The sequence below is a fragment of the Pagrus pagrus genome (assembly GCF_965226575.1).
Source record: "Pagrus pagrus genome assembly, chromosome: 9".
Taxonomy (NCBI): Eukaryota; Metazoa; Chordata; class Actinopteri; order Spariformes; family Sparidae; genus Pagrus; species Pagrus pagrus.
The window spans coordinates 32,945,995-33,067,890 of NC_140193.1; the positions used below are offsets into that span (position 1 = coordinate 32,945,995).

At 41.4% G+C, this 121,896-nt stretch overlaps 1 protein-coding gene across 1 annotated transcript; it reads left to right on the forward strand.

Moving 5' to 3' along the window:
• The first annotated feature begins 27,889 nt into the window (after nucleotides 1-27,889).
• LOC311262443 (dual specificity protein phosphatase 19-like) lies at nucleotides 27,890-119,274 on the forward strand. Its single transcript, XM_084361823.1, has 5 exons — nucleotides 27,890-28,052; nucleotides 29,806-30,095; nucleotides 30,922-30,968; nucleotides 32,405-32,557; nucleotides 118,033-119,274. The coding sequence occupies exons 2-5, from the start codon at nucleotides 29,873-29,875 to the stop codon at nucleotides 118,246-118,248; spliced, it is 639 nt and encodes a 212-aa protein (XP_084217949.1). The 5' UTR covers nucleotides 27,890-28,052; nucleotides 29,806-29,872; the 3' UTR covers nucleotides 118,249-119,274.
• The last annotated feature ends 2,622 nt before the right edge of the window (nucleotides 119,275-121,896 follow it).

A 121,896-nucleotide genomic window follows, 5' to 3' on the forward strand; every position in this document is an offset into this window, starting at 1 on the left:
CCTGCATGAAAATCTGAGAATTGTGAAGATCAACACAGGACAGTTCTTCCGCAGCATGGCTGAAAATATTAAATGCAGGATGTCTCCAACAACTTCCTCTCATTTCAGCACACAAAAGAGCTCCTCACACAAAGGTCAACTGACAACAGACGTGAAGGCTCTACAGCCAGACACTTGGCCTGAGGGAGAACTGGACATACAACATGGTCAAGAAGAGGTGGTCCGCTTGTGTGACAGGTTAAAAGTGGAGAGGAGAAGAAGTATACAAGGATTTCGGGAATACAAGGAGCTGAGGGGATCCAAGACACCAGAAGCTCTGAAGCCTCTGCTAAAAGCTGTCCACACCATTGCTGTGTCTACCAGTGAATGTCAGCGAGCCTTCAGTTGCATGAACAACATTCTTACTGACAAAAGGAACTCCCTTGCTGTTACCAGACTTTCAAACCTCATTTTTCTGAAATAAAATGGGCCACCATTAGAACAGTTCAGTCCACAAAGTTATGTGATGTCATGGCTGGCGAAGGGGAGACGAAACGCAGATGAGAGGGAATGTGAAGCTCCAAGCCATTCGAGCACAGATGGCCCAAGACCTGCTGGAGCCTTTTTTAAGTAGGTTGAAATATAATCACAATTGTCTTATATACTCATATTCCACTTCTTTTGACACATCTGTACAATATAATGCCATCCAGAACAGCAACATTGCCATGAATTCTGCTTCAAAAAAGCTTAGTAGTTTTTAACATTTGTTGTCTGGAAAAAAATTATATATATTGTTATGATAGAAACACAGGAGTATGTCATTTAATTGATTTACTTGTCAACTGCATAACTTCTCCAATTTTCTTCATGTCCGTTCTCCATCTCTTATCCATGTCTGTCTTTGATGTGTGTGTCCACAGGGTATGTTCAGTGCCAGTTGCCTTGTACGTCAACCTCCTTTCCAGGATTTGTTTGCATTTGTGTAAGTATATGAAGAGCTTATTCATCAATAATATCAATTATGTGGGTCCTCCTAAATCTGTGTATTTGCCCATTTAAGTTACACTGCAATCAAATATATATTTAGGTCTAAAATAATAGACAGTCATTGTCTACTGTTTTGTTATGATAGAAACAAACACAGGAGTATGTCATTTAATTGATTTACTTGTCAACTGCATAGCTTCTCCAATTTTCTCCATCTCTTATCCATGTCTGTCTTTGATGTGTGTGTCCACAGGGTATGTTCAGTACCAGTTGCCTTGTACGTCAACCTCCTTTCCTGGATTTGTTTGCATTTGTGTAAGTATATGAAGAGCTTATTCATCAATAATATCAATTGTGTGGGTCCTCCTAAATCTGTGTATTTGCCCTTTTAAGTTACACTGCAATCAAATATATATTTAGGTCTAAAATAATAGACAGTCATTGTCTACTGTTTTGTTATTATAGAAACAAACAGGAGTATGTAATTTAATCAATTTACTTGTCAACCACATGGCTTCTCCAATTTTCTCCATGTCTGTTCTCCATCTCTTATCCATGTCTGTCTTTGATGTGTGTGTCCACGGGGAATGGTAGGTGTCAGTTAGTTACCTTGTGGTTGCCCCCCTGAAGACCTCCCTTGGGCCACATGCAAGTGAACAAACATAATTTGTCTGGAAAGTAGAACGTTCAATAAAACGATCTTCTTTTTAAAAATCAACATCATGCTAGTATTTGAATATAGCACTTAATGATCTGCTGGAACTGACCGCCCACCGCCTAATTTACCTGGCAACAGTTGTATAAGGGGAGTACCGGCACTTATTTTTTTCCACTTAAAGCACTGCACCTCTTCACTTGACTTGTTTTGCTTTCAATGAAACCGTCAGATGGACGCTTCACATTACAACTTTGAATAACCATTTGCCCTCTTCCCCCCTCTGAAGACAGATTCACTCCTTTCCCTCATGTCAGTCGAGGTCAACATGGAGAAATCCACTCTCTAAACGTCAAGAGGGACAGAAAACTGTTTTGTGACAAAGATGTGTTAAAATTGAATGTCTTTGCAATTGCAAATAAGGTAACAACTCTGATGTTCTGTGTCTCTCCTGACAGAATTAACAAGTCTCCAGAGTAAAAGTACTCTGGGCCTCTTCTTTGTTTTTCTAATCCTCCTGCCCAAATGGTTTATGACTGTTTCTCTTATCACACATTCCAACTTATAATGGTTTCTGCACTCATCCAGATCTCAAGCAAGTTCTAAATAACCATTAAACCAGGACCTCATCTTCTTAATTTTAACAAATTATTAAACAGGAAGAAAAGTTATTAAAACAGATTTTTCTTACATTTCTCTACGATTAAGATTGACTGAGATAAATTTAATGTGTAAAAATGTCCTGTCCCGTCTGTAGTCCCGCCTGCCACTCGGGACAACAAAACTGAGAGACATCGCTCTCTCTAGCTCTCTTCTTTTAATTTTTCAACTCTTTACTCTACTTTGCGACATGCTCCAAGGCAGCAATCTCCACAGAATTGACCACGTGTTGATTTTTCTCATTTTTATAATTTGCGGTGTTGACTCACTTTCTTTAAGTGCTTTCACTTTTGTTAAGTGCTAACAGAATGAAGTTCTACTTTGATTTTTTTTATATATCGTTAAGTATCACAACCTGATTCAGAGGAAGTGAATTCAATTTAATTAATCTTGTATTGAGTAACAACGGAAGATCCGCCCGGCCAGCGTTTCATCCTCTCGTTATTTTATTCAAGAAGGTTGAATAAGTTTACGAATCAGACACTTAAGAGCCACCACTCGAAGCAAGAAGAACATCTTTATGAAGACCACCATCATTAGTAAAGACTTGCAGTAGCCTTCTGCTTCAACAAACCATGCGAGCAGTTCGCAACAACAGAAAGACACTGTGCCAAGCCGAGACCGGTCCTGCCTCCAATGCTCACAGGTGGTGCTATTCCGCTGGGCAGCGGACCGAGATTATCATCAGCTGAGTGCTTGACTAGTTGCGCTCTTCCTCCGACATCGGAACGAGGGCATCACCCACTGTGAAATCGGACGAACCGCGACTCTCCAGACAAAGTAGGCTAAGCACCTTGCACACTGCTGGATTCACACGCATGAAAGAGTTGGTGTCTTCTTGGCTCCTGATTCATATCTTTTAGCTTAAGAGAAATTTGGTTAGGGTCTCGTTAGTATTAAAATTACTCTCGTAATATTTGAGTGCTTCCCCGACCCGCAATTTCACCATCTGCACATGTTCATATAATCCCATTACTTTAATCATTACAGTCTCCACATTTCCTGTTATCATTATTGTTTATTTAAATCACCATTTCATTTATTTACCCCGATTTATGTAGTTAATAAACATATTTAACCGTATGTCGTTGTCTGTGCAGGTTTGTTTTTAATGTGGAGAACCGATGGAAACTGTGTAGAAATCACTGCTTCATTTATGAGATTGAATACATTGATTTAAAATTGATTAGGATTGTTCCAAGTAATCTTGTCCAGTCAGATTTGATTAATTCCCTCCGGATTATTCAAATGGACAAAACAACGGAGTAGGTGCCCCATTTACGAGTGCTTTATTGATCGGCAGTGATTAATAAATTACATTATTATTAGTGTATCTCCTACATATTCTACCTTTATAGATGAGATGCGTAAGGTTTTCGATCACCCAGTTCAAGGCTCAGAAGCAGCAAACAGATAATTGGGGTTATGACAGGGCACACAGTCTGCAGCAAGCTTCTCTATTGATTTCAGCTTTCTCGCGGCAGAGAGTGGTTGGAACAAGCTAGCACTCGTCGACTTATTTCGGAAGGGGTTATCAGCCAGTTTTCAGGAAGAGTTAGCCACACAAGATCCGCTTAGCACACTTGAGGGGCTAAATTACTTATGCTATTCGCATTGATAACCGCCTCAGAGGGAGACAGAGGGAGCCAATAACTGCTAGCCGTAGGTCAACTAACCATACCTTTAGCCAATCTCCCTTCTCTCCCTGTGAATCTCACTCTCCTTCATGCCCCTCTCCCAACCTGTTGCGCCCCCTGCTGCTGAGTCCATGCAACTGGGACAAGCTCGCCTGATGCCTGAGGAGCACTAACGCCATTTCCCAAAGAATCTCTGCATTTACTGTGGTCTGCCTGGACATTTCCTAGCCAACTGCCTGTCCATGTCAAAAGACTAGGCTCACCAATGAAAGGGAGCACATTGGTGAGCCAGACCACCTCCTCTAGCTCCCTTAATCGAGTCAACCTCACTGCTCCCTCCAGTGGTCACATGGGTCCCTGCACATCAACATGTTTGTAGATTCTGGTGCCGATGACAGCTTAATTGATTCTACCCTGGTCCAGCAAGCGTCTATTCCTATTGTGCCTCTCGACGATCCCAATCAATGCCCCAGATGGTAAGCTACTGGCTAAGGTCCGCCTCTCCTTATCTCTGGCAATCACAGAGACCAAGTTCAACTGTTTTTCATCTCCTCGCCTACTTCCCCTGTGGGTCTTGGTCTTCCCTGGCTCCAACTTCACAACCCCCACCAAGGCTGGTCATCTGCCTCTATTGCCAGGTGGAGCATATTTTACCATTAACACTGTCTCTGCTCCACCATACCCACCTCCAGAAGTCCAGCTTCACCTCCTCCTGACCTGTTTCTAGTGCCCACTGAATATCACAACCTCACCTGAGTTTTTAGCAAGGAGCTAATCCTCTCCCTTCCCCACAAAGACCCTACGATTGTGCCATTGAGCTCCTTTCAGGCACCCCCGCTGCCTTCTAGCTGTCTCTACAATCTGTCATGTCCAGAGAGGGAGGCCATGGAAAAGTACATTACTGACTCTCTAGCTGCAGGACTCCTCTCCTCTGGGTGCCAGATTCTTCTTCGTAGAGAAGAAGGATAAATCTTTACGCCCCTGTATTGATTACCGTGGCCTCAACAAACGGTAACGGTAAAGAACAAGTACCCTCTTCCTCTCATTGACCCGTAATCTGAGCCACTTTGCCATGTCCAAATCTTCACCAAGCTGGATCTTTGAAACGCCTACCACTTGGTCCGGATTCGGGAGGGAGATGAGTGGAAGACGGGATTTAACACACCCTTGTGCCACTTTGAATACCAGGTGATGCCCTTTGGCTTGAACAACGCCTCAGCTGTCTTTCAGGCCCTTTTCAATGACACTTCTGCACTTCGTGCACGTCTACCTAGACGATATTTTGATTTTCTCATGCTCCACTGAACAACATGTACAGCAGTTGTGTTTGATCCTCCAGAGACTGTTGGAAAATAAACTACTCTGTCATACCCAGTGGCGGTCCTAGCTTGCATGATGCCCTGGGTGAACCTCACCTTAAGCGCCCCCCCCCAAATAAAAAGACAGAAAAAACTCATACACAATATTACTTTTTACTAAACTAATAATCACAATATAATTGTACAATATTAGTCTGTTGTTGTTAGCACTGTTGGGACCCACAGATGAAGTCATTCATTGTGGATTTCAAAATGGACTCTGAACTGAACTCAGTGTCCCAGAATTCCCCATTGTTCACACCTAGGTGCAAAATTCAGCTTTGAGCTACTATTAGTCAGGGTGACAGACCCCCCTCTGATCAGATAGTCAAAACTCCAGCGCCTTCCTTTGTTCTTTCTCTTCTCTTCTCTTCACATCAAGCCTCTCTTACTCTAATGCTCTCCACTCCTTCGACTTCTTATCTTCAAGGGCTCCTCTCCATCTCCCCCCACGGGGCTGCCTGCCCTCGAGATCTCTTCTTCTGGGCCTAACAGCTGCGGAGAGAACCAAGCTGCATTTGCCACAGGCCCAAAGAACTTCTCCTCACTGCAGCGACATGAGGTCCTGCCAGTATTCCTGATCAGTTAGCACCAGCAGCTGTGACACAAAGCTTGCCAGCTAACGTCACAATCTGAGGAGCACCAAGCAAGTTAGCACCGAGCTGCTATCCCTGCAAAGGAAAGGAGCGAACCATTTCCTCCTCTGCCGACTTTCATCAGTCCTTGCACAGCAAGAACAGCATTCAACATTGGAATCCCAACGTTCTCCTGCAACCACCAGCAATTTTTCTTCAAAGACTGGTAACGTTGAACTGGGCTTAGATAGCATAGCATAGCACGGCTAAGCTCAGGACTTTAAACTCTGGTTGATGTAAATTAAACTCTGGTTTAAATGTCTGGTGTTCAATTTATGTGTGTTCACTGTTTGAGTGTTATTGTGATCTCAGGTCAGGTTATTGGTAGTTTGCTTTCCTAGATGGCTAATTCGATGTTGAATGATGCTTCACACAGACTCAGGGTCTTTGCATGCAACTTACCATCTTCTATAACCTGGCATCATGTCACACACACACACACACACACACACACACACACACACACACACAGTCCTTGAGCCTGGAGCATATCACACCCACATGTGAGATCAGTGACCACCATTGATTCTTTGTTCTGCCAGACACACACACACACACACACACACACACACACACACACACACACACACACACACACACACACACACACACACACACCTGTATATAGTACATGTTAGTGTGTTTTCATCTCTGTGAAAATAAAAGACTTCTGAACCCTCAAGCTGCCTATTTTATATTGTACAAGAGTGAATGTTGCCAACCTCTACTCTGTCAAGAACTCCAAAATCCTTCAACCATTACTAGCTGTTATGGTAATATTGGTTGTAGTTATTAAATTCATTATTAATCAGAGTTACAAACAGTTTAGTATCTTTTCTGAGACTGATTTGGTGAATTGGCTATCTTTTTCCTTCTTCAAGGGTGGTGCCCCGAGGTGATCTAATGTAAATTGGATCTTATTAGTAATCATAATTAATAATTTTCCCTGATAATCATTAATTATTATTGATTAATTTAACCCAAAACTCCCTATTACTGTTGCATGAAGCACTACATTATGGTGCCTTGTGTGATGTGAGCACAACAGCACCATCTTCTTCGCTGTGGTGTCCTGGGGTGCAGGCATCAAAATGAAAGATGCTAACAGACTGAATAAACTCATCAAGAAGGCAGGGTCAGTTTTTGGCTTTAAGCTTGTCACCCTGGAGGAGGTGTTGGAGGACAGGATGCTAGCAAAACTGCTGGCTATCATGGACAATGTCTCTCACCCCCTCCACAAAATTCTGGACAAGCTTAAGAGCAACTTCAGCAACAGACTCATTCAACCCGCTGCCCAAAGGAACAGCACAGGAAATCATTCATACCTGGTGCCATCAGACTTTATAACACTCACTCCATAACACAAATAATGCTTTTTAAATTATTATTAGCGTAAATACTGCACCTTATCCTCTTGCACCTTATGTTCCACTTACCTTTTCGCTTCGATACCTCAGTATTTTATTTTATTTACTTCAGTATTTTATTTTATCTACCTCAGTATTTTATTTTATTTTAAAGCTACTTAAGCATTTTATTGTAAATAGTATTGTATTGTTTTTTGTATATTGTATATAGTACTTTTCTATATACTATTTACGTTTCTATATTTGCCCTTGTATTTTGATTGTATTTGTACTTGAATTTACCAGCTGCTATGATAACCTAATTTCTAATCAGGGATTAATAAAGCTATCTATCTATCTATCCATCTATCCATCCATCCATCCATCCATGAATGACTGAAATGTGCTTTATTTGGAAGCAATTCGTGATGTGATTGACTTTAGCCTTCTAGTTGCATTAGTTAGATGAATCCCCTTCTTCACCGCTCCCCCGCACCAGTAGGGAGAGCTGAGGTCCAGAGATGAACCTATCCAAATTTAAGGCAGCCGGTACGGGTCGGCACCGGGGGTGATCGGCTGCAATAAGCCCAGAGGCGGCTGCTACAGAGCCGGTTACTGTGGGTGACTGTCTGCTCTCCTTTTTTTTGTGCGGGCGCTCATGCCGCCCCTAAATGTCGCCCTGGGCAGCTGCCCATATTGCCCATATGAGGAACCACCCCTGGTCATACCAGAGAAATGTGAGTTTCACTCCCCAGCAGTGAACTTCCTGGGTTACGTGGTGGCGAAAGGACAGCTCCAACCAGATCCAACCAAGATAAAAGCTGTTGAGGAGTGGCCCACACCAACTTCTGACGACAGTTGCAACATTTCTTGGGCCTGCCAATTTCTACCGGAGATTGGTCCAGAACTACAGCCAAGTGGCCGCCCCCCTCACTCAGCTCAACTCTACCTGGTCCTCCGAGGCTGAGTCAGCCTTTTTGAGGCTCAAGGGGCAGTTCACTAACACTCCCATTCTTTTTTTTCAGAATATTTTATTTTTGGCTTTCAACACTCCCATTCTTAAGTACCCAGATCCCAAGTTGCAGTTCTTGGTCGAGGTAGATGCCCCTGACTCCGGGGTTGGAGAGGTTCTGTCCCAACACGACGTCACCTAGCAAAGACTCTATCCCTGTGCTTTTTTCTCACAACACCTCTCGCCGGCAGAGAGTAATTATGATGTGGGAAACAGAGCTGTTGGCAGTGGTGTTGGCCCTCTAAGAATGGTGTCACTGGCTGGAGGGTTCCCAACAGCCCTTTATTATATGGACAGACCACAGGAACCTCTCCTATCTACGCTCCATCAGACAACTCAACTCCGGGCAGGCCCGCTGGTCTCTTTACTTAAGTCGCTTCAACTCTACCCTCTCTTATCGCCCTGACAAGCCTGACGCTCTTTCTGGGCTCTACTCCATGGATTCGTCACCCTTGGAGCCTGAGCCCATTGTGCCCTCATCCCGGATTTTTGGGGCAGCCACCTGGGAGATTGAGATGCTGGTGAAGGAGGCCCAGCGTACCTCTCCAGATCCTGGTACAGGTCCCACCAACTGCCTGTTTGTTCCTGAGACAGCACGTTCACAAGTGTTGCAGTGGGGGCATTCCTCCAAATTAACCGGCCATCCAGGAGTTCAACGCACTCAGTTATTCGTTTGTCAATGCTTCTGGTGGCCAGGACTGACTAGGGATGTCAAGGAGTTCTTGGCAGCCTGCATGGTTTGTGCCTGGAGCAAGGCCTCTCACCATCCCACCGCTGGACCCTCCACCCTCTACTCGTGCCCAGCCATCCCTGCTCCCATGTGATGGTGGATTTCGTCACTGGATTGCCGCCTTCAGAGGGCAATACTGTCATACTCACCATAATCGACTGCTTCTCCAAATCAGTCCATTTTGTCCCATTACCCAAGCTGCCCTCGGCTTTTGAGACAGCCCAGCTCCTCGTCCTCCACGTGTTTCGGCTCCATGGGATCCCATTCAACATCCTCAGCCTACGCCTCTCCAGGTAGTTATAACTGAAGAAGCCTCTTGGATGAGAAGTGAAATGTCATCAAGAAACTGAAACAAGTCCAGTTGCCTACAATATAATTTTGAGTTAGCTAAATTCCTCCTGGACTGGAGTCCTCTGGAGTCCTCTGATATTCATATCAATATAAATAGACAATGATGGCCTCTGAACAGTGTGCGAAATACCCGTCAATATTCGGGGGGGGGGTCCCCATCTCCCGACTGTTGCGCAATACCAATCTAATTTTTTTCAATATGCAGTAGGCCTATAACATTACAATATTTCATGGATGCAAGCTAAGACAATCAGTCTATAGCCTACATGACAACATACACGCACACACTTAGCAATTTTTGACAATCCAATGCTACAGTATTCGTAAAGCAACACTGACATTGGAGGCTGCATTGGCTAAAGTTGTTTGGATGCACGTTGTTTTATAACAAGGAGAGGCAAAGTTCTGCATTAGCTACAATGCAGACATGACAATAATTGGCACCTATCTGGCGCACTTACAAGAACAATCAACTGACTAAATGCCAGGTATAGCCTATCGGAGACTGGCACGCAATCAGTGCACTTGCAAATACACAAAGCACATTCGCCTAACCATGTAAACAGGCCATTTCTCAAATTGAAAAAAGCACCATGGCAGATGCTGACAGACAGCCTACAACAAGCCAAACATCACCACGGCGGGTGCTCTCTCTAAGACCACAACCAACCACAAGGCCTACATAACTTGCGGTTTTTTCATTCGCCCACCTGCTTCGTTGTCCAACCAGCCGGCAAGTCGCTTGTGCTAGCAGCAGTAGCAGCTAACATTACCTCAGCACCTGCTGCGTCTTCAGAGCACTCAGCCTGAACTTCACGTTGTTCTTCTGTGGAGTCACTGGGTGAGAGAGGATCCTCTGTTCTGGTAGTGAGTGGGCCCACTGTGCTAGCTGCACCAGCATAGTCTTTCGGTGCCTCTTCATCTCTGTGCCGCCTTTTTGAATGTGAACCCAAAGTATGTGAGTGATACACTCTGGTTTAGCTTTCGCTTGCTAGCCATTTTTAATATGACTTCTCAACATTATGTCTTTCTTCTGTTTGGCGCACATGGCTAATTTGCATACGTGCGCAGGACCGGCTGGCTCCGCTTGGCAACAAATACAAAATATTTGTGAATAAATGTTTTGGATTCTGAATACTGGACATTGTGAGCTTAAAAACATTTTAATGACCATTAGTGACATTTTATTATATTTTATTATATTTTATTTTTTTGTCAAAATTTGAGATATAAATAAATGTCAACTCTGGAGCAAGAAATGCCTAACAGATCATCATTCTTGCAGAAGGGGGAAAAAAAATGTCCTGCAACTTCACTAGTGTCGCACAGCAAATGCATTCATGTGTTGGGAAAATGCAAGTAAACACTAATCTGTGAAATAAACAACATTTGATTCATCCATGTTGATATAAAGACAGTAGGTTTGTATTTTCAGATTAGTTTAAAAAACTGACTCATCACACCTCATATGTACTTAAAGCTCCATAGGGGAAACAGTGGAGTGCATAGTCATGATCTTTCATGTTTTGCATCAAAATCTCCATCAATTCCCTTCAATCTTTCAAAGATGATTTTACTGAGGACACCAGTTACTGCTTCACATGCATCATGTTTTTGCCTTAAATCAGCTGGTGCCACATGACCCCTTTTTACAATGTAGAGTTTGAACTGACAACAGGCAGAAAATGTGGAGACATAATGCATTTTATTCACTTGTGAAAAGTAATTACTACATAAAAATAGTATGATTTTTATTAGATTTTTCAATGTGCAAGTACTGAGGCAGCACTACCCTCTACCGAGGAGCTGCCACTGGTGCATGCAAGTGCGTGGTCCTCATGATATGCACCTGCTCACCTTTTTGTGTGGGTGCGTGCCCACATGTACCTCATCCTCGCTGCATGCCTTTTCCTTTCTGTAGTGTGCTCTTGATTCAATGCCGTCTCTGGGGCCCAATCCCCTAATCAGCATGCCAGGAGAAAACAGGGGGATGCCTAGTTCCAGACACTTTCTCAGATTGTGTCAGTCACATGCACTGCAGCTTCAGCTTATTGTTGAGCAAACGGCAGAGGTATAAGGGGACCACATCCCCCTCATCACCCATCTGCTCCCCATCAATCCGCCCACCCTGACCCCCTCTTCCATCTAGCTAAGAGCATGGAAGAGAAACGAGTGAGGATAACAAAAGCATGTATTGAGAAAAAGAAAAATTAGATGTTATTCCTGGACAATAGACTGATCGTTCAAAATACAGAATGTAATCGTAACTGAGCGGAAAACTTGAATGGCACTTTCCCTGGTCCACTGTGTCAGGTTCAATTTAGTTACGTAGCAGACAAAGACCAGGGTGAATAGAGAGACTTGAGACCAGGGGATTGAGGGGAGTTGCTTGGCACACAAACAATTACCACTCGTCCCTGCATAGCTTGCTGTGGCCCCAAATCCCCACATTTGTCCAGACAAATTGACTGGACCCCAGGTCTTGTTTGTCTAGCTCTGCTGGTCTGATGGAGAGCGCTTGAGGGCAATGGGGAATTCCTCCTCTAAAGAGCACAACCCATGGAAACAGAACCAAAAATGTGTTCTGGTCAGAAAATCAGCCTACCAAAACTTAAAGTTTAAAGTGTGCCTTGAGGTCAGTCCAAATCATATCATTGTTTATTAATTGTAGATTTGAACATCTCACCACATGAAAGATTTTGGTGACATTTCATTAACTAAGTTGATGTTATATCAAACTGTATTTTAGACTGTTTAATATGCAGCTATGTCAACGCTAATCACATGACAATTCCAGGTGCGATAGTTGTAGTTCTGGCTCTGATGTTTTTCAGGAGCACGGCAGAAAAATAGTGATCATCAAAGCAGTAATAGAAGGATTTAACCTGGTAAACGGAACTATAAAAAATACACCGATACATCTCAGGTATCAACAGCATCTGAGCTAATCAATAAAACAAAAATCAGACTGACTGAACTCTACTCAGAAAACAGCTTAAAAGAAGGAGAAAGACATCCATTCTCTGTGGCATTGTGCATACCCAGCACTTAGCCTTCAATTCTGTGTATCATTATCCAGTATCATGGAGACTGGTAATAACTTTCTATTTTTTCTACAACCTACATATAAAAGGGGAATTTAATTAATTATTTACTTCTAGGCCAAATTTTGTCTTTCTACTTTCTGTACTTAAACCACTTTGTTTTAACATATTCACTAGTACGCTTAATTCCAAATTGCTAGCCTCAAAATGTACTAGCCGTTACTTAGGCAAAGTAAAAATAAAGTACGATTGGTGCTGTAGGACTGCAGTACTTTGTCATGATAAAAAAGAGATAAGCGAAGTAATTAAATGTAACGTAAATACATACTTAGCTTGGACAAATATCGAATTAAGTAAAGTTCAAACCGAAAAAAAAAATTAGGGATTACTCGACGCAATTCCACTGATTCTATCATGTTCTGATTTCATTTCTTCAGGCTTTTTTCCATCATTTTTGTAGCTAATTTTGGGAGAAATTTGCAATCATGTTTCATTCTGTCTGTTACATCCCTTTGTTATGTCCAAGGGGAACAGGAAATGGCAACACAACAAATCAAGGATTCAGACAAGACAAAGTTAACGGTTAAAGAAAAATTCTTTATTGAGGATGAACTCAACTCACAACTTGGTTTACAAAATGTGGGGGAGGAAAGGAGGGAGGTGGAGTGCCAAAGCAATGAAATCAATAAAACAAAACCTATACTAATCCTTATTCAAAACGCAACACAAAAACCTCTGTCTTCTCTAAAAAAGGAGTGTTCAAAACAACTTTCAAAACAATACACAAGTGGCATCCATCCACCGCTAAACTAGTGTTTTCAGACAGAGTTTACTACGTGATGAAATGTATAGGGCACCCCAACTTACCTTACTCCTTTCTCCCACTACATACCTTTAGAAATCCACAGCAAAACCAAGTCTGCCAAAGCATCTGTATTATGTGAGGGCCAAATGCAAAACAGGAGTGTGAGCTCCTCAGCTAGGCTCCCTTTTATTGGGCCTCCAGACAGGTGATTGGCCACGCCAGAAATTACTGCAACAGGGGGCAGTGGCTTCATGGCCTGTCAGGTGCAGCTCATCACCTTGTCAGCACCTGAAGGAAAACTATGGGAGGGAGGGACAGAGAGAGGGAGAAAGAAAACAAAACCCTCTGCCCCTGCTGAGCACGTAACACTGTCTCATTAAAATGTTTCATTTGTGCATTGGAATGGTTATCCACTGTTCTTCACACTTGGCATACCTAGGTTTGCAGACTCTTGATGTCTGTAGGTAGAGACAAAGATGATCCTTATGAAATTCCAGACTCCATTTGAGCTAATGGATGACACTGACCAAAAATCACATACATACTGTCTGGTGCCCTCCTGTCAGATGACATGAGAATCTGTATGACATATGACAACTGTATAAAGCTGAGCAAATGTAATGCTACTTTAAGGTTTTGGTGTGACTGTTAACAAAATCTTCCCTGTTAAAAGATCTGCGTTTGTAATAGGAATAAAATATTCAAGTCAACTAAGAAGCACAGGGTTTTTTCAACACCACCAATTAAGCAATACAGAGAAGATATGATTTGAAAAAGTTGAGGAGGATTAACCTGATGCTAATGAGCTGTGACTTGAGGTCTTCTTTGCCATGAGAAAATGTGCAGTGGTGTTTTTGAGGTCAAAACTTTACAGTCATGTAATAGTCATTTCCACAGAATGTATCTCTAGTTACTGTTAGTGTCTTGAATAGCTACTGTAGTGTATCCTTGAAAGGCTACTTTGAAACATTATCTTTTAATGTTGTGTTAGACTGCCATCCATTGCTTACTTAGGAATCTATGATATATATAGTTAAAAAGTTTTTACAGATCAGGGGTCTCATTCATTAAACTCCATGCAGAATCCACCCCACAAAAGCTGATATGTACCTATGCCAAAAAAATAATAATCAGATTTTAAAAACCTACATTCACCCGATAGTGCACCATTTCCCTTTTATAAATCCCAACTCAATTTGCTAATATGAATAATGAAACATTTTATAATGAGAAAAAGTGAAAAATAATTTCAATTGTTTTTCAATTCATTTTTGGTCCAAAGCCATTTTGAGCATTTCTCTGCCAAATAAGCGTCTTTTTGCATGGTAAGGTAAGGTAAGGTTTTTTTCACTCCTGTCGGAGAGAAAAGCTCAAAATGGACACAATTGAAATCATGTTTGGCATAATATTTATCCACTTTACACATTCCTTGGTAGGAAACTTAAATAAACACAAATAAAAACATGTTTGTCTCCTTCAGTGTCTCCTCATGTCTCCAGTCTGGTATGTTTCTAGTTTTGGTTTTTGGTTTCTCTTTTGATTTGTACTTTGCGTTTGTTTGCACTTTGTTTTAGCCTTTAGTTGTTACTTTGTTTTTGTCTACTTGTCAATAGTTAGTTTCCCTGTATTTTCCCATTTGTTTGCGATTCAGCTTTGTTTATTAAAAGCTCGCCTTTTGTTTCCCCCTAATCCTGCCTCCTGTGTGTGTCTGCACGTGGGTCCTCATTTAAATATACGTAAAACATAACAATAACTCCAAAATTGACGTTACTGTTTTCTACACAAATTGAAGGGGAATGAAGGGGAAATTGATTGAAACCATGTTTGCCATAATATTTATCCAACTTTAAACATTCCTTGATAGAACACTTTCTTGAAAAACCTTTTTTCATTAAAAATACACCTTAATTTACATTACTGTCCAAAAAGACGCTGATTTCGATGGGGAAAGCTCATAATGGTTAGAAGTGACCTTGGACCAAAAATGAATTACAAAACAAGTGAAACCATGTTTTGCTTTAATATTTATCCAACTTTAAACATTCCTAGTTAGAAAACTTGCTAGAAAATACATTTTTCACCTAAAACCAGCTTAGAGGTGTAGAGGCTAACCTAACCCTAACCCTTAGAGAGGGTTTCCCTCTTCCCTCCCCCCAATTATACTTAAACCTATCACATCCTGCGTCACTGATTTAGGGAATTCCGCCCTATATCAGTCGCGCATCCCGATCGCTGCATCTGCCTTTTCCCTCTGAAGAAGCAATACTCTTGCGAAACGTCAGGGATTTTGGTTGACCAAACTGGGCTTGGAAACCTCTCCTCAGCCTTTTTTAATCGTTTTTATTCGGGCTCTTTTGCCCTCAAATTGGATCCTATTTTAACCTTTTATTGTTTAAATAAAGTGGATTTTAACTGTTTTTGGAGGCTCAACCGCACCAAACTCGCCTCTCTTCGGCCTTGGAAGGCCACATCAGCTGACAAATTGCACTCCGCAAACTACAAACTGCATCAGAAACACTCTTTTCTAAGAACTACTATGCTTTTTGTGAAAGACTCAACATAAACCGCTCTGCCTAACTCCATCCTCTTCCGGAAACTGTCTCTGAGCATCTCTCCAGGAAACCACCCACCGCCATTCACCACGAGGAGCCACAGACGCTGAGAAAGAGGGATCCCACTCTAAAAACAACCCTCAACGCTCTAGCTGGCTCCTCTCCCCCCACACACACGCGGATACAGGGAGGTGAGCATGCTGTCAGGTAAGCACCCACTCACAGTCTATTATTCCACACACAGGAGACAACCCACCCATTTTGGCCATCATCCTCAGGCAGGTGCAGCTTTTAGCAATAGACAGCCTTTTTCTCACTGCTCCGCACCCCCTAATGCGACCGCTCAACCCCACTATGGGAGGTGCGCTGACAACCCCAGAAGCCACATTCAGACCACCGCAACCCCGATTAGACAGGCACTAGATCCAGACACCAAAAAACGGTGCCCATTTTGTGCCCATTTTGTGAAGTGCAAGTTGAACAGAATATTAATTTAAATCCCAACATAATATAAATACAACTAAGACCAAGAAATAAATTAACCAATATAAAATAAAATTCACAACAAACTGTCATAATCATCATAATAAAAACAGCAGTGTATCAAAACCAGCAGCAATACAGAATACAGAACATACAGAACACAGAACATGCAAACAAATCACAAGATTTAACAGTACTTTCAATCAACTTTAAATTTTTAAGTGTTTCAAAATCACCTAGCAACTTTAAACTTTCAGCTGTTTTTCTGCAAAAAGATGACCATGTTAGCCTCTTGGCTGATGGTATGCCCAGCACAAGAGAAAACCCTTTCGGAGGGCGTTGATGAGACTGGGACACACAAGTATGTATCTGATAGGGCAGATAAATTGGGGAAAGTATCCCTCTTACCCAACCACCAGGCTACAGGGTCTTGTCCAGAGGGAATTGCAGGCAAACCTTTGTAGATGTCCAGCTCCTTCTGCACCTGCTCTGTGATGGAGGGGGCACTGCTTGCTGTTTGAGAAGCTGCCTGGAGAAGCTCTCTGTCCTCAACAGCTGTTCCAAGCCCAACTTCCTCTGGACCTTTCTTGGCTGGAAAGCAAAAAAGAAGTGTAAGGCTTGTAAAAATAGAGATCAGTTTTAGAATATAGTGGTACATGCTTCTTCGGATTGAAAAATTCTGAACTTACACGTTTTTCTGGCTTGTCCATCTCATCATCATCAACCTCACAGTCTGCCTGAGGGCCCTCTATAAGAGGCTGTGGAGACACAGATAGTACAAGAGCATTCCTTCAGCACAGAAACTACAACATGATGCAAAAGAACAAAGATGAACACATGCAGAAATACCTGTACAACTGCTGCTGTGGCATTTGCCACTGCTGCCTTCTCCAACCTGTCCCAGACGTCAGCAGCCTCACCTACATCTAGCCTGCCTTTAAAACGTGGGTCCATCAGTGTGGCCTCCTTCAGAAACTTCTGAAGGTTTTCATCCTGTAAGGAAAACAAGATATAATATAATACTTGCCCTCCCCGTAAGGACACATTGAAGCATCAGAGTCCGGTCCACATCCCGCCAACCTCTCGCATCTGCAATGCGCTCAAACAGTGTAAAGAAGGTATCAGGGTCCCTCTCATTGAACTTGGGCACTAAACGCAAATTAGCACCCACATCAAAAGAACGCGGCACAGTACCAAAACCCCCGGCACCCTCTGACCCTGACTCACCTGACAGCTTACCTTCCCTAATCAACTCCAATTTCATTTTTTCAGTCTCCTGCCGAACTTTCTCCAGCTCCATCTTACCCTCCATCTCTACTCTCAGTCTATGCTTTTCCTGCTCAAACTGCAACAAAGTAAAATTTGACACTGACGCAGACACTGGCACGGAGCCTGGCGCACAGGCCGAGGAGACCTGCAGTGCAGCCAGTTCCGACAGAGGATCTTCCTTTCCCAAGACACCTTTCTCTAATAGCATGGACAAGATAACACACCTAATCTCATCCTTTCGCTTTTTGTCTGCAACCTTAATCTCAAAGTGCTCCGCTATCTGCAATAACTTCTCCTTAGTACAGCTATTTACAAACCCCTCTGAAGGCGCAGCAACAAAGCCCAACATGGAAGCCATAATAACCACAAAAAACAACGGTCCGAACAGAATATACAGCAGTACTCACCCACTCAAATGCACACAGGAGGCAAAACTAGCCCCAGGAGTACTCCCCCTAACTGCCTAACCAAACCTAATTACAACTCACCCCTAGTCTTCGTGTGGGTTTGGGGCGGGTATTACCCAGCAGGCTTTGAGAAGCGACCTTAACAGGCCACCCCACAAAAATCCTCTGGATGTGCTCCCGAGACTGCTGCCCAAGGACAGCTGACACTAACCACGTCCCCACCACTCTAACCAAGAAAACAACAAACGGACACTGCCCAAAGGGGGAGGTGTCCCTAAAGCCTAACGGGGAAACTCCAAAAGAGCGAATCGGGGTGGTAACACTTACATTCTCTTCGGCGAAATAATCCTTCTGCAAGAAACATAGAGTCAACACAGAATTACTGAGCACTAACATGTGGTGCATCTCCCAAAATTCATTCGGGAAACAAAAAAAAAAAAGCAAAGATCAAGACACTAAATGCGCACCAAAAAATCTGTGCGCAAATAACACGCGGCAACAAAGACTCAAGCGTGCCAAACAAATCTGACTCTACAAACTATCAAATCAATCCAACTTTAACTTTAACCCCATTTGTTACAGGTGGCTCTAGGCCATGACAAAAAGAGAGACGCACCGTTTCAAAGGAATAACAAAGGATGTTTATTTAACATAACCGTAAGAATAAATCAGGCAAAATGAATGAACATGAGGTATGAAAGTCAGTAAGATCAGGGGGGTATTCCAGAAAGCGGTTTTGTGAAAACTCTGAGTTTGTTAACCCTGAGATGAGAGAAACTCATCTCAGAGTTTTCAGTTCCAGAAAGAGAGATAACTTAAACTCTGGGTCTGTTACTGCGGTAACTTACTCTGTGAACCTAACCTGCTCACTGGCAGGTTCACCTGAAGAAACCCCGAGTCTGACGGAGCTGTCTGACAGCGGCTGTCCTTTCCTTCTCAGTCCGATCATGTTGAAGCAGAAATAATTCGCACAGTTTTACACCAGGAGGAGAATTTAGATTAATTTAGATGAGCTCTCACTCCCTGACGAGGACTGAACCGAACAGTAGACCGCTTCTCATCAGTCCGTCATTTATATTTTCCGGCCACGCAGCGAATATCAGGCTACACGTCATCGCTGACGTGCTCTCAGATCTGAACAATCCTCTGCGGTTTTTTTTGTTTTTTTTAATCACTTCGCAGGTTAATCAATCACCTTCCAGCAGCCAGAAAAAGAGAAATAACTCACATTTCATTTGGCTTTCAGTATTTCACACAGATAGCTACAAAAGTAACCATCAGTATAGCCTATTGTACTTTTTCCAACAACGTAATTTCAAAGTCCGTGTTTCTAGTTTGCCGCCGCATTGAGTATAAGATTAAATGACTTCTAGTTCAATCTGTAGACAGTACGTGTGTGTCTGCCTCTAATGTTGGGTCCTGGGGGTGAGTGATGCCCTCAGCCTCTGGTCACCCAGCGACCTGACTCAGGACCAGCTCCTCTGCCTCTGGCGGACGTGGTGGAGGTGGAGGTGAGCACCACTTCATGTTCCTCTACTCAGCAGGATGTTAGGACACAGATGTGTGTTAAACAGCATCTGTTGGTGGTAAAAGCTACTACAAGTTAAAATATCCACTGAATAAACTTTTACTTTGTTTAATATGTGAAATAAAACCAAAGTGAGGAGCCATCGTGAGACTGTTTTTATATTTCATTTTCAGCTGATTTAAATTAAATAAAATAGCCTAAAATAAAATAAAACATTGAACAACATTCAACCACTTCCTCAAAGGCTAATATAAAATAAAGTGATGTTAACTTCAAAATGAAAAGATGACCGCATCTAAAACTCTGTCAGTGATTTTTATTATGGCCGCAGCCGTGTTACTTTTTTTCCCCCAGAAAATGTCTGCTTCCTGTTTTCTCCCCTGTTGCCATGGTGAATCACAGCATCGGAGCTCCATTGATGATGGCTTTTTACTAGTCGTCAGGCCCGAGCTCAACTCAGAGTTAACATACTCAGTCGACTTACCTAACTCAGATCAGCTGTTCTGGAACTGAAAACTCAGAGTTTCACTTCACAGGGTAAGTCAACTCAGAGTTCAGGAATAGACTCAGAGTTTGTTGAACCTCCTTTCTGGAATACCACCCTGTAGTGTAGGATGGGCATGCATGATGAGTGTAGGGTGTGTAGGTGTTGTAAGGTGCATAAAAAAGAACAAAAGAGTAATTAAAGCTAAGGCTGCTGCATCACCCGGGGAGACAGGCATCCATCTGGGAGGAGAGAGAGACACAATGAATGAGAAACTGCTTAAATAGTAAATCAGATCACCGGGCCCAGGTGTCTTCAGTTACCAGATTGCCAGGCTGGCCCAGCCCACTGCCAACCAGCAATCAACTCCAAACCCAACTGGCAAACACCAACAGGGGTTGCCACAATGCAACATATGGTTCTCTTATACACATACGCCAAATATGAGCGTGCCTATGATAAACATCGCTAAGGTGGTCCTGCAGCTTCAGGTCAATGTTCTGATGTTGAGGAAAGTCGACAACATAGACCTACAAAACACAGAAAATTATTACAAAACTATATTCCTGCTCCAATGTATTACTTAATGAATCAACATAAAAAGCTGTTCTACAAATCATACATCCAAATCACCTACAATACAAAGTAATACAGATATTTTTTCAAATAATAAAGAATAAATTTAGGTCACAAAGGCTTACCTTGGGCCACGATTGCAGACAGTGGCGAGGAGCCTGCCAAGATCGTCCCCTGCCTCGAAGATGGTCCTGCTCTCTGTCAGGTTGGTGCCCGGAGCCAACACACAAACTGCGTCAGGGACCAAAGGCACAATTGCCTGCTCCACCTCCATCCTCAAGTCAGCTACACTGGTGCCTGGTGTCGACATGAAACCAAAGGCAACACGACCCTCTGGAAGCTCCGCGATACCAACCCGCAGCTTTGCAGAAGGGAGTCACCAACAACCAGCACAAACTAACACAACACAAAAAATAATATTAAAATTGTCATCATGGATCATTCACAGAGGATTCTGTTCACAGTTTCACAATAATTCATACCTGCTTATCAGGAGACAACGCTGGAATGACCAACTTCCGTTAACATTCGTTAACACGATGCCTGAGACCGGTTCCACTCCTTAAAAACAAACAATAACCATTATTGACACAGTACAAACCATACCTGATGTTACTACAAGAAACACACTAACTCTCACTCAGATACAACACAAAAACACGACATAACATATTTGTAAGGTCACAACTAGAGACAGTGGCGGTGCTAGCTTACATGACTAATAAAGGAATTCTGATTCTGATTCCCCGCACCAGCAGGGCTAGCTGAGGTCCAGAGGTGAACCTATCCCCCCTCCCCCTCCCCATTCTTCTTCCACCTCTGTATGTGAGACTTCCTCAGCAGCAGCAGACACACCTTTACAAAACAGAGGGCGCCCAGCCACCCACTCCCCACATGGCAACATGACATAATTGATTTGAAGTGTAAATGAGCAATACTTGAACCGGATTAAATGAATGCAAACAAATTTAAGGCAGCTGGTACGGGTCAGCACCGGGGGCGATCCGCCGAGATGATATAAGCCCAGAGGTGGCTGATACAGATCCGGTTACTGTGGGCGAATGTCCTCGGCAGGTCGCTGAGGGTCCATCGTTGGTGAATGACGGTTCACCATCCTCTGCTTAGCTGCCTGGGAACGCCTGTAGGACTTTCCACGAGGCATCTGACAATGTCCAAATCAATGTGTTACTTCTACATGCATGCTGTGTTCAAAACTCTTTCCAAACCAACTGTAACAGCTACATATAAGAAGTAGTCATGTATACTCTGCTCTTACGCAAGCTAACATAGTGCTTACCTTGCAAGATTGGTAGATGAAACTCTTTCAATGAAACAACTATGCAGGTGACACCAGCAACCAGCAAAGCAAAGGTCCTTTGTTCCTCGCTCCTTTATACCCTGCTCATGTATGGGTGGAGCATTTTTCAAAACAACCAATCAGAACTCTCTGGAGTTGGCGGACACGCCGGCACGTCAGAATCACATGACCAATTTAAGGTGACGTTACAGCAAGACGCAGCCTGATTGAGTCTCCATTCCAACTTGTGTCGAAAGTGCGGACTTCTAACTATATACCAGTTTTTAAATTTGTCGATAGGCCAAGTAAAACCAGACTTATGATGAATAATTTACACAATGCTTTTTCCTGAATATTGTCGTCACGTTTGGTGCAGGAAGAAACGGTAAAAATGGGCTATTCTCAGGAAAGTGCTCGCAAGCGAAAGTGCATGCAGGCAAAAAAACATGGCTACCCCCTTTTCTTATTGATGGATAATACACTATTATTTACATATTTTCATGTTTAAATCTTTTCACTAGCGCAGATAACAGCTACGATAATGTGTTTAATGTACCTTTTGTGTTACTGTACATTTACCTCAGTTAAGTCCTTCTGATTGGTTGGTTCAGTCACATGTGAGTGAGAACAAGGAAGTGTTGTTGTTGTCGTTGTAAAGCTGAAGCGCCGACAGAAAGTAAAATGCTGCATAAGGAAATTATCGGTCTTCATTCTGCTCTTTCTTATCATTAAGAGTGATCAAACCACCACACACCGAACCCTCACGTTACACTATTATCATCGAATACTTATTTATCACTGCCTACTTTCAATTATCACTACAATTACTATTAGCACCATCATTATCTACATTGTTTATCCCCACTGTTACTATAACTACCATCAAATACAGTAATAGCATTTTATTCTTTTATACAGACACGCACATGTATAGACATATATATATGTGTGTGTGTTTGTGCGTGTTTGAGTATGTGTGTATATATCTATATACAATTTTATATCCTTCCTATGCCCACCCTACCACTGTCAAGTCACAAGACACACACCCTTAACGGATACTGCTGGGCTTGCGACAACATCGACCGTCACCGCATTCCCAAAGTTTCTCCCGGAACACTTGCCGTACCAAGCACTTATTTTCCCCTTCCTCTTCCTCCCCATGTCTCTCTCCAAATAAAATCTTCTTAAAACCCTGTTCTCGGAGCCTGCTTTAACCTATTTATTACTTACTTATTTATTCTTTATTTATACACACCCCTCATAAATGTATGACTGTAAATACTTCTTATTTGATGTTTTTAGATATGTTTTATGATGTCTTTTACTCTATACCCTACTTTTTATTTTACAAGTAAGCATTTTATTATCTAATTTATTTTGAAAGTATGGTTTCACATAGACAGGACATGGAGGTCAGTGGGATGGTTATTTGGCTGGATTTCCCACTCAGGGTCCTCGGACCTAGCATGCTTTGACTTACACCATTTTATCTCACCTGTTTTTTGTACCTACCTTTTTTATTCGATAATTATTTACATTTGTATTCATTAACCCTTTCTCATCTCAGGGCGCTGCAACCCACGCCATCCCCCACCCTACCGATGCTCCATTCCTCTTTTTACAGATATTTCCTATGAATTCTTATTTGACAAATGAATATATATCCCCCCACTCCTATTACCCCTTTCCTCCTCTCTTTTTCTATGTTTCTGCCACTTTAATCCGGCAATCATTTTAAATGCCCCCACAGAGCCAATGGCACCAGGGTTTGTGTCCACCACTCAACCATGTATATCTTCCTTATTAGTGTGAATGCTTCAAAGCATTCACACTATTGTTCTTCTGGAATTTATTAAACTTTTTATTCTTCTTCCGTACGTTTTTTGGCTCGCTACTACTCCTACAAATTTTGTGCTACAGAAACCATTCAACTATCAAAATGTTCAGCTTTTTAAGGACAGTCTTGCTTCCATTTTTCTTTTTTCTATCTTTCATACTTTTGGAAATATTCAGCTTTTTCTGGCAAATGTTCCCCATTCATCCTTATGGGGATTTTTTCAAATTTCGCTCTGCTACTACTTCAGCATACGTTCAGCTATAGAAACCGTTCAACTATCAAAATGTTCAGCTCTTTATGCTCTTTCAGCCTTGTGCTTTTCAGCTTTTCAGCTTTTCAACTTTTTCAAATATTCAGCTTTTTCAAAACTAAAACCAAAATTTTTTCCCATTCATCCTTATGAGGATTTTTTCAAATTTCATTCTACTACTACTTCAGCGTACGTTCAGCTATAGAAACCGTTCAACTATCAAAATGTTCAGCTTTTTAAGCTCTTTCAGCCTTGTGCTTTTCAGCTTTTTAGCTTTTCAACTTTTTCAAATATTCAGCTTTTTCAAAAACAAATTTAACATGGAAACAAATGGGAAAATCCTCAAATCCTCCTCAAAACTCATCCACTTTCAACCTCTTCTGCTCCCTCATACTTTGAGCTAGAGACACCATTCCAACTTTAAACTATTCACAAGACCTTGAACTATTGAACTTGTTTTTCAGTTTTTGAAAATCTTTTACGGTTTTGAAATGATCACAGTTTTAGTTTTAAGGATTTTTAGCTCCTCTTCTGGGTTTATAATGGGTGTGTATTGCGTGAGCTAGAGTGCGGAACATCACCGCTAGAGTGGAGAGCAGCTGGAAAGACTTGAGAAAAAATTGTCTTCAGCTTGATTTGGGTCCCACAGCTTTTACTTCACATAGACAATATATACATAGAAATGTAGGAAATCTTGTTGGCTTTCAGATGATGTTCTTATTTCAGATGTAGGACTTAAACTTTTGGTTGTAGAAGCCCTTGAGCGACAAGCACTCCAGCAACTCCCCCATAAGCCGCAATGTTAACTTTGAGCCTAAATTTCTGGAGTGGAGCAGACGGTACCGGTTTTGTCTCTCGCTCTTGTGCCCTCATTTTTCACTCTACAGAAATAAAAAATACATCACATGGTTCAGCAATGTCTCCTGTTACTCACTGTATACATATTTTGGCCATAACCATTACACTTTTTTCTAAACCTGCAGCTGTTTGGGAGGTGTTTTCCCATTCATTCTTATGGGGACATTTTCAAATTTCATTCTGCTACTGCTCCAGCATCTGTGCTGCTACAGAAACTGTTTGGCTGTCAAACTGTTCAGCTTTTCAACCTTTTCAGCTTTTTCAAATATTCAGCTTTATGTTCAGCCATAGAAACCATTCAACTATCAAAATCTTAAGCTTTTTAAGCTCTTTCAACCTTGTACTTTTCAGCTTTTCAACTTTTTAAGCTCTCAAATATTCAGCTTTCTGCCTCTACAGCTTTTTCAAGTATTCAGCTTCATGTTCAGCTATAGAAACCGTTCAACTATCAAACTGTTCAGCTTTTTAAGCTTTTTCAACCTATTACTTTTCAGCCTTTCTGCCTTTTCAGCTTTTTCAAGTATTCCGCTTTTTTAAATATTCAGCTTTCTGTATTTCAGCTTTTTCAAGTATTCAGCTTCATATTCAGCTATAGAAACCGTTCAACTATCAAACTGTTCAGCTTTTTAAGCTCTTTCAGCCTTGTACTTTTCAGCTTTTTCAAATATTCAGCTTCATGTACAGCTAGAGAAACTGTTCAACTATCAAAATATTCAGCTTCATGTACAGCTAGAGAAACTGTTCAACTATCAAAATGTTCAGCTTTTTAAGCTCTTTCAACCTATTACTTTTCAGCCTTTCTGCCTTTTCAACTTTTGAAAAAATCAGCTTTTTCTGCAAGTTCTTGACCATTCATTCTCATAGTTTCATGCATTTTTTATGCATTAGGCAAGTGTTTTCCAGCACATTCAGCAGATTTTGCAAAATCACTTCAGCAATCAGCATTCACACTGTATTTTCGCAGGAAATACAATTTTTCTAGTTGTGTTAGATATTGCTCCTCCTGTCCAGCACAAGGAGGAACACTTCTCAGAATGACACATAAGTCAAATCTGGCAGCCATTCAATATAACCCTACAGTGTCAGCACTATCAGATTCTGATGGCATAAGACATAATCCTCCTGCCTACCACTTCGGGGACCCGGGTTCAAGTCCTTCGTCAACCTTCTGAGCACTTCTCCTTATGCTCATATTGACACACACCCACACATTATAGCTGAGTGGACGGGGCCTAGCTCTTCCCTGCTGCCCGTGCAAACAAACCTCCCCAGGTAACTTAACAACATTATTTCCTCTACCTAACCCTAACCCTAATCTTTAAATTACCGATGCACTATTTATTGCTATTTATATGACTGAGCACTTTTATTCAGCACTTTTTCTGCACTTAATTTAAATTAAACCCCAGCTTTTGTGTGTCTGTGTGTTTATTTGGGGCTGATTTATTAATACATGTATTTATTGATTATGTTTTTATTATTTATTTATTAATGTATTATTATTAAATATTTTACCTTTTAGGCATTTGCCCTACCAGCTCGAATGATTGTCTCCCTTTCTGAAGAGCCACCAAATATCCCTGTCCTCACCCAAACAAAGGGAGCAAGCCAGCAACACAAGGTTGTCTCCCACATCTCTGCCCACTGGTCCTTGGCCCTGGTTGGCCTGATGGGCACCCCACCTACCGATATCGCTATATGGGTGGGGTGCCATGGGCGGCTGTCCTGATTGGTTCCCATTGATCCATCTCTACAGCTGCCAAAAGACTTTGATGGAATTTGGTTTGTTATAAATGTGACAGATTGACCATGATAGTGGTTACTTGTTTCAATTACATTCAGTTACCGGGGGAAATCTAATCAGCTCTATGCCAAAACATCAATCTGTTGAATAGCCACAACACTGGGACACACAGGCTCCCATCTCTGAAACATCAAGTGTAAATTAAGAATTTCAGCTTTTGTGAGTTTTTAATTTTTTTTTTAGATTTTTATACATTGTTATAAAGCCCCCCAGCCCCCCACTATGCAGGCTGAACAGTTCACAATGTTTTGAGTACTTGCACTCTAGTTTTTCCCTTGTATGCTTCTTTGTACTTCCACTCCCATACATTTCAGAGGGAATTATTTTATTTTCTACTCCATCAGCTGACATTTATTTGACAGTTTTAGTTACTTTTAAAATTAATATTGAACACAATAGATAAAACGACAAGCTTTTACAAAACAAATCTTAGTTTCAAACCTTAGACATTTTACAAAGAGCAGTTTTTTTTCAGATGCAAAGTATATGAGTTAACAGCTTTTTCCCTCTGAATTTCTCACATGCTTTCTTTTAAATAAATATTGAAATGCTCTTCTGCATTTGTTGCCTCAAAATGTACACTATTTTAATCATATTTAGGTGTACTGTTTATCTGTAAAAAAAAACACCCAAAAGTTTAAAACCAGGAGGCTGCTCTGGCTGTTTTATAACTTTCTTTGGTATGGTGTCCAGAGGTGGATTACTGAAGTGTCGGCCACATGCAAAAAATCTGTTCAAGGTGGAGCTTGTAATTCATGTAAGGCTGAATAGTTCAGTGAAATATTGTCTTTAGTTTTATCATGCTCATGAACTTCACTTTGTACTGAATTGAAATCTTTAGCTCATAAACGTAGGGATGTGGCTCCCTCTTGTGGACCACATAGGAAACCTCTATGAACTTGACTTTTTTATTTTCACCTTTTCATCACTGATAGACTTGCTTTCATTATAATGGGGAAAATGTGTTTAATGTGTTCTATGTTGTTTTGTTTGGCGTGTTTTTTTTGTTTTCCAATTAAAACAACGAAAGAGCGCTGAAAACAAATCATGCCATGTGTTTTTTTCATTATGTGTTCGTGCATTTTTAATTGCATTGAATTTGGTGTCGGCCCGTATTATTATTCATGCACTTACACCTTTCATTGTTAAAGAGCACTAGAGATAGACAGACAGACAGCTGGTTTCATGTTACTTAGCAGCAGTTCAGTCTCACCTCCAGTAGAGTTAGACCAGTTCTTCAGTTGAACTCAGGACAGACCGACTACAGGACTACTGCTAGTGAGACAGGATTTGTTCCTGACCTGGTCTTGGTTTAGCCAGCAGCAGGACCTTGGAACAATCTGGATGGACATTTTTTATCGTTTTTTACATGGAAGAGATGATAAGAGAGAAATTAAACTGGATAACCCCTCTGGTTTCTGTTATTTGAACTGGACTGCCATCAGCTGAATCAGAGCCATTCTGAGCTGAGCCAGACCAAAGCTGAAGATCTGAAGAAACAGGTTTTTATCATTTACATCATATCATACACTTACATAAAGTAAATCCTCTATATCAAATTGATTTACTTCTCCATGATTATTTTATTGTTCTAGCTGAGTGAAATGACCAATGAATGTGAATCAATGAAATGACCAGTGAATTGGACAAAATAGCATGAACCAGCCTCCATGTTAATCCTTCCTCTGCAAAACTGAAAGTATTTAGTTACTTTTAAACCTGTGCTCACTTAAAAAGTTTGGAGTTTTGTCTCATAATGTACACCTTTACAACTACAAACTGCTATGTGACGACCATATCCAAATATGTGACATCAGATATCTATATAGCTTTTATTGATATGAAGTCTAGTGGAAATACTTGGTCGCTGGATTGCTGACAAGTGTTTATAAGCTCAAACATTGTTTCTTGTTAGATGTAACATATGTACATATTAATGTATGAATTCATTAGTGGTTTGATGGTTAGACCAAAAATACTTAATCACATTAGCTAAAAGAAGTTTGAAATGCTTGTCTGTTTTTTGTAAATTTGGGCATAATAGTGAAAAGACACTGAGAAGTCCAGCTACAGAAACAAGACTACTGTAGGGTGTACAGCCATGCTGTGTGCCAGTAACTCTGTGAAGATGTATTTAGACACTGTGCTTAGACACTGTGATTTGCTTTGAAAGTTAATATGCAAACATTTACTAATTATCCCAAAACACAAAGTAAATGGATGGAAGAAAGCTCAGGAAGAGCCACAGAGGAGGGAACCCTCTCCCAGGACGGACAGACATGCAATACATGTCACATGTACAGAACAGAATGACAAAATCACAATTTACAATTTGCATTGACAGAATATCACAAGTCAGCATTTTAAAACAAGTCAGTACTTGGAAAAGATAAATATGAATCAAATAAAGATAGAATAAAATAGACTAAGGGGCAGGGGTGGATGGGAGTTTAGGAGCTGAACAGCCTTGGGAACAAAGGTTGCTCTGTGTTCTGCAGCCCAGGCAGCGGAGCCGCCGTCCTGAGGGGAACCACTCAAATGCTGGGAACAGAGCGTGGGAGGGGTCCTGAAGGATCCTGAGCTGTCCTCAGTGTTTGCTGCTCACACATGGTGGAAAGTGCTCTGACCGGCAGTCCAGTGATTTTAGAGCAAACTTTGACTGTGCTCTGCAGGCATGTCCTGTTTTGCAAACTTATGGAGTGGAACCAGTAGGTGATAGAGAATGTGATGACACTCTCTATGAAGGAGTAATAAAATGTCTGAAGAATGTTCTTATTTACCCCCAAAGTGTTGAGCTTCCTCAGGAGATACTGCCCCTGCTGGCATCTCCTGAGGATCTCCTCAGTGTTGGAGGCAAATTTAAACATATGTAAAGATCTTTTAAAGTTGAATGGGAATCAGTTTCGAAGTTTTGGAGTCACTATCAATGTCACATGGATATATGTCCAATTAATAATATATTATAGAAGACCAATCAAAAGCTTTAAAGCAGCATCCCAGATCACTTGTAAGCTATCCAGGGATGGCTTGCTTAGGCAGATGAATAAAGAGTTACACTCTTATACAAATTGGAGGCCACAAAATGTGTGAGGATAATCTCAACATGTCCCATATGTCCCTAGCATGGATGTAGACCCTCATTTTTTTTAATTAATCATTTTCTACACCTCATCCTGTATTGTCACTTTCATATCGAACATACTGTATATATGTATTGTCATCTAACAGTTGTACCTTTATTCATTTCTCTTGCAGATTCACTACAGCCTGATCTAGTGCATTCCAGTTCAGTGCAGTCTATTCATTTCCAGTCTGGCCAGTCATGCAGTTCCTGACTGAGGAAATACAAAGTTTCTCTCGGACTCGACTGAGGAAGCAGTGTACCCGTGTGACATCACTGAGTGGCCGTCGCATCATCGAGACCTGGAAAGGTTCAACGATCACTGTGGTTGAAGACCCCAGCCCCCCAGAGATGATGCTGGGATATGTCCCTGACAGTTCTTGGGACCTGCAGCTTGGCACTGTCATGCCCTACCTGCTCTTTGGTGAGTGAATGTGATGTACGATGACTGACTCAACAACACATTAAACCAGTGTCGACAGATGTTGACCAATAGTAGAAATGTGTCATCAGGTAACGCCCAAAATCCTGAGACCAAATAGAAATGGACAGTGGCAGAGTGGAACCGACAACACATTTACACTGACAGAGATGTTTCTGTTCATCACCGTTGGCAGTTGCCCACTTTAACAATGAAGGGCCCTGCATTTTAATCAGAAGAAAGTCAAAGACGAATGTTAAAACTGGACTAAATTTGCTGAAGAGTTTAAAATTGTCAGTAACACTTAAACCACTTTTACAAGATCTGCTCAACAGATTTCTTGGCAAAAAACGCTAAATAAATGACATTTTTAACAGAAATTTCGGTCCTATATGCAGGTTCACAGGTAAAGGGCCACTGCAGAAAGGGTGGCATGTCTACTTCCACGAATAACCCAGATTCATCTTATGAAAGAAACAATTACCCACCTATCACCTGTCTGCCCCTCCTCCTGCCCTGACCTGGAAGCCACCTACCAACACAGATAACTGTCAGCTCAGAGTAGAGGGTAACATGAGCACCGTTGTGGGGGAGTATGGGGTAGACGTGACCCATCAGGGTTTACTGGTTCACAAGTGGAACATAAATGACCCTGTGACATGCAGTAGACGCTGTGCATGCACACAGCAGGGTTTGCCCTTTTCAGGTCAGCGTTTTGTTTGGCAACATGTACAGTGTCATGTGCCGAAACAGTTCCAGGACAAATCCTGAACTATCAACTGTGTGTGTGTGTGTGTGTGTGTGTGTGTGTGTGTGTGTGTGTGTGTAGGTTCTCAAGATGCTGCACATGACTTTGGCACTCTGAGAAAACACAAGGTAAGGTTCTTTTCCTATTGAACTGAAAAAAATGTTTTTTTAAAAACAGCAAGACAACAGTCTTTCTACATGTAGTTATTGCTTTGGTTTGTGCAGAGTACTGGAAGGCTATCAGACACATACTGAATTTATGTGCAGTATTTATCTTTTCATTTAGTAGGGACCATACAGATGGACATTGTTACAAAAGGATAAGCAAAGCAAAAGATGTAGTTATGTATACTGTAGGACCACTATTCTCAACTGAGTACCACTGGCTTCCTCAAGTGATATGCAGATGATCCCAGAAATGTTTTTTGAAAATGTAATTAATTAATTTGAAAACGTACAGGTAATATTATCAAAATCCTGCAGAATTTTGAAGTTATGTCTTTCCTGTAATATTTTTGTTTCAGTTAGGCTGCTTAGTCACTTTTTTATGCATATCACATGTGCAGACGTCTTCCATGATTAGCAGGCCCACATGAAATCTGTGCCTGCAGAATTCTTACGACAACTTTACAGTTTTTCTATTTTCAACAAATAGAGATGCTGCTTGTAAAACTCTGAATATTAACACATCTCCACCCCTTTGTGCATGTGTGTGACTTTTGAGTGTTTTTCAGTTAGCGTTAAGATCAAAGTTAGTGGTGCAGTGTGACAATATGTTAAAAAAATTTATTTACTGCTGGGGAGCCATTTGTCAATGCAGATAACTGCGAGGGATTGTAACGGAAATTCTCCTTGTTGAGGTAGAGAGTTGCTAATTCTCCGAAGAATTATAGACTCAGATCTCTTTAAAACATGCAGCATGGAGAGAAGACCCGAAGTGTTCTCTGCAGTCTTCCAAATGTTTCTGACTTAAATACAGTGGTTGCATACTTTACGACAGTAAACCAACATTGAGCTTCAAAACTCGTGCTTCAGAAACCTATGGGTGACGTCACTGTAGCTCTATTCACTATTTTATTAAGTTAATGAATGTACTGCACAACAAAGCTGAAAATGACAAAAAATAAATACAGTAAAAACAAAAACGGAAGAAACTATTTTATTACATAGCCTGCTCACTGATGGTAGAGCAGAAAAGATCAGGAAAAATTATGAAATAAATCAGAGCAAGTGAACAATGACAGGCAGGCATGATGTTCAGCTTCTGAAATGCTCCCGTTGGGATATGAAGCCGAGTGGCAGACGGAACAAACCAAGTCACAGAGACTTGAAATTGACATTTGCTGTGAATACACATTTTAAAAGGGTGTTTGACCTGGTTAGTGTTCCAGGTCAAAACACCCTTACAACATAGAAATGTCTAAGGCACTGCTATAAAGCTATTACCTGCATAGAAGGTTCTGTAACTTCCAAGTGATTATGTTTGTTATTCTGATTTTATGGATGTGCAGAAACTTCACTCTGGACTTATCAAGATAAGGTTTCTTCATCATCTTCTTTCTCAGGTGTCTCACATCCTGAATGTGGCCTTTGGGGTGGAAAATGTGTTTCCTGATCTGTTCATTTACAAGACTGTCAGCATTCTGGATCATCCTAATACTGATGTACTGCTTCACATCCAGGACTGTTGTGATTTCATCCAGCAGGCTCGAAGTGAGGTAACACATAATTCTCAGGAAACAGATCAATGTTTTATTTATTTATCAACGAATCATTTAATTAATTAGTCTAGAAAGTGTAAGTCTCAAAATAACACCAAATGTATACAGTTTTGTTTTAAACAGCCTGACAGTCCTAAAAAACAAAGCATGAACTAGAACACACTGAAAAGCAGCAAATCTGCACATGGGGGAAGCTAGAACCAGTGTGTTTGGAGTTTTTCATGGAAAGATTTTTTATCATTATTTTTCCATTGAAAAACCAGCAAATTACATTCAATACAATGATTTTCTGATTACATTTACACTGTTTTAACCCATCATTCCTCAGCTAAGACCCACCTTCAACTCCACCCATTTGATGTCTAATTCTTGGTTGTTAGATATGCTCTATAACCGAATTTCAAATGTTTATACTGGTGATTTGGATTTTTGGAAGCAACAGCCACATTATCCCAAATTGTATTCCAGTTTAAGTCTTGTCACACTTCAGATATGTCCCTGTCCCCAGCTTTCATTCCTGATGTGGGCATATATTGCTGGAAGTATAATTCATCATAGATATATGCCACTATCTGTTTTACAGTAATCTGTATCAAGTTTAAGATGGGATGGTCCTTTATATCTGACCCCCCAAGGAACCCCTTAGGCTCCACAAGCTGATCTTATTCTAAAGCAGAAGAAAAGAGAGTGCTTATCAAAATTACATTGAGATATAAGTTTTTGAAAGTAAGGGATAATGTCTGTCCCATTAATATGTTGAATAGAAGATGAATACCTTTATCCTCCCAGGCTTTGTTGTTAGAGAATGGTTTTCCCCCAGACAGAATTTGATTATTGTTTTATTATGAAGATGATTTCATTCATTATCTCGCTACAATAGCGCCTGTCAGTGGTTGGGATATATAAGAAAGTAAGTGAACATTTTGTCCTCAAACTTCATGTGTTGGAAGCAGGAAAAATGGGCCAGCATAAGGCTCTGAGTGACTTTGGACCGAATTATGATGGCTAGGCAACTGGGTCAGAGCATCTCTGAAACTGCAGTTCTTGTTGGGTGTTCCCGGTCTCCAGGGCTTAGAACCTACCAAAAGTGGTCTAAGGTAGGACAACTGGTGACTGGCACAGGGTGATGGGCGCCTAAGGCTCATTGACGCACATGGGGAATGAGGGCTTCAGAAATCCTGGGTTCTGCCCTTCATGCGGATGTACTTTGACATATACCACCTACCTTAACATTGTTGCCGACCAATGCCATTTTTCCATTACATCTGCCAGCCTGGCTATACTCGGTTTGACTCGGTGCAGTAGCCCAGCACAGCAGGGATTTGCATTACCATCATAACTGGGATAGGTGTGTCTTTAACTAATGACACACTTGTCCTGAACCCCACAGTACTATCAAAGAATGACTGCTAAAAAAGTGGCTCCACTTATTCACTTACAAACATGTTTCATTTCCTATAACTTTTTCACAATAAAAGAAATTTAAAAGCTTTTATTATGAAGCAGCATTACAAGAAACGCTTTTTCACCAGCAGTAACTCAACATGTCTCCCAAAACAGCTAAAAAGCAAATATGATGAAACAGTAACAGCAGATGTTTGAAACAGGACGAGAGAAACTGAAGTGATTCATTAAGAAGCTACAAAAGTGCTGAGAGCTGAACACACAGACTTTTAAAAACGTCTTTCTCAGTTTCCTTCACAGACATAAGTTGAGTATCAATTTGAAATACACACTCGCTTAAGGGGGAGATGGATGCTGTAGTAGAATATAACCATAGTAAGTAGTTTGTGGTAAATGACAACTGGTAATAATTGCTGTGTTGTTAAAAAGATCGGTCTGGGAGGCTCTACATCTTTTGGTTTCGCCCTCAGAGACCAGTGTGCCTGCTAAGTGGTCTAGATCACGTCTTTTAGACGTCATTTATGGACATCCAAGACGTCTAAAAGACGTCATCTGGAGAGCCAGAATGAAAGTTTTTTATATGTTTTCTCTCGACGTTGTATAGACGTTTATATGTCGTTTGTTGACTAATTCTGGCTGTCCATGGATGTCCAGATCATAGCCAGTACGAACGTCTATTCTCAACTAATTCTGGATGTCAGTGGATGTCTACATTATGGCCTGACTGGACGTCTTTTCTCAACGTCATTTATCGACTAATTCTGGCTGTCAATGGATGTCCAGATCATGGCCTGGCCCGACGGACATGATATCGACCTGTTTTGGACGTCCACAGACGTTGCCTGCTCAGTGGGTATTGATGATTTGACGTTGCTAGTCATTTCAGAGCTTAAAATGCCCAAAGACTTCTGGAGCTGCCCATAACTTAGCTTTTCATCCCCTGTGCAGGTAGTAGAGTCGCTAGGTGAGACTGCCAAATCTAGTGTCGTGGCTTTCCTGCGGCCTGCAGGTGGAGCATCCACTCTGGTCTCCTTCACTGCCATAATGACAGTGTCAGGATGCTTGGAGAAACTGAACCTGCCATGGACTAAATTGCTGAATGTTACCACTGGTAGATCTTCAAACCTTACAGGGAAGAATGTCGGGCCCCTGCGCAGGATACAGAACTGGGTAAGAGAGGACAGTCCTAACGCAGATTTGATATTACTACACTGCATCATTTAACAGTCGAAACCTGTGAACTTTATCCGGCCCGCAGGCTTACCCATCGCCAGTTCATCCAGTTACTTGAGGAGAGTGAGACGGAACACACTGAAATGTTTGCTGGTTGAGCCTTGGAAAGGTGTGTTGCCGGTTGAGGGAGATGAAAAGGGAGATAGAGACATTTCTGGTGTCAGAGTCGCAGGACCCAGAATGGGTGTGTGACTTGGCTTTTGGGACGGATATAAACGGCCATCTGGATGGCCTGAATCTGAGGTTGCAGGGAAAGAATCTCTTCATGCACGAGCTGTATTGACATGTGCGAGCATTCAAAGCCAAGCTGATTCTCTTTTCCTGACAACTGGCCAACAAGTGCTTCTCACATTTCCCAATGCTGGCTACCAAGGATATGCCACTACTCTCACAGACCTCCACATCGAGTTATGCATAAAGTGTAAGACCACGTTTTTTTCATGAATAGTTAATATGAGTCTGGTCTTTTCTTCATTCACTGCCTCAGGTCAGTCTCTCACACAGTTAGACAAGTAATAACAGAACAGAAAATGATTTGAGTAAAATGAATGAATATTTCATGAATATGACCATGCATTTGTTCACAGTGTCTGTGTATATTAATATTTTCTGCATTTATTGGTGTAAGTATGTCCTCTAATGGTGAAGATTAAACTTTGACCATTGTGCCACAGTCTGCCTTAAAGGAATAGTTCACTCTAGAACGAAATTCAGTCATTATCGACTCACCCTCATGCTGATGAGCAATCCGGTGTAGTTTTTTATTGCTCAAAGTGCAGCCGGAGACCCGCGGGGGTACCATCCTGCAGCAATAATCCATATAACGAGCATTAATGGTCTCCGAGACGAAAAGGTCGATAAAACTACCCAAAAACTTTGTAATATTCCTCCATACTGCTCATCCACTGCAATCCAAGTGTCCTGAAGTGGCGACATCCAGAGTTTACTCGAAACGACGTCATTTAGTACATTTTTATAGCCTAAACAGTCACTATACTATATTTGCCTTGACTTTTCTCCCTCACACTCCCTCCCACATCTTAACATCCTGACAGCGATCAAAATATAAAATGATTTGAGAAAAAAACTAAATAAATCCATTGTCTCTGGCAGCCACAGGGCTGTAAAAACTTCATCCAATCAATTTAACCGGCCCAACAATTTTGTATGGACAGACTACCTGTCAATCAATCTGCCCTTACCTGACCACCCTCCCCACCCTGTGCTGACTCCGCCCATCAGTCATTGCGCGTGACTGGGTTTCTACACTAGAGTTATGGTGGACTATTTACGACGAGAACAGCAGAGAAGCTACAGCCACACTTCTCATCACCAGCGGTACCTACAGCAGCTTACACTGCTGAACAGAGACAGAAAAGAAAGACTGAACTCGAGAAGGCTACCAAATAAAGAAGTTAGACAGCGCAAGAAGTAAAACGAGAGTCAACAACGGAGTGGCTTTTCAGCCATGGTAGCTGTGTCTCTGTTGGACAGGTAATGAGCTGGTTTGTTTTGTTGGGGAAATGTATTATTACTCTGCATTATGTAGTCAGCGTAGCTAACGTTAGCTCCTTATGTTGCTGTCGTATGTATTCACCCAACACTAATGTTGTAGCTGACGTTAGCTAGCTAGCTAGCTAAAATAGCAGACTACTGCCGTATGAGACATATTTCCATGTAATGTCACCGTTTACATGCAGGCCAACGTTTACATGTACTGTGGATCTAATCCATACAGCAGTGTTCACACATGCACTGCTACCCTGGGCTGTTTGGACATTAGCCAGACGAGCTGTATGTGAGGGGTGGACTAATTCTTGTGTGCTACACCTGTGAAAGGCCAAGTCCACTGTTCAGAGGTCCTGGGGAGATTACATATATCTGTGAATATAGTTTGCATTGTATTTGTGAGCCAATGTTGTGAGATGGTACTTCATTCATATAGACTTTGAACTAGATGTTTTACAAATGTGCTGATGTTGCCTATTTCTGTCTCATAGTTATGTGAGGGACGCATCAACTTCCAGCCTTGAAGTGCCAGTTCAGAGCAGAACCATGTCCTGATGTTTCCACTATTTCTGTAGTCTCTAGTGATGGTATACTCGATTCCTTTTACTGACTCAAGTTTGTATGAGTCACTCACTAAAGTGAATCGGGTTTTCGAGTCACTTGAGTCACTTGAGTCAGTCACCCAGAGTGTGCGCCACCGAATGCGAGTTTCTCAGGTAAGGGAGGGGCTCTACGAGCTGGGAGGGAGAGCAAGTGAGCTGTGAGCTACGAGTTGCAGCTACCGAGTCCTGAACGGTGCGGAGCAGCGAGTTTCTCGGGTAAGGGAGGGGCTCTACGAGCTGGGAGGGAGAGCGAGTGAGCTGTGAGCTAGCTTGATACATTTACGCAATTGCAGTTAGAATAACAGTTGTGTGGCATGTCTCCTCTTTGCAGTTAGCTAGCGGTAGCAGCGGTGAGTCAGTGAACGAGTTAATTGAGAAAATGACTCGTAACTTCCGAGTCAGTAAAAAGAATCTCGAGTTCTGAACGATTCGTTCATGACTCGCACATCACTAGTAGTCTCTCTCTGACAGGTGAGTGTAACTTGATGCTGATAGCAACATTGATCAGACCGCTGTTATTCATGGAATATTTGTTTTTGATAGATACATTTCATAAATGCATGTGTCCTTTTTTCATATTAAGTTGGTTTGCTTCATGTGCATGAATGTGCTCCTTAGCAGGGATACAATACTAAAAGGAATGACATCATTTCTTTAGCTGCACCAGGAAAATGCTTCAAGCAGTCACATGTTAGCCTACTGCTTGAGACTATTGCATATTAATAAGACATTTTTTAAAAGAAAATAGACTTTGCATTTCAGTTCATGATCTGACTGTCAGCTGACCATAGTGGAATGTGGGAAACACAGAATGCACCTGACAATCCCTATAAATAATCACTTGCCACGCATCACATAAGCTTCCCATCACCCACCTAACCCTCATTTTTTACAAAGAAAGTCCTGTGTTGTCTTTGACAGAATCAATAACATTTTCCTGCCCCATAGACACATTTAGATGTAACTGTATATCCTGTAAACACATTTAGTTCTCCATCCTTATCCAGTTTTCTGTAATTATTTTTTTTAATATAATTTTTGCAGAGATGATGGAACTCCTTTCTCTTAGGCCAAGTGCTCCAAGGTGTACAACAAAAAGTCCAGTAAGTAGAGCTTGTACACACTACTGTCAAAATGCATAGAAAAAATGAGAATGTGAAACTATGTAAATTACTCTGAAAGTGACATTTTGCTGACTCCCCCAAAAAGTAGAATTGGTAAATATGAAATGACTGTAAATGGTGGAATTCTGATGTAACAGAGGCTATTTTTCTGGTTGTTTTCAGGAATATTTGTCACTACATAAAATGCAACTCAAGTTGTGGTGTTATAATAAATTGAAAGTAATTTCAAGGTCCTTGCTGCATTTTAGTCAGATAAGTAATTGTGCTGTTCTTTTTACAGGACAATCACTGCCAAAACAGTAGAGGATTGAGACAGCACTGACATCAACAGCATAACCAGTCAAGAAACCTCTGGATGTCCTTCCTGTATATAGTTGTTTATGCTAATTGTACTGTATATTGTCTAAACGATAAAGGTATACTATTTTTTTTTCCAAGAAATGGAATAAACGAGTCTTGCCTAATTCAGTTGTTATTAGTGCATCATGTAAAGTGTAAGAACTGTAATGGGTTGGTGTTTATGCTGGAAGTGTAAAGAAAAGGCATTTATTATTTTCAAGACTTTATTCAAACAGTTTAGAGATAATGCAAAACAAGGAGTAAATACAGAACGACAAAAAAATAGGTGTCAGGCAGAGTTCCAGCGCTTCATGTGATTGCTCCAAATGTAGTCCTTGAATTCTGGCCTGTAAAGCAACAGATGTACCAGCCCTTTATCTTTACATGTTTCTACTCACTGTGTTTATTGTTATGCACCGGAACACAAATTCAAATGGTGAAAAACTACTTGGCAAAAAATGTGATTCTGATTAGGGCACTTGTGTCCAAGTTACATGATCAATATACTGTCCAAACACAAATAGTTGTAGGTGGTGTTGATCAGGATAAAAGCACACGTAATGTTCTACTTTAGATGCTGACCTGCTCATGTGCAATCCTTTGAGCTTGAAGATCTTCTACTCGACCTATGAACACCCGCTTCTCGACCTGTCGCCCTCACACGTCCACGGCCTCTGCCTCCACTCATGTTGTCCTCTGACGGGATGATGTACTTCGCTCTGGTGTGTCTTCGTCATCAGATTCAATGATGCTCTCATCATGGAAGCTCTAACATGCAAAACATATCATCATGAGTCCAATACAATATTCATGTTCGTCTGTGAATCACTGAGGGTAACAGAATAAACATTTAGCAGGCCCACCACTAATCTTGATGTTTTAGCTTTGCCATATCTAATGTTACCATAGCCAGCTGCTGCTAGCTAACCAGCAATGAGTTACAACATCAAAATACACTTTCGCAACAATGTCTGAATGCTAAAAAAGCTAGCTTGACAGCTATCAGTGCTAGCAATGGCTATGTTAGTTGTTTACATTCAATTTGATAATATTAAGTGTTTACTCACAGGTGAATGAGACATGAGGTAGCTACTTGTTGTTAGATGTTGTGATAAAAACAATGCACTGGTAGGGGAGACTGGGGTAAGTTGAGCCAAAGGGTAAGTTGAGCCACCCCTTGTTGCTAGGAAACGGTAAAAAACATTAATCATGTGACCAAATATTTAGGAGGAAGGCATCATTTCATGGAGTCTGTGAAGGTAAGAACCACATGGGTAAAGTGGTTGGACATTTATTTCCAAAAAAACATTTTTCACTCTTGAAAATGAATTTAGTCTATCATAAGTTTCATGAGAATTGTGTTTAGACCAAAATAGATAATTTTACATTTCAACTTTTCAACTTCAACTTTCGACTTTATTGTCCCCAAAGGGAAATTCATGTTGCAGAAAGGCCAAAAACACAGAACATATAGAGCACATCCACACAAACTCTACACAACATTGAAATGGCAAGTACCCCAGAGGGCAAACTGGGAGCTGTTCCATACAGTCGAGGAAATAAATAAATAAATTATAGCTGCTGCGCAGCGATGGGTCGGGTCCGGGCTATTTTTGGCAAATTTAGGCAATTCTGAGCAACAAACAGGAGAATAGGAAGACAAGACAGTTGACAACAATGCTCATTTTGGACCACTTGAGGATTGAACCCACAACTTCTGGAAACAAAGACTGTCATCTATCGCTCTGAGCTAATTGGCAAGTGGCAATACAACAGTGGCTTCACAAATTGAGTAAGCCAGTCACTGTCGCGCAGGCAGATTTGAAACCAAAAAATTCAGTTATCAAGACAAAAATCTGAAAATACACATATTGCAGCATGGAGATGTTGGTAATTTTAAAAATGATTGATTTGCTCCATAAGTGAATAACTGGTGTTTAGCTATGTCATCATTGCATTGACTCCAATTGTTCACATGAAAGAAAAATTAAAAATGCTGTGAAAAATTCAGTTTTTGAGGCTAAATTTTTGATAAATCAAAGGAGGAGAGAGGAAATAGGTTTAAGAAGTTTTACAGTTTTTGAAAAAAAACTGAGTGATGTACTTCATAATTTTTAATAGGTTTAAATGTACAAAAGTTTCTTCAATATTGAGTTCTGAAGCTGCAGCAAGTATGGTTGATTTGTTATGAATTTTCAAAGTTTTGAACTTTAGACGCTTGCTGTAGCACCACCATCAGGACTATTGGCTTGGGTTTACAGCTGAGGTAATCTGGCATGAGACTGGACCTTTGTGCAAAAATTGGCTAGCTTTCGTCCATGGTCCAGTTCAAGCTATTTGTTTTTATTTAATTTAGAGGCTTGCTGCGATGCCACCATCAGGACAATGGTCTTGTGTTTCATGTTGAGGACATCTTGATCTGTCATCATCATCATCCTTGCTGGGTCTTGAACCCACAACCCCTGATACCAAGCACCAGTTCCTAACTCACTGAGCTAATTGGCTGGAAGTGAGACCTGCTGTGTGGCTTCATTTGTCGACTCAGGGAGTCACTGTCCGTGCAGCTGTTGTCAAGGCAGATTTCAAAAATGGTCAAAATGTCAGAAATTCCTTGACTTAAAAAAAATCTGATAATACATAAATTGCATCTTGACAGCATGGAAATGTTGGTGATTTGTTTTTAACTTAAAGTGTTTTGCTTCATAAGAGAAAATTTGATGTTTAAAAATGCCACTCTTCCATTGACTCCAGTTGTTCCCATGAGAGCAGAATTCAAAATGTTCTCAAAAATTCAGTTTTTGAGATAAAATTCTGATATTTGCCAAACTCCATCAACCATGACTGCAAAATATTCTCAATTTTTTTCAGGAAGATTGAAAATGTATATAGCAAGAATTTGATAGTATATGTTTACAGTACTGTTTACAGTCAAACATTTTGATGCACTGTAGGCTTAATTTTTGATAAATCAAAAATCCAAGAAACAAGTTTTGTGGAGGACGGTCTGAAGATGCTCTCTAGCAAGTTTGGTGACAATTGGGCAAAAATTGTGGGAGGAGATAGGTTTTATAAGTTTTACAGGTTTTGAAAAAAACTGAGTGATGGACTTCATAATTTGTAATGAGTTTAAGTGGACTAAAGTTTCAGCAGTATTGGGGCTACAGTTTGGTGAAAGTTTCAAAACTGTAGCATGTACTGTTGATTTTGTAGGTATTTTTAAAGTTTTTAAATTTAAACGCTTATTGTGCCCCCCCCCCAGGAGGAATATTGACATGTCCTTGGAATTAAGTAAATCTGGCATGGGGCCAGACATTTCTGTAAAGTTTGGTGAGTTTTCGCCCATGGGAAGTATGACTTCCTCAGAAGAAGAAGAAGAAAGAAAGAAAGAAAGAATTCCTAGGAATACAATAGGTTCCTGGCAGCTTAGCTGCCCGGACCCTAATAAGTAAGTGGAGTGTATCATAACTGTTTAGAATTTGAATTAAGTTGGGTAATGACTTGTGTTATGAATGAGTTTTTCAGTCTATTTGATTTGGCTTTTGGCAATCTGAATCTCCTGCCAGAGGGAAGGAGCTCAAACTCGGCATGGAGAGGATGATCAGGACACTGAATAATGTCCTGAGCCTTAGAGATTATCCTCCTGTGAAAAATTATGGACAGATCAGGTAATGTGACCCCGATGATTTTACTGGCTACTTTGACAATTTGTTTTATACATCAATTGTGGTATCTATGAGCTACAACATGAGGTCATAAACCTAGCATAAAAGTGCACCCTTTTAGCAGTGGGGACTAATAAAGTCAAAATGGTAGCTCTGGGGTAAGTTGAGCCATTTGGCCAGGGGTAAGTTGAGCCGGTGGGTTATGGTAAACCCACCTTTACTTTCAAAGAGAAAGATGAAGAATTCTTCCCAAGATGCGATGTAATTGCAAAACTCCCCAAACCTCACAGAGTTGGTGGCACAGCAAGGAGGTCCCAGCAGTTTGTATTTCCCTTCAACCTCAACAGGTGGAATATTGAGTAAAAGCGGAGGTGGGAGGTGGATGGATCGAGGGAGGGATGGGGATAGATGGAATGAGAGGAAGATGGAGGGAGGAGTTTAATGAAGATGGAGAAGAGAGGATAGATAGAGGAAGGAAGGAAGGATGATGAAAGGATGAGAGTTTCAGTTCAGATTGTTCAAATGTGTTACTAGTCCATAACTGACCTTACTGTCAGCAAGGACACCAAAAAACTATGATTCTGGACCAAGGATTCAGTTCCCGTGTTTTCTTTCCAAAAACACAGCTGTTAATGTTCTCTTTCCAAGCACACTTTAATACGGCTCAACTTACCCCGCTCCTATGCTCAACTTACCCCATACACGGGGTAAGTTGTGCCACAAAACAGTTATGTTTACACTCATTCTGTTTGTTTGAAGGGATGCACAACATCCTGAAATATATGCAGATATATTAGTTTGCGACAAAACTATGATTGCCTTGTTGTAATTATCCTAAATAAGAAAAATGGCTCATCTTACCCCAGTCTCCCCTACTCTTCTTCACACCGCTCGTGAGGACTCGGACTCCGACGGCAGTATTCGGCTGTTGTCGGACGGTGCGTGTTCATGGTTTGGGGGGAGTGGCATGGAGAGAAAACTGAGTGCAGGGGGTGGAGTTTAGTGGCTGGATACTTTCAAATCTAGCCTGGACTTGAGGGTTTTTCCAACTTACAGACCCCAGCTTTAAGTCCATATTTTTGATGGAATGCAATGGGTTTTTATCACTGACCAGTGCAGTATTACATATCAGACAATTGGCAAGGTGTAAGCAGATTTAAAAGATAAGTAAGATCCAGACATAATTTTAGTTTAAAACATAAAAAAAATGAAATAACCTTATCAACAGAGTGTGAAGAAGGAACAGATCTGGCGTTATGTCCAAGATGTCTATGCACTGTACTGCAGAGATATCCACTGCTAAGCAGCCGAGGTCTCTTTTGTAATAAGTCTGTCTGGCCTGGGGGGCAATCGTGAGTCACTGTAGCATCTAGTGTGCCGCAGGAGAGGATGAAGAAGTTGAGCCGGCAAGAGGGTTCTAACGCAGGGAAGTTAACAGCCTCAGTAAGTTATTCCGTAAAGACAAAGATGCAAAAGCTCCAGAAAAACAACTTCTATCATCATCTTAAACAACAGCTCCTGAAAAGAAACTACATCCGTGGCGAAAGGAAGCAACATAAAAAGAAGCTAAACAGGATTACATTTTGTCGAGGCTTTTAATTCAATTCAATTCAATTCAATTCAAAAAACGTTTTTTGTCCCGGGGGGCAATTCAAGGCAAGGCATGAGGAGCAGTTGTACACAACACAACACAACACAAAACTTAACAGATATACAAAACAAAACACAGAACAGTCAGCTAGTAAAAATAAAAAAAAAAAATAAAAAAATATAAAAAAAAGGTATAAAATATGTAAACAAACAAAGAAAAAACAGCGGAGCCGACGAGGACGTCACGCGAGGGAGAAAAAGTTTTAAATAAAGTTAGAAAAAAAGCAGCCAGATGCCGATGACACAGATGGTTGGTGTCTACAGACAACATATACGTCCACAAAACTATAAAAAATGCACGAACAGAACATTAAATAAACAAAATAGGGGAAATAAACGAACTAACCGGTCAACCGCACTAGCAGCGACTAGTACTTTTCTAACACCGGAGACAGCTTTGGACGAGTTAAAAGATGAACTCAACGTTTCTTTAGACCAGTAAGTAACATCTAACATTGTCTGCTTACTGAAACATATCTTTAGTGTGACTAATGACAACACTAACTGTAACAGCGTGATGTGGCTGTTTTCTAGGTACTGTGTTGTTGCTAAAGCTGAGCTATTATGTAGACGTACTGTATACACAAATGCTACAATTGAAGATCATACTATACCAGTCTTATTTTGACTGGCTGTATTCTTGCTCTGCTGTCAGTTATTAGTAGCCTTCATTTGTAACAGCTGACTGTAAATTGCAATTGTATGGACCCAGTAATAGACCGAATATTGACAGTCAAGTCATTATATTGTAAAGACGTGGAATATGGTTATGAGACTTCGCTAGACATTTTTGAGTACATTACAAGGTTTTTTACGTGACGCTTGATGCTACCTGTAGCAATGACACTGGTAAATATTGTGTACAGTCGGTAATTCATGAACTTCTTGCTCCAGGAAAGAACAAGGAGCAGCTCCGACTTTTACACCCATGAAGAAACAACCAGGCCTGTAGAGCTGGAAGATCCTGCTGCATCAAGTAATAGACCAAGTGACAGTGTAAGTAAGTCGAAATTGGGTGAAGATCTCAGTTAGTAGCACTTTGTAAACTGTGTGCCCTCTGAAAACCATGTGGGTGTTGAGGAACATGTCTTTCTCTGCAGTCCATGTTTCCACTATGTGGAAAAATAAAATGATTAGTTTTGTACACAACTGTTCCTTACTTTCTTCCTGAAAGAGGGTGATGTCAAGATGACACTGCGATGTATGTATTATGAGTACTGACATCAGAGTGAAATAATGAATAAATCCTGTCTGTAATATCAAAATCACAGATCTTACTAATCATATCTTACATGTACAGAAGGCTTTACAAAAAACATTCAAAACACTACAGAGTTCACACTGTATATATCTTAGCCCGATCACATCACTGTTTAGACTGAATGATAAACAGTGCTAACATGTTCTAATAAAAACAATTTCATTTTTTAACTGAACTAACTTCCCTGCCACACCTTTGTCTTTTTAGGACCAGAATTCCAGTCCAGCTACCCCCAGTGATGAATTACCACCCTGCCCTTTTTCTCATCTGCAGCTGGTCTCCCCAGTGGATGTCTGTCTCTTTATATTACATCAGCTGACATCTTTGACCATCTTCCCATGACATATACTCTCTATAATGTGCACTTTTGCACATACTATGATGAAGAGGTTTGCACAAAACAGCAAAGTACAGCTTTGTGAGTCTGAAGCATACATACTTGCTATAGTATTTGTTATAGTATTTCCTTACATTTTATTGTAATTTTTGTGTTCTATACTTATGTTGTTGACTGTTGCAGTAATGAGTAGGGGTGTGCATCTCTCCAATAAAAGACGATTCAATGCGTATCTCGATACATGGGGTACAATGCGATTCAGGAACGATACATTTTAAAATTGAACGATTCGATTCAGTTCAATTCAGAAGGATTTCGATTCGATGAGGCACGGCTCAATTCGAGAGGGTATGATGCAATGGATTTCTTGTTGAAAGTAGACAATCATTTCATAAAATGAATAAGCTTGTAAATGTGGCATTTCCTTCAAAAAGATTTATCAAAGACTGGAGAAGAAGTGTATTTGTAGTTTTTGTCATGTTTATTAACATGTAACAACACGTAAGAGCTCTCCAACGTTAATTAAATTCAAAGAAACAACAGAGAGATCTGTGTAGCCTCAGATCAAGACACAATGAGCTAGTGAGGTAGAGCATAAAATTTCAAGACATCCCTTGTACATTTTTTTTTCTGAAAAGAGAACATAAAGTGGCTAACTGTAAGTAAGCAGATTGTCAGTCATTTAAAGTGCTGTTTTAACATGCTGTTGTAAGGTGAGGTGCAGGATAGCCAGGTGGAAGATAAACATCATGCAGGCAGGGAGTTTTGAAGGAAAAAATAGTCAGACTTTTATTCAGTCTCAAACAAACATATTACAAAGAAAATCTCTTTCGCACTGCTCTGGTGCTACTCTTACAGGAAAAAACAAACAAACAACCTGCTCTCTCCCCGTTCACTCACATATATAGCAGGTGAGTCCGCCTATCCAGTTCAAACTGGCCTATCAGAGCAGATCTCTACAATGAAGAGTTGATCAGGTTAAATAACAAATACACACAGTTTTCTACACTTTACACCTACCAGCAAGATCTAAATTAATTCTTGCACGTTTAAGAGAATTACTGTACATCAAAACAAACAAATCAACTGTGCGTCACTCTGCATTTTATCTCAATTACCTGAATTTCCTTACACATCCATGATCCAATCAGACATGAGCATACGCCTACTCATACCCCACATAAAAGGGCTTCTCTTGAGGCGCGCCTCCTCTTTCCTCTCCAGCACAAGATGGCCACCACAAAGGACCCAAACTCTTGCAGGTTATTGTCTTGATTATGGCATGTTTTTAATATAATTTGAGGAATAAACTTCTTCCCTTCTTGAACTATCATGTTGTGTACAGTCCTTTATATTTCTTAAGAATGTTTTGGAACATAATTTAAATAAAGAAAACAGAAAACTGTGTGTGGAAGTATGTCAACCTTCTAGAACAATAAAAAAGGTTAAGCAAGCAGTGAAGAAGCGGGTGCTTCATCACATTTCACACATCCTCCCCCTCTGGCTTGCACAGGTCAGGCAAACGGGAAAGATAGTCCGCAATTAGGTTTTCCATACCAGGACAATGCTGTATGGTGAACTGGTATGGCTGGAGGGCTAGGCACCAACGCAGGACTCTTGCATTTTGATGCTGCTTTGACTGCATCCATTTTAAAGGTCTGTGGTCAGTCTGCAACACAAACTCTCTTCCCAGAAGGTAATACTTAAATGAATCAATAGCCCACTTTATAGCCAGCCCCTCTTTTTCCACAGTAGAGTACTTTTTCTCCCGGTCAAACAGTTTCTTACTCAAGAACAGGATAGGTTTCTCTTCGCCAGGCTCCCCCTGGGCTAGTACTGCTCCAAGTCCAACATCAGAGGCATCAACCTGCACAAGGAATCATTTAGTGAAGTCAGGGCTCTGCAACACAGGATCTTGACAGATCTGCCTCTTTAATGTCTGGAAGGCACGTTCACATTCATCACTCCAAGTCAACTTAGTGGTAGATTTTTTTGTTAGGTCGGTGAGAGGTGCTGCCAAAGTAGCAAAATGGGGAACAAACCTTCTGTACCACCCCTGCAGTCCTAAAAAGGACCTCACTTGCTTTTTGGTCAGGGGTCTGGGGATCATCTGGATGGCCTTTATCTTTTCTATTTGTGGCTTTATTTGCCCACGGCCAACCAGGTACCCAAGGTATTTCACCTCCTCTTGAGCCCAGGAACACTTTCAGGGTCAGACCGGCTTCCTGTATCTTACCCAGAACGACTTCAAGATGCTGCAGGTGTTCTTCCCAGGATTCACTGTAGATTACCACATCATCAAGGTAGGCAGCTGCAAACCTGGAGCAATCATTAAGAACAATGTCCATTAGTCTTTGAAAGGTTGCAGGGGCTCCGTGAAGTCCAAAAGGTAACAGTGTAATGGAGCAAACCCATTCCTGGAATCTGGAAAGCCGTATATTCTTTGCAAGCTGGGTTGAGAGGCACTTGCCAGTAACCTTTACAAAGGTCCAATGCTGTGATATACTTAGCTTTTCCCAACCTCTCCAGCAGCTCATCGATACGTGGCATGGGATAAGAATCAAAACAGGAAATGCTGTTCAGTTTCCTCATGTCTGAACAGAAGCGAGGTTGAGTGGAGTTTTTCTTAGGAACAAGCACTATAGGGTTTGACCACTCACTTCTAGATTGTTCAATGACTCCCATGTCCAACATCACCTGCACCTCCTTCCTCAGCGGTTCCATCATTCGTTCTGGAATTCTGTAAGGCTTCAGGCGAACAGGTTTAGTGTCCTTCAGGATAATATTATGTTTGATCACATCAGTTCGGCCAGGTCTTTCTGAGAACAACGACGGGAAACATTGTTTAAGCTCACCAAGTTGATGCCACTGGTCCACCCTCAGATGCTCTGGAGGGGTCTGGGGTTTACCCTTCTCTCTGAGGGGCACCATATCAGCCTCCACCACATCATCTCCATCAGGCTGGACATCCTGGACCATCAGCACATGCTCCCCGCCCGTTTCCTGGTTGTTTCTTTCCTGGTATTCCTTTAACAGGTTTACATGGAACAGTTGTTTTTGTTTACTTTTATCAGGACAGAAAATTTCATATGTTACTGGGCCCACCTTTCTGGTCACAGCATAGGGGCCTTGCCACTTAGCTAGTAGCTTGCTTGGCCCAGTCGGAAGCAGTACCAACACTTTCTGGCCATTCTTCAGTTCTCTTTCACGAGCATGTTTGTCGTACCATACCTTTTGTTTATGTTGAGCTTCCTGCATGTGTTCTTTGACCTTTCCTCTGCAACTTTCCAGTTTGTCTCTCATCTGCAGAATGTAGGAGATGATGCTGGTTGTTGTTGACGTTGCCTCACCAGCCACCCAGTTCTCCTTCAGCATGTCCAAAGGGCCTCTAACCTGTCTGCCATACAACAACTCAAAAGGGGAGAAACCAGTTGAAGCCTGTGGAACTTCTCGATATGCGAACAAATTGAAAGGCAACCATTTATCCCAGTCTTTGCCTGTATCATCCACAAACTTCCTCAACATTTGTTTCAGTGTACCATTAAACCGCTCAACAAGACCATCTGTTTCTGGAAGGTATGGCGTTGTTCTTATCCCTTTCACCCCAAGTTGGGAATACAGTGTCTTCATCAGATGTGACATAAAGTTTGTACCTTGATCGGTTAAGATCTCTTCAGGGATGCCAACTCTAGAAAATAACTCGACTAGACATCTAACTAAATGTTTGACCTGAATAGAGCACAGAGGATAGACATCTGGGTATCTGGTTGCATAGTCACATATGACCAGGGCAAACTTGTGTCCACTGCTACTTTTTGGCAGGGGACCAATTATATCCTTGGCTATTCTCTCATAAGGCACACTCATGATAGGTAATGGTTGTAATGGGCCTCGGTCTGAAAGTTTTGTGGGGGCTACAACCTGACATTCATGGCATGTTTTACAATATTCCAGTGCCTCTTTGTATATGCCCGGCCAATAGAAGCGCTGAGCAATGCGGTTATAGGTCTTAGCCCGTCCTAAATGCCCAGCCCACGGAAAAGTATGACCCAAATGCAGGATTACTTGACGAAACTCTTTAGGAATAACAAGCCTAGGTTTTTTAATGTCTGCCAAATACAGAAGGTTGTTTTTTATGATGAAGGGATCCCCAATTAACCTTTTTAGCCCCCCTGTGCCTGCTTCCTGCACCCCCCCCCCCCCCCCCCCCCCCCCCTTCATACAAACTATCATCTGCATCTGGGAGGGGTTCTAACCCCTTGGTCACAGAGTGTGTAACTACAGCACAGGAGTATGCTACAGAATTCTGCTGGACCAAGTTGTCTAGGATGGGCAAATCTTCTCCAAGGATCACATCATAGGCTAGGTGATCTAGCACTCCAACAGTTAGCATAAAGGCTTGCCCTTCAACCTCAATGATCACGTCTGCAGTTGGATAGTCTTTCTTACATCCATGAACACATGTGATATTTACACTTTGATCAAAGTTAGTTAGAGTACTACAGAGTAAGCTGGACTTTACCAAGGTTTGTGAACTACCAGTGTCAGCCAGCGCCTTTGCCAACTTACCATTAACCGTGACATCCACTACATGTTTGTGGGGAATCATTTCATTGTCATTAACATTGTCACCACTTTCTGAACGGGGTACAAAACACAACTCAACTGACTTTTTCTTAAAGGAAACCTTTCTTAAAGGACACAACGAAGCTTTGTGGCCAGGCTGCTGACAGTAATAACATATAAAGTTAGACTTTAAGTTTGGTTGAACAGGTTTCTTACCAACCCCAGGGTCCTTAGTGCCAACAACAGGCAAACTGTAAGGTCTGCCCTCTCCAAACCTTGGCTTCCCAAAAGTCACCTTTTTATTTAAAGGGTCCCGATGGGCGGCAGCATAGCGCTCCGCCAGGTCCGCGGCTTCCTCTCCTGGCTGGGGATTGTGCTCCTTCACCCAGGTGCGGATGTCTGGATGGAGCACACGAAGGTATTGCACTAACACAATGGTTTCCCCTATCTGCTCCTTAGTGCGGCTGTTTGGTCGCACCCATCGTTTGTAAAGTCCCTTTATCCGGTTGTAGGTCTCTCGCACAGTCTCTCCCAGCGGCACAACAGTGCTCCGGAAACGCTGTCTGTAAGTCTCTTCTGTTACATTGAACTTCATTAACACTGCAGCTTTAACCGCCTCATAGGATTCTGACTGTTCTTCATCCATTCCTGCATAGGCCTCAAGTGCTTTTCCTGTCAATAAGGTGACCACTCTGGTCACTCTGCCATCTCCATGTTCTAGCTATCCGCTCAAAGCGAACAAAGAAGCTCTCTGGATCTTCTCCTTCTTTAAAGTCAGGTATTCTGGGTTCACTGACATGGGATCCTGTAGTTCTGGTTGGTGGAGCAGCCTGCAGTTGACGCTGAGTGGGCAGCTGTTGTGATGAAAAGACAGGCCCACTTGCTGGGAGTGGAGGGAATTTTCCAGGTTGCTCATCTGTTAGCAGAAGTGTGGGGGGTTCAGCTTGCAGCCTTGGGACACCAACAGGCACAGGAAAGGGATAACCTTGGACAGGCTGTTAAAAATGTTCTTCTGACGACCAGTCCTTTGTCACACGACCTCTTCCACGTCCTACACCTCTCATTTAGTCAGTATTCCAACTACAACTCTTCACAGGCGTATTAATATCCCACCGCTGCCACCAATTGTTGTAAGGTGAGGTGCAGGATAGCCAGGTGGAAGATAAACATCATGCAGGCAGGGAGTTTTGAAGGAAAAAATAGTCAGACTTTTATTCAGTCTCAAACAAACATATTACAAAGAAAATCTCCTTCGCACTGCTCTGGTGCTACTCTTACAGGAAAACAAAAAACCAACCTGCTCTCTCCCCGTTCACTCACATATATAGCAGGTGAGTCCGCCTATCCAGTTCAAACTGGCCTATCAGAGCAGATCTCTACAATGAAGAGTTGATCAGGTTAAATTACAAATACACACAGTTTTCTACACTTTACACCTACCAGCAAGATCTAAATTAATTCTTGCACTTGTTTAAGAGAATTACTGTACATCAAAACAAACAAATCAACTGTGCATCACTCAGCATTTTATCTCAATTAACTGAATTTCCTCACACATCCATGACCCAATCAGACATGAGCATACGCCTACTCATACCCCACATAAAAGGGCTTCTCTTGAGGAGCGCCTCCTCTTTCCTCACAAGCACAAGGACCCAAACTCTTGCAGGTTATTGTCTTGATTATGGCATGTTTTTAATGTAATTTGAGGAATAAACTTCTTCCCTTCTTGAACTATCATGTTGTGTACAGTCCTTTATATAGAATGTTTTGGAACATAATTTAAATAAAGAAAACAGAAAACTGTGTGTGGAAGTATGTCAACCTTCTAGAACAAAAAAAAGGTTAAGCAAGCAGTGAGGAAGCGGGGTGCTTCATCGCACATGCGAAAGCCATCATTCTCCACGACAGAGTATGGTCTCATGTCTTTAACAATGAACCTGGTTATTGAGGCTGTTATTACCTTTGCTCTCGCCGAGTTGTTGGTGAGTTTTGGCTGGAATAAGTCCTGTATTTCTGTCGGTGTCTTTGTGCTAGCTGTGCTAGCCTCCTCCTCGCCTGTTTCCCCATGCCGTCTCACCAAGTGAGTGTTGAGATTTGTCGTACTACCAGAGTACTTTATCGCAGTTTTACAGTCTTTGCATATAGCGACGCTTTTATCCAGTACTCCATTCTTCAAATAAAATCTGAATTTCTTCCACACTTTAGACTTTAACCTTGCCGGAGCGTTGTGGATCCTGCCCGAGTCAGCCATTCCACTTTCCCTCACAAACTCACAGCACTATCTGACGTAACTGCAGGCCATCGGCCGGTTCAAGCTACATTAAGACCAATTTATTAGTCCGTGTACCGATGCACTCACATCTTTTAAATCAAAAATCGATTTTCCAATTCAAATCGGTTTTTGTTACACCCCTAGTAATTAGCCTTTATTTTTTATGCACCAAACACCAATACATGCTTCCTCTAAAAAAGGAGTGGCATTTTAGTGTCCTCTGTTGTACTGATATTTTTTGTAAACTTTGTAATAAATGTCAGAACATGAAAGGCTTTTTGTGTTGGCAATTACTAAAATGAAACATTCCAACCTGCTGAAAAGGCTTTTGTGCCATCTTTACCCAAATGTAGGTTGTAGTGGTTGTTTAGTACCCCTGCTTCGATGGATATATATATGTATGTATTGAACTAAACCTCGAGAAAGGGGGAAATACTGCCCCCTTCTTGTTTGATGAATGTGGCTGGAAATACACAAATAGCTCCTTTAAGTTATAACCTCAGAGTAACCCAGTTTACACACAGCTGTAAAAAGATCTTGTTTTTTGAAAAATGTAAACAGTCATTCTGGGTTGGCAAATATCCTGTTGTAGAGCAGTCTGTCCAATTTGTACCAAATCCATGTAGTTTATGGAACAGGAGGTAATCGAAGAGCTCCTTGTGGAGCTCCTTGTGGTTAAGGCTGGTTGGAACTGTAATGTTACAAACATACAGCTTCTCGCGGATGCGATGCACGAGCCATCTGGCTAGTTGTTTGCTGTTGATACAGGAGCTCGGGCGCGGGCAAGGTTTGTTTGATCCATTCTTGGAGCGAACCTTCGTGGACTGAGCCTGGGTTTTGGGAATGAAACAAACGTCTTCCCCTGAGGACTAAGACTCACTTTCAAAATCAGAGATAGCAAGAAACATCATGACCAACAGAGTCAGAAGATTAAAATAACAGTCGCATGAGCAACGACCGCAGAGTCTACAGCTAAAAGAATATGCAGCAATAACAACGCAGAGCAGTGGTGCATTGACAGGCAGAGGGAGAGATAGGAGACTTTTGCAGTTTAAATAGACCACCAAATTGACAGGGTGCGTTTGGTTGATGAGTGTGGAGAGTGGGGCATGTCATGTGTATAGCAGTGCAGCTGAAGTTGCCTGCCTAAACAAGCTCGCAGGCGTCGCTCCATTTTCTTCAAGGTAATTTTTAATGGTCTCATTTTTTTTTCTGTTGAGGATACTACTCCATGCTTAACACATCTAATTGTCTGTATAGACCCTTTAGACCTCTTGTCGCTTGAGTTATTGGCTAAACATGGCTCGGTCTGCTGCCCACAGCATAATACTTATGTCTGGTTATATGGATCATGTATTTTGCCCTGCCTCTTAATATATCGTATAATTCTGCTTTTCTAGTTTTTTTTGCCGTTAAGTTTCCTCACAATTTTGTTAGAAATTAATTGTTTTTTAGAAGAGTGACATTGGACCTCCACATAGCAGCCCTATTTTTGCTCTTTCCATAACTGAAAGGAAAGTGTGTATTTTCCACATGTGCACGCACAAACAGTTGTTGCACATCTTTTCTAAATATATATGTTATAATTACAAATGAGTTTTTTCCCCATTTTTTTGTGATTATTAAAAAAATTATTGTAGTCTTTCCTATAAAGACTAATATATTTGCGTCGCTGAGGCGGCAATCAGGGAGAACTCTTTGTTCGGACGGGTGTGCTTGAAAAACAATAAACCAATGTCCAATTGTGCTGTAACTTTCAGTGCAAAGACCCGTTTATTCATTTACATTCATGCCATTAAATTTAACTCGCTAATACTTACTTCTATATTAACACACTCTCTCTAACACGGTCAAAAAACTATATGCGGTCCCCTCTCACACACCTGCCGCTCATTACCGGGCGCATACCTATATGCCTTCTCTGGCGCTTGTGACACCTTGTGTTGAGACCACAAAACTACAAGTAAATAAAAATAGAACAAATCAAAATATTGTTATATGGCTCCAACAATTATATTTCCTGGGAAATGGGAAATCACTTTAATGGGTAGTTCCAAAACCCTCATATGCATAAACATCTCATCCTTTTTGGTCTATATGATTCTTATATATGTCTACATTTATATGAATGCTTAATAGGTTCTGTTTGATTCTACATTGCCTATTTTAAACCATATATCACCTCACACGTGTTGAGAAAAAAAAGCTTGTTCATCATTGCTGTGTATCACTGCCTGAGCCTGTAGCTTCTAGTTTGCTGGCCTGAATAAGGTCACTTGCACACCTCTACTCAAGCCAGGAGTGAAACTTTCATGCAATGCACACATGCTGCTTCAGGTTGGTTGTCGCCGACAGTATCTAACGAAAACTGCCCACACTAAAATTCCCTGCAGCATAGATATTTCTGTTTCTGTTGGCATTGGAGGGCGATACAAGCAAAGGCTTCATCAGTTTGCTGTCCGCAGCTTGAGATAAGTGCTGTCGACCATGTCCTCTGACTCTAATTCAGCTGCAGCTCGGCCTCTCTTGTCTGGATTCCCTAAGCTGTTTACTCTGACTCAAATAGATATATCCCTTGAATATACCAGGGTGCAGTGGCAGTTCTAGGGAGGGGCCAACAGGGGGCCAGTGCCCCCTTACGTAGAGTCTGCATCAATAATACAATGACAGAATTCTTGCGATGATTTTGTACTGAAGGAAAAGACGGAAATAAAGTGTCTCAGCAGGTTTCCGGTCAGGACGACTTAGAGCGGCACACACTGTGCACCGCCTTGAGAGAGCCAACCGGACTACAGCGAGTGAAGAAAGCGGAGTAAAAGAGCGCGGAAAATGTTGAATTTATCAACCAAACAACTGAATTGAAGGTGAGTAAAACTATTTTATTTGTGTAATTGAAAACACAAGACAAGATTTTCATCTCCAAAATATAAGCAGCAATGATAGTGGACTAGATTATCCAGATGGGACACAGACACAGACAGGAAATGAAGAGAGGCAGCTGGAAGTAGAGAGGGATCCAGAGGAGTTAGATCAAGAGGTCAGCGATGAAAGTGATGGAACAGAGCAGGAAGAAAGGACAGGCAGAAGAACAAATGCAGACTGAGAGACAGGCAGAGGATAGTGCTTCCTCATCTACATGCACTGGACCATCAGGTTAGTGATGCTGAAAGAACATTTGCTTGTTTGGGAAAAAAAAAGTAACAATATGTTCATGTAGACATGTTTAGTCTCATGATTTATTTATATTAATCAAATTCTCCAATGTCATTGGTCTATAAATATCCTATTGGTGTTTCTTTATTGTTCTAGTATATCTGTTGACATATGGTTTGTCTTTCTCCAGATATCAGCAAATGTCGGCAAGAAGCAGGAGCAACCTTGATGGGGGACAGGAGAAGAAGCTTTAAAGTAGCCTGGTATGACCTGTCCTTTAACCCTAACATCCTGTTCGGGTCAAATTTGACCTATTTTGACATTTGACAGCTGTAAAACACCCCAAATATCTTTTACTCTGAAATTCGATGACTTTTCCTAAAGTGGCTCAAAATGCACACAAATTAAAATATTTTAAAATGTTGCCTTTTGTATAGATGCTACAAATGTTTGTCCATTGAGGCTTTTCCCATTCAAATTTGACCGATATCTATTGACATGTCTTTTTGCTGAATTAATAGTTAATAGTTTTAATAAGATAGTAGTTATGAGGAATTATTTTTTATGATGTAGCAGTGAAGACTGGCTCTAATGGTTATACAATAAACCCCACAGTCCCATAAAGTTCTTGTCATTTTCACTTTCAATAAAATACATGTAAATAGTTATTGCTATGTCATTATTTGTTTATATACTTAACTTTAGAGACTTTTTAATTTAATTTACTATTTTTATTTATTTTCATTTTTTTCAGTTTCAGTTTCATGTTTTTCTGTCATTGTATTAGTTTACTTACCAATTAAAAATTTTTAAATTGTAAACACTGTTTTTCAGTCTCATTTATCCCTTGTCTGAATGAGGCATTTGTCTTTTTTTTTCCTGGGTTGTATGTGCCCCTCTAGCCAAAAAGCTGGCCCCAACTTGGCCCCCCCATTAAAACTGGTCTAGAACCGCCACTGCCAGGGTTAGGGTCAGCCGAAACACTGTGAGAAGTCTCGCCCTTCATAACTTCCTCTGCTCTCATGCAAAAATGATGCTTTCACCCTTGAACACATAGCTAATTCACATACAAGCAAGAAAGAAGTTTTGTTTTTTAGCTCAATCTGACACGCCCCACCATGAATGTATCAGATACCCAGAGGTGGAGACTATAAATCCAAGCTGAAATGGCCTGTAGTGTCTCTGAGTTCCAGTGATGTAGGTGGTTGCCGGAAGAATGGCAGGTTTTAAAGTGGCCCCCTCGAGACACAGAGAGCATTAAGAAACCTTGTTGGGGTGTCCTCAGCATGCACCAAAATCAAATAAATAGAGTTTAAGGTTGAAATTTGGCTAAGTTATTATACAAGTTATTATTTACCAAAGTATTTATGTATGTATATAAAAGGTGTGTTTCTTGCAGCAGGGCAGTATAGTTTCATTCTGCATAAGAAATCACTTTCTAAGGAGAGTTTAATCCTCTGACATTAAAGGTACAATATGTAAGAACTGTCTAACTGTTGAAGGTCACAAAAAAATGTGGGCAGCATATCACCAGAGTGAACGCTAACTGCTTCATAATCTATGTTGTAGGTATAGTATATGGCTGTGACCACTAGCTGATGTAAACTAGCTGAGTTAGCTGAGCAGCTGTAGATGACTTTGCCTGGTCCAGAAGCTGGGAGCATCAGCCAGCCAGCTAGTAAACACAAATGGACAGGGACCAGGTATTAAGAGACAGGAAAGGCAAGGGGCTAGCTAATTAGCATGCTACCTTTAGTAAATATATCTGCAATACATCCATAGATGTCTGTGACATAAAATCAAAACTGTTTTTTTTAACATTCTGTTCATAATTTCAGTTTATTTGTGAATGTTTTAAACTAAAAATATTGCATATATATTGTATATTGCACCTTTAAAAGATACAATAGTAAAATGTGTCTGTGCCCTAAGATAACCCCCTCCAGCCCTGTCAACCCTTTACTTTGTAACATCTGTGTGTCACTGAACAATGTCAAATACTGAACGCTAACTGCCCCCTCTTAACATCAAAAGATTAGTAAGTTAAAGTGGTTCTCATAGACACTCACACAGAGAGAACCTCATAATCAACCCTATTATTTAATATAATTAACATCACTCCCATCTCAAATACAGTTAAACACATGTTCAAAACCTCAATGTTGCCATGGTCTGCCATACTTCTGTATAGAGTCGAGAGCTCTTTCCATCTTTTAGCATGTTGGTCACTGTTTCCTGTCAGGCTTCTATCTTCATTCTCACTGTTTTCTTTATGCGCATGGTTAGGGCTATCCCCTCAGGTGAATAGTTGCTTGTTGCCGTCTGGTGTCTTGTTTCTTGGTTAAATTCAGATCTTTTTTTGAGGTCATGCCTTTAGTTAAAACTTTCTCCAAGTCAAACTTCTAATATGACTGTCTATAAGCTTTTCTGAATGGAAAGAGGGAAGTTTTGTTCAAAGCCCAGAGCTTTGCCATCTTGTTTCATACCTCACCGAAAGTCCCATGGAAAGATTGTTGAAACAATGAATTACTAATCTAAACTGGCTTTTGGCAAGTGAGAAATTAATTTGTTAACAAATGACTTGAGCTCTGATGTTAACATAGTACAGCCGGCAGAACTTGTTTTCATTACCCTTTTTCTTCAAACATCACACAATTCCAGAAGGCCATGGGATTATGGGATGGAGACTGATGTAAGGGTCTTAAAATGAGGCAAGGGTTGACGTGTGATACGTGGTTCAAAATCTTCTTTCTTCTCCTCTCTTCTCTCCTCAGTTGTGAATAATAGATGTGTAGTTTTGCTCATGTTTTATTAAACTGCTCACAGATCAGATCTCAATGTCATACAACCTTTTAGCAGGTTTGAATGTAGGGTATTGATGCAGTGTTACGAGAGATCAGAAGTCTGTGGAAGATGGCACTGAGTTGAAGATGGCACTGAGTTGAAGCTGGCGACTAGAATTAGGACACGGGGCACCTGTAATAAGTTTGGCTGAGAAATTTGTGCCACTAAGGTACACAACGACAGTATGGCCCACCTTGAGGAATTATGTGCATGACAAAGTTCAGGTGACCTAGACGGAAGAGTGGTTGCCGTTTTGTGCAGCAGGTTGGTAAGGAGAAAGTTGTTAATGGAAAGATTTTTGCGATCAAATTTCTGTATTTCAGTGCTGGGATGATGATGGGCGTTGAAGTGGACATGGCTAGTTATTGGTTGGTTGGGTTGTGGGGACAGGCAGGTCGAGACTGGCCACACCCACAGAAGGAGCACGTGCAGGAATCTGCACTGAAACATGCTGCAGCCAGATCCATTGAAGTTACTGCTGATGGATCGACATCGTAACTGCAGCACTGTTCTATCTTTTTTGTCCACGTAAGGTTATGGAGGCGGCAAAGCTTGTGGCTTCTGAAATGTTTTTGTTTTGGAGGGGGATGTGCAGTGGTGGGGTGGGGTGAGACTTGAAGGAGCTGCGAAGGTGACAGTTCAACTCCTGGTCGAGGCACCCCCAGTAGGTGTCCTGATTAAATGGTTGAAGCTGTGCTGCTGCATTGGAGGCGAACTGAACGTGATAGTGATCGAAACCTGTTCCTCCCAGGTGGAGGGCCAGCTCAAGGAAGAGAATCAGGTAATCATCAAACTCCTCTCAACAAGCTGGGTAAGCGGAGCAGAAAATATCTCTAAATGGAGAGAAAGTAATACGGCTGTTAGCTCTTAAGAACATGTTGTGACTTCAGCATGAGTATGCCTTAGTGGCTGTCAATCAGTCTGGGTTGAGAAGGTTGGTCAAAGGAATAAAGTTCACCTAGGTCGATATATTTACCAGTGTTGCTTCATTGACGAAGGTATGCTGAGACAGGAGAGGGTTGAGGAGGAGGTTTGCTTGATAGAGATCGCTGAAAAGAGGTCAGAGAAAACCAAATGTGCCTATAGAAGTAAGGAGGGGGCGAGTAGGAATTGCCGAGGGAGGAATTACCTTTTTGTTTGCTTTTCTGGGGGTGGCGTATTGTTGGATGCTGGTATGCTGGAGAACTGTTTTTTGGGCCGGTGGACATGGCAAGCGAGGTTTCCCGAGTGACCATGGTCCCATTTCCCCCAAGCCTTGCTGCAGTGGGAGGAATCTTGGGCCAAGCTGAAGAGCTACTCGTCAGATGGGCTGAGGGATACGAGATCTGTGTTAGAGGGATCCATGGTAAGTCCAAGCTTCACATAGACTCGAACGTAGTTTGAACTTACATGCAATGGGGTTCGATATTCCATGCATGAGAAACGAGAACAGACAGGCATGAAGGGTAGTAAGACTTACATAGGCACATGACAGGAAGGGGAGTGACTGAGGTGTGGTCCTGCTCTTGAATTTCAGCTAAAACTTTGAGTGAAATTCAGTAGTAGGCTAGCTAAATCTGGTTCAAAGTGTTGCTTCTCTCTGAGATCACTGTTTTTGTACATGATCTCTGTTTGTATCAATCAAACAATCTTAGTCATCCCTCCCAGCATGCTGCGACAAACATGCTGTGCAGCGAGCCGCTGCCAGCGCTGTACTTCAGAGCTCTGTGTGTTTGTACCTGAAAATGACAAGATCAGGGGGCAGGCAGTGAGGGACTTTGGAGGCAGGCTGTAGGCTGGGATGTAACAATACCAAAAACTCTAACAATATCATCATTATAAATACTCCACAATATGATATTTATCACAATATTAAAAAAAAACAAGATGACATTTTCTTGGGTCCCACCCTGTGGCCAGCTGGCCTGTTTGTTCCTCCTAACAAGCCTAGAGACACTCTTGCCGTGAAGAGTGGCTCCTGAGGATGAGTGACCCTGAAAGGAGCAACAGAAGCCCAGGAGAGAGGCTGAAGGTGTTGGTGTGAAGAGGTCAGAGTGTTACTACAGGTTAAACACTGTGTAAAACAGACATTACCAGAGGTTCTGTCTGAGTTAACAGTTCGACTGAAGCATAGAGAACACAACCAACAAAGCCAACCAATCAGAGGCGGAGTCACGGCCACGTGCCCAGAACTGGTCCTGACCTCCCTGAGGCCCTAAGCAAGATGCTGCTAACCCATGAGCCATGTAAATCAAATCAAATCAAATTTTATTTGTATAGTCCAAATTCACAAATCACAGTTTGCCTCAGAGGGCTTTACAATCTGTACAGAGACGACACCCTCTGTCCTTCGGCCCTCGATTCGAGTGAGGAAAAACTTGCCCCCAAAAAAAGGCCCTTTTAAGAGGGAAAAAAAATGCGGAAGAAACCTCAGGGAGAGCCACAGAGGAGGGATCCCTCTCCCAGGATGGACAGACGTGCAATAGATGTCGCATGTACAGAGCAGATCAACGAGATCACAATGTATTCAATTATAAGCGATGGTTGACAGGAGTGAAAGTACATAAAGATGTATTACAGCAATAATAATGAAATGCACATGGAAATGTGATTACTAGTGATAACAGTAGTAGTGATTAATGGTAAGGATGGTATGTAGTAATGCATTACAATAATAGTAGTGGAACGTATGTAACAGAGAGGTGACTAATATTAGCGACAGTAGTGGTGGGTGTCAGGCAGGGTCATGGCAGTAGGCGCATCCACGATCCGGCAGGGCCATAGCAGTAGGCGCATCCACGATCAGGCAGGGCCATAGCAGTGGGCGCATCCACGATCAGGCAGGGCCATAGCAGTGGGCGCATCCACGATCCACGACCCGGGCGCGGCCAGGATCCATGGGAGCCTGTAGGACTAGAAAGCACAAGGACTCCGGGGAAGAAGTAAGTCAGTGACATGCAGAGATGGGGCATGTATACAGGCATAATGTATACAGATGGAGAGGAGAGGAGACGGGAGGAGAGAGAAGCTCAGTGTGTCATTGTCCCCCGGACTAGGCCTATAGCAGCATAACTAAGAGCTGGTCCAGGACAGGCCTGGGCCTGTCCTGGCCCAGCCCTAACTATAAGCTCTATCGAAGAGGAAGGTCTTAAGTCTACTCTTAAAGGTAGAGAGGGTGTCCGCCTCCCGGACCAAAACAGGAAGATGGTTCCACAGAAGAGGAGCTTGATAGCTGAAGGCTCTGGCTCCCATTCTACTTTTGGAGACTTTAGGAACTACAAGTAATCCTGCGTTCTGGGAGCGTAATGCTCTAGTTGGGTGATAGGGTAGTATGAGCTCCTGGAGATATGATGGTGCCTGACCATTAACAGCTTTGTAAGTGAGGAGAAGGATTTTAAACTCTATTCTTGATTTTACAGGGAGCCAGTGCAGAGAGGCCAATACAGGAGTAATATGATCTCTTTTCTTAGTTCCTGTCAGTACACGTGCTGCAGCATTCTGGACCAGCTGGAGACTCTTTAGAGACTTGTTAGGGCAGCCTGATAATAGAGAATTACAATAGTCCAGCCTGGAAGTAACAAATGCATGGACTAGCTTTTCTGCGTCTTTTTGAGACAGGATGGGCCTGATTTTTGCAATGTTACGTAGATGAAAAAATGCAGACCTTGAAATTTGTTTTATGTGGGAGTTGAAGGACATATCTTGATCAAAGATAACTCCCAGATTCCTGACAGTGGTGCTGGAGGCCAAGTTAATGCCATCCAAACTCGCTTTATCATTAGATAATGCATCTCTAAGGTGTTTAGGACCAAGTACTATAACTTCGGTTTTATCTGAGTTTAACAGCAGAAAATTGCAGGTCATCCAGGTCTTAATGTCCTTGAGACATGCATGGAGTTTAGTAAGCTGATTAGTTTCATTTGGCTTTATTGATAGGTATAACTGTGTATCGTCTGCATAACAATGAAACAGATCATTTGCCATGCAATCAGTGCTCTCTGTCAAATACTGTATTTCAGTACAATTTTCAGATACTTTACCCTAACATTTCAATTTATGGTGCTTCATACTTCTACTCCACCACACTGAAGAGAAAAAATTGGTATGTTTTACTCCTCTACAGTTACATAGTTAATATTACTTTTCAGATTAAGATTTTAAATGTAAAACATGATAAGAGATAATAAAATATAAAGCACTTTGGGTCTAATTACAATTTACTATATAATTACCCAAAAGCAGACAGAGTTAGCATTTAGTTGGTGAAGAAATGAAAACAATTAGTAGCTGATCAGCCAGATGTTTTTTAAGGAACCAAAAACAAAGCTAAAAGAAAGTAAAAATTTAGGTTACATTCATCAGGTTGACACACACATGTTGCTGCTGCTGTTGTCTGCTGTGTGTGTAAATGTTTGTTAACACATTTGGCATAGCAACTCCACAAAAAGAAAACACAGTCCTGGTCAAAAGTTTACATACTTGTAAGGAAAATGTATATCATGGCAGTCTTCAGTTCCAATGATCTCTACAGCTCTAATTTTTCTGTGATGAATGAGTGGAACACATGCTACTTCGTCATAAAAACAGTCATGAAGTTTGCTTCAAATCTGAATTCATTATAGGTCTTTCTGAAAATGTGACCAACTCTGCTGGGTCAAAAATATACATACAACAAATTGAATGACTAATTTAGTGATGTAGAAAGTTTCTTTTAATCAAATTTTTTCTTTGTAGCATGGTCGCTTAACTTCTTCTGAGTGATTCTGATTGATAACAGCTGGTGACTTTACTGGGCCCATTTTAATAGGGCTTGATTGACACACATTAGACTCAGCACTACAGTGAGAAACACTACATTTTAAGGCAGTAACAGGTCCCAAGGTTTCTCCAAAGCTCTGAAAAATCAGGTGCTGTCAGACATATGGCCCTCTACACCCTCTCATGCAGCTGGCTGCTTTGGAGAAACTTTTGTTCTAAAAGTCGTGCAGGTCTGAATTGTTAATATGTGGTTTGGCGGCCCGGGATGAGCGCGTAGACGTCCGTTCGGTGCCGATCGGACCCACGCTTCTCGAGAGGTGGGGCTTTAGACAGATGCTTTCTGCGGCCTTCTGGAGGCCGCCGTTTCCATGGAGATGGACCGAATCGTTTGAAACTTGGCCTGTGGAGTGGTGACAAGGCTTAGATGAATCCCCCCAAGACCCAACTCTGTGGGCCAATCAGAAAGCCAAGTAGCCTCACGGGGGTCCGATCGCAACGGGACCAAAAGTTTATGATAAGAGGCCGTCTCACGAGCAACATACTGAAATTTCAGGGTCCTATCTCAAAGCGTTTGTGAGATATTAAAAAAGAGCAGTCGTAAAGGTCAAATACCAAGAAAACGGTGACCTTTGACACTTGTGAAGGTCACACGGGCCTGAATCTGCACATAGTGGGTGGCCCTAGCCCCCTGATACACTTGTTAAAAATTCAGCCTGATAGGCCAAAGCATCTGTAAGCTATTAAAGAATTGCTGTTGAAACATTTCTCCTTTAATATGAGGTCAGAGAAAGGAGCATTATTTCTGACCCTTCTGAATGTCACAGAGCTCTGAATGTTTGCACACACACTCTACTAGACATTCTGGGACAAATATTAAAAGCTCATCTTCATCTCAGCTTCCTGCATCAAAGTCTAAGTGATTTATTAATTTAACACTAATCAGTGACCTCTGACCCTTGAATTCATAATAATGTTTTTCAGATAAAAAATTAAATTTCACTCATTGAATTAAAAATTACATTAAATGTGATGTGATGTGGACCAGAAAGATGCTGGTGAAAATTATGAAAAAAAGAAAAAAAAGAAGTCAAAATTCAAGCCAACTTTCAACTTTCACTTTTGTTGTTGAATTTTAACAATATAGCACCATTTCATTCAATTCGACCAATCAGACACGTCGCTGATAGACGGGGTAATGTAGTGCTTCTCCGTGATATGACGTTGGAAATAATACGTGTTTTTTTAAAATAAAGTTGATATTACACGGGGATTTTGGACTCGACAGAAGCACATACTATCGTTACACAGTCTGCCTTGGATGGTTACAACGTTATGGCTAATAATCAGATCTTTCTTCAGAATATCGATTAATCTACATTTGCACTTCCGGGATCCATGAAACAACACCTACAGCGTGACGTCTTTGAAGTTCGACCAATCAGACACGTCGCTGATAGACATGAGGATGACGGGTAATGTAGTGCTTCTCCGTGATATGACATTGGAAATAAAACATGTTTTCTTAAAATAAAGTTGATATTACACGGGGATTTTGGACTCGACAGAAGCACATACTATCGTTACACAGTCTGCCTTGGTTGGTTACAACGTTATGGCTAATAATCAGATCTTTCTTCAGAATATCGATTAAACTACATTTGCACTTCCGGGATCTATGAAACAACACCTACAGCGTGTCGTCTTTGAAGCTGACAATGCGTGTGTCCGCCACGAAACGGATCCTAATTGACTTTCAGTGAAGGCTGTTTGCGTGGTGATCACACGGAATTCTTACACAATGCGTGCCAGGAGCACGCAATGCGTTATTAAGAGGTCATGGAGATCAGGTTGACTATCACCTACTGCTGAGAGAAAACTGGACAGGATGGTCAAGAGTCAAACAAAAACCACCAAAAAGCAAGCTATGTAGTAGAGGGTACTAGAAATTTTGGGCCCCCTCCACGCTAGGTGGGTCGGGGGCATGCCCCCCTCTGGAAGAAAAATTTCCCCTTAAATGATGACTTCTAGTGAATATTGTGAAAACTAATTGATAAATTGAGATAAATATATTTCATACATCATAGCATATTACAATACAGCCTATTAGGCCTCAAGAAAACCTACACTGGTTATTATAGTCAACTCATTAATAGAATAGCAAAGTAGTATATATACGCAAGACACCATCAGTATCTTTGTTTTGGAGTTTGCATAATTTGGATTATAGAAATGTGTCTCAGACAGGGCATGTGATTACAATAAGATATTATATTTTAACTGTTATGTCTTACACTTCCATTCTAACATTTATTTTTTAAATGTGAAATTTATACCACCAAATATAATGTGCTTTTGTAATCACTCAGAAACATTTGTAGGCCTATTTAGTAATTAGGTCTATAAATGGCCTTGAATTGTTTGAACATCATGGAGTTATAATCAGGTTTGGCTGTTTTTGTTTGTTTTGACCAGCACAGGGCAATGGACAATTACAGCTCGCTTTCTCTTTCTCTCACCTCCATCACCTCTCTGTCTCTTTCTCTCAGTCTCCTTTCCAGTACAAAAGTTTAGCTTTGCCTGACGTAGACACGTAAACACACGGTCAACTGATCTGAACAGTCTGCTAGAATTAAGTCATGTAAATACCAAGGCTAGCTACTGGGCAGAGTTTACACAGATGACGCAATCCAAGGATGAAAAAGCACCAACGTTTCCATAACAACGCATTTTTACACCACTTGTTGTAACAGTCAGTAAATTTGCATTTGTTTTTGTAATTTTATACCATACCTGCTCAAACCAGAGCTGAAGTTTTTCTTAGATGTAATACTTATTTCATATCATACATATCAAACGCGTTCGGCCCGCCGCCTGTTATTGGTGAGTCGATTTTAAGAAACTTTGTTTGAGTCTAATGTTACACCAGCCATGGTTCTGAAGTATTTACAGACATTTGGACCGTCACAAAAGTCTAGCGTAAACTCTGCCAGTGGGTATGCTACCTCGTAACATACATCCATTTTGATTTTCATAGTTTATCAGTCTATGGTTGGAGGGATGACTTACAAATACTCTGGTGTCTCTGTCCGTATTGAAAACATCACTGGTATTGATCTGTTATTTTTTTTTGTCTTTCGTTCTTGTCTTTAGGTAGGGTTCATGGTTGGTTTGCTTTTGCAGCGCCACCCATCGTCAGTTGATAGAAGTGACAAAGTAATACTTTTATACTGACGTTTCACGGACCGCAGCATTTAATTCGGAGGCTACTAAAATGACTCTCTCGATGTATGTAGGCTAATAAACCACCGTTATTCCAGTGCCACTGGTCAGATGATAACATCGGTTATCTTAGCGAGGTACAATATTTTTGTTGTGTCTTTCAAGTGGAGTTATGTTTAGGTAATTATTGGAAAACTTTTATAATGTGTACTTGGAAAAAAATACAGATGTCCGGACCTAGGTGACCTCAATGCTGGGTACGGCCATGGCTGTGGGGCTGTTTTGCTGCCAGTGGATCTGCTGCTCTACAGAAAGTAAATGGTATGATGAAGGAGGAGGATTATCTCCAAATTCTTCAGGAAAACCTAAAATCATCAGCCAGAAGATTGGGTCTTGGGTGCAGTTGGGCTTTCCAAAAGCACAATGATCCCAAACACACATCAGAAGTGGTAAAGGAATGGATCAATCAGGCTACAATTGAGGTTTTGGAATGGACTTCCCAAAGTCCTGACTTGAACCTCATTGAGAACATGTGGACTGTGCTGAAGAAACAAGTCTGTGCCAGGACCCAACAGTTGAACTTCACAAATTCTGTCAGGAGGCGTGGTTAAAAATTCAGTTTGTGGACGACCAGAAGCTTATGGATGGCTATCAAAAGCACCTAACTGAGGTGAAAATGGCGAAGAGACATTTAACCAAATACTAGAATTACTATATTTTCCACCCAGCAGATTGGGCACATTTTCAGGAGACCTACAATAAATGCATTACTGAACCAAACGTATTGAATGGCTTTTGTGACAAAGTAGTACACCTTGAAAACCTTGCAAAAACTCAAAACATCAAGGCAACATGATGCAATAGATTTTTGAGTTTTCTCAACTTTCACTACTGTTGTTGAGTTAACCTAGATTTATGGGTTAGTATAGTCTTAACCGGTAGGCTAACATGTGACTGCTAGGACCAGTACTAGTGCTAATGAGATGATGCCATTTCTTTTTGTATTGTATCCCTGCTAAGGAGCACATTCATGTACATAAAGCAAACCAACATGATATGAAAGAAGGAGAAATGTATCTATGAAGTGTATCCATCAAAGACACATATTACATGAATAACACTGGTCTGATCCATGTTGATATCAGCATCAAGTTACACTCACCTGTCAGAGAGAGACTCTGCAGAAATAGTGGAAACATCAGGGCATGGTTCTGCTGTGAACTGACGCTTCAAGGCTGGAAGTTGATGCGTCCCTCTAATAACTATAGAACACAGAAATAGGCAACATCAGCACATTTTGAATACATCCAGTTCAAAGGCTATATGAATGAATGTCATATAAATACCATCTAACGACATCTGCTTATAATTACAATACAAACTATATTCACAGATAATCTTCCCAGGACCTCTAAACAGTGGACTTGGCCTTTCACAAGTGTAGCACACAAGAATTAGTCCACCTCTCACATACAGCTCGTCTGGCTAATGTCCATACAGCCCAGGGTAGCAGTGCATGTGTGAACACTGCTATCAGAATCAGAAATACTTTATTGATCCCCGAGTGGAAATTGCTTGCGTTACAGCTTGCTTAATATATGGATTAGATCCACAGTACATGTAAACGTTGGCTTTCATATAAACGGTCACATTACATGTAAATATGTTTCATATGGCAGTAGTCTATCATAGCTAGCTAGCTAACATTAGCTACAAGCTGACGATGCTAACGATGTTAGTGTTGGGCTAATACATACGACAGCAACATAAGGAGCTAACGTTAGCTACGTTGACTGCATAATGCAGAGTAATAATACACTTTTCTCCCAACCAAAACAAACCAGCTCATTACCTGTCCAACAGAGACACAGCTACCATGGCGTCCATTTTCAGGCCTTCGACTCCATCGGTTGTCTCCATCGTTGACCAGCCACCCCAATGTTGACTCTACTTTCACCTCGTTAGCTCTCCAACTTCTATTTCAATATTTTTTATTAAGGAAAATCATGATACAACACAAACAATGACATAAGCACAAAAATATTAAGTATTGAATGCAAGCTGCGCATGTATGAAAATTGGATACGATTACGAGAACCCAGCTACCCACGCACACTAATTAACTAACTTCGCTTACCTGCCCTTGCCAACTACACCCTTCCTAGCAGTGACGGGCCTTGGCCGCTGCATGTTCAGCTCCCATACCCGGACCCGCCCCCGCTGATTAAACTATAAAGTGCACGAGCAGCCAGGTGCCTGTGTATCCCAACTTGATGGTGTCCGCTTTGATAATTTTGCTATATTTATGATAATAAAACGAATGTAACGTAACAAGACATGACACGGAGGTCTATTTGTAATTCCGAAGCTAATAACATCTTGACCATTCTTCTTTCAAGAATATGGACAATGGGGACCAGTCTCTTACGAATTGCTCAAGAGTGCCTCTTAGCACATGTGATAATCTCTCCAGTGGTAAAATGGACATTAGCTTTTCATACCAAGTTTTTATATCCGGAGGATCTTCGTCCAACCACTTCTGTAATATTGTGAGGCGTGCTGCATAAAGAGCAACTCTAAGAATGTACTTGTATCCACAGAGATAATTGAAGTCTAGTCCCAGTACAAGATTTTGTGGATTTAAAGGTATAGCCATCCCAAGGATTTTATTGATCTCGTTTTGGATAGCTATCCAAAAACTTTAAATTTTGGAGCATGACCACATTAAGTGACTATAAGTACCACAACTGTTTTTGCATTTCAAACAATGGGGATCACATAGCATCATATTTACATCTGATATTTGGGGTGACATGTAATCTGTGAATAATCTTGTATTGGGTTTCATAGGATTTGTTGGAGCATGTACATTTTTTTGCATTCAATAAGATATTCCACCACATGTCATCATCAATATGGGACCCAAATTCTTCCCCCCAAGATGTTTTATTATTAATAAAAGGGATGTTAACAAATAATTGATCATAAACATAGCTTATAACCAGTGTTGGGGAGTAACGAATTACATGTAACAACGTTACGTAATTTAATTACAAAATTTACGTAATTGTAATCCGTTACATTACTGGGAGAAAATATGTAATTAAATTACAGTTGCTTTTGGAAATTTCAATGATTACAACTTAAGTTACATTTGAAAAATCGCCACAAAAGCTCGGATTTATAAAATAGTTTTTTTCCCCCCCATGGATTCATGTTTGTTTTTAGTTTTTTTCAAATCAACATCCTCCTTCCAAAACTGACGCTTGTGATTGGCTCTCTCTGGTCATGTGCCATTCGGCTCAACCGACAAACCGTACGGCGGCCGTCAGACTCAGCAGCAACCATGTCGGCGGCGCACAAGATGTTCCTGGGCTGGAAATACAAAAAACACTTCATACAGACAGAAGATAAGGGCCCAAACATTTCAGTACAATGCAAAGAGTGTTTGCCGGCAGTTAAGGTGTTGTCGACGTCGAAACTGTCGATGTCGAACCTGAAGACACATCTAAAGGTACGTAGCCTGATGTAGCTGTAGCCTACGGTAACTGCAAGCATTCACATACAATAAAAGGGGAAGAAGTGTCAAACTTCGGTGTGTCTTTTATGCTAGCAGATTAAATGATGGGAAAAGTCAGCTTTAGTTTCACATAAATTCTGATGCAAGAACAGTTATGTTATTAATGTACATTGTCCTTTTTAAATAAATAAACTGTATTATGAAGTAAGATGTAACCTAGCTAAGTTTTTTCAAATATGACCTCAAAGCGCCACCATGTGGTGCAATCTTTATTAGTTTATCTGAGCTTTTGAAAAGGTTAGACCCTGAGGGGTGTACTGCAAAGCCAGTTTAGTGTTTTAGCGAGCTAAAGCCAGGCTTCCCTGTATTACAAAGGTGGCTCTCTCCCGACTAGATCACCATGGTAACTTATGCTTAGCTGATAACCTGGTCCCGACCAGGTTCTGTTCAGAGTTTAATCATAAAATCGGCTATAAAAGCACCGCTGTTTCCCTATTTAACTCATTTACAGCTGGCGTCACCTTTACTTTGAAAGTCCAGTGGAGCTGGATCAGAACGGAGCATTTGTACGGAGGGAGAGATCGCGCTGATCCGCTGCTGTTTGCTTTCTCTCTGAGCGTCTCCGCCTACAGATGTTCAGCTGAGGGGATACGCTGCTCAGCTGTTGATCCGACTCGCGTCAGGAGGTCATTTATTAGGCTATAGCCTATTTACTTTTATATACAGTCAGTCACCACTGAAAGAAGTTGTGCGCTCGCAGCAGGACAGATAATTTAACTTAATGTGGCCATGAATAAATTAATTGTTTCGCCTGTTATGTGTTGCCCAAACCCAAATCTTGAGTAGGTCTACTCTGTTTTCTCACATTTAAAAAGGTCTTTGTACAGAGACGACATGAGATTTGCTTGTAGCTACAGCACCTAAAAAACCCACTGTAACCTATTTTCATACGCACATCCAGCCTCGCTTTCAATAAAACACACACTGGCATTTTATAATTGCGATCAGTGAAATATATGAAAACAGTATAAAACACAGTTTAAAACAACAGTTGTTGCTCTAAAGCTTCATATTTAAAAGCAGTGCAATGTAGAGCTGTCAGAAATTAAAATCAGCCTCCTCTTGTCATATTTGCAGCAACACTGTTGCTTCAGGCTGTGATCAGGCTTTTTTGTATCGCTCATACTCTCTCCATTAAAACAACCTGCTCCTCTTGGCTGAAATCCGCCCGTTGTCGCTCCATTTAGTGAGGAAGTGAGCCTCGTTCGCAGTACAGGCCTAAGGTCAGACTCATAATATATGGTTAAACCTTTGAACATATAAAAGAACAACTTTTGAACAGTTTCATCTTTATAATTTTGGTCTATTTTATGGAACATTAATGCCATCACTTATCTGGGTTGTGCTATTGTCTAAATTGTGCAATTGTGGTATCATGTTTTCCACATGCTGTACATAAATAATGCAACAAACACTTTTTTTTATTTACATTTCAACATGTTTTGTTATCAGCTTATTATTTGTGTAAAGAACAAATATGTGCTCAATTCCAAAATACTGATCTATGGTTTTAATAAACTTTTTTCAGAGGAAACATCCAAGGGTCCTGTTGGTGCAAGAACCATCCAAACCGTCTGATGAGAGGGAAGATGAATCACCAATCCCTTCATCTCAACCTGCTTTAAAACAAGCCAGGCTGGCAGCAGGTTTCAATGTGTCACAGGAACGTGTCAACAAACTGGTGTTTGATTTTGTTATTGATGATGTTCAGTGCTTCTCAGTGGTGGAACAGAAGTCATTTCGGAAGTTGATAGAGGGAATAAGTGGCGGGAGGAAACCTATGTGCCGAAAAACCCTGATGCAGCGCATTGAAAAAGAGTTTGCATCTATGAAACAGTCTTTAACCTCAAAGCTGATGGATGTGGACAGGGTCTGCACAACAGCAGACATTTGGTCGGCACAAAACCGCAGTTTCTTTGGAGTGACATGTCATTGGATTGACAAAGGCACACTTGAGAGACATTCTGCAGCTTTGGCATGTGAACGCCTTAAAAGGACGACACACCTTTGACGTAGTGGCAGCAAAACTAAATGAAATCCATGCCGAATATAACATTTAAAGCAAAGTCAAGTCCACTGTGACTGATAACGGCAGCAATTTTGTAAAGGCATTTCGTGTGTTTGGTGCAACTGAGGAGGAGTCAGGTGACCACAATGATGGAGTGGAATTTCTGGATGTAGATGGTCTTTTTCAAGAAGAGGGAGATGAGGAGCACTTTTTCCTCCCACAACACCAGCGCTGCTCTGCTCATACCTTGAATCTAATTGCCACCAATGAGGTTCACAAAGCAGGATCGAATGGCCCATCACGTAAGCTGTATAGAAGTGCCATGGCTAAGTGTTCATCTATCTGGAACAAAGCACATCGATCTCTGTTAGCCACAGAGGTGATTCAAGAGATTGCCAACATGCAGCTCATCATCCCGTCAGTCACAAGGTTGAGCTCTGAGTTCAGGGCCCTCACAAAAGTTCTAAGGGTACCAGAAGACCAGCTGAGGATCATCTGTGACAAGCTTGGTGTCCCAATGCTTCATCCACAAGAGTCTGCATTCTTGAAAGAGTACACTGAGGCTCTGCAGCCTCTAGCTGTTGCCATTGACATTCTCCAGGGCGAGAACAAATGTTACTTTGGATTTGTGATCCCAACTCTGCTGAGCCTCAAGGCAAAGCTGTCTGAAAAACTACCTCATGTGACTTATACAGCACAGATCATCACAACTATCATTAAGGCCATAGAGCACCGCTTTGGATCGGTGTTGGATAGTCATGAAGCAAAGATGGCGACTGTGACCCTGCCAAAGTTCCGTTTAAGCTGGCTAAGCCCTGAGAAGAGAGATGATATGAGAAGAACCCTCCTGCAGGAAGCAGTTGCTATGGAACAACAACAAAAACAACCGAGTCCTGTTGCAATGACACAGGGTGACACTTCAAAGTCTGATGCCGATTCAGATGAAAGCTTTTTTGTCTTTGACAATGCCGAATCCTCATCAGACAGCACAGCTCACAATGAAGTCAGAAAGTACCTAGAAGATTCAGATATCAATCTGAAATCTCTTCAGGCGTTTCCCATTGTGAAGAGACTTTTTCTAAAGTACAACACCAGATTGCCCTCCAGTGCTCCAGTGGAGCGTCTGTTTAGTCATGGAGGCAATCTTTTGACAGCACCTCGAAACAGAATGAGGGATGACCACATGGAACAGGTCCTGCTTCTCCGTTACAACCACCATCACTATCCCACTGATACTATCCACAGTGAATGATGTACAGTGTGTGGACATCTGTTAGCTTTATGTATCATTCCCTTTGCCACTTTTGATTTTTGAATGATACAGAGCAAGTGCTTTAATTTAAGTCCTGCTCCAAATTTGCATTAACTGTTGAAGGTGTTGTGTGAAAGTTAACGCATATGTTAAGATAATGGAAAATTACGGAAGCGTATTGCTGCCACACCAGAAAAAATTAAAATTGATCAGTATCACGTTATAACGTGATACTTATCATGAAATAACGTGATACTGATCATGAAATAACGTGATACTTATTATGAAATAACGTGAAACTTATCATGAAATAACATGATAAATAATGGTCTCGGACGGAGGTAGTCCCTACATGATCTACTTCCGGTTGTGAACCGCCAGTGGTCTTTAGCAATGAACTCGCATAACCATGGCCCAAAACACGGATGTTTACGGAAGCGTGAAAGGCACTCCTCTGGTACACCGCGATATCGTAAAAATCTGAAAAGTAGGGTAACATCCGTGTTTTGGGCAATGGTGATGCGAGTTCATTGCTAAAGACCACTGGCGGTCTTTAGTCATCTGTAATGATTGTGGGAGTTTCTTGATGGATAAGGAATGTTTAAACATTCTTACTAGGAGGGGGGAGAAGATACCTTTAAAGGCTTTGTACATTTCTGGTGGAAGACCATCTGGTCGCAAGCCTTGCCTGAAGCCAAAGTGTCTGTTATGTTTGTAGGAAGTAGTGTGTTGTAAGATTTAAGATGTTACAGTTCATTTAATGTGTACCGTGTCTTTAAGAGACCGTAATCTCGTTGATAAGGTTGTGACCTGAAGTCTTGCGAGATTTCAGTTAAGGAAGTAGGGAAGCATGGAGGATCATGTGTGTTCTTCCTCCATCCGCCAACATCCGCTCCACGTCAGCCTTTACAGAGCATTGTCGGTAGGCAAATTATTGGTTTGCTTCATATCTTGTATCTTCTTTGTTATTTGTCCAAATAATATTTCATAGGAAGAGTGATTCATTCATATTTGATTGGGTAATACATAGCCATGTAAATCGGCCATGTTTTGAGTTATTGATTGTAAACTACATGAGGACGTGAACATGGTATCGTTTACTAATACTTATTTGTTGTTTTCTCCTGTGAATACAAATAAGAGGATTTATTTTATTATCTTGCACATATGTTTACATATGATTTGTGTTCTTTTACAGTCTATGTACAGACTACTTACCGCATTGTATATTTTACAGTTTTACCCACCTCTTGATGACCAATAAACAAGTTGAATCAGACATCGACTTCTCGTGGTGATTGGAGGAGGAGTTAGCTGCCTGTTAGCTAATGCAGGGAGCATGAGAGCAGCAGAACAGTGTCTATCACATCTTCAACCTCCTTACTTGTAATATCCATATCACACATGGAAAGTTATTCGCTCCAAGTAGACCAGGAATCAGGCGTTTCAGAAAGGCCCCGGTGTCGGCTCCCTCCGATCCCTCCGTGACTCCAACAACCAACAGGTTTGACTGTCGGCTGGTATTCTCCATATAATCCACTTTTGATTGAAGTGTGGCCACAATAGTCTCCAGCTTTTTTATGGAACTTTGCGCGGTAGCCAAGTCATCCTCGGTTTTACTCACTCTTTCTTCCATTGCGGCGTTTAGGTCTGTCAAGTTTGACATAGACAGTTCAAGATTAATGACTTTAGCTTCTATTCCTTGAAGATTTGTTAGGAGTTCTTTTTTGCTGGCCTCAATCGCCTGGAGTATCTTCTCCATTTCACCTGCCATTGTTCTATTGTTTGACATGCGGTGCATAACGTGTCTGGTGGCGTGGAGAGCGTTTCTCATGGTGTAGCCTGCAACCTACTCGTTTACGAGGATTTGCAATGGATCAGTTCAGCTTTGAGTCTTTTGTTCAGAATGTCAGTTTTCTATTCAAAATTTCACTCTGAAATCATTTAGTTCGGTATATTTTTGATCAGACAGGCTCGGGTGCAGAGCTCGGTCATGCACGTCCTTCCGCTTTTGCCATCACAGCTCCAGTGGGTCATCCAACTTCTTTTTGTTTGTAGCCTTTTCGAGTTCGGTCTTTCTTTTCTTGCTCTGGCAGTACAAGCTGCTGTAGGTACAGCTGCTATTGAAAAGTGTGTCTGTACTTTCTCTGCCATTCTTGTCCGTAAACAATGAGCTCACTCTGCTACAGGGTGGGCAGGTAAGGACAGGGTGATGGACAGGTAGGCTGTCCATGCAATACCTTTAGGCCGTTCAAATTGATTGGATAAAGTTATTACAGCCCTGTCGCTGACAGAGACCATGGATTTTTTTCTTTTTTTTCCCAATCCCTTGATATTTTGATTGCTGTCCGGATGTTAAAGGTCCCATATTATACTGTTTTTTTCATCAATGTCACACAGCTGTCAGAGGTCCAACAACACTGTATTTGAAATGTATTGCCCCAAACCCATCCTGGTCCTGAACTTCAGCTGTCTAAATGTCGCTCAAGTGAGCTCTACTGAGCTCTACTGAGAACAGGCTGTTTCTGTGCCTGCACCTTTAAATGCTAATGAGCTCCGTCTGTCAACACCTGCCTTGCCTGCTACACGCCCCTCTCAGGGAGAGGATGCTGCTTACGCTAGTGGTAGCATCCGCTAATGTTTACGGTGGATGTATCGCTATGGCTCGCCGAGATGCTGTCGTTCAACCATACCAGTTTGACTCAGAATCAGACCCAGAAGGAGATATACTTACATGAGAGACTCCCCACTCCCCAACACAACCACCCGGCTCCCATCCCCCACTGACCTGCAACAGGTAATGTCGTGTGACGACTTCTTAATCTTTGTTTGTCCAAAAAGGTGTTTCAGAGTTTCAAAAAGTCACCAATAAAAAGGAAATAATCTCCAGGAGTCCTCCAAAGCTGAGTGCAGTAATGTTTAATTGTCGACAATTAAAACATGAGATCATACAGACAAAAGTTCATCTGATAAGACCCAACTTCTCAATACAAAACATACTCCTTATATTCACTAATTCGGGGGCTGGGCCCCATGATTTGTCCAATCCTGGCTCGTTCTTTTGTTTACATCCAAATTTTGCTGACTTGGGTACTTTCCTTCTTGTGGCAAATGCACGTGCCCCCTCCCCTTTCTGCTTGTGCCCGTCTTGTGACCTCTTTACGATATTCTCTACTCAGCATTAAAACACGTGCCCCCTCCCCTGTCGATTCTTGCCCGTCTTGTGACCTCTTTATGATATTCTCTGCTCAGCCTTTTCTGCTCCACCATGGCGGCAACTTCAAATCTAGGAGGCCGGGCAAGGCGAAACTGGAAAGGCGGGGCTGGCAGCTGCACTGACTCCTTATCTACATGTTTGGCCTTGGCTTTTCTGTGAGCAGAGCAACTCCTTCTCTCCTCCATGATCTGCTCTACTGACTGAACAACAATAATATTACATGACTTCACTCTTTCATTTGTGGTTATATTTCACTCCAAAGTAACACAACTCAGTAGTTTAATCATCACTTCAATCAATAGGTGCCTGTTCAATCAACTAGTGCAGAGCAATACGTGTTTTAACCATTCATTTATGATTCATTCACATTCAGATTAGATTCTTTAATATTTCAGTACTTGTTACCAGTTGTTATATGTTACCACTAACTACTTATTTATGATTATATGATTATATTACACTACATTTCCCCCCTTTGTGACTCGAAGTCACATTGACGCACGCCCCCTCACACAATGGTTCAGTAACCATGCACTACTGACATGAACTCACAGGGGTAGTGTGTCAATGCAAATACCAGCCATTAAAGGTGCAGGAACTGTCAAGCTTCAGGCCGTGGGAATGATTCATGCCATGCTTTCATTAAGATCTATTCGCCAGTAATGAGAATCCACTAGTCATCGCATTTCTGTGTCCCATGAGGAACATTCTATTCTACTTCAAATAATGTTGGGAGAAATGCTCCCTATACATGTTAGCACATTTCTGGTGTTACCATATGGTTCCATTACTGGCACACATATAGCTTTTCGTGCTACGTGCCCCATTGCACGGTACTTAAGGTACATAGTATGGCAATACCTTTATTTTGTTGTTGTTGTGTGTTTTTTTCTTCTTCTTTTAAACAACCAAACAAACACAAAAATACAAAGTATAGCAGTACTTCTTCTGGTGCCTTCAAACGCTGTATGGTGCAATCTTCAGTGTAGACTACGTGACTGTTCCAGTATACTTCTTCTGGGGCCTGCAACTGGGTATACAGTTCAGTCCCCTTTTACTCCATCAGTAGTGGCAATCAGTGGCAGTGTGCCACATTCCAATTTATGTACTCAGTGATGTCATCATCACTGGGGGTTGGGCTTCCCCCACTGTTTGTGTGGCAGGCCAGATTGGTGATGGGGTTGCTTGGTGGGGAGGTGACTGAAACTCCTCCTCCCACACTCGCTGTCCCCCTGTCGGAGTCACATTTGCCAGCTCACGCTCTCTTTCTCTGATCAGGTGGTTGTCTGGTAGGACAAACTGGCTCTGCCTCACATGGGGTAGCCAGGAGGGTGCGCTCATTAAGGTGAGCTCAGTTGTGGTGCTGTTAATCGGGGGGTCGGTGTCGGGGATGCCATAGGGTCCGCTGATCCGATGTCTCCATGTCGGTGGGGATATGGGGGGTGCCTGCCAGTCGATCACCCCTCTGGATGGTCCTGGTCCCAAGAGCCTGGATCCCTGTGGGCGAGGTAGCCAGCCGCTGTCTTGGAATGACCCGGGGGCCATGTTCGAAAGGTCCTGGCTTGGCCCTGCGTTTGGATATGAACTGTTTGGCCACATGTCTGTTTGGAAGACATTAATGAGAGGATGGTTTTAATTCATGACGCCAGTTATCTTTGTCACTGGAGTAGACACTACCTTGCCTGCCAGATAAGGTCTGTCTATATGTTCTCTGTACTTCATTGGGCTGACAGTCTTTCTATTCCTGCCTTCCCAAGCTTCTGAGGGGCCAAACCTGTGCTAAATAATATTTCTGACCCTAAACACACAGAATATATCTCTATTCTCCACACGTGCCATTTTTCCTATGCTCTACTAAATCATATTTGTACAACAGGAGTGCGTTATAATGCTCATCATAATCAATCATAATGCATTACAACTACACTCATAGACACACATAAAGCTTTATGATGCACTATATCAACAGTTATAAATCTAGCTTATACTGACTTATAAATCCAAGGGCCTTATGAGTGCTCTTGACTGGTTATAAACTACAGGCTGGCTGCTGGGGCTTATAATACATTATAACTACTTATACCCCTCTATACACACACCTCAACAATCAACTGTTATAAGGACTCATAGGATGCCATAAGTATATATAAGTTATCAATGTATGCTTTAAGTAAAGTGAGGTTCATATTGATGCATCTATAATGCAGTATACCTAATCATGATGTTTCATTGTTGGCGTTAAGTAAAGTGTAACACATTTGCATGCATTTAAAAGAAGCTATGCTGCATCATAAGTCATTTTGTCAGATACCAAATATAGAGAATTACACTAAGATTAGGAATATAACTGTAAAGCTTGGTTTCAACCTGTAGGGGGCAATCCACGTGCATATTTTGACCACAAAATGTATATTTTTAAGATTTACAGATTTGGACCTGAATCAATCACCAACACTACTAAATACAGACATAATAGTTTACAGCTGAAAACATTGGTTTGGGGGTTTAGTTACTGTTTAAGGTTTAAACACAAAAAGGGAGAAAAAGACATAGTACATTTTTCAAGCTTTATTTTACCAATGAAAACAGTTGTGTTAATTTCACTGTTAACTGTTCTACCATCTTAAACGTTAAATGCGTAGGATTTAGATGCATCTACTTGTGAAACTATGCAGCCACTGGTCTCTATTTACATTCATGAGTGTTGAATTTCCTCCTATCACGAATGAGCTGGCGGTGAGGAGGTGAAAAATCCAGGTTTTAACTTCTTTCTTAATAAACTGTAAAGTGCAAACATGGGCATGGAAACTACTTCAAGCCACTGCTACAAATATACAAGTGTAACATACTACATACTGTAGGTGTGAACTGCCAACCTAACCTTTAATACAACAATTCACATGTTTATAACTGGGTGGCGATTGCAAGCTGAGTGCCCTCTTCCTTCATTTTCAAAATCTTTTCTTTGACCTCTGGGATCATGGCACTGCGGCACCTATCAATGAATGTTGACAGCTTTTTTTTCTGCTCATTCCAGGCCCCCACATGAAACTATGCCACTGTAAAGGTCTCTATTTACATTCATGAATGTTGAATTTCCTTAGATCATGAATGAGCCGGCCAAGAATGCCATATCTGTGACATCGTCCAAGCCAATACTCCCACTCAATAACTCGTAAATGTTCTTTTAAAAGCCCTGTACTCCTATTTCCTCTATGACGCCAAACATCACATTTAAAGGTTTGCCAGGCTCTCTCTAAATTCTGTGTGTGACCTCTGGAAACAGGATCTACAAAGTGTCTCTTGTGGCAGACAGTATGATGATCATATCCTTCCTCTGACAGTGCTCTCTTGTAAGCTCTCCACTCATCAGTCACAATGCTTGATCCTCTCTTAACATGGCGCTTTATGATAGGCAGAAGCTGGTCCGTGGAACGCCTCCTCACGATCTTGAGAATGGGTCTCCTGGTGGTATGTGATACTTCCAAGATGCCAAAGACCCATTTTTTATTCCGTCTCCATGCTGGTCCCATCCTCCCACGGTTGTACTGTCAAACATTGTTAGGGATATAGTACATCAAATTAATATAAGCACTTTGAAATTCAATTTACATGGGTGTTCAAAAGACTTGAGTCTAACTTCATAGTACACAGATGGATTATTAATTTTGCTGGTCAAGGAATAAATCATAAGGTCTATTATTTGTTTACTCATTTCAGTCTAAAAGCCATAACCAACAATAAACAGCACAAGTACAATCAACTATCAATTTCAAATGGGATGATTTACTTTGTCATTTGAAAACTGGTTCTATCAAATAAAGTTCCACATATTGAGCAAATGTATCTTACCTTCCTTTTGTGTGAGAATTTACTTTCATCCAGCATAACAAAGCTATGTCGGCTGCCAACTTTCATTTTACCTTGACTGCGCAACTTGTGAATAGCACGTCTGCAGACCTGCATATAGGAAAACACAAAGCACAACATTACTAACTGCTAAATACTAACTGGAAAGTCTGGTTTCTGACATAAGAGAATAATGTATAGCCATAAAGAATAATGTATAGCCAACCATATTTTTTGAGCAATGAAGGATCTCTAATTATCTTGATGTGGCTTATAAGCCAGTTTACCAATGGTATTTCTAATTTTACTAAAGGAAAATGTGGTGTGACATACTTTTCTCAGAGACGAAGCCATCTTTGTTAAGGTTCTGCTACTTGCTGCAACACCGTCCTCGATAAGGTCAACTTGTCTCATGCGCAGTCCCTGGGAAAATCTACAAAGACATGAAAACAAGAACAGATCACTAGCCCAATGGATAAAAACTGAATATAAAAACTCACACTGATTGTTTTTTTTAATTCTAAGAGCCCGAGGCCTATTCCAGAAAGTAGAAATGAGAGGAGAGAAACTCTGGGTTTTCAATTATATACCACCAACTTTATCAATAGAGCACATTTTGAAACAACAAGGTTGACTAAAGTGCTGCACAGTAATAACATAAATGCATTGTTGTAAACTCTGGGTCAGTTACCATGGTAACACATTGTCTCTGTCTCCTCCCTCTTACAGAGCTGACATACTGTTTTTTTTTACCCATTGATTCAGTCCATAGCAAACTGCATATTGAAGCATAGTGGTGGTATCCTGGTTGGATATCAGTTTACTCAGTCTTCAAGTTACCACTTTTATGTCCTGTCACTTTCAGAATAAAACACCTGCATGTACTCTTTACCTTTAAGTGATATCTTAATACTGCGCAGACAAGATAGCTTTATTTACTCATTGGTCTGATTTCAACTGAGTTCCAAAGAGAGACAAAACAAACCCACCTGTAAATGAATTCCAGGTGGTTCTGGAGGGATCTGCGGGACTTGTAAAACATGGATCCTTGGCGAACTGAAACACTTCTTCCTCTGTGTTGCCTGCAAATCCTGTAAAAACAACTTGGTCATGTACTTGATCATGTATCCATTACAAACACAGACAGCAGCCTAAAAATGTAGAATATTTTAAATAGAAATTTTAAAAAAATACAAAAGAGAAAAAAATATTGTATTTCCTCAATTTAAAGATGGCCCAAATTAGCAGCCGGCCTCTTTTAATAACAGGTCTAAATAAATAAACGAGCGATAAACACACACACATCCCTTCATCCACGTGTATGCGCACTCTCAGACAGACAAAATGAGCAAATTCACAGTAAATTTTAAAGTTGAGGCTTTGAAATATGCTGCAGTGATATCGGGGAACACGCTGTGAGGCATTTTCATATTGCTGGCAGTCAGGTGAGGGCTTGGAAAAAGCAAAAGTCAGCACTCTCAGTGGAGGTTGACCAGGGTTTCCCCCAGAAAACTTGTTAAGCCCGGTGGTAGGGTGGCCCACCAGCGGCCCCATGGTGCCCAAGCGTGTTCTTTTGTGTCAGGGGCCTGACCCTGACCATTGACTGATGGCAGGGCCCTATAGGTAACAGATTCATTAATGGAGTAGTAGAATTTAGAAGGAGTGATTCCATAAGGCTTTAAGATCAATGTTAAAAGTTGACTGGAAATTTAAAAATATTATCATTATCATGTGTTATTATAAGACATTTATGTAACACCAGGTCTTACAGACTGCACTCTTGAAATGTTGTTCAACCAACCACAAAAATAAATAAATAATAAAAATACTATTTAGATAAATAATATCAACTGTCTGCACTAAAAACTAAAAAACAACTGCCTGGTGTCTCCAGAGATTTCTTTTTTTTTCCTCAGAGATTTTTACGATCTGGAGTCACGTAAACATGACCACGCGTCTTTTTCCGGTCAGTCGTCATGGAAACGTGACAATCACGGATCTATCAAAGATACTCTGTAATCTACTGTTTGGACCAGAGAAAACAAACGTGTGTAAACGCGAACCGTACAAGCTGAAAAATGAAACGCTGGGTCATTTTCACATCTGGTGAAAGCACCTCGGCTCACAGAAGTCCGGAGCTCTGACGCTGCAGGGGACGACGTGCTAACAGCTAACAGCTACTAGCCGCTGCAGCAGCTGGCTGAGCCTCTAGAGCCGCGGCTCGGCTCAAGGTAACGGCTACGAGGTCGACGTCGACTTGGTGCGTTCCTCTCGGTCAGCTGGTGAAGCAGCGGTCTGATGAGCATGATGCCCGTGACATGTCCCGTTATGCGCGACGAAGTTGTGACGTTGTCAGGTGATGAAAGTGTAGTGGTAAATTTGAATATTCCTTTTTACTTGAGACGACTCCACACCCTGCTTCCCCCAAGTCATCAGATCTCTTTTGTTTACTACCCATTTGTGTATTTTAATGTCTAGACCTTGTGATTGCATTTCAAGTTTCTGAGACACCCAACCTCTCACTTTCTCATGATATACTCAAACCCTTTTGTATTTGAAATTGTGTTGATTAGACCTCTTAATCACACTCCAGGATGTCAGTGCCGATACCTGTGAAAGACAAAAGTGTGATAAGACACCCTGAGTAGGGGGCCGACCCCACAGCAGACAAAGGATGTAAAACACACCCAAGGGGTGGGCTTTTCCTCAGGTATAAATGTTCAAGTTTCCTGATGTTCAGGGTCTTTCTTCATTTTGAACCGCTCGCATGTTGATTGACCTTTTCTTTGCAAAGAAAATAAAACTTTGTCGGCCGGCAAGAAGTCTCTATTTCATTCCCCACCAAGAGCAGAAAATTTCCACGACAAAAAAGACACCTGATCACGTGTTGATGGAGCGCAAAAACTGATTTAAAAAAAATAAATAAACGATGCTTAGCCTAGCGGGGGGGCAAGTAAGACCTGGCGGCCCGCCAGGCTTGTAATACACTGGGGGAAACCCTGCGGTTGACGTACACGGGTCAGACTGCAAGGCGTAAATAATATGATATAGCATTTTTTTTTCAAAAACATGACAATATATTTTACAAACAAGAGCAAAACATTTCCACTAACGTTAGTCTTGTTGAAAGTGGCTAGCTAGCTTTTCTTACCAGTGGAAGCCGTCCTGTCTTGAAACCTGCACAGCAGTCATCGGAGTATCACATGATTTACACATCATTTGGCGCTTCAAGAGTCCCTTCCTCTGCATCCAAAGAACAATCTTTCTTCGATTGTCAACAGTATCTCTTGCACGCAATAAATCGGTTAATCCTTGCTTTAATTTATCCATGTTGAGACTAGAGCACTGCAAAAGTGCTCTAGTTGAGACCACCCTCGCTTTTCGTTTCCCCAAATGGCACTCAGTTTGAAAGTTGCGGGAGGTTCTCCTCGCGCATGCGCATTGCGCCCAATCAGGAACAGCTCTCTCTTCTTCTTCACTTCTGGCGTCGTGTGGCTGCAGACCCGAGACCGCAGACCTGAGCTGTGTGCGTTTGTGAGCTGAAAAACGTGTAAGTGTCATACTTTTTTGTTTGCCACAAACTTTACTTTCTACTGTTAGTTAAAAAAATCAGTTTGCTTTTAGGAAGGAGCCAAGACAGGTAACTTCCTTTTTTCCCCCCTTTCTCATGGTTAGTCTTTGGTGAAGTCTGACACATTTGAGTTACTTTCCTGCACGTGTTCAACTTGAAAAAGGTGCATTGACTGGTTGTATTGGTAAGAGATGAAAAACAAAACAGTAGCAAGACAAATTAAATATGTGACTCAAGATAAACTAAAAATAGAATCACCTGCAAATACAGACTGCGAACATACAACAGACCGAGCTAACGTTGAGTTTGCTTGCTAGCAAGGAACCTGCTAACTGACACTGCACATATTTTCTCCTGTGATGAGCTTGTTGTAGGATATTTCATTTTATAGCTGTTGTTATTTTTCAAAATAGCTGAAAAGCTCAAAATTGTATTATTGGGTAGATGTTAACTAGGATGACCATAATTCGATTTCCAAAAAAATAGGACTATGTTGACCCCCTCCCCCCACCCGCCGCCCCACGGTTGTAAAAAGTGTACATGTCCCAGCAAAAGAAAACTGGCATAAATAGCCAACTATTTTTATTGGCATCTTTTATATTGTTTCTATATTTAGATTGTCATAGGTATTAAGAATTTTCATTCATGAAGTGCATCCCTCATGTTTTTGTATATTTGACTGCTGCACAGTATGTAAATTATTATTATGTATATGCAAGTTAATAATTAACAGGTAGGCTAATGCATCTGTAATAGATATCATAATGCAGAAATTATTGTAACAATAATAGCATTTTCTTGAAACTCATAACATGTGCCTTGCTTTTTATTAATCTAGCCCGCTTCAACCATGAGTCGTCGCAAGGTGAAAGCCAATCCCAAGGCTGAGTCATCTCCCAAGAACAGCATAAAAGGTCTGGTAATATCCTTTTTTTCTGGTATTGTAACTAATTGTCGAGATGTGGGTCATTGACTACCAAATATTAACAACAGCATTGTTTTTAATAATGTGTGGCTCAAGGTTTTTACAATACTGTATAGTGTTTTATACTGTACACTGTGTCTTGCTGCTGTGACAAGAGAATTTCCCAGTTTGGGACCAATAAAGTAGGTTCTCAGTATGGTCCATGTCTATGGCTGATGCCGTGGCTGTTCAATACATTGTTTCAGCATCAACATCACATAAGCAATAGTCATATTGTATTACACTTGATATAAGACAAAACAAAAAAAAAGCAAAACTGAGAGGGCAGGCAGGTGATATACAGATTCTACATGCACAGCAATTACAAAGAGTGTACAGTGACACAATGACCCAATTGCAGCACGCAATTAGTTACATCTTAGAATCTTTGAGACCTTTGTGTTGGCACACATAGATACACAATCAGGGATTCTTAATTTATGTGTTGCAATTATACATACCTCCTGTAATTATTATTATTTATTCCTGTTATTATTGTAAGAGAAATTCTTATGTAAGGGTTACTTCATTTGTAATTATTTCAACAGTCTCACCAAATGAAGTTATGGAGGTTCAAAAACTCAAAGAACTCCTGGAGGCAGAGAAAGAGAAGGGGCAATTTCGTGATGAAACCATCTCCCTCCTCAAAGATGATAAGACTTACCTGCAAGGAGAACTTCAGAAAAAGGATGAGCTCATCCATCAGCTACTCTCCAAGAAGGATGAAGATAATTCCACAATCATGTCTGGCAAGTCAGGTGAGTAGTTATCCATTCACATTCATACAGTACAAGTATATTTTTTTCACTCTCAGGTTTTCTCCAGTACACAGACAAAATGTGTATTCATATTTATTCCTTTCTCACAACTAGATCACCAGCCACAGAATTTGTTTTGTTATTTGCAGGTGTCAAACGCAAGCATGGGAAGAAAGCCAAGCAATTAATGAGCATTGCTTCTGACAAGGAAGATGAAGACTCCAGTTCTGTTCTTTCTGATTCATCTGAAGGTAACAAAGGCACATACAGATGAATCAAATCCCACATTTTTTCTCATTGTCTGGTAGGGCTAGGCGATGTATCGGTATTAAGAGTTATACTGGTATATTAATGAATAATTAGCGGTAGGTCACACTCTTCGTTTTAGCTTTTACTTGTTATGCAGTGATCTGCTGTCCACTGAAAGCTTGACAAAAGGGCTTTGCCTTCACTGTCAGTTCTGCAGGCAATAATGTCATATTTCCCTTAGTGCATCTGCTTCATCAACAAGTTTTGGTTGGTTGGAAGAGGCCATGTTTATCACTCTCTCACCTCAAACCTGTTTCATTTAATTGACAAATTCAGATGCTTGTCATCATGATGACATTCTTTTTTATTACCTGAGCCTGTACTGCCAAAAACAATCTCTAGCTACCCAGGGGGCAAAATCCCAGTTTTTTGAAAAACGGACACGGAGCGTTGTAAAAGGTTTGACACCAGAAATGATATCTAGGAACTTCAAGGATTAAAACCTGGGTGGACAACCCGGTCAACTAGCTGCTGGAAAGCTACAGGGGGCCAAAACCCCTTTCTTGGGTCATTTTGCTGGCGAAATGATGTTAATGCAAATATTTAGGTACTACAATGGCATAAATAGTCATACAACTATAAAATTTGGCAGAGAGTATCTTGACACATAGGGGGAGGCATGAAAAAAAGATTCTGGGGTTTGTTGCAACTCGATTTTAAGATATCACCCTCAACATCCCAAAAAAGACAAAAAAAAGTACTGTTCGCCTGACAAATTCTCATGAAAATTATTATTTTTCAGCACTTTATGGAGAATATCTATGCCTAACATGTAAATAGAAAATTTCCTTAATTCATAAGCTTCCATTTGAGTCCAAGTCTCCGAGGATAGTGGTGGGAAATAAGTCCGGCCTCGGACTTGGGCAGAGAATCTAACTCTACCTCCAAGCAGCACAGCACAAGGGAGAAGTGGGTGTAATGCGGAAAGCGTAGCTGGCGCTGGAGCCAGGTCAAACCAACCAATAGAAACTCTTCTCTCATCCACCAGCGTAGGCCCCGCCCATCAAGTGCAGTTGAATTCGCAAGCAAAACTTTAGAACTTGCAACCAAAGAGGACTGATTTGCAAGCAAAGGTTTTTAACTTGAAAGCAAAGAGGACTGATTTATAAGTAAAATGGTCATATGTTTTTCCTAACAAACATTAGTTTTGATTGAAATTGAAGAAATATGCTCTCTCATATTTATTTTTTCAATTGCAACCTGTTCTGTTTCGATCTAAAAAAAAAATAATTTGATTGCCACTTACTCTCTTTTGCTCTCAAATCTCTTTTTTGGTTTCAAATCTATTCTATTTGATTGAATAATAAAAGAACAAAATTCTGACAGGTTTATGTCCAGGGAAAATGATAAAGATGGGTAGTAGCCGTTTCAGGGCGAGGCACACTTTTCTGACCGCTCTGCATACAGTTGCCTTGCTCAAGTGCTCTGCATCTCCGACGTTGTATAAAAAACTCCCATTTGCAAAAAAACACAGCGCAACACACATTATCTGCTGGGATGTGAGAGAATGACTTCGGTTGGTAATGTTGGAAATGTAAGGACGGATTAGGTTGTGTATGTAAATGATGGACTGTGACGTGAAACGGTACCGCTCAAAAAGATAAATGTCTGGAAATGCAAGAACATCTATGCAGATAATCATCTCCCGACGAATATTTAATTCTCTGCGCAGTAATGCTTCACCTTCATCCACTGGATCATTATCAAAAGGACATGCCATGGTAGTGAAAATAGTCGCCACCTAATATAACTTCTAATGTAGGCCTACTGACTGATTTTTGCAATGATTTTCTCAAAAAACATACGGCAGAACTATATTACGCCAAAACTCGCCTGCTGACTGAATGAATGTGGAAATCAAATACCGTGTGTGGCTGAAAGAGGGCGGAGACAGAGAGAAACTCGGTTTGTTGAGAAAAACCTGGTCCCGACCAGGTTAGGTTCATAGAGTATGTTACCATGGTAACTGACCGAGAGCTTGAGTTACCTTTCTCTGTGAAACAGGCTAGAGTTACCCCTCTTTCTCTGGTTTGAGTTACCTCCCTTTGTGAAACGGAAAACTCAGAGTTTCCCTCATTTCAGGGTTAACAGACTCAGAGTTTTCACTAAACCTGCTTTGTGAAATGGACCCCTGGTACCTTCTGTCTGTTTGCTGTTTTTGTTTCACTGTCTGATCTGTCTTGGTTACTAACTTCATCCTGATTATCTGGACTACTGTCTTGACTTAGTCTAAGTGCTAGTGATCCACTACTCGCAGGGCTTATGTTTTCTCTTCATCGTTTCTCAATCAGTCTCTGTGATTGTCTTGCTGCATGTGGGGAGGCGTCGCCTTCCCCGAGACTCTTAATCAGTCTCTGTGATTGTCTTGCTGCATGTGGGGAGGCATCGCCTTCCCCGTGTCTCTCTTCCTGAGGTGCTGGGGGCTGGCTACCTTCTAGTTCGGCGGCGTCGCCGTCCCTTTCTGGTTCACGATGTACTCTTGGTGTCTCACTTGGATCTCTGGCTCGACAGCAATGGTTTAAATGGAACCAAACACTAAACGCTCTTACCTTCGACTTTGAGCGCGGTTGGGGTGGCTAGGGTGACCTTAAAAGGACCTTGTCATCTGAGTTGGTCCCACTTTCGTTTGAACACCTTTACGTAGACCCAGTCACCTGGTTCGATTCTCAGCTGTGAGTCTGGGATAGCTGCGTCTCTGTTCTCAGTTGCACCTTTTACCTGTTGGGATATAACTTTGTGTATTTGCGTTAGATGTTGCAGATAGTTTGTTAGTTCTTTTTCACATTGTTCAAGTGATGGTCCGTTGTAAGGACCTCTTAGGTAGGGAACCGGCATTGGTCTCCCTGTCATCATCTCATGCGGTGTTAGGTGGGTTAGTCTGTTAGCTTGTGTTCGCATAGACATAAGCGCCAGTGGCAGTGCATCCACCCAATTAACCTTATACTCACTGTGGCCATGTTTTTGGCCAGTTTTGCTTTCAACGTTCCATTAGTGCGTTCTACAGCACCCTGTGATTGTGGATGATAGTCATAGAAGTCAAGATGGATGACTTCTGTTTGATCCCTAACATTTTCATTGCTACTTTCATCATATCTGCAACAAATGCTGGTCCGTTATCAGAACTTATACAATCTGGGAAGCCAAAACGCGGAAACACCTCTTTGTATATGAATTTTGCTGCTGATCTGCAATCTGGGCCCTTTGTTGGGACGGCCTCCACCCATCTGCTGAATCTGTCAACAACAACCAGAATGTATCTGAACCCTTTCACACGTTCTGTCATATCTATGTGGTCCATCATTAGATGGCGAAATGGTCCACTAGGTGGCGGGATGTGTGCAATCGGTCCTGAAAATGCTTTCCTTACATTACGGTGTGCACAAACATCACATTCTGCTAATGTTCTGTCAACTGTACTTGCCAAAAATGGTGTCCACCAAACAGCTTGAAGCCTTCTGATCCCCTCCCCCCTTGCGCAATGGTAGGAGCCATGCGCATCACGAATAGCAATTTTCAACAACCCTGCGGGTAACACAAAATGACCATGTACACTACGCCATAAACCCTTTTGTGGTCCCTCTTGAGTATTTTTGATAGCACCTTGTTTAAACCATACTGATTGTTCATATACACCAGCTTTTTCTTGGGCTGTTATTAAAGACGCTAAGGTGGTGAGTGGTTCACAGTCTTCAGCTACCAACAGTGGTCCTACACATGTGCTAGTTACAGCTTGTTTAGCGGCTTCATCTGCCAGATTGTTGCCTTTGGCTATTAGGGAATTTGTTTTTTGGTGTGCTGCACATTTGATGATAGCTACTGCACTTGGTAGATAAATAGCTTCTAATAGTGCAGAGATGGCCTTCCCATGAGTTACAGGTGTGCCATCTGCTCTAAGAAAACCTCTGTTTCCAAATATTACCATGCACGTGACAAACTGCATATGCATACTTTGAGTCTGTGTACACATTTAGGTGTATATCTTGTGCTAATCTACGTGCTGCAGTTAATGCTTTAACTTCTGCAAGCTGTGCTGAACATGGCTGAGCAAGTTTAGTTGTTTGGACTGTGGTGAACGTGTCATCTGGCAGTAACTGTACGATGGCATAACCTGTATGGTTACCTGTCACGTCTCTGAAGCAGGATCCATCTACAAACAAAGTGAGATCTGCTGTTATTGGTTGGTTATTCATATCTTCACGAGGTTTCAGAAACACATCTGTGGCTTGAAGGCAGTCATGTGGTGACCCATCTATCGGTATCACCATCCTTGTTGCAGGGTTAACTGTAGTGTAACGTTGAACTCTTAGTTCTGGTGCTGAAAGCACAACTTCGTAACCTGTTTTCCTAGCCTGTGTAAGTACAAACCTGGGACTAGTGAGGAGGGCATGTATTTGATGGGACGTGTGCAGGATGGTTGAGTGTCCCATAGTTACTGTTGAGGATTTCTGAAAAGCAAACACTGCTGCTGCAAGTCCCTGATAACAGGGAGGCAGACCAGCCTCAGTGTGGTCTAATTTGGTGCTGTAATATGCTAATGGTTGCTTACCAGTTGGAGTGTCCTGCATCAAAACTCCACATGCAAACCCAGCCCTCTCTGCAACATACAAATGAAATGATTAAGCATAGTCAGGCTTACCAAGTGCAGGAGCTGACTGCATATCCGATTTCAGAGAACTTCTGCTTCTGCTGTCCACTGTAATTCAGTGGAGGATTTTGTTTGACCTGCTGCGTGGATTAAACCTCGTAAAGGAGCTGCTTTGATAGCATAATCACAAATCCACGGCCGGCTGTACCCCGCAATCCCCAGGAAAGACAACATTTGTCCAACTGTTTGTGGTTTAGGAGCTTTGATTATAGCTTCAACCTGGGAGGGAGCTATGCTTCTTTTATTTCCCTTCAAGGGTCTGCCTAAGTATTCAACCTCAGTTTGGCATAACTGCAGTTAAGTTTTACTTACTTTGTGTCCCCCCTTTGCTAATGCAGTTAACACTGCAATTGAGTCTTTTTCACACTGCTCTTTGGTCGGACTACAAATCAGGAGGTCATCTACGTACTGAATTACTGTACTTGCTACATTTAGATGCTGCAAGTCATCGGCAAGCACTTTTTTTTAAAATGGAGGTGCTGTCTACATAGCCTTGTGCAAGCCATGTGTACGTATATTGTTGGCCTTGATAAGTAAATGCAAACAGATATCGTGAGTCTGTATGCTGTGGTACACTGAAAAATGCAGAACATAGATCAATCACCGTGTACCATTGAGCAGATGGAGGGATGTTTGACAATAGAGTACGAGGGTCTGGGACAATGGGTGTTTCAACATCCACAATAGCGTTGATAGAGCGCAGATCATGTACCAGTCGATAATCATCTGATTGTGGCTTCTTGATTGAAAAGATTAGGCGTGTTACAGGGACTACGAGTTTTAATAAGTACACCTGCCTTTATCAGACCTTCAATTGTTGGCCTGATGCCATCTACACCTTGTTGTCTGAGAGGATATTGTCTCTGATATGGCAGCACTATTCCACTTTTTAGCTTGATCTGAATGGGTTGTGCTGATCTCACCAAACCCATATCTGTTTTATGTTGTGACCATAATTCCTGTGATATTTGTTTTAGCAAAACCTCTTGTTCTATTGATGTAATCATTTGTGTGGGTGAACTGCTACTCACTAATACCCTTTCTGCTGTCCCTTCATCACTTGCCCTCAATGATATTCTTATATATTGTTTGTTAGCAGTGATGCTGATTTCATCATGGGCCCGAGGTCGTGTGACTCATGACCGTCTGCTATCATGAGTGTGACATATGGGACGGAGTCTGGGACTTGGAACCATGATTATAATTCGGTTGGGAGGGTTACTGCGGCTGCTGCTCCTTGTGGTCCTATATATATGTTAGAGCTGACCACATAGAATGGTTTCTTGTTGATCAGTTCTTCTCAACACTCCTTATAGTCTGTGAATGGTATGTATGGGTTTGTGCGTGAGTGTGTGTGCGTATGTGCAGGATGTTTGGATGATTGCTTAAATGAATGATTAGCTACATGTAAAGAATTTCACCATATATTCGAAAGGCCTTCAGCAAGTTTGAGCCACTGTCTGTTGTCGTCCTGGTCACTTTCTCCCTGATGTGGTATTCAGAATGGATTTCTTCTAATGCTGCAGCAAGGACATCAAACGTGTGCGAGCCTTTGACACGTCTACAATGCAGCGGAATCTTTTCGGCTATTTTTCAATTTAGTTTTAGTCTTAGTCTTGTGTCAAATGCCCTTATTAGTTTTAGTCATATTTAGTCAGCTTGTATTCTTTTTTGTTTAGTCACATTTTAGTCGACGAAAAGTCTTGGCATTTTAGTCTAAGAAAATCCAAAGTATTTTAGTCAATAGTCTTTTTTTAGTCTTTGAAAGCAGATTGACAGTAATGTTAATCACAATTATAGCTGCTCCGCAGCGATGGGTTGGGTCCGGGCTATTTTAGGCAGGAGAATAGGAAGACAAGACAGTTGACAACAATGTTCATTTTGGACCACTTGAGGATTGAACCCACAACTTCGGGAACCAAAGACTGTCATCTATTGCTTTGAGCTAATTTGCAAGTGGCAATACAACAGTGGCTTCACACATTGAGTAAGCCATTCACTGTTGTGCAGACAGATTTAAAACCACTGTAAAAAATTCAGCTATCAAGACAAAAATCTGAAAATACACAATTTGCAGCACGGAGATGTTGGTAATTTTAAAAATTATTGATTTGCTCCATAAGTGAATAACTGATGTTTAGCTATGTCATTATTGCATTGACTTCAATTGTTCACATGAAAGAAAAAATTAAAATGCTGTGAAAAATTCAGTTTTTGAGGCTCAATTTTTGATCAATCAAAGGAGGAGAGAGGAAATAGGTTTAAGAAGTTTTACAGTTTTTGAAAAAAAACTGAGTGATGTACTTCATAATTTTTAATAGGTTTAAATTTACAAAAGTTTCTTCAATATTGAGGCTACAGTTTGATGAAAGTTCTGAAGCTGTAGCAAGTATGGTTGATTTGTTATGAATTTTCAAAGTTTTGAACTTCAGACGCTTGCTGTAGCACCACCATCAGGACTATTGGCTTGGGTAATCTGTGATGCCACCATCAGAACAATTGTCTTGTGATTCATGTTGAGGACATCTGACATTTTGATCTGTCGTCATCATCATCATCATCATCATCCTTGCTGGGTCTTGAACCCACAACCCCTAACACCAAGCGCCAGCTCCTAACTCAATGAGCTAATTGGCTGGAAGTGAGACCTGCTGTGTAGCTTCATTTGTCGACTCAGGGAGTCACTGTCCGGGCAGCTGTTGTCAAGGCAGATTTCAAAAATGGTCCAAATGTCAGAAATTCTGTTACCTGAACAAAAATCTGATAATACATAAATTGCATCTTGACAGCATGGAAATGTTGGTGATTTGTTTTTAACTTAAAGTGTTTTGCTTCGTAAGAGAAAATCTGATGTTTAAAAATGCCACTCTTACATTGACTCCAGTTGTTCCCATGAGAGCAGAATTCAAAATGTTCTCAAAAATTCAGTTTTTGAGATAAAATTCCGATATTTGCCAAACTCCATCAACCATGACTCCAAAATATTCTCAATTTGTTTCAGGAAGATTGAAAATCTATTTAGCAAGAATTTGATAGTATATGTTTACAGTACTGTTTACAGTCAAACATTTTGATGCACTGTAGGCTTAATTTTTGATAAATCAAAAATCCGAGAAACAAGTTTTGTGGAGGACGGTCTGAAGATGCTCTCTAGCAAGTTTGGTGACAATTGAGCAAAAATTGTGGGAGGAGATAGTTTTTTTCAAAACCTGTAAAACTTATAAAACCTGAGTGATGGACTTAATAATTTGTAATGAGTTTAAGTGGACTAAAGTTTCAGCAGTATTGGGGCTACAGTTTGGTGAAAGTTTCAAAACTGTAGCATGTACTGTTGATTTTGTAGGTATTTTTAAAGTTTTGAAATTTAAAATGCTTATTGTGCTGCTTAGTGTACTCGCCGCACTTAGCACAGAGCACTGGTGTTGTGTGTGCTCCTCACTCAGGCACACACACACACACACACACCCCTGGCAGCAGCGCAGGAGGAGAAAAAAACTGATGCGCATCCAGTGAAGGCACTTTTTGGATTGTAATTTAAAAGTCTGTGACGAAAAAAGACGAGACATTTGATTAAGTAGATTTCGTCTCGTCTTTTTTCGTCAACAAAAAATGTGTTAATTTCGTCACAGTCAGTGTTTAAGGGCATTGATTTCGTCTCGTCTTCGTCTCGTTTTCGTCATGAAAAAAACCATTGTTGACGAATATTTTTCGTCTCGTCTCGTCTGAAGAAATTAACACTGATCCCTCCCTGTTAGAATCCCTCTCTGTTATTCAGACTTTCTCATTACTCTCTAACTATTCTCTCAATCTGTCCAAATCCACCCTCCTCCCTCTCTGCATGGATGAAGGGGATGTGGTAGCCCTCACCTCACAGTTCCGACTACCTACAGGAAATATTAAATATCTAGGTCAGAGGTGGGTAGTAAAGCGCTACATTTAATCCGTTACATTTACTTAAGTAACTTTTTGGATAAACTGTACTTGTAAGAGTAGTTTTAATGCAACATACTTTTTACTTTTACTTGAGTATATTTGTGAAGAAGAAACGCTACTTTGACTCCGTTACAGTGAGATACATTCCGCTCGCTACTTTTATTTGTATTCATCTGTTATTCAGTACACAGTTGTTTGTTTTGTTTTGTCAGAGACTTCCACCAAAGGCTCTGTCACATGACTCTTTTTCGCCAATCAAAAGTAGCCACTAACAACGTTTGACTCCGTTTCACCAATCAAACGGAGCCAGGCAGTCACATGACTGCACACAAAATCTCCGTGGCCCCGCACAGAAGCAAAGTGACAAACAAGAAAGCAGAAAACAATGGCGGAAACAACGGCGTGTGATTCGGAACCAGAAGAGGCAGAAAACCCCTGGCCTCACATCCAATCTATGTTTACCTTACAGATTATAAAAAAGAACAGCTATGTCATGCGCTGTCATATGTGTCTGCCTAAACATGTCGACATTTCAGCCTACAAGAACTCCACTTCGAACTTGCGAAAACACGTTGCGGTAAGTGTATATGTGTTTTGGCTGTGGATAGGCTAACGTCAGCCCTTTTATAACGTCATAAATAACTGTCAAATATACATTGTTTTGGAGTAATTTATTATCACACTGCAGCCTCACAGACACACACACACATACACACACACAGAGTCAGTGAACAGCAAAGCAGTCACCATGGTGGAGAGAAAGTAAAGTGAATTTCAGTGAATAAAACAATTTATAATAAACAAAACTTTTTTTCTGTTAGGCACTGAGCATGTTTTTTCAAATATCTAAGTCATAGAGTATCCCACCGTCATGGTGTGGTGTGGTGATGAGTCTCCCTGTAGCCTCATTGATATTTTTTCTGTCAACAGAGGGTTCACCCCAACAAACTGTTGTGGTAGCAACTGCTGGTCTGCCAGACAACGTAGTTACTTAGGTGTCACCTGTCACTGGATAGACCACAATTCTCTAGAGAGGCACTCCGCTGCATTGGCTTGTGAGATTGGACCGTTTGTGGTGATAGTGGCTGTCGGTGAAGTGTACAGTGCCCTAATCCAGTTTATGAATGACTCTCCAAACCCCAACCTCTGTAGAGTAGCAAACAGGAACTTCCAGTTGACCCTGTCAAATGCTTTATGTGTATCTAGTGAAAGAATTATGGTTTTAAGTTTCTTGTTTTGCGAATATTGCATTAGGTTTAACAGCTTCCGAGTGTTGTGGGATGACTGTCTTCCTTTGATAAAACCTGTTTGATCTGGGTGTATAATAGAGGTGATGACCTTTTCAATTCTATTTGTTAGTGCCTTACTTATGATTTTTATATCTGTGTTAATCAGGGAGAGAGGGCGGTAACTGGATGGAAGGGTTGGATCTTTGTCAGGTTTTAACAGTAAGATGATTAAAACTGTGTTCATGGTGGAAGGTATTGTGTTAGTTTTAAGTATTTTGTCTATCATTCTAAAGAAGAGTGGAGAAACTGTAGACCAAAAATGTTTGTAGAACTCAGCAGGGAAGCCATCTGGACCGGGTGCCTTGTTGTTTGGCATCTTATGGAGTGCATTGTAAAATTCTTCTGCGGTTAATAATTGTTCCAGTGCATTAGATTGTTCTGATGTTAATTGGGGTAGATTGATATTGTTCAGAAATTTGTAGATGTCTTCAATATTTGGGTTATGAGGGGATGTATACAGATCTTGATAATAATTTTTGAATACATTGTTGATGTCTGTGGGATTGTAGTATGGCTTCCCTGCTGAGTCCTTGATTACTGTTATGGTTGCTTTTCTTTGTTTTGTTTGACCATCTTTGCCAGGTAGGCCCTTGGCTTATTGCTGTGTTGTGTTGAGTTCAGTTTGAGTCTTTCAATAAGAAATTTGTTTTTTTTGTTTAAAAGGTTACTTAATTCTGTCTTGTGTTTCTGTAGTTCATTATAGATGCTTTCAGATGGATTAGCTGCGTGAATTTCGAGGTCTTTAATTTTCTTTTCCAAATCATTTTCTAGCCCTGCATCCTTCCATTTTTTGTATGATGAATATGAAATTATTTTCCCTCTTAGCACAGCTTTACCAGTTTGCCAAAGTAGAGAAGCGGAGATGTCCGGAGAGTCATTCGTTTCCATAAAGGATGTCCACTCTCTCTTAAAGTAGCTGTCAAAATTCTTGTCTTCTAGCAGTGAAGTGTTAAATCTCCATCTAGTGGAGGAGCTGTTGTTTCTTTTTGTGTTTAATGTAAATGAAACGGTTGCGTGGTCACTGACTGTATTTGGGTGGATTTGTGTGTTGTGTATGATGGGGTGTAGGGAATTACTAGTAAGAAAATAATCAATTCTAGAGTATGTATGATGAACCTTGGAGAAATGGGTGTATTCGTCTGCCACCACTACTATCATTTGGTGAAGTGCTCGTCCTCACTGACTGCCGTCGGTATCGGGTTTTAAAGCAACACTAGGTAGTTTGGACTCATTACTACCCCCGGCTGGTTGAGAGGTGCAATTATCTGTTACTAGAGTCGTAAATACTGTCCCTGTATGAGCATCCCTGGGGAAAATGAATACACGTGAATTTGTTGACAGAGCCGGCGAATCACGAAATCGTCTGAAAAAACCTCAACCGAGTGCCAACAACAAGCTAGATTCAGAGATAGCAGTTGGTAGTTTGTTAGCATATAGGCTGCACAGCACATTAGCATGCTAGAATTATTCTCATACCGAGTTGGTTGTAGTGATTGCACCGACTAAGTTACTTCCAAAACACAACGCTTGGGCGTGAATGTGTTTAGTAACGTCTGAAAATATAACTACGTTTTAGGGAGTTACTAAGTACAATCGCAAGTTGACGTTGTGTTCGGCGTAATAACTACAACCAACTCAGTATGACAACAGTAAGTAGCATGCTAACGTTACCTCCCGATCCCGATCACACAGTTCAACAATTACGTTGATTATCTGCATGAACTAAGGAATCCGCAACTTTTCAAGACAGGACGTTCATAGTGTTTTTGTAAGTTAGTCATCGTTTACAGTCACTACATGAAAACGTGCAAGCTGACGTTGTTTGGTGTAATAACTACAACCAACTCGGGACGACAACATTAGCTAAGTAGCATGCTAACGTTACTGAAAACAACAATAGCCTGACGTTACCTTCCAACCACACTGTTCAACTATTATGTTGAATATCTGCATGAACTAAGAAATCTGCAACTTTACAAGACAAGACGTTCATAGTGTTTTAGTAAGTTAGTCATCGTCTACAGTCACTACATGAAAACGAACAAGCTATCGAAACGGACAGCATTAGCTTATCTCCCGGCTTTATTACGGCTATAAACTGTGGACAAATAGAGCCCCAATGAGCACCACATAACAACAAATCAACTCAAAAGTAAAAGTCGGTAAGATAATAAATATGTATATATGTAATATATGACTTACAAATCCAGTAGCATCAAGGCTAGGTCGCCATCAGTTCTTTCAGCTCGCACCACCGAGCGTAAGCTGGTCCAATATTTATCCATGTCCGGCTCATGTTATATCACTTTCTCTTTTTCTTTTCTTCGCCTCCTCAGACAATACCTTCTTGGCTTTTTTAGCTGGCTTGGCCATGGCGTTGGTTTACAAAAAATCCAAGTAGCTGCTGGCTAAATCCACCGACGAATAAACGTGTTGTAAAGCAGGTCGCACTAGACTTCTTTACGTCAGGTATGTCCCTACCCGCTCTGGGAAGTTACACAGTGCGGTTTCTGCCTGCGCGACCCCCCTCAGGCTGCAGAGGCGTCACCGTTCATCCTATTAACTGTTATTCTACCACTTAACTGAGTTTAGAAATATTATTTTAAGGTCGAAAAGCTACCTAGTGTTGCTTTAACTCGGTTTTACGCTATATTTTTACGATACACTTTTTAGATCTTGATCGTTCTTAACTGTGTCTTTTAGCCAGTTAGAGGATTTGGTCATCGGACGTGGATTTTAACTGTTTTGAACTAAGACACTGCACCCTCCCAAACTAAACGTTAGCTTAGCAAGGTTTGTTTTTAGCCGGTTGCTATTGCTAGCGGTCCTGACGCTATCATGGCTATGTGTGAACTTTGCCAACCGGCTTACTCACAGCTACAGGAAAACTTAAGACGGCTGAAACAGGACATTCTACACAAGAATGAGTTAATCCTGGGCTTTTCGTCCGTAGCCGCTGCTCAGGCACAACATCTCTCTCGGAGGTCACAACTCTCTAGGGTTAACTCCACCTGCTGTGCCGGCCCGTTCACCGAGTGCTCAGCTCACGACGAAGCCACTCTTCCGTGGTCTGGCTCTGTCACCACCGGAGGGGAGCTGATCTTCTCAACTGATGCCCGGACCCTTAATGATGACATCTGGCCCATCCTCGAGGCTAAACCCAGGACCCAAGCCTGCTCCACTCCCTGCAACTCGGAGCCGTGGGTCCAGGTCGGGAGCGGCAAGTCTCGGGCTAGACACTCCCCCCGGCTGCGCGCATCTGACACTCTGCTGCTGAGCAAAAAATTCCAGGCCTTGGACAGCGGGGATGGGCCGCGCTCTCCAGTGGGGCTCCAGCTGGACGACCATCCATCTTCTGTCCGGGCCTCCGCCCCCGAGCCGGTTGGTATCTCCACCGCTACTGCAGACCATGCCTTGCCTTCTGCCGCCCAGGTTCAGCCCCCCAGGCGGTCAGATGCGCACACTCAGGTGCGGTGCCCACCCTCGGTACCTCGCTCCCGCGAGGTTCACCATCAGCCGCCGGCAACTCGGCTCAGACCTCCGTCCGTGCTCATTGTCGGATCATCCATGGTGGACACATCACTCTGCCCGCGGCTAAAACACTCTGCTACCCGGGTGCCCGCGTCCAGGATATAGACTCCAAAATCCGACAGTTGCTGGATGAAAACCCATCTGCCACCACTACTATCATCCACGTTGGAACTAATGAGCTCAGGAACAATCAATCAGAGACACTTAAAGAGGACTTCATGACGCTTATGGACAGTCTTCTACAGTCAGACCGCAAGTTCATCATCTCCGGCCCGCTGCCGTGTCCCAGCTTTGGAAACATAAAATTCAGCCGTGTCCGTCAACTTCATACATGGCTCAAGGGATACTGCTGCTTGCTCAACATACCGTTTGTGGACAACTTTGGTACCTTCTTAAACCGCCCATACCTCTTCAGACACGATGGAGTACATCCAAACTCGCAGGGATCACGTCTCCTCGCTATGAACATGGAACTTACATTAAAATCCTCTCTTCACTACTGATGTTTGGTGAGTCCAACCTGTTCTACTAACAGTAATGACTGTCATTCTGCTATACAAATTCCTGTATTAGTAAACCATAGACCCACATCCAGAAATGTCGCTGTAACATACAGGAATCAAAACCATTTATTACTGGTTCGGACTCAAGCTATCAGTCCTCCACAAAGCCATGCACCTCAAACAATAAAAATGGCTTTATTAAACGTCAGGTCACTAACTAATAAGTCATTTATAGTTAATGACCTTATAAGCACTCATAACCTGGACTTCACTCTACTTACTGAGACCTGGCTGGACAGAAATGGTACAGTTGCACTCATTGAGACAGCACCTCCTAATTTTAAATTCCTCCAAACCACCAGACCTGATAAAAGAGGCGGTGGGATAGCTGCTCTCTTCCCTGATTTCTATAACTGCAAGGAAATCCCCCTCGGGGAATTTACATCTTTTGAGCACCTTGCTATATCTATAAATTGCAATGCTCCAATTTTAATCATCACGGTCTATCGGCCACCAAAATCTGATATGGCTTTCTTGATGAATTCTCTGTGCTACTGTCCAAGGTCTCCACCGACTATGATAGTATAATTATATCAGGTGATTTTAATATCCATGTTGATAATAAAACAGACCCAGATGCTCAAAACTTCATTAGCTTATTGGAGGCATTTGACTTCACTCAGCATGTCTCAGGGCCCACCCACAATAAGGGCCATACTCTGGACTTAGTCATATCAAAAGGACTTAACATGACCATGGATGTTGCTATTTCAGATCACTGTTGCATATTCTTTGATGTGTCTGTTTTTCCTGTACAACAGAAGGGTACCAGAACAATCAAAAAACGTATCATTAACAATAACACCATTGAAACCTTCAAGAAAACTGTGAATGAGTTATCGTTGTTCATGGCCTCATCAACTGAGGATCCTGTGAACAACTTCAACTCAAAAATACAAAATATCATTGATAACATTACACCTGTTAAAACTAAAAACATAGAAAAACAAAAAGCCCCCTGGAGAAATGGAGCGGCTGTTAGGCAGCTTAAGAGAGAGTGTCGCCAGGCAGAACGAAAGTGGAGAAAGACCAAACTTCAGGTTCACCATGAAATCTACAAGGATAGACTCAATCATTACAACAAAGAAATTAAACAGGCCAGACAGTCCTTCTTCTCTAAAATCATTAATGAAAATATCAACAACAGTAAAGTGCTCTTCTCCACTGTTGACCGACTTATTAATCCACCATCTACAACCCCATCAGAGATGCTGTCCACTGAAAAATGTAAAGAATTCGCTACATTTTTCAACGATAAAATTATATCTATCAGACAGAACATTAGTGCATCAACATCCAGAAATGAACCTACCCTCCAGTTCTCCAGGAATATGACTGCTGCTGTATCACTTTGTCCTGTTAGACCAAAAAAAACTAGACGATATCGTTGGGCAGCTCAGGTCCTCCACCTGCTACTTGGACCCTCTCCCTACCACATTCTTTAAAACTGTTTTTAACTGCTTAGCACATGAAGTATTAAAAATTATTAACTGCTCTCTTCAATCAGGTATATTTCCTGCAGCACTTAAAACAGCTGTCATTACACCACTTCTGAAAAAGAGCAATCTTGATGCAACAGTTATTGCTAACTATAGGCCCATTTCCAACTTACCATTCCTCAGCAAAATACTTGAAAAAGCAGTTTATTTACATCTTAACAACTATCTAACATCAAACAGCCTATTAGACTTTTATCAATCTGGTTTTCGACCTCACCATAGCACAGAAACAGCACTTATCAAAGTTGTGAATGATCTGCATATAAACACAGATTCTAATAAACTATCTTTCCTTGTGCTCCTTGATCTCAGTGCTGCCTTTGACACTGTTGACCATGATATCTTATTAGAGAGACTAGAACAATGGGTTGGCCTATCCGGCCCAGTTCTAAACTGGTTCAGAACTTACTTACAGGACAGGCAGTTCTTCGTGTCCATTGGAGACTTTGTCTCGGACAAAGTGGGTGTTAGGTGTGGAGTACCCCAAGGCTCGATTCTTGGACCATTACTATTTAATCTTTATATGCTCCCACTCGCACATGTTATAAAGAAACACAACATAAATTACCATAATTATGCAGATGACTCACAACTGTACTTATCTATATCTCCGGATGACCTACATCCCATTCACTCCCTAACTCAGTGTATTGATGACATCAATCTGTGGATGTCACAGAACTTTTTACAACTGAACAAAGATAAAACCGAAATGCTCATCTTTGGTGCAAAGGCTCAGAGACAGACAATTGCAGCTCATCTCAGTTCTCTGTCCCTGGAGAGCAAAAGTGAAGCCAGAAATCTGGGTGTAATCATAGACAGTGATCTAAACTTTAAGAGCCATATCAATCACATCACAAAATAAGCTTTTTATCATTTAAAAAATATTTCAAAATTAAGAGGCTTCCTGTCAAAAGCAGACTCTGAAAAATTAATTCATGCATTCATAACAAGTAGACTAGACTACTGTAATGGTCTATTCACCGGCCTCCCAAAATCAGCTGTACAGCGATTACAGTTAATTCAAAATGCGGCTGCACGCGTTCTCACTGGAACAAAAAAGTTCGAACACATTACACCCGTTCTTAGATCCCTACATTGGCTCCCCGTCAAAACTAGAATTGATTTTAAGATTCTGCTACTTGTATATAAAGCTCTAAATGGCCTCGCACCTCAGTATATAAAAGACATGGTCCACCGGCAGCGGTCTTTTAACCATCCCTCGTACTAACTCTAGAGCAGGGGAGGCTGCCTTCTGTATCTATGCCCCAAGTAAATGGAATACCCTGCCTGAGGACCTGAGAGACGCTCCTACACTGAGCACTTTTAAAAGTAGGTTAAAAACCTTACTTTTTTCTAAAGTTTATGACTAAGTTTCTGCGTGTGTGTGCATGTGTGTATGTGTGTGTATGTGCGCATGCATGTGTCTGTTCTGTATATTGTAAGATTAGTATAGGCTGCATGCACTGGTTCTTTGTATAATTGCACAGACTTTGTCTTGTAATCATGTTGTCGCTGTGTGTAAAGCACATTGTGTTACATTGATTTGTATGAAATGTGCTATAGAAATAAAGTTTGATTGATTGATTGATTCTTTATCGGTTGGGTGATTTAGCCTCCAACCATCGCCAAGACCACAATCCTCCATGTATTGTTTTATCCAATAATATCCAATAAACTTTATCCAATCCATAAAGTTTTTATGACACCCACAGATGATCTCTGCGAGAACTTTGCAGACCACTTCAGAACCAAAATCAAGGACACCAGATCCTGCCTCTTATCCCATCAAGTTTTATCTGTAAACACACCTGAACTGTTGTCCTTGCCTGAGGAAATCAAATCAAATCAAATCAAATTTTATTTGTATAGCCCAAATTCACAAATCCCAGTTTGCCTCAGAGGGCTTTACAATCTGTACAGAGACGACACCCTCTGTCCTTGGACCCTCGATTCGAGTGAGGAAAAACTTGCCCCAAAAAAAGGCCCTTTTAACAGAGAAAAAAAATGCGGAAGAAACCTCAGGGAGAGCCACAGAGGAGGGATCCCTCTCCCAGGACGGACAGACGTGCAATAGATGTCGCATGTACAGAGCAGATCAACGAGATCACAATGTATACAATTATAAGCGATGGTTGACAGGAGTGAAAGTACATAAAGATGTATTACAGCAATAATAATGAAATGCACATGGAAATGTGATTACTAGTGATAACAGTAGTAGTGATTAATGGTAAGGATGGTATGTAATAATGCATTACAATAATAGTAGTGGAACGTATGTAACAGAGATGTGACTAATATTAGCGACAGTAGTGGTGGGTGTCAGGCAGGGTCATGGCAGTAGGCGCATCCACGATCAGGCAGGGCCATAGCAGTGGGCGCATCCACGATCAGGCAGGGCCATAGCAGTGGGCGCATCCACGATCCACGACCCGGGCGCGGCCAGGATCCATGGGAGCCTGTAGGACTAGAAAGCACAAGGACTCCGGGGGAGAAGTAAGTCAGTGACATGCAGGGATGGGGCATGTATACAGGCATAATGTATACAGATGGAGAGGAGAGGAGAGGGGAGGAGAGAGAAGCTCAGTGTGTCATTGTCCCCCGGACTAGGCCTATAGCAGCATAACTAAGAGCTGGTCCAGGACAGGCCTGGCCCTGTCCTGGCCCAGCCCTAACTATAAGCTCTATTGAAGAGGAAGGTCTTAAGTCTACTCTTAAAGGTAGAGAGGGTGTCCGCCTCCCGGACCAAAACAGAAAACACTGGAGAGTTTTGCCCTGGTTGATGCAAGGACACTTGGTCGAGTTTTCGCCCAAGTAAACCCAACAACCTGCCTTTTAGATCCAATTCCCACATCACTCTTACAATCGTTTTATGGATTCTTTGAGGAACAGTTTTTAAACATCATGAATTGCTCTCTTCAGACAGGTGTCTTTCCCACTGCCTTCAAAACAGCGGTGGTGAAGCCCCTTCTGAAGAAGAGCAATTTAGACCCCAACGTTTTTAATAACTACCGACCTGTATCCAACTTACCATTTTTAAGTAAAATTTTAGAAAAACTGGTTTTTAACCAGGTTAATGACTTTTTAAACAGAAATAACATCTAAGAGAAACATCAGTCTGGTTTTAGGAGAAACCACAGTACCGAGACAGCACTTTTAAAGATTTTAAACGACATCAGGTGGAATTTAGATAACAAAAAGCTCACAGTGTTGGTTCTACTGGATCTAAGCGCAGCTTTTGATACAGTAGACCATCACATTTTATTAAACAGACTCAGACATCTGGTCGGCTTCTCTGGTACTGTTCTTAACTGGTTTTGTTCTTATCTCACAGACCGATGCTTTTATGTAAGTATGGATACATGTTCTTCAGGAACCCATGAAAGTGGATGTGGGGTTCCCCAAGGGTCAATTTTAGGTCCACTTCTTTTTAATCTTTACATGCTTCCTCTTGGGGACGTCATCAGGAGACACAGCATCAGCTTCCATAGTTATGCTGATGATACACAACTGTACATTGCCGTGTCTCCTGATGACACATGGCCAATTGATGCCCTTTTTAATGGCATTGTAGACATCAAGTCGTGGATGGCAGTGAATTTCCTACAGCTCAACCAGGACAAAACTGAGGTTTTAGTTATAGGTCCTGAAGGCCAGAGAGAGAAACTTTTACCAAAACTACAAGATCTTAAACCAACACAATCCGTAAAAAATTTGGGCGTGATTTTTGATTCTGAGCTGAATTTTATTCCACATATTAAAAATATGACGAAAACAGGTTTTTATCATCTTAAGAACATAGCCAGAGTCCGCCCGTTTCTCTCCCAGGCCAGTACGGAGGTGCTGATGCATGCTTTTATTTCCTGTTGCTTAGATTACTGTAATGCCCTGCTCTCTGGTCTTCCCAAAAAGTGTAGAGTATTTTAAATCTCCAATTATTACAAAACTCAGCCGCACGCGTGCTGACGAGGACCAGAGGGCGGGAGCACATTACACTGGTTTTAGAGTCGCTGCATTGGCTCCCCGTCTGCTTCAGGATTGATTTTAAAGTTCTTAACGGCCTTGCGCCCTCTTACTTATCTGACCTGCTTTTACCATATCAACCCTCGCGGACCCTGAGGTCCTCCGGCACCGGCCTTTTATCCGTACCAAAACCAAGAACTAAAACCCACAGTGAGGCGGCATTTAGCCGCTACGGCCCCCACCTGTGGAACAGCCTGCCGGAGAACCTCAAGTCTGCAGAGACTGTGGATATTTTTAAGGGAAGGTTAAAGACACACCTTTTTAATCAGGCTTTCAACTAATATTTTAAATTCTTCTTAAGTTCTTATGTGGTTTCATCTTATTTTACGTTGTTTCTTCTATCTTGTTTTTTAACCTGTTAAGCCCGTTCGGCCCGTGGGCGGGCCGAAAATACCCGACAGTAATAAACACAGGGGAAAAAAGTAGTAAGACAGGACAACGGTCTTTACTTTCAATTGTTGATCAAAGTTTATACTCTAATGTTCACAAAAGACAAAAGAAGGTCGGACGTGCTTTTTAGTGAAAACGTTAGTATTTAGAGATGATTTTAAACCTTGTTGGTGTGAAATCCGCTACATTTAAAAAGTGTGATCCGAGGAAATAAATGCTTTGCATCATAGTAAAACACAATGTGGTGCGACCATGTTTGTAGTCCTTTGAAAGGGGAGGAGCACCTGAATTGAATGAGACCAAGCCTTCTATGGACTACAATACCCAGCAGAGATTGAAACCCCGTGTAAAGGTAACAGCGAAAATGCCTTGCAGTGCGCCATTACGAACAGTGCACGTAGGGTGGCGCCAGCTCTGTCACCAGCGTCACCACCTGTCGTCGTTGTTGTTGTAGCGTAAACTCTGTCAGTAGTAAGTGTTTTTTGTTGTTGTTTCTTTAGTATTTAGTGTTTCTTGCCACAATGGCAAAGAGAAAGTATAAGGACATCGCGGAAATTTTGGACGAGATTCAGAGAGGGTCGGACATTGATTTTTCGGACTCATCCGACTCATCTGACGGCTTGGAGGAAGAGGCAGTTACGCTGCGATTGGATCAAGTTCACGAGTAAGTATTTGTATTTCTTTCTAATGGTTCATTTTTGTGCTAAAAACCCATCCTAACCAAACACACCTCAAACCCCAAGCAAGTAACGTTATGTTGGCATGTAACAAAAACGCGAAAACAGCGCAGGTCCACTTTTCTGCCACTTCTCATTTCACCACGTCATGCTAACAGATGCTAACCAAAAAAACGACATTCACCACGTCATGCTAACAGATGCTAACCAAACAAACGACATGTCATATGAAAGCAGAGGCTCTGCTGACTACAAAGATGTCTCCCCCTTCACTGTGCGACGTAAACTCGGCGAACTAGCAGCCTTTTTGGAAAGGCTGTGCTCTGTACTGTACAGAATATGCTGAAGAGGATATATGTAAACACAGTACAGTACAAAGCAGGGCAATTCAATTCAATACTATTTTTTGTGTAGATGTTTCACTGCGTTTGTCTCTTTTGGCCGTGGTTTGCACACATTGTATGTGTGTCGTCCCAAATACTGTATCCAAAAATATATACACATATATATATATATAAAGTACATACAAGTGCAAACACAATATAGTATAGGTCAGGGCTACTCAATTATATTGAATATTTTTACACATGTCCACTACCTTTGTCTCCTTTAGTCGAATGTACATACATCATTACATATTTTGTCCAAAATACTAATTATTATCATCATTTTCATAGCCAACAAGAAGAGGAGAGTGAGACTTCAGGCCCATCATCTCCTCAGCCCCCCCCTACTCCAGACACTCAGCCACCCGTGTCTCCATCTGAGACACCTGGCTGCTGGAGACTTTGAGCCTCAGCAGGGGAGATGGAGGACAAAGGAAGAGCCAGATGTTGAACCCCCAACACCACAGTTTGAGCCGAAACACCCACCTGGCCCCAGGATTGACACCACTGTCGACTGGTCTCCCCTCAGCCTCTTCAAGCTGTTCTTCAGCAGCAGCAGTCTGCACAGCATTATAAACAATACAAATGCTAATGCTGTGCGACGATTGGCACAAGGTTCCAAGTACAAGTGGTTTCCCCTCTCAGTTGACTCATTTTACGTCTTTCTTTCCATCATCCTCTTCTTTGGCTTGGTACATGTGCACTCCAGGGCAGACTTCTGGAGGAGGGAGTGGCCGTACCAATTCGCTTTCCCCAAGAGCAGCATGTCCAGGGGCCGGTTTGAGGCCATCTTTTGGTCTCTTCACCTCTCTGATGTTACAGAAGATGAAGAGAATGAAAGAAAGAGAGGGACACCTCAGTTCGACAGGCTATTCAAAATCAAGCCACTCTATGGTGAGATTGTGAATGAATGAAAGGATGGTAGCAAGCAAAGCCTGCATTGGATTCAGGCAGTACATGAAAGATAAACCAACAAAATTCAGCTACAAATTGTTTGTATTGGCAGACTCTAAAACTGGCTACACCTCCAATTTTTTTGTTTATCAGGGTAAAGATAAGAGTAAGGTCAAACTGAGGGGACAGAAGGATGATGGCCTCAGTGTCACATCCGTCATGGACCTGATGAGGTTTGACCTCCTTGGAAAAGGATATCATCTTTATGTTGATAACTTTTACACCAGTCCACTCCTTTTCAATAAACTTTTAAAAAATCACACGGCAGCTTGTGGCACCATTAGGACAAATAGAGAGGGATTTCCAAGGACGACAAACAACGACCTCCCAAAGATCTCTGCAGCACCTTTCACAAGGCGTACAGCGGAGACACTGCTCCTGTGGATGTGCCTGATGCATGCAGGGACTACAACACCAACATGGGTGGGGTGGACCTCTCAGATGCCCTCATCCACTACTACTCGGTGCATGGCAAGACAATGCGGTGGTACAAGACGTTTTTTTATCATTTCATCGACATTGCTGTCGTCAACAGCTACATCCTGCATAAAGCTGTGGCCAGCAGCCACAACCAGACCCCCATGTCCCACAAACAATTCAGAGAAGTTCTGATGAGGGAGATGGTTGAGCAGGCTAAAGCTTTGGTCGCTGAAGCCACCCCCCGCCCAAGCCTCACCAACACCTGCATGCCTGTGTTCAGAGGGAGCACTGGCACTCAGGACTGCAGGAAGTGTGTGGTCTGTGCAGCCAAGGAGAAGATGAAGGCCAAGCAGATGCCAGGCTACAAAATCAGGGACATGAAGACATCCGTGTACTGCTCAAGGTGCAATGTGTCACTTTGCCTTGTTCCTGACAGAAACTGCTTCCTTGAGTACCATGGCATGGGACTTCAAAAATGAGCCTGCTTCTGCCAAGCCATCCCTCCCACCCCCTTACAGCCCATTGTAAATAGTTGCATTTGTTGCACTTTTTTACTCTGTTTGTTATACTTGCTGTTACAATTGTTGTTTTCAAGAGTACATTATTCTCTAATTGTGATTGTTGTTTGTTGTTTTGTTTACTTACACATCAACGTTCTTGCACATTGACATTCTTGGCCATGGTTGTATCCTTACTAAAACCTTTGTGGAGGCTTAGCCCTTTGCTCAAATTCTATCAAATTTGATAAATATGTAGTCAAGGATTTGCTGAAAGTAATCAATGGCATCTGTCTGAATGGAATCATTGTTGGCATAGTTTTATCCTCTGTCAAATAGGGGGGAAAATCAGGCGAGGATAGAAATTTCACATTTCTCCACTGGTTTATTCCAATTTACTCAGGCATAGTGGCAGACACAACATTTTTTACACCGGGAATACATTCTCTGAAGTCCCTAGATGTCCAAGGACACCAAGAACATGTATATAAACGTTTTTATAGTGGAGTAATTCTTCATTGACTTTGGGTATGTCTTTTTCGGCATTTTTTCTGAAAATATGGCCAGGGCTTAAGAGGCTAAGACAATATTAATCTTAAATAATTTTATTTGTTTGATTTATCCTTCGGTACTATTTTATTTATTATCTTACATATTTTAATCTTTTTAACTGTTCACTCTTTTTATTCATCTTTTGTCAGGGTTTTTATCCTATCTTATGTTTTAAGTTTTTAGGTTTAACTCCAGTGTTTACCCCAGGGGGGTCCTCCACACTGGGAGTTGTGCCTGGGCTGCTGCTGGGGGTGCTGTCCTTGGGTCCCTTTGGCCCGGCCAGCTGTTGTCTGTCGGGGTCAGGGGCCTGGGCACTGGTGCCCCCTGTGGCACAGCCTGTCACTCCTCCCAGTGCGGACGGCCCCAAAGGTGGCGTTTCCTCAATCCTCAGTGCCATGCCATGTCTCCCTATTTTCAGTAGTGAGAGTGTGCAGGTGTGTGTGTGTGTGTTTGTGTTTGTATGTATGTATGTGTGTGTGTGTGTGTGTGTGTGTGTGTGTGTGTGCATGTGTGTGTGTGTGTAGTATGGAGGGTGGGAGGGAGGGGCTTTCTTTGAAATTGTTTAGTCTTTTATGTGTAAAGCACTTTGTGCTGCACATCCGTGTATGAAAAGTGCTATATAAATAAAGTTTGATTGATTGATTGATTGATTATGACAGTAGTTGATTGAGGTGTTCTGATATTTCCTGTGCTGTTTGATTTGTCTATTGTTGGGTCAAGAATGGCATTAAAATCTCCTCCTATTATTAAGTCTGAGCTAGGAAGTTCGTTGAGAATGGAAAAGATTTTATGAAAGAAGGCGGGGTCATCGTTATTGGGGCCGTATAGATTAGCTATTGTTAGAGGGGTGTTGTCAATAGATATATGAATGATGACATAACGTCCCTCCGGATCTGAGATTGAGGTGTGGTGCTTAAATGTTACTCTGTTATAGTTGCAACCTTCCTCCTTGTCTCGAGTTGTAATTTACGGTAAATATGTGTGGAAACGATGTAGATTTCAAAACAGTGCTTCTTGATTCAATTAGATGGGTTTCTTGCAATAAACATATGTCGGCCTGTATTCTTTGGAGGTGGCTGGTCACTTTCAGCTGCTTTGATTGACTTCCTTTTCCACAAATTTTCCAACTTACAAATTTGAGCGTGGACATAATTCAATTATTTCAACATTACTTTGAACAGGCTCTGGGTGGTGTTGTTGACGTTCCAGGCGTTGCCAGTCTCCTCCCTCCATTTTCCCTGGAATGAGCGTAGGAACTTGGCTGGACATTCCCCATCTTTCAGTGTCTCTCCTTCCAGCTTTGAGGGATCCATCTTCTCTGGATATTGTTTTCTTAATTCGGTCCAGTTGTTGGGAGATTTCTTCATTTTCCTCACCGTTATTTGGCTCCATTGATCCTGTTAGCTTCAGTTTCACCATTGGAGGACATGCTTTTATTTTGTCTGCTTCCTCTTGTAGTTTTGCCAGTCCAGCTTCAAGCTGTCTCTCTTCATTATGTAGTTTCTCCAACTGTTCAAACTGTTCTTCAAGCAGCTGTGATCCGCTGCGCCACTTCTCCACTTTCTCCTTGGTTCGAAGCTGCGTGAGGAATCGTTCTTCTATCTCTCGAGGTCGATAGCTTCTTGGGGTGCTGTGTTTATTCTGGTACATCGCTTTGGCGTTGGTTTCTTATTTGCTTTCTTCCCCCTCTGAATCGTTCTTCGACCTTGTCCCCAGGTGTCGGTATCGGTTTCTATCTCCTTCTGATGGGCTTTCATCTTTGACCAGCTTCTCATATCTTTCTCTTGCTGTTTGGGTTCCAGAGCTGCATGTCCTTTGAGCTCCCTGCCCATCTGTGTTCTTTCCGCTCTGGCGCCCTCTGGTGCTGGCTCCGCTTTTTCCTGATACCATGCTGTCGGTGCATATGCAGACATCATCTTCTTCTCTCAGGCTGATCGATTCTTGTTCGCTGTTATCTTCTGTTTCTTCTGTTTTTGAATTCCAATTTATTTTTATTTTTATCCCCTCCATGGTGCCCTGGGCTCGTCTGACCAGAAATTGTCCTGTTGGAGCTTCAGTGTTATTGCACCTTCCAGTTGTATTTGGTGCATATGGGGGTGGAGCTAGCTACTGAGGGGCAGTAGGTGTGGCTTGTGGGCTCTCGTTAGCTTCTTGGGTCTTATTACTCTGCAGTGCTGGCATTTGTCTGATATTCAACACGTTTTTGTGCAGCCAGTCTAAACCACCTCAAAACTTCCCTTTTTTTCTGGCTCGTTTGCCCTCTCTTCTGTTGCTCGTGTCTTTAGCTTTGTAATGTCTGATGTTCGCTTCTACCTCATTACAACAAGCAAATTCAAAAATTCAAATGTTCCTTCCAGAGGCCACTGTAACCTTCCTGATGTACGTTTGTGCCATTTTTTCATGCAGTCTAATCTGCTTTTCATGGTCTGGCTGCATTCTTACTACCAATGCCAATGGAGCTAACACCCCTTCCGTCTTTGTCATTTTAGCCCCCATGTATCCCTGATTTGCTTCTCCCTCTGCTCTAGTAATCTCTGGGTGTCTTTTTTTTTTTTTTTTTTCATCTTTTGTTCTTATTCACACCACTATTTTACTAACTTGTTACACGTGGTTTAAGTCTTTTTTTTCCCTTTTTTCGTTTTTGTTTTATTTATTTATTTGTTTCTTCTGAGTTGGATTATACTTTAAAACTTCATCCAACTGTCTTCTGTGACTTCTTTAATAATGGTATCACATTTGCCTGTTTCTCACTCAACTTTCCCAGAAGACAACACAGCACTGTCCAGCCGCAGATCTACTGCCCCTCTCTTACTCCCTGTGAGAGTTAACCCCTTCAGGGATCCCTAGAATGGGATTTAATGGAATAATTGTTTTAGTTGTTTTATGTTTCCAGACTTTTTACTGTGACAACCAAGCTCCCTCGTAATATTATTAACATTAAACTTGCTTCAAACGCCATTGCATAGCGGACTGAAGCGGAGCTAACTAGTTAGCCAATTTCAAGCTGACTTCACCATACTCGTAGGCAACTGTAAATACTATCAAAACGTGGCAACACTTACCTGTGGCTTGGGTGCAGTTGCTGGGTCCCGTATGGTTGGGACTGATCCTTTTACGAGGGTCAGTGTCGAGGCAAAGCCAGCTTTTACTGACCCTCGTTACTGAAGCAGTCCGATGTGAAGTGGTTAGCACACACAAACAAACTTACAGGAACTGTAGCCGGCACGTTCTCGTTAAAAATGAAACACAACCACTGTCTCTTCTGTTCTTCTGTAGCTGGGACAGAATATAGGCACTTAGGTTGATTTTTACAACCAACAACAGAGCAATTTGCATGTCTAGCTCTGAGCGACGACATTGCGAAACACTGCTATCTTACCGCTGGACACACCGAACTTCACCTCGGGGATGTACGCCCCCCTCTCGGATATCTCCGGGGAGAGGGGGGAGTGTTTTCGGCCTATGCAAATCACTCCTGTCGTTACGTAACAAAAGGAGCTGAATCTGAACAGCCTGTAGGAGCCCTGTTTTATCAGTGGGTGGGCTGCAGAGACAATGCAGGACTTGTTTGCTTTCCTCATTCTGAGTTGGTAGGCTCAGGGAGGACCAGTTTATATATGTACAGACCAGAGAAAACGTGTTTTTCATAATATGGGACCTTTAGGAGATTTTCTACAACTATAATAAATGCTTTTGAACAGGGTTACCAACCCCATCCTTAAGTATGATTTCAACAGCTATTATGGGGTTTTAAATAGCTGTAGGAGATACACTAATAATAAATGTAATTTATAAATCACTGCCGATCAATAAAGCACTCGTAGGAGGTAATTAATCAAATTCGACTGAACAATTCTAATCAATTTCAAATCAATATATTCAATCTCATAAATGAAGCAGTGACTTCTACACAGTTTCCATCGGTTCTCCACATTAAAACAAACCTGCACAGACAACGACATACGGTTAAATATGTTTATTAACTAGATAATTCAGGGTGTTTAAATGAAATGACAATTTAAACGAACAACACAAGATAACAGAAAATGTGGAGACTGTAATGATTAAAGTAATGGGGTTATATGAACATGTGCGGATGGTGAAATCACTGGTCGGGTGAAGCATTTAAATATTATGAGAGTAATTTTAATACTAACAAGACCCTAACCGAATTTCTCTTTAGCTAAAAAGATGGGAACCAGAACTTAAGACACCAACTCATTTCATGCGTGTGAATCCAGCTGGGTGCAAAATGTTTAGCCTACTTTGTCTTGAGAGTTGGGAAGTCCGCGGCTTTGGGTCTTTACTCCGGTGTTCGTAGCTTGAATGTGGGCTCGCAGTGCCGGTCCAATAGCTGGTAGGGAAGTCGCGGTTTGTCTTATAGATCAGTGGGTGACGCCCTCGTTCCGATTTCGGAAGAAGAGCGCAACTCGTCCAGCACTCAGCTGATGATAATCTTGGTCGGCTGCCCAGCGGGATGGCACCGCTTGTGAGCATTGGCGGCAGAGCCTGTCTCGGCTTGGCACAAAGTCTTACTGTCATTGCAAACTGTTCGCACGGTTTGTTGAAGCAGCCAATTACTGCATGTCTTTATCAAAGATGATGATCTTAATAAAGATGTTCTTCTTGTTGCGTCAAGTGGTGGTACTTAAGCTCTGGTTCGTAGATTAATTCAACTTTCTAAACTCACAAAACTTAATTAAACTAAACTATCGTTTTTAATGTTTCGAGATCGTGTTTCACCTTTCCCAGAATTTCACCATGGCTAAATAGGTGGACTTTGTGTAATAATATGACATGGTTAACATCACTTAACATTCAAAAGTAATTAAAACTTTATCAAAACCTAAAAACACACTTGAATATACAGTGTATCATACATATTTCTTCTAGTTCTAGCTTAATACTTGTTTAAAAAGACATATAAGAGACATTTACTGGTAATAAAATAACGTATTAAACAAAAGATCTCCTGACGATCTATCCCAATCGTACCAGGACTCACCATCAGGAGGTGCTGTGGTTCCACTGAACACAGGACACATTAAACATTAAGGCTGGATTGCACCAACAAGGTTTAATTTAATCTGAGATTAGCTCTAATCAGAGATTTGTAAAACTAGGTTTAAAATGAGTTAATCCAGGTTTAAAATTAAGCAGAGCTCTGTTGCACCATTTAAAATTAATCTCAGTTTAGTAAAACTCAGTTTAACTGAATTTAAACTTAGTTTAAACTGATTTAAATCAATAGGGATACTTGTGGATATCGAAATTAAAATTAATAATTAAATAAGCAATTAAATATATAGGCTACATCAGAAGCGTGCTGTCAGGGCCCCGGATTTATATAAAAAAAAAGAGGGAGACTGTTTCAATGGGTGCTTTTACAGCAAATGTTACATTGTTGCTAGCTAGCAAAAACGTTAGCCTAACGTCACTTGTGACAGATCGGATACGTTACTATGGCTCGGCAGAGAAGCTCAAACTTTTCCTCCTTTGAAAAACACCTGCTGACCGAATTAATGGAGCAATATGGGCAAATAATAGAAGACAAGAAAACGAACAACAGCACGGTTTCCACTGTTGGAGAGAATCGGATGTACTGGTTCTTCGAGATGCAATGGACCGAGACACTGCTGACAATACGGCAAACAGTTCAGTTGTGTAGACCGAACAGGTCTCCATCCACCCTCTGGAAACAGCCAGTAGCGTAGAACCTCAGGGCAACCAGGAGTTGTAGCATCGGTGGTACAGCTGCATTTCTGTCACTGCTATGTTTGACAGTTGGTCCAGTCTTCCTGTTCAGCTCCAAAACTGTCTCCTTGGTAAACCGGTATCTCACCAAAAATTCCTCTTCATCATAAAATTCAAGAGGATTGAGGCTGTCTCTCAGTTTTCTTCGAGGAACTTCATTATTTTGCTCTATCCACCTCAAAAATGCAGCCATTGTTAAAGTTAAACCTTCCCAACTGTCAGTTTAAAATTAATTCTCGATCACAGTTTAAACTGGAGTTTAAAGTTCTGGTGCAACAGAATTAAATTTAAACTTGGTTTAGAGTAAAAATTAAACTGAGGTTTAAAGAGAGGTTTAAATTTAATCTGTCTTAATTCTAAACTAAGTCTAAAGTTTGGTGCAACAGAATTTAAACTTAAACCATGATTTAATCTGATTTTAAGGTTAAACCTTGTTGGTGCAATCCAGCCTAAAACTTGATCTTAGCCAAACTTCATCGCAGAGAAACGTGGGAAAAGTCAGTTTTATGAACTTCTTTTACTGTTTCCTAATTTGTAAAAAATTAAGAGGATGAGATCCTGGTTTAATGGTTATTTAGAACTTGCTTGAAATCTGGATGAGTGCAGAAACCATTATAGATTGGAATGTGGCAGATAAGAGCTCTTTACTGTCCAGACAGCCCCCCGCCCCACCACACTTTGGTTTCCGGTGCAGGTCTGGATTTTTTTCTCCCCTAACAAGCCATGCTATGAGTCAATTTTAAACAACCAGGGAGCTTCAATGTAAATACTTGTTTATTGTCGACTTATTTGCTGGGTAATTAACTGTGCTTAGCAGATGACTGTTGCTTAACATTAGCTAACTACCTTAACTTTACCTTTGGAATTTCGGTTTAAGAAGTACAAAGCACTGTTAACATTTCTTGGCTAGTAAAAAGAAAAAAATCACTTACCTGCTTAGGAAAACTTAAGTGGTGAACGTATTCCAAAAATTCCCAAGTTACAGATTCATGTCCATCCAAAAATGTCCAACAAGCTCCACTGCTTCTCCACACTCTCACATGGCGGCCCAGAATACGCGAAAACCTCGTAGCTGACTGCATCACACATGCGTAATGCATACATGTACAGGTCTGAAATAGTCTACGGGATTTCCTTTTAGGAAAATAAGTCTGCCGGAATTTCAACTCAGCAATCATTGTTATACTGATAATAATATACTTGTAATAGGGGTGTGCAGAGCAGCCGATATTTGTATCTGTATTTGTATTTGTTGAGGGGGGAAAAGTATTTGTATTTGTATTTGAGTAAAATTCAAAATAGGCGTAACCTTTTTTTTTTTTTGAGTTACACTTCTAATTTTCGTTTTAGTGTAAGTATTCTTTAATTATCCTTTATAATAATTATGGATATGCAATATTGGTTGATGTTTTTCCATAAATCCAGCAATGAACATGTAACAAGAAATGTCATTGAAAAGAAAATAACATAACAGCCATTACCTCATCCATGGTTAAACCAACAACTAATAAAATATCATTGTGAACATTATGAACCCCACCACCACCCGTCCTTGTTGGAGGACGTTGAACAGACAGAATAAAAACAAATAATACTTAAAAGATCTGTTCTTTCTAATGCACAGAATTCCAAGAACTAAACTTGATCTGTAAATAATATGACATAGTAGCCTATAGCTAACGGTCATTATGCTTCTGGCCTCTACCTGGTCTTTTTACTAGACTTAAACAACTCCTTCCTTCATTGCCTAAAACCCAACCAAAGCACCGAGCAAAGAATTGTTTTTTTCTCCCCGGGTCTGCTGTCAGCAGGGTCGCCGGCTGCAGCAGCCTCGCGTCCGTGAAGTGGGCTCAAGCCGCATTCAGCCGCGCTCGAGCGGAGCGGGGGAGAGAAACAATGTGTATTTCTTTTACTCTGTGGAAGATCTCCCAACGGAGTGAGGGACAAAGCAAGTGGGACAGATCTGCCCAGTCCCTGAGCAGCGCGCGTTTCACAGACAAGCCACAACGCAGAGTGCAAACAACGTCACCTGGTTCAGCAGCAGCATGGACAGCTGCGGGGGCGGGGGGGGTCAGAACAGTGGTGTTTTGACGCCCCCACCCCCGACTCCTGAACGTCACTCACTCACTCATCCGGGCATGTACTGCGGTCTCATGAGGAAACGTAGCTTTTTGATATCATGTTTTTCTTGTTCCCGAATACAAATATTTTTTAAAGTATTTGTTCGAAATAAGTATTTGTAAAAAACACGTTATTTGTGCCTTTCCGAATACCGTATTCGGGTTCCGCTCCACCCCTAACTTGTAAAGACAACGATAGGGCGAAGTCTGCTTGACAAACAAGTTTTTAATAGTTGCAAATGGCCAAGCTTTATTTCTGAGTCACATTAATTTAAAAACTTTACTGAGACTGTTGTATCTAAAGTGTCGTAACAATGCCAAAAGTAAATCTAGGGTGAACTTTTTTTGCTAGCATGAGAGAGATGTAAAAGCAGTGCAATGCCGTGCGTTTGTCAATGTAATGATGCTCAGTTGTTAAGTTAAAGGTTAAAAGTCAAACGTGATGTTCCGGTCATTTTTTGGTAGAAGTTACAGCAGTCCCCATGGAGACCAACAATTGCTGGTTATCGTTTTTACAGTGTGTGTTCCACTCATCCATCACAGAAAAATGAGAGTTTTAGAAATCATTGGAACTGAAGACTGCCATGATATACATGTTCTTTACAAGTGTATGAAAACTTTTGACCACGACTGTATGTTAAAACAGTGTTACCTCTTCTTGTCGAGTTTTACTCTCCCCCAGTGGCAGAAATCAAAAAACACGGCTTTAATATTATCATTTACTTCTTTTTTGTAGGCAACTGGACACACTAAAATGTGTCCAGTTGCCTACGATGTAGCATTTAGAATCATTTACTTCTGTTTCTCCCTCAGAACGGCGTGGTGTTGGTCCACTGCAACGCCGGCATGTCACGGGCACCAGCAGTGGTCATTGGCTACCTGATGTCATGTGATGGCCAGTCCTTTGATGCTGCCCTCTCATTGGTCAAATCAGCTCGGCCCGCCTCATCTCCCAATCCTGGCTTCCTGGAACAACTGAGAGGCTACAAAACACAGCAAATAAATGGATCACTAAATAACACTAAATAAGGCGGTGAGAATGTCCAGGGTAGTTATACCTGAGTAAATAAAATAAAGTAAAAATAAGTATTTTTAATGCAAAAATGTCGACTTCCTAGAACTGAAAAGTTACTGGCACCAGAATGAGTTTTGATGTTGGTGCACAGTAGGTGTATCTGAGTGAAAATACAGCACATACAGTAGGCTGATGTTAGGTGACCATTATATGATCGGGGCTGGCCAAGGCGAACTTGACACACAGAACACCCAAAAAAACGCTGCATATTTTCCTTAGTTGTTCTCAAAGAGCACCTAAATCTACCCCGACCACACGAGTGAGAGAAAGCAAGAAACAGTTAACAGTTAGCCATACAAAACTCAATAAAATCAGCACAGTCAACACATTTTTCAAATCGGCCCAATTATTAAAAACATATTCCAACCCACCATTGCTGTGCAGCAGTTTTTGTTGACATTGTGTTGTTATCCCATATACCCATAACCTCTTCTGTCCGAGGACAGAAAACAAATCCATCCACAATACAATTCATACTTCATACTAATTTGGCTACTGATGGTAGAATGAAAACAAAAGCGGACACATGAGAACCCAGTAGTCATTGCTACATTATAACATGACTACTCTCAGGTTCTCAGGGGTCAGACCAATCCCATCTTCCAGATTGACACAAATTTCATGTGTCTTGAACAGTTGTGATGCCATAGCCTTGACAAAAACCTGTCCACAAACAGAGAGACTTTTCACATTTGACATGCACACATCAACATGCATCCTGAGTGATCCAATCAGAAGTGGACAGCTCTACAACCACCTGACGTTCTCCTCGAAACAACACGAAGAAGCCACAACAACAATCATAATGGATTGAATGCTGTAGATTTCCATATAGTTCACTCTAACATGAATTACATGTTTGGGCTCTCTTAACCTGCCAATGATGTTTGTGACCTGTGTGTGTGAACTTTTGTGTTTGTGTGTCTGTTTCAACTTACCATTGAACTAGAAATGACAATATCCCACACTCCCTTGTAAATCGTATGATTTGTTGCACAAGGAGAAACTTAAACTTTGTGAAACAGATAAAGCAAATTCTAAGTCATTGGTGTCTTCTTGTAAATTCAGCATTAAATCCAATACATTAAGTCGTTTCTGTCGTTGTAAAAAGTGTTGCAACATCGCTTTAAAAGCACTGTTTTTCATGTTTTCATGTACTGCCTTGTCTAACATGCCTCTCTTCTTACCTTCCAGTAGCTCTTTCAACACACTGAATTCACCATCTACACCAAATCTATTAAAGAATATAACATTTTGGTGGTAAACAAGTCACATTTTACAAATACAGTAAACAGTAAGTAATATATTCCACTTCTTTTTCGTCACCAGATTCCCTTAAAAAATGCTCGGTTTTGTTCAAATCTGGCTCAAAAGGTCACAACAAAAAGGGAGGCCACACAAAGGCAAACATTTTAAATAATATTGTATTAAATCAAATTGAACCAAATTAGACCAAATCTAAAAGAGCACAATCAAGCTAAAACCCTGCTGGTTGGGAGCACAGGGGAAAGAGGGAGATCTCAGCCCTCTTATAGCAGGTGCACTTCAGGTGTGGCCCATTCACTTGCCACTCCTGCCACTGCCTGAATATGTGCCAGGACCTGACACATATTAAACAGTAGCACTCATCTTCGCTGAGGGAAAGGAATGTGATCCTCGCTGCTGGACCCTCATCTGTCCATCAACAACTCTGTTTGACTGCATATGATAAAATACACTGATATTAAACTGAGGAGGAGGAGGAGGAGTGATCTTACCTGCAGTGATCCTCCAGCAGAAGAAACCATGTGTATCTCTACATTAACATTCGCATTTGCACACGAGGAACAGCCGATAAACTTAATTGATTATTTAAAACTCCTGACTCGTTTATAACTACAGCTTTTAGTTTTGTTGATTAAATGAGCCACGATATTTGTTACAGTGACATGAATGTTCATGGAAATGTTTAAAACAACTGAAAGCAGCCTCTCAGACTGTATGAACGGTGTGAACTCTCCTGTGTAGGAGCATCTAATGCTTCCTTTAAATATCAGGAAACAGACTGCACCTTTGACTTTAGACTAGCTTTTTGTTGGTCTGTGGTGCTGTCACTTTCTGCTGCCTCAAGATAGCAATCCACCATCAGTGCACCTGACCACACCTCACTTTAAGACAAACACACCCAGGGGAGCACAGGTGGGTGCAGGTACATTTGCTATTTACATAACGTGGGCGCTGGCTGTGAAAATTACAACTGCATCGGTCTGAAACTAACAATAATACTTGCGCTGTGTGCCGCTTTGTGCCGAGCACAAGATAGAACTCATTGTATTCCGTTTGCACTGATTGCAATAATACCTTAAAGTGGGGGAATAATAAGTCTTGTTTTGACCCCTGTTGGGCACCAGTGGTCTGGGTCTGCTCTGGTTAAATGATCCAGAATAATATTATACATGCAGGAAATGTAAGGATGAGTCTGTCAAAATCACCTCATCCAAAGTTTACAATAAACAAGCATTCTTTCTTCACTCAAGTAATTTCTGTCAGTTTTGGTTATGTTTACGTTTAAGTTTAGAGACAAAATGTCAATCGTAACTTCAAACCACATTATTTACTTGTTTTTGTGTTATTATTGATGATGTCCTCTTTTTGTTTTGGTGCTGTTGTCCTCTTGGTCGCTCTGTGTTTCATTAAATTAGATTAGGATAAATAAGATAAGACTTCAGCAGGGATATTCATTTGTTTCAACAGCTCAAGAGTCATAAGCAGAGGGAAAATTTGTGGGGAAAATTCATTGGCTGCATTTAACCCATGCTCACTGTTTTGGAGCAGTGGGCTGCAACAAATTCCCGTATGGTATTTGTAAACATCAAGAAAGACTAAACACTTAAATAACAGAAGCAGAAATGTTTACTGTTCCAGCTCACTTTTATGACTCTGACTATGAATCGATCTTAACAGACTATGTCAAAATCTAGTATATGGCTGGACCATGTCTAGTCAAGGCGCAAAAGTGTGGCCAATTTGTTACTGGGGTAGTCAGTGGTAGAGTTGATGATGTGAATTCCTGGGTATAAAAACGTGCAAAAAAATGCCACAATATTCCTTGATCAGTGTGCAGTAACTTACAGTGGGCATGAGTTGAGTTGTTATTACTCTAACCCTAACCCTGGGATAACTTTTTCACACACAAATTGTTAACTCCCACTCATTGAGAGCGCGTCTCGATTTGCGTGGCTTCATTATCCCCGTGACTAGATAAAGATATACGTAATAGTAAGAAAAATACCACTTTTATAGAATCTGCTTATTATAATTTATAATAAAGAATTGTATCGAATCATCTTATAAGGGAGAGATGCACACCCCTACCATTTATGTATTTATTTGTTAATTTTTAGTCTACCATAGTTAGCCAACTACAGCTTATAAAATTGTTTAAAAAATTTAACAATTTAATTTGTTAAGGTAAATCTGCTACCATTTTAATTGTAAACTGCAGATGATAATATAGATGAGCAGGGGGCAGGTCTTAGCTAACATTCAATTCACGGATAAGAGAGATCCAATGTTAGAACAGGAAACCGTTTTCTGTCTGAATCAAGTAGAAATTAAAATCC

Coding starts and splice junctions, on each gene's coding strand:
- LOC311262443 (XM_084361823.1), top strand. CDS start 29,873: ATGCAGTTCCTGACTGAGGAAATACAAAGTTTCTCTCGGACTCGACTG. Junction 30,096..30,921: donor CATGCCCTACCTGCTCTTTG/GTGAGTGAATGT, acceptor GTGTGTGTGTAG/GTTCTCAAGATGCTGCACAT. Junction 30,969..32,404: donor GCACTCTGAGAAAACACAAG/GTAAGGTTCTTT, acceptor CTTCTTTCTCAG/GTGTCTCACATCCTGAATGT.